This window comes from Polyodon spathula, chromosome 4, assembly GCF_017654505.1.
Source record: "Polyodon spathula isolate WHYD16114869_AA chromosome 4, ASM1765450v1, whole genome shotgun sequence".
Classification (NCBI taxonomy): Eukaryota; Metazoa; Chordata; class Actinopteri; order Acipenseriformes; family Polyodontidae; genus Polyodon; species Polyodon spathula.
Window position 1 is genome coordinate 96,791,850 of NC_054537.1, and position 144,179 is coordinate 96,936,028.

Consider the following 144,179-nt stretch of genomic DNA (forward strand, 5'->3'; position numbering starts at 1 on the left):
AATATGAATAAGAAGCTGGAATGCAAAGAAGTAGCTGGAATAGGAATAAGAAGCTGGAATATGAATAAGGAGCTGTAATATGAATAAGAAGCTGGAATATGAATAAGAAGCTGGAATATGATTAGAAGCTGGAATATGAATAAGAAGCTGGAATATGAATAAGATGCTGGAATATGAATAAGAAGCTGGAAATATGATTAGAAGCTGGAATAAGAAGCTGAATAAGAAGCTGGAATATGAATAAGAAGCTGGAATATGAAGCTGGAATATGATTAGAAGCTGAAGCTGGAATATGAATAAGAAGCTGGAATATGAATAAGAAGCTGGAATATGAATAAGAAGCTGGAATATGATTAGAAGCTGCAATATGAATAAGAAGCTGGAATATGCATAAGAAGCTGGAATATGATTAGAAGCTGGAATATGAATAAGGAGCTGAAATATGAATTAGAAGCAGGAATATGATTAGAAGCTGGAATATGAAAAAGGAGCTGCAATATTAATAAGAAGCTGGAATATGATTAGAAGCTGGAATATGAATAAGAAGCTGCAATATGAATAAGAGGCTGGAAAATGAATAAGAAGCTGGAATATGAATAAGAAGCTGGAATATGAATAAGAAGCTGCAATATTAATAAGAAGATGGAATATGAATAATGAGCTGCAATATTAATAAGAAGCTGGAATATGAATAAGAAACAGGAATATGATTAGAAGCTGCAATATGAATAAGAAGCTAGAATATGATTAGAAGCTGGAATATCAATAAGGAGCTGCAATATGAATAAGAAGCTTGAATATGATTAGAAGTTGGAATATGAATAAGGAGCTACAATATGAATAAGATACTGGAATATGAATAAGAAGCTGGAATATGATTAGAAGCTGGAATATGAATAAGGAGCTGCAATATGAATAAGAAGCTGGAATCCAAATAAGAAGCTGGAATATGAATAAGAAGCTGGAATATGAATAGAAGCTGCAATATGAATAAGAAGCTGGAATATGAATAAGAAGCTGGAATATGATTAGAAGCTGGAATATGAATAAGAAGCAGGAATATCAATAGAAGCTGGAATATGAATAAGGAGGTGTAATATTAATAAGAAGCTGGAATATGATTAGAAGCTGGAATATGAATAAGAAGCTGGAATATGATTAGAAGCTGGAATATGATTAGAAGCTGGAATATGAATAAGGAGCTGCAATATGAATAAGAAGCTGGAATATGAATAAGAAGCTGGAATATGAATAAGAAGCTGGAATATGATGAGAAGCTGGCATATGAATAAGGAGCTGCAATATGAATAAGAAGCTGGAATGCAAAGAAGTAGCTGGAATAGGAATAAGAAGCTGGATTGTGAATAAGCTGCAATATGAATAAGGAGCTGCAATATGAATAAGAAGCTGGAATATGAATAAGAAGCTGGAATATGATTAGAAGCTGGAATATGAATAAGGAGATGTAATATTAATAAGAAGCTGGAATATGATTAGAAGCTGGAATATGAATAAGGAGCTGCAATATGAATAAGAAGCTGGAATGCAAATAAGAAGCTGGAATATCAATAAGAAGCTGCAATATGAATAAGAAGCTGGAATATGATTAGATGCTGGAATATGAATAAGAAGCTGGAATATAATTAGAAGCTGGAATATGATTAGAAGCTGGAATATGATAAGAAGCTGCAATATGAATAAGAAGCTGGAATATGATTAGATGCTGGAATATGAATAAGAAGCTGGAATATGAATAAGGAGCAGCAATATGAATAAGAAGCTGGATTATGATTTGAAGCTGGAATGTGAGAAAGAAGCTGGAATATGATTAGAAGCTGGAATGTATAAGAAGCTGGAATATTATTAGAAGCTGGAATATGATTAGAAGCTGGAATATGAATAAGAAGCTGGAATATGAATAAGAAGCTGGAATATGAATAAGAAGCTGGAATATGAATAAGAAGCTGGAATATGAATAAGAAGCTGGAATATGAATAAGAAGCTGGAATATGATTAGAAGCTGGAATATGAATAAGAAGCTGGAATGATTAGATGAAATAAGAAGCTGGAATATAAGAAGCTGGAATATGAATAAGAAGCTGGAATATGATTAGAAGCTGGAATATGAATAAGGAGCAGCAATATGAATAAGAAGCTGGATTATGATTTGAATGATTGGAATATAAGAAGCTGGAATGTGAGTAAGAAGCTGGAATATGATAAGAAGCTGGAATATGAATAAGAAGCTGGAATATGATTAGAAGCTGGAATATGAATAAGAAGCTGGAATATGATTAGAAGCTGGAATATGAATAAGAAGCTGGAATATGATTAGAATCTGCAATATGAATAAGAAGCTGGAATATGAATAAGAAGCTGGAATATGAATAAGAAGCTGGAATATGAATAAGAAGCTGGAATATGATTAGAAGCTGAAATATTAATAAGAAGCTGGAATATGAATAAGAAGCTGGAATATGATTAGAAGCTATGAATAAGAAGCTGGAATATGATTAGAAGCTGGAATATGAATAAGAAGCTGGAATATGATTAGAAGCTGGAATATGAATAAGAAGCTGGAATATGAATAAGAAGCTGGAATATGAATAAGAAGCTGGAATATGAATAAGAAGCTGGAATATGAATAAGAAGCTGGAATATGAATAGAAGCTGGAATATGAATAAGAAGCTGGAATATGAATTAGAAGCTGGAATATGAATAAGAAGCTGGAATATGAATAAGAAGCTGGAATATGAATAAGAAGCTGGAATATGAATAAGAAGCTGGAATATGAATAAGAAGCTGGAATATGAATAAGAAGCTGGAATATGAATAAGAAGCTGGAATATGATTAGAAGCTGGAATATGAATAAGAAGCTGGAATATGATTAGAAGCTGGAATATGAATAAGAAGCTGGAATATGATTAGAAGCTGGAATATGAATAAGAAGCTGGAATATGATTAGAAGCTGGAATATGAATAAGAAGCTGGAATATGAATAAGAAGCTGGAATATGAATAAGAAGCTGGAATATGATTAGAAGCTGGAATATGAATAAGAAGCTGGAATATGATTAGAAGCTGGAATATGAATAAGAAGCTGGAATAATAGAAGCTGGAATGATTAGAAGCTGGAATATGATTAGAAGCTGGAATATGAATAAGAAGCTGGAATATGAATAAGAAGCTGGAATATGAATAAGAAGCTGGAATATGATTAGAAGCTGGAATATGAATAAGAAGCTGGAATATGAAATAAGAAGCTGGAATATGAATAAGAAGCTGGAATATGAATAAGAAGCTGGAATATGATTAAGAAGCTGGAATATGAATTAGAAGCTGGAATATGATTAGAAGCTGGAATATGAATAAGGAGCTGCAATATGAATAAGAAGCTGGAATATGAATAAGAAGCTGGAATATGAATAAGAAGCTGGAATATGAATAAGAAGCTGGAATATGATTAGAAGCTGGAATATGATGATAAGAAGCTGGAATATGATTAGAAGCTGGAATATGAATAAGAAGCTGGAATATGATTAGAAGCTGGAATATGATTAGAAGCTGGAATATGAATAAGAAGCTGGAATATGAATTAGAAGCTGGAATATGAATAAGAAGCTGGAATATGATTAGAAGCTGCAATATGAATAAGAAGCTGGAATATGAATAAGAAGCTGGAATATGATTAGAAACTGGAATATGAATAAGGAGCTGCAATATAAATAAGAAGCTGGATTATGTTTAGAAGCTGTAATATGGATAAGAAGCTGGAATATGAATAAGAAGATGGAATGCAAATAAGAAGCTGGAATATGATTAGAAGCTGCAATATGGATAAGAAGCTGGAATATGAATAAGAAGCTGGAATATGAATAAGAAGCTGGAATATGATTAGAAGCTGGAATATGAATAAGAAGCTGGAATATGAATAAGAAGCTGGAATATGATTAGAAGCTGGAATATGAATAAGAAGCTGGAATATGATTAGAAGCTGGAATATGAATAAGAAGCTGGAATATGAATAAGAAGCTGGAATATGATTAGAAGCTGGAATATGAATAAGAAGCTGGAATATGATTAGAAGCTGGAATATGAATAAGAAGCTGGAATATGAATAAGAAGCTGGAATATGAATAAGAAGCTGGAATATGATTAGAAGCTGGAATGTGAATAAGAAGCTGGAATATGATTTGAAGCTGGAATGTGAATAAGAAGCTGGAATATGATTAGAAGCTGGAATGGGAATAAGAAGCTGGCCGATTAAGAAGCCAACTTTAGGATTGTGTGGTTTGGTGTGGCAGAGACACATCAAAAGCTGTGGTCGGCTTTTTGATATACTCCTGACTTCATCACCAGTGCAATTTGAGGACCGGTGTGTTTGAGTTAGACTGTTAATATTGTTGTCCAGTGCATCTGATATTGCTTTTTGTACATCAGGATTCGTCAATACATTCAAAGGAATGTTACTAATATTATTAGATGTTTTGTTCTAATATAAATAAGATACGATTATTGTTTTATTATTATTATTATTATTATTATTATTATTATTATTATTATTATTACATCATCAGTCATCATCATCATCATCATAATTCCACTTCATAGTATGTACATGTCATGTATCCATATCCCTCCGATCACGAGGTCATACATTTTTTGTTTGTCTGAACATTACATATCCCTTGCAATCTCGTAATGTCGTTTTATTAATTTTATAATACTGTATTAAATCTAATTTTATTATTATTATTATTATTATTATTATTATTATTATTATTATTATTATTATTATTATTATTATTATTTCTTATCCTTCAAAACACTACTCATCATTTAGCCTTTTCATGGAAATGGTATGCATACAAGGTGTCTTTACAGTGCCATTTAATCTCCCAACCATAATGTTTATAAATTAACCATCTTGAAAATAAATTAACCACACTTTAAAAATTAACCATCTTTAAAATGAATGAACCATACTGTATATAAATGAACCATACCACTGTTTATAAATTAACCATCTTTAAAATGAATGAACCATACTGTATATAAATGAACCATACCACTGTTTATAAATTAACCATCTTTAAAATGAATGAACCATACTGTATATAAATGAACCATACCACTGTTTATAAATTAACCATCTTTAAAATGAATGAACCATACTGTATATAAATGAACCATACCACTGTTTATAAATTAACCATCTTTAAAATGAATGAACCATACTGTTTATAAATGAACCATACCACTGTTTATAAATTAACCATCTTTAAAATGAATGAACCATACTGTTTATAAATTAATCATTATGAACGGACTGTTCAGACTAGTTTGCTTCTGACTGATCGTGTTTGTGAATGAGTTCACGCAGGGGGCGGAGCGCTGTTACCATGACGATGACGTCAGTACCAGTGTCGGGTAATTTAAGGTCAAACTAAAGACGAGAGACGGAAGCACACAGAAAGAGAATGGCGGAGACGGGGAGTCGCAGATGTGCGGTTAAAAATAAAGCAGGGAAGTGTATCAGAATGGATGATAGGAATATGCATGTATATGGAAAACAAGAATGTATGGGGTGATGGCGGGTAAGGTTTCATAATGTGATATCGTGGGGAAGTTCGCGTCTTTTCTCTGGGTTAGTTGGTACCCGGTCGAAGAGGCTACGCTACAGTAATTTAACCAAGGCAGAGTTCGAGTTTAGTGACTGTCTGCTTTATTTATTTATTTATATAACGCAGGACTAAATGCTTTACGATATGCATTTTAAAGCCTACAGTAGCAGCCTTCGTGTCGTCATGAAGGGGATACTTTTTCTAATAGAAAAACTTGCACCAGACTGTGCACTGCAGTGCCGTGCTGTGCTGTGCTGAGTTCACTGTTATACCTGTCAGCACTGATCGCCTGTAGATACAGAGGTTTACACGTGAATAGTATAGTAGCCGGTTATATACAATTCATTCTACCTACAGCTAGGCTACATTCTGCCCTGGATGAGAAAGGCAAGTGCCTGCTGGTCATTACTCTAAATGATTATTTATTTACTTATTTTAAAATTGATACAGTTGGAGAATAGGGTCTGATGTTTTTACCGGTCATTTTATATTGGTATAAATATTATTGTTTTATTTATGTTTCATGACAGTGATCTTTATTAGACCATGCTACAGTAAAGTGTTGTGCAGATCAATAATTGTTTGCAGTAATTGTTTGTAACAGATTATTTGTTCCTGTTCTGCACGCCACTCAAAAACAGAGCTGAATGCCCAACCAAGATTCGTTATCAACTTCTAGGCATTGAAACATAAAGGTGCGTGATTGGAAAAGATGATTTATATAGCAGCTGGTTACCACAGTAAGCAAAATGAACTTTGTCATTAAAATGTCAAACGTGAGCTAAGTCCATTCTTTGTTAATCATGGTAAGGAAGGGATGGAGTGGAATGCCTTGCTGGGTTAGCTGCCAGCTGTGCTCCAGGGGTTAACACACAAACAAGTGTCACAGTTTTATATTTTATTTGTATGGGAATACTATCACCTACCCTACTGTGGTTTTTATAAAATTTTTTACTACAACCTTCCCTACTACTGTTACAGTATGTTTAGAATTTGTAATTGTAAGCACAATATGCATGTTTCCAGTTTCAGAAGTTGGACAGCTGGTGTACTGTGTGCTGCTGCTGAGATTATGGAATTGTATTTGCTTAATGCTGGGTGATTGCCCTTTGTTAAACTGAGGCATGGTGCGTTTACCTTAGCTGGGTACAGACAGTGGCGCTGGAACAGTGTTTTAGTGGGGGTGCTGAAACCATTCAACAAAACTGTAGCCCGTGTATATGATGGGAGCTGGAAGCCCGTGTATATGATGGGAGCTGGAAGCCCGTGTATATGATGGAAGCTGGAAGCCCGCGTATATGATGGAAGCTGGAAGCCCGCGTATATGATGGAAGCTGGAAGCCCGCGTATATGATGGAAGCTGGAAGCCCGCGTATATGATGGAAGCTGGAAGCCCGCGTATATGATGGAAGCTGGAAGCCCGCGTATATGATGGGAGCTGGAAGCCCGCGTATATGATGGGAGCTGGAAGCCCGCGTATATGATGGGAGCTGGAAGCCCGCGTATATGATGGGAGCTGGAAGCCCGCGTATATGATGGGAGCTGGAAGCCCGCGTATATGATGGGAGCTGGAAGCCCGCGTATATGATGGGAGCTGGAAGCCCGCGTATATGATGGGAGCTGGAAGCCCGCGTATATGATGGGAGCTGGAAGCCCGCGTATATGATGGGAGCTGGAAGCCCGCGTATATGATGGGAGCTGGAAGCCCGCGTATATGATGGGAGCTGGAAGCCCGCGTATATGATGGGAGCTGGAAGCCCGCGTATATGATGGGAGCTGGAAGCCCGCGTATATGATGGGAGCTGGAAGCCCGCGTATATGATGGGAGCTGGAAGCCCGCGTATATGATGGGAGCTGGAAGCCCGCGTATATGATGGGAGCTGGAAGCCCGCGTATATGATGGGAGCTGGAAGCCCGCGTATATGATGGGAGCTGGAAGCCCGCGTATATGATGGGAGCTGGAAGCCCGCGTATATGATGGAAGCCATGCATTTGGCTGCTGTTATGTTAAAACATGTTGACGTATACTGTTTATGATCCACTTAAATTCTGTAATTTAGAAATGTTTACTTGTAAAAACAGGTGGAACAGCGTATTTTGTTTACAGCAGTCATTGCACACAAGGACAGTAAGAAGGCTCCAAAGGTTGGCTTGCAATGCTGCTGATTTATTTTCCATGAGGGAATGGACCTCTGAGTCCAGAATGTCACTGTATGTGGGTACCTGTGTTTTTAATGTTTTAGTGAGTCTACAAGGCAGCACCCCTGGTTAGCAGCATTTGTGATGAACTGCTTTTATTAGGTGGTGCTGCTGTAGAATTTACAAAAATAGATTTTTTTGGCACCTTTTTAAATAAGCGTTCTACTGTTTTCTAATGCGTTCCAAATACTAATTGACTCTCGCGAGATTGCAATGGGGTGATTAATAAAATATCTCGCCCCTGCTGTGACAGTCACGTTGATTGGTCTGTTGTCGTCTGTTCTAAAGCAGTGTGAAAAGGTGCACTGCACACCCAGCTGATGAGATTCATGGAACTAGCAGGGCTATCATTGCAGCAGCAGGGGCACAGCACCACTGTACTGCAAGCCAGGGGCAGCCGCGCACCCCTAGTTTCCATGCCCTTGGGTACAGATGTTTAAGCTGAGAAGTTTGTACTGTGTACATACTATAGAGCTATATAATATTCACCTAGAGGATAAACTGCTACATTTCCACTTTATACTGCAGTTTCTAGGATTTAGAGTCCATGTGTTGCATAACCTGGCGTCATCATTTGTCGGTAGTTTTCAGTCAAGACTGCCTCATAAAATAGGTTAGTCCTACTGAACTCCTGTTGGGTAGACTGCCAGAACCCTGCAGTAAAGTATTCATCAGTAACCTCCCTTTGTGTGTAATGCCCAGGTCACAATGTTGATGTCTCGATAGGCAGCATTTTTGGCTTTCAGGACGAAAAGGTCACAAGTTGGAAGCAATTCATGAAGCTCTGTACTGTTCTCTGACTTGGGCCCTTTGTTGTGAAATGCAGTAATATCCTATTTGCCTGTGGTGGTTAAAATTGCACTACCTGAAGAACAACAGGATATTGATCTCTGTGATCTGGTCAAACTCAATGCAGGCAACCCAAGGGGCTCTTGTAGTGCATTTACAGTACACTGGAAACTCAAACCTGAGCTGGCTTAGGGTCGATTAGATTAAAAGATTCTTCCATTTCAGCCATCCGATCTCAAACTGTATACTCGAGCATACCCCCTAAACTGCAGTGAGTGAACTCGGATGTCACAGCTCCATAGCAACCTCTGTATACACAGGATGAGAAGTTCATTCAGACTTGTATTGCAGTTTCCACAGTACAATACAGTGTTTCAATAAACCGGTATTCCTGAGCCTTTCATGTCATGTGTTGTATATTTGTCTTGCATTATGACTAGTTCTACATTTGTGTTTGCAGCCCCTCCATTCGAAGGGATTGGTTTTCATTTACCTTGGATCTGATGGTTTTTTATAAACTTCTTAACTGCCCCATGTGCAAGTTTTAAATATTTCTGTCCAAAAAATCATGAAGCTCTGAATCACCCCTGTAGGCAAAAGTAAAGGGTAAAGGTATTTATGCCACTGCTTTTAGATCATTAAAACTTTAAAATAAGAACTTTAAGGTTATAACTAATTTAGTGCTGTATATTCAAGACTTGTTATATATGAGCAAGCAGTGCCATGGTACTTGAGGCTGTCCCTCAATGGAGCCAGATTGTCATGTTTGGCCCAGAGACACGCATTACTGTTTAGTGACACGCGTTACTGTTTAGTGACACGCGTTACTGTTTAGTGACACGCGTTACTGTTTAGTGACACGCGTTACTGTTTAGGCCAAATGGAGCTGAACCATGTGTCAAAGCCACAGGTGTTAAAGTACGGTAAACTGAACCATTGAAAGACAGACTACAGTAAACCCAACTTTCAAACTGTAAACTTGAGCCAGAGCGGAAACCCTTTCCCTCCATCCTGACAACCATAAAGGAGACATTGACTGTAAACTGAAGACACATGTAATTATATAAATAGTTTTTTGGCTATCATTATAATTTTAATGGAATCCGTAATATATATATATATATATAATAATATATATAATATATATATGATATATATATATATATAGAATTATATTATTATATATTATATATATATTTTTTTTTTTTTTTTTAAAAGATGGGTTTAAGTTTGGGGAGGGTTAAGTTTAGCTCATCATTATGCATTGTAATGTTATTTCATGACGTGAGGTTACTGTACTAAGATTGCACCATGCAGACTGCAGGGCTCTTTATCTGACCAAAACTTAATATGTACAGGAACCAGCAACATTTAGAGGGGTTTTAGAGTGGAGTGGTTTTTGTAACAGTAATCTCAAAGTGCTACACAAAACGGTAAAGAATGTATAATTATGAGCTTCATCTAAAACATTTTAAACAACTGAAAGTTGAAGTTGGATTCTGCATGCATTTATTTACTAGTTCAATAGCTGGCTCAAGCCATTTAATCATTCTGTAGAAGTCTGTTATTCTGACCACTGGTTCTTCAACTTGATGTACTTCAAAACAACAAAGATCAGTTTTGTTTCCATGGAAACTGCACGCATTTGCCTCGTTAACCCAAAGCTTACCCTTGAACATTGTCTGTCTCCTTTGTACATGTCCATTCGACAATGGTGTGCCAGTTTTAACCTATGTGAGGATTACTTTTTCATCTGAGAATCTCATCAACCTCCAGACCTGTAAACTTTGTAGTCTGTTGCTGTAAACATCCCCGACTGGAAGCTGTAAGAGATATATGAGCTTTCAGAGAGATGTTTGCTGCTGCCAGCTGCGTTCTTCTTACTGTACGTCATGGAAATGGACAGAAACAACTGCTTGATCAGCCAAAAAAAACCCATGAATAAATACTGTGTGTAATGTTTGTTTTGTGCTTCAGTTGGCACATAGCTTGTGTGTGTGTGTGTGGTGTACTCCATCAATGAATTATGTAGCTCTCACTAGTTTATATTGGGAACTGTTTTATCATTAAAAGCACTTCAGTTATGAACAAGTTAACTCGCGTTGGTCATTTCCAGGATTGTTTATTTGAAAGACCTTTTTGTTTTTCCAGCATTGCATATTTGGGGATGAATATATCATGTTAGAACAGATTTTGCTTGTATGTATGTCACGTCTCCATTTTAACATACAGTGCATCTGTCCAGCTGCAATGAAACTTTGTAAACCACATGCATTGGCACAAGTCATTGTAAGTATCAGAATCTGGGTAGCACACCAAGAAGCTAGTTTTGTATGTGATCTCTTTGGAAATTTTTTTTTTCTATCTACGAAAGACCAAGTTTCAGTCGCTGTAAACATCCTACACTCAGCTATAGCATAACTATAAGGGCTGGGAGAAGGTTGTTTACCTTGACAGACTTGGAAGAACACGCAGTATAGCACGGAGTCTGCAACACATTCAAACAGTTCCTCATGCACTTCTACGACTTTCAGTTTGGCTTTTTACTTTATTTCCCTATTTGAGTTATACGGTGGATCAGATTAGCATGCTGCATTAGTGATTTCAGTTCAGATCAAATGCGTTCTTTTTGGTCTGCATGTGGCTGGGTATGTTCAGGGGTACAATACAACTTGAAAGTACCACAGCGAAGTTGAGTGGAGTTCACGCAGGGATGCTTGAAGCATGGTCAACAGTCTTCTGTCCTGGCTGACATTATTTTGTAACTTGAACACTCCCCGCATTGTTGTTTTTTTCCTAATTTCTGTTATTTGCTTTGTAACCTGATGGTGTCATGTTTGTTGTCTTTGCAAGCAATAAATGTAATTGATCACATAAAAAGACATGCTTTTTACCAATGCATGCACACATTTTGTAAAATAACCCATGGCATCTGTCTTATACTAGTGATTGGCAGTGAAACGTTTGGCAGCTTGTTGAGTTGAAAAACACCTCCAAAACTGTATATTGAGACAGTAGGTCTTAAATGTGCAGAGCAAACATGATATATTCTACATCTGTTTAACAGCAATTAATACAGGTATTTTGAATGTTAAAATGAAAATAAAAAGCATAGTATTTTACTAAAAATCACTGTTTTGTGCTGTTCTGTTTTATTATATGTTGTTAATGTATGTGTAAATTAATCAATAGTCTACTTTTTCATTCACAGTGTGAACTATAGTCTAGGACCACCTGCCCAAGGCAGTCTTAGACGTGGTATGTGAGAAACCAGTCACTGATCCGTTAGCCACTGATTTACAGCCTTTGTTACTAAAGGAGTTCTAAGGTTTTTTTTCTTACTAGCACAAACTGTATTTTCACTGGTCCGCCTGTTCTTTTTTTAAGGTCTTGGCTTGTATGTTACACTTATTTGCAACATGCATGTAGATGTTTCAGCAACACTTGATGGAAATCTGCTGCTGTTTCCTGGTTCCTGAGCACTTTACAATGCATTCATAGCAGGGGTCTCCATCCCTAGTCCTGGAGAGTCAGAAGAACATCTAATCTGCTGCACCACCTGTGTGCTGCGAAACATGCTTCCACTTCTCAAGGTGCATGTTCTCGTACTTTCTTTCTGCTACCGACAACAACAAACAAAACCCTTCAGTTTTGACAGAGTACTTTGCAAAGTATTCAGGATCACTGCAAACCCATGAATCAAGCGAAGTACAATCCTATAACCAGTGCTGTTGCAGACAATAGCTACCGACTGCAGCCCAGTTAATGTTATAGCTTTGTTTTATTTCAATAACCACGTTTATTTGAAACAATATTATTTACAATTATGGAGGATATAACGGTTACTCAGTGAATGTTTTATTTTATTTAGGCAATTTCAAGTTATTAATAAAATATTTTAAGATTATTATTATTATTATTATTATTATTATTATTATTATTATTATTATTATGAAAAACATCAAGTTATTAGTAAAGGAAATTGATAATTGTAAATAGCGTAAGGTGAGGAATAAACTGACTCCATTGTGATTTATTAGTTAAACAATTTAACAACAAATGCTGGATTGTAAATAAATATAAAACTATAAAGAGAATCCAGAAACAGGAAAACAGGGTTTACAGGCTGGGCAGTGTTTAGACTGATAATAATAATAATAATAATAATAATAATAATAATAATAATAATAATAATAATAATAATAGCATCAGTAATAAAATAAACTTAAATGAGATGGATGCAATAAATATGCAATTCAAACCAAGATTACTGAGATTTTATATGTAACAGTACGGTATAGCACTCGAATCCTGCTCTCAAAAAGATGACACTAATCAACCACGTGTTCTGAAATCACTGAATGATGAAACGCTTCGCACGGGCGCGAATCTTGCTCTCAAAAAGATGACACTAATCAACCACGTGTTCTGAAACCACTGAATGATGAAACGCTTCGCACGGGCGCGAATCTTGCTCTCAAAAAGATGACACTAATCAACCACGTGTTCTGAAATCACTGAATGATGAAACGCTTCGCACGGGCGCGAATCTTGCTCTCAAAAAGATGACACTAATCAACCACGTGTTCTGAAACCACTGAATGATGAAACGCTTCGCACGGGTGCTCGAATCCTGTTCTCAAAAAGCTAGCTCTTTCAGTGGACTACACAAATGATTTCAGAAAAACAAAGGTAACAAATAATTCACACTGAAAGTAGTATAATCGTGAAGTTGTATTGCTGTAGTGGTAATAATGAAGCTCCCTTGTTCAAGTAATGTCTGTATAGACTAGAGAGTGCCATTATCACCTTATAACTCAAAAGCAATACCATTTTCCCTTTATGTGTGTGTGTGTGTGTTATATATATATATATATATATATATATATATATATATATATATATATATATATATAATATATATATATATCTTATGAAATTCATTTAGTCTTTAGATGGGGAATTATCACAAAAGAACCCAACTCATGTGTGATAATACACATTATTTGAAAGTAAATCACAAATCACCCAACTCAACTGATTAAATTTCTTTCAGTGTGTAACATATCTACTATTTCTCATGTGTAATAACAGCCAAGACTTACTACTGTTTATCCTTTCCTACAGGTTGTTCCCAAACAATTTAAAATTAGCCTGCCCCCCAAAAATGAATCAGTACTGACCAGTGAACTAATGAATAATACAAGAGTGAGCTGCTTACTCTTCAGTGAATGATACAAGAGTGAGCTGCTTACCCTTCTGTGAATGATACAAGAGTGAGCTGCTTACTCTTCTGTGAAAGATACAAGAGTGAGCTGCTTACCCTTCTGTGAATGATACAAGAGTGAGCTGCTTACCCTTCTGTGAATGATTCAAGAGTGAGCTGCTTACCCTTCTGTGAATGATACAAGAGTGAGCTGCTTACCCTTCTGTGAATGATACAAGAGTGAGCTGCTTACCCTTCTGTGAATGATACAAGAGTGAGCTGCTTACCCTTCTGTGAATGATTCAAGAGTGAGCTGCTTACCCTTCTGTGAATGATTCAAGAGTGAGCTGCTTACCCTTCTGTGAATGATACAAGAGTGAGCTGCTTACCCTTCTGTGAATGATTCAAGAGTGAGCTGCTTACCCTTCTGTGAATGATTCAAGAGTGAGCTGCTTTCCCTTCTGTGAATGATTCAAGAGTGAGCTGCTTACCCTTCTGTGAATGATACAAGAGTGAGCTGCTTACCCTTCAGTGAATGATACAAGAGTGAGCTGCTTACCCTTCAGTGAATGATTCAAGAGTGAGCTGCTTACCCTTCTGTGAATGATACAAGAGTGAGCTGCTTACCTGTAATAAAAAAAAGTGTGTTTTAGAAAGTTCTAGAAATGCGTTCGAGTTCATCTTTGCCCTTGCCCTATAATAACCCCATATCTTATATAACTTGTTTTTTGTCACGTTTATATAACTTGTTTTGGTTAGCGCGCAGTCCTGCTCGGTAATTTCTTGGAGACAGCTGCTTTCTCTTACCAGGGTCGAAGGGCTCTCCCGATCCGCTTGGAAGGGTAAGAATTAGTTCAGTTGCGTCTCATGGATTGTATTGATCTGTGATTAATATAATCTTTGTATGTAACCTTGTTGGGTTGTGTCCCGTTAGGGATATCGTTATTTGCAGTATAGCATCTGTGTATGTAACTGCGTGCGTGTGTGTGTGTGTGAAATAATAAAGGACCTTTTAAAATTACTCTGTGAAGTAATTGTCTTATTTACTTCCACATCAACTTCCTTTTAAATTTAAAGTAATTAAATTTCACACAACATTACCCTTCTGTGAATGATTCAAGAGTGAGCTGCTTACCCTTCTGTGAATGATTCAAGAGTGAGCTGCTTACCCTTCTGTGAATGATTCAAGAGTGAGCTGCTTACCCTTCTGTGAATGATTCAAGAGTGAGCTGCTTACCCTTCTGTGAATGATACAAGAGTGAGCTGCTTACCCTTCTGTGAATGATTCAAGAGTGAGCTGCTTACCCTTCTGTGAATGATACAAGAGTGAGCTGCTTACCCTTCTGTGAATGATACAAGAGTGAGCTGCTTACCCTTCTGTGAATGATTCAAGAGTGAGCTGCTTACCCTTCTGTGAATGATTCAAGAGTGAGCTGCTTACCCTTCTGTGAATGATTCAAGAGTGAGCTGCTTACCCTTCTGTGAATGATACAAGAGTGAGCTGCTTACCCTCCCGTTGCCCTTGAGGCCACCGCTTACTGTATAGCTCGTGTTGAATAGGCTTTGGCTACTGTATAACAGCTTGGGCATGCAGTATATTGTCATTGACCAAGGAGTGAATGGTCTCAGATAATGCCTGTAAGTCTGAAGAGAGGGTCCCATGGTTGGATGTAGATGTGTTACAGGGTGGGCACTGATCTCATTGTTGGGTGGATAAAGTTTTACTCGCTAAGCACGAATTCCTTTTTTGGTCAGGATCAATAAAGCTGACAATGCCCTATGTACACCAGTCCAGAGGGGTATAGACTTACTTTAATAAACACACCTGACTTCGTTCCTTCCAGAAATTTCAATCCACCGGGGGGGGGGGGTTGACATACATAATAGGATAAGTTGCACATAATCAAAATGAAGGACACATGTAAATAATAGATAAGAACACTCACAATAATGTGTGAATCTGCCCTTGGATGAGTTTCACAAGGGCAGATTTGCTGAGGGTTACAGATCATAAACAAGATGAAGACTAGATAAAGAAGGCATGGCCTTGTGACAACAGTGGTACTAAAAGTACTGCTTTCAATGACAAGAATGTTGTTAACTGTAAAAGTCATAATAAACTGCTCTTGTTGGATGAGGGGCAGTTTCTTACTTTAAGCACTGATCCAGCAGCCACCCATATATCTTCATAATTAATTTAAAACCATTACAGAGTAACTAAGCTGCATTATAAATCAACACCCAGAAAAATAGGTAATTATTTCCAATATCTGTTGAAGAACGTTTTGGCAACACAGCAGATGATGGTCAAGACAAAGGACGAAACAAAAACAAAGGAAATGTATGGGTACAACTGAAAAAAAATCCAAGATTAAAAGCCAAGGACTTTAAAAAGATTTTAAAGCATCAGGCATAAAAGTGCATGAAAGTACTCTAGAAAAGGAAGGCATGTGAACGAACACATAATAGGTGATGCACGTAGACCTCGCTGCAAGCCACTTGTAAAATATACTCCTCCAACCGATAGAGGGAGCCCTTACCAAAGCAATGCCGTTTGCTTCATTTTTCCCATCACCCACGGCTTCAAGGAGACTCCATTTGCCATGTCTGATAACGCAGATTCGTCAGAAACCTTCTGGCAAATATACCTTTAAAATTAAAAATGTTTCAGGAAAATAAAGCAGATCACATTATTAATTGACAAAGATAAATGACCACCGGCCCTGTTTATATTTATTTAAGGGTACTATGGACTCCCAGACTGCAGGTAGGTTCTGGTAAAATTGAATTTGTTTTGGCTGTTGTTGCAGATAGCTTTGCAGTGAAGGTAAAAGTAGTTGACACACACAGAACGTTGAGTGCGAAACTTTTTCTGTGTAAATACACCCCCCAAAAATGATAACAGTAAATACACGAATAAAAAAATCAAACGAAAAATATGACGCTCGGGTTATTGTCCTCCATCGCGCGCGCCTGTTGTTCTTCTTTCAGTAAAATGTGTTTGTCATTGTGAGTGTTTGTGATGGGATGTCGTGGGAAGGTGTGCATGTGAAATGAATGTGATCCTGCTTTAAGACTTCCTTAATTAATTAATTAATAATAATAATAATAATAATAATACTATAATAATAATATTATTATTATTATGCATGGCATACCGTCATTGTTGTTGAATGCGTCTTACGCTTTAGAAATAATCCGAACTGCACTTTTTCTACAAAGTGCTTCTCGGTTAGCCAATAAATAAATTTATAAGATCTAGCAGACTAGAAATACAGTTGTATACCACCCCCCCCCCCCCCCCCCCCCCCCCCCAAAAAAAAAAAAAAAAAAAAAAAATAAAAAAAAGTATTTTGTTGCCGCCTACTGAGTTCCTTCAGTAATTGGCTTGATTCTAACAAGTTTGTTTGGCGTGTGTAAACTGTGGTATGCATTTCAGATTTAATTAATACAAATAATAGCACTACGTGAATGTATAGGTTTTACTGCCGGTAAATTAATCCAGAAGAGCAATGGCCCCGTTGCTGTAGGGTGTGCCACACATTGATTTCACTACTCGTGTATGAGTCCAGAGATGACAGGCATCTTGATCAGATATCACCTCGCTTTCTTTATGTAGCAGTCTATGAAATGGAAAATTAAAAACAAACAAAAAACATTCCATCATTAGGGAGCCGTGGAGACTACCGCAGAGAGCAAAGTAAAGCAAAATGCTCTAGAGATGGATATCCGAAAGAAAAGGCAAAGTGTTTTCTCAATGAAGTAACGGTACATAGTAATAGCGACGATTTGTTTTCCGGTGTAGTGAAGAAAGCTAGGTAGCATTCCTAATGCTAAAGTAAACGCGTTTATTACAAGAGGGAATGGTTAGCCTGCCTCCCGTCGTTATACCAAAAAGTGTGAAGTGCAGCAATTGGAGGCAGCGCTCGTGTGATCATTCGAGCACGCCTGATGTATTCTGTCCGCATCTTTGACAGTGTTGCATGTCTATGGTTTAGTATTGAACATTAGCAATGACAGAGTTTCCTGGCAATATCTGTCACCTTAGATGCTAAATACTGTCTGTTAGCCTATTTCTCACTCCAGCACAATTTTAATAATAAAGTAATAATGCGCAGTATATTGTACAACTGTACTGATTGTATATGCAATTTGTTTTACATTCTTTGCGTTGGAAGATCGGAGAACATTCTACTGATAATTAGTCCATTTACTACTGTAACGGAGCAGAACAGGGTCTCTCTTTAGTTTCCAGTGGAGACTATTTGGCAGTGACAGTATTTGGAATTTTAGGTGCCAAATGCTGTCTCCAGTGCAATTGAGTTACATTGTAAATTACATTCCATCATTAAACAGCAATGCAAAACCCTTCAAATGAGACTGTTTTTAGCAGACAAGATTCAAACATGGCGCAGAACATAAACTAAGCATGCACAAATGAATTTGCATGCACATTTACAAATGAGACACTTTTCTTCCAAAGACACTATTTGACATAAGACTGGTTTCTCTGGACAGCAGTGTGTACTGAAGGCTATACTGAGTAATGTAGTAAACAGATACAAATGAATTATACAGTAATACTGAACTTAGTTGAGAACACTGCTGTTTTAAGTAGAATCTGTGCTCTGAACTTACATAGCACATCTCCCATTCTTGTATAAGAGCCTGCCCTATTGTTGAGTATCACAGCCTTCATATATCTTAACGTTAGATCTATTATAAATTTTTTTGTTTTGTTTGTTTTAGTTTAAATATATTTTTGCATCCTCAGCACATGATTTGACACAATAAAAGGTAAACAGAGAGAGTACAGTGCTCCAGTGCAGTAGTAAATATAGTCATTAGCTGCACAGTGTTCTGTGACCTTCAAAAACAAACAATTATAATATCAAAGCAATACGGTTACATAATATATTGCACATTATTACAGTTGTGCGACAGTATTGGCAGCACTGGTGCACTTTAAAGAAGATGATTGCTTAATTATATGAAGGTGCATTTATTCCATGTCAGTATATCATATGAAAAATACAAAAGGAAAACTTCATAGTAAATTGTTGCAGTGACTTATCTGAACAGGGTGGCCAGGAGCTGGAAGCAGGACACATAGATTAAAACATTTTTTAAGAAGACTTGTAGTTTGAATACAATGCTTTATCACTATTACTTCTACTGTTTTCACATTAAACTAATAAGAAACATAAATCTCTACGTGCTGCATAACCACTGCCCCTTCCCTTTCCAATTCATGGCCACTTTTAACTATGTGTTATAACTGGATTTATTGCTATTTTTACCCTCAATTTCTATCATTTTGCAAATCTTTAGTATTATAGCAACCTATATAAAAATAAAAATATTCTGACATATATTTTATTATCCATTGTAGACTCTTCCCGTATTCTAAATAATGAAAACAAAACTATGCCTGGGAAAAAAAAAGAAGGACATCAGTCTCTCTCACTGAGTAAGAGAGCAACGGAGCGATCTGATTGGTTGTGATGGTGTGTAATGTTTAACAATCCATACCATATATGTGAGCAATACAACTCAAGAGGTATACAGCTTACTGAAACGTGTGTAACACCAATGGAGGCAGAGTTTGGAGAGTGTGATTGTGCTGACTGTGTGTAATGTCTTGGCGGTGGAAAATGAGGCCATCTTCTAATGTGTGGCCTACCATACACTTGCCTGAGCCATGTGCGGAGAACAATATGTTTATTTAAATTTATAATACCTGCCGCAGATAATGTCCAGTTTTAGGCAGTCATTCATGTACTCCATCACAGCATTATCTTTTAACACAGTGAATCAAAAAGAATTGCCAGAAACAATGAATTAATCAGGTCTCGACTTTACCATTTCCCTAGATATGTATGAAAGGAATGCTGTACAGTAGATGAATGTCAGTGTCTGGTTTGAAGTCTGCATTACAGAGGGAATACTACATAAAATACTGATTCTTAAATCATGCATTATAGAGGGAATACTACATAAAATAATTTGTCATGGGAAAGAGTGTTTAAAAACAAACATTTACAGGCTTTTGATGCCATGGTAACCACATATTTATTTCTCTTATATATATTTGGAAACAAATGATTTACAACAAGACTAGGGGTAGGGATTGTATTGCCCATATTCTTCACTCAGACCCCTTACTTACTAAATACCCTGGTATCACTGAATAGATAATCATTTCTTTAAAAATATGCTACACTGCCAACTGTGGACAGGAGTTCCCAGGGGACAGCGCACAATTGGCCGAGCGCCACTTGGATGGGAAGGGCTTAGGTCAGCCAGGGTGTCCTTGGCTCACCGCACACCAGCGACCCCTGTAGACTGGCCTCGCGCCTGCGGTCCTGCCTGTAAGCTGCTCTGAGCTGTGTGGTCCTCTGACGCTGTAGCTCTGAGATGGCTGCATGGCAGGTCTGCAGAGTGAAAAGAAGTGGACGGTTGACAGCACGCGTTTCGGAGGACGTGTGTTTCCGTCTTCATCTCTCCCGAGTCAGCACGAGGGTGGCAGTGGTGAGCCAGGTTGGAATAGATAAAGAATTGGGATTTCCAAATTGGGGAGAAAACAAGAAAAAATAATTGCAGATTCCTATTAAAAAAAAAAAAAAAAAAAAAAAAAACGCTAAATATTTGAGCCATAATGAGCAAGACATCTCTCAAGTAGAATGTTATATAACTTCCAGACTTAAACAACAGCATCAGTCTACCAAGCTGTTACCAAACAATAATTAAACTGCTCCTAAGTACAAGTTGGCTGGTTAATATTGATTGTCATGTTTTTCTGAGGCAGTATCTTGCACAGTGGTCAGGCCACCCACACGAAGGATTCGGCTGTACGTAACGTCTCTGGTGTTTGTCTCCCTTTTCATCTCACAGACGCTGTTTCAATATTCATGTGCAAAGCGTGTAACTTGTTCTCGCCCAGTCGAACAGAGCTGCTCACACATGTCTCAGAACAGCACACGGTTGAGAGTCTCTGTCCTGATGACATCATCGTCGCCCTTAGACCTCTGTCTACAACTGGCCAGTCAGAGAAGAGCGGAGCAGGTGAGGGAGTCTGCTGTTTCTACTGAAACACTTTCATAAGGAACATCCTTCATGATGATGTATATGGAGTATAATCACACAATACTGCTGTTATTTCTTTGTCGTTTGATGATTGAAAAAGGAAAACTGTAACCCAAGCACTCCAGTGGCATTAGTAAACGCTTTCTCCCAGAAGCCCACCAATTCCACAAAACCTTCCATACTAAATGACTAATATTACATTTAACATAGTTTTGCCTCAGAAGTTTTAGCTCATTCCACCATATAGCCAAACAAAAGAACACAAAGCTAAGGGTTTTCAACAATTTCAAAATTGTGGTTGCCTTGATAATTGATGCTCTGTTAAGCTAAACTGCTATAGAACAAATACATCTCTAACTGTAAAACACCTTGTTGTAGAATATGTTGCAAAACTAAAATAAACATTCTTGAGAAACGTTCTGACTGGAAAGTGTTTATCAACGTCCACATTTAAACGCTTGTCCAAGAATGTAACTTATGTTTTGTTTAGTTTAACCACACGGAATGAATGTAGCACAGTACGTTGATATATATATTTTTTTTCTGGTAGAGTTGTAAACTCTACAGTACTGAGCAAATTCAGCTGGGCAGATCAGACTGGAATGTTCATCTAAATGTTTCTGCAGTTGTCAAGTGATCCACAGCACATGATTTCACCAGTAACTAGAGACCCCTTCCTTTTTGCAGAATGTGTCCTCAAAAGGAAGAGGGGGAGACCCAAGGGTTCCACCAAGAAGTATTGCGTGGAGGAAGAGCTTGTGGATGCCAGTGCCAGTCAGAGAGAAGAAGCCAAGCCTGAAAAGGAGCAGGAGAAGAAGGGGCCCGAATCTGGAGACCCGAGTGGTGTGCTGGAGTGCAGGAAGTGCAGTCGGAGATTCTGTAACACGAGGCAACTCAAGAAGCACATCTGCATCATGGGATTGAAAGAAGAAGTGGAAGAAGAGGATGGTAAGTGTAACTCTATACCGATGGCTTGTCACTGTCATGATGTCAGCTTACAAACTTGAGTTTTGGCAACTACATTTGAAATTGTAATCAACTAACAGCCCTAATGCGTGGATTGTTACAGCCTGTAGTATCAGATGCTATTCAACTAGCATTGCGAAAGCGAGCACAAAGATTTTGCACAATGATCTGTCACTCTTGGGCAGGTGTTGTGACTCTTGGTCTCCCAGTTTGTGGCCTGTCATTGACAGAGTGTGTCTGGTTATAACGTCTCGACAGGATTGAAATTGCTGGCTGTGAGCAGCCAAGATGGCGAGCCACAGTATGCTGCCCTAGTCCAAACTCCAACATGCCGATTGCACGAAGGCGGTGTTTTTCTGTGATTTTCTTTATTGCTTTTATTCAAGCTTGCAATCAACAGCTAAAACCACTCCGATCAACGTCCAGTCAACTGTCTCACTAATTAGGTGATTAAGTGCATGTGCTTCAGTCATAGTCACTCAAGCGTGTCATGGTCAAGGATGAATGATCGACTGATTAAAAAGAAACCAAAAACATTTCATCAATGTCCATCATTTATATACCTTATTTTTTTTCCTGAAAATAAATGTGTCATAATAGTGATGTTTCTTTTGATGCTCAGTATAATACATGGGTGAAGGCTATATTTGCATCATGAGCCATTCGAAAAAAAGGCATAATACCACGGTGGTGACATCAAAACTTGATAATTCCTCTAGAGGAAAATATACTTGAACTTGAAATAGACGACAGAACTGGCAGAAGGCACAGGTGCTGTTGTCTATCAAATCAACAGTGTGAAGGTCACTCTTGAAATCAGGACTTCAGGGATGTGTTGCAGTAAGAATACCTCTGTTAAGAAAGGGGAACAAGACTAAAAGGCTAAAATATGCACAAGAACACAGAAATTGGACTATGGAACAATGGCCAAAGGTCCTTTGGACTGTTGATTTGATGGACAACAACACCTGTGCTTTCTGCCAGTTCTGTTGACAATTCAACGCTTGTCTTTTTTCTATTCCTTAGGGATATTATCTTCAAGGATTGCCCATCCTTGTTAGACAGCTTCTTGACTCTTCCAGTCCTGGGTTTGTCAATTACAGATGATGTTTCTCTGTACTTGTTGATTATGCTTCAGATACCACAGCTTGAAAATCAATTGATACATTACTTCTTTATGCAAGTCAAGGTTGTTATAATAGTAGAAAACACTAGTGGATGCTTTGAGTAAATTATTGATGCTCATATATATATATATATATATATATATATATATATATATATATATATATAAAATCTGAAATATGAACCGTCCTTCACCATACAGGTTCTGTTTTATTTATTTATTTTATTTATTATTCTTCAAATCCTTGGTCAGTATGTAGATTAATCACATATGGATAGAAATGTTCTTAGCTTGGATTGCATCCTGTTTTTACAATAACAGTTAAAGAAATTAAATGTCTGCATGAAAAAGCCTTCACAGATCTCAAGACCCAACTAACTTCTTCCACTCTATGAACTTTCACCAGAGAATGACCCCGGAATTAAGTCTGCTTCAGATGGAAAGTATGAGGACAGGGGGAGGCCTCCAAAGAGGTCTCGGATTCAGAGCACGGAGAAGGCATCTGTGAGCAAGGACTGTGAGCAGCCAAGCGGGGCAAAGAAGCCTATAATTAGCATGGTTCTCACTGCACACGAGGCTGTTCCAGGTATGAGCCTTCAGCAGAGCACAATTGCTGGCAACAAAACATGCCTGGGCATACATTGTATCAGTAAGAGATACTTTTGTGTTGACAATGTATTTTGATTCCTGTGGTTTTGTGCCTCTTCTGTAAAAGTATAATGCACTCTAGTTTCTCTAGCCATGGAGACAAAGCAGTTTCATTGTTCAGAGTTCTGCTGCATCTCTTGACAGTCACAGGAGTTCATAATAAAGTAATGGGTTTTTGAAATAGCCTCTAAACCTGCACCTGCTGTATAGGTGAGCTCTGTAATCTCCATGCTCAGAGTGCCTGCAGGAACATTTTAGGATTGAGACATATATATATATATATATATATATATATATATATATATATATATATATATATATATATATATATATATATAAATGTTTAAGTAATGTACCTATAATTTTTCTTATTCACATCCTGACAACTTTTTGCACTTTTAACAGTCTGTTTCATAGCTCTTTTCAAAGTGGCCTCGTAGTACTCTTTAAGTAATCACCGTTCATATGGGACGAGGGGATAAAAAGGAGTGTAATTAGTTCCTAAATACGTTCCTAATCATTATTCTGTCTTTAATCTGTCCTTCCAGGAGCCACAAAGATTATTCCGATTGAGGCTCCCCATGCAGAGTCTGCTACAGCTATGGACCCTGAGTCTAGTGGCCAAGATGAAGGATTAAAGAGGGGCTACCAGGAGTATGCGATACAGCAGATGTCATCTGAGCTTCCAATGAAATCAAACAGGTACTGGAGGAGCCTGTGTAGTGATGCTGTATAAACAGCTTCCCCAGAAAATGTACTTTGGTGTCTAGAGATCAATATCCACAAGTTAATGTTAATTTGTTTTTTAATATTCCCCAAATAATTTCCATAAATGCAGAGATTTTAATGTCATTTTTTGTGGGTAGGTTATGGAATAAAATGAGGATTTCACTGACATTTCACGGACCTGTTTAAACATTAAATAAGCCTAAGTAGACAATATTTCAGAGCACCAGAAAATCCTAAAAATAGTGGTACTTACTTCCTTACTAAAACAGAGTACTGTCATTTGTTAAAGGAAAGCATGCAACATCTCCCAACAGTTGATGCCTTTCTCTGTCTGGTGTGGATTTGTCCATACCTTGAGACTGCACTTCCACTGAATTGGTTGGAAGTGTAAGGCAAAGCTTTGCCAAATTATACAGTTGTGGAAATCGGTTAGAAACAGAACCAAAAATCGGTTACCCAGAGGTATCTGGCATTCTTTAATGAAGTCCATATATGCATCATGTTCGTTCTCATGTTATTTGTCCCATCCATTAATTTATTTTAAAACAAAGAAAGACATGCCTATTCAGGTGTAAAATTCTAACTGTGTTTAAAAAGTAAGCAGCAGGTTGTTTGAAGCGAGGTGGCTGTGCTAAATTGTACCTGTAGTACTGATTTAACTTGGCTAAAACTGACAGGAATGCTTTGTCTGCGCTGACTTTCCAGATTGTTTTCTAAAAGCTATTTACTTTATGTTCGGTTCAGCAGCCTCTGTAGTAGCCTTTCGTTTAATGTGTGATTCTGAAGCTAAATAGGGATTGACCGTATTTTCTCCAAATACACGTTACAAGATGTGCAAAACAATTAACTCCATCTGCATGTACAGTTTCCTTGAGAATATCTTGACACGATCATCGGCCAAAATCTACTTCGCTTTTTTTGCTTTGTCGTTCGTTTCTGGTATTTTACCTCTAATGCTGAAAACTAGATTTTAGCAACCTAAATCAAAACAATGCAGCACTGACTTTGTCCCACCCCCTACTGTACAGTACAGGTCATAGAAATGTGTGCTTTGGATTGACCCCCTGATATACCTTCAGACCCACCCCCTTCGGTAGCAAGTGCAATCACATATCCTCCAGACCATGACTGACACCTCGCCTACCACATTAGGGTGATGACTTCTGGTATTGTGGCTCCTTTCCCTTCCTGGATGGCCAACTTCCAACTGACCCTGGAATGAACTGTCAAACCATCCAGTCCGGGGCACACTGTTGCTTTTATACAGTGCCCTCACAGGTCGGGAGGCAGATTGTTGACTCAGATTAATTTGCTTTCTGTCACATGGGGGTACCTGAAGTCACACGTGTACTGAGAGAACCCCGTACAATTCCGGACCTCAAGGATGTCATTGTCCGGGAGAGGACCAGCATACCTGATGAGATGTGTAATGCTGCCGTAATGTCCATTATCACACAAGTGCAATTAATTCTGGATAGAGGAGCACATATTGAACACTTGTGATCATTAGGGGGTAGGTATGGCAACACCTAGTGAGAAAAACTAATAACTGCGGCTCCCTTAACAACCGTATGCAATTTCACCTTCCTATGCACTACCGTTTGTGAGATGTGCTGCATTGATGTGGTAAACGTACTTTCTAATTATCCTGTATATCCAGTTGTAGTCAAATGAAACACACCTCAATGGAAATGTATAATTTCTAGAAATTTCTTGAAAACAAATAATTACAAGAAAAATCTTTTGTAGCAAATGTTTTGCTTTTGTGGATAAGGAAAGAAAGTTACAAGAAATCGATGTCTGCAATTATTTATTTCAGCAATTTTTTTGTAAAACTCCAAAAATGCTAATTAAAAAGTATTCATACCCTGACAAGGTAAATTAAATTAATAACTAGTTGAGGCACCTTTAGCAATAGTAACCTCTTTTAAATGATTCAGATATTTGTCAATGAGCTTGTGGCATGATTTTGGACCATACCTACATTCTAAATTGTTCTAAATTCTGTGGACTTCTCTTGTGCACAGCCTTCTTCAACTCATTCCAAAGAGTCTCAATCAGATGTAGATCGGGAATGTGACTGGGCCATTCCAGAACCTTGATTTTGTTAACCATTCTGAAATAGATTTTGATGTGTGCTTTGGATCGTTGTCGTGTTGGAATGTCCAATTGTTTTGTAGCACAGGGTTTGAATATCTTTTATAACCCTTTTATACTCCTCTAAGAATGTTCACCTACAATCCAGCATTTTGTAGTATTTTCTAGAATTAGGTTCTGCATTATCATATTGAAATTTCTGGCACCTTGTAGATAATACTATCATAGCATTTCTTGTAACTTTTTTCCCTCATCCACAAAACCAAAACTTTTGCTACAAAAGATTTTTCTAAAATTCTTTGTTTTGGACAAATTTCTATAAATTCTACATTTCCATTTGAGTACGTAAACTTTTGACTACAACTGTGTGTCTGTGTGTGTGTGTGCGTGTAGTAAAATTATATATATATATATATATATATATATATATATATATATATATATATATATATATATATATATATATATATATATATATATATATACACACACACACACACACACACACACACACACACAAGTAACAATGGAAGTCACTCTCTGTGGTTCGTTTGCCCCTTTTAAAAGCAGACACAGGACTTGAATTTTCATGCTTACGAGCTATTTTTAATAAACAAAAACAAAAACAAAACCCAGCTCTCCTCGAGGACTAACTAAACAGACCAGGAACCTAACAAAAACAGGACAGCCAAGTTATTTTCCTGTTAAAGCAAACACAATTTAAACACACAGTTTTTAACAAATAACAAAAACTACACACAGTACCTTTATTTTTCTCTTGATACGCTTGAGCACACAATCAAGCAGGCTTTTCACATAGCAGCCCTGACTGTTCTCCTTACATACCCTGCACCTGGCCCTAAGTTACAATGATAGCCAGGTGCAGGTGATAATTAACAACAAAACAATTAACAAGTAATAATTAAACAAAAGCAATTAGTTTGGCAGGGAGGCTTTCCACTCTGTCCCTGCCACAAAACAAACATTTTTACACGTGCGAGGCTCCTGTCTTGCCACACATCCACCTTGTGTTTTCAAGACATATCAAGGCCATCTACCCTCTTAAAACATAACCACCCACTATCAAGTCCAAAATTGAAATTTTTCGTCATTTCATGTGGGCGGACTTGAAGATGGGCTGGTCTCTCCGCCGCTTCCGGCAAGGAGGTACCCAGACCGCTTGACCAGGGCGACCACAGCGACCACAGTGCAGGCCGATGACCGGGAACAAGGAATGGCAGGAAAAGGTGTGTGGCTATGGACCAGCGCAGCGACGTCTGGAGCCTCAAGGGGAACACAGTGGGAAGAAGGGGGAACGCATGCGACATCTGACGACGTGATGTCTGTGGCTGCAGGGGGAGCGGAGTAAGGGACCAGGCAATCAACTGTGTCTGTCAGTCCTGCAACCAACAGCGCCAAACTGGTTTGTGGGGCTGGTGGTTGGGGTTGTGGTGGAGGTGAGCTCCTCACGTCCTCCCTTTTCTCTGTAGCCACCGGTGGTACTTTTTGCTCCATCAGCTGCCCGCTCTGCTCCTCCCCAGGCTCTGGGGCTGGAGACAGCGGGGCTTATCTTGCCTACTCCCACTTTTGGAGCAGCAGATAGAGCTCGTCGGCTCCTGCCTCCACTTCTTAATCTGCTCCGCTTGAGCAGCAGGGTTTTTATTTATCTCTTCAATCAAGTCTTTTACATCTTCCATTTCTTTTTTTTTCTCTGGGTCTTTAGGGGTGCTTACATACATTGGGAGACACTCTACAGTTTGTTTGCCCGTTTTAAAAGTAGACGCAGGACTTGAGTTTTCACGCTTACGTGCTATTTTGTGGGGCTCCTGTATACATATTAGGCTTGTAATGATAACAATAATAAAATTGTTTATCGAGTGGGACCCCATAATAACAAATCGAATATTTTAATGAAATTGAATATTTCATGAAATAAAAAAATGCCGCTGGATCGTAGCTCGACATATGTGGTCCAATGAAACATTGCAGTTTGTACAAAATAGTTTGCCAGTAGACTGCAAAGTTATTGTACACAATCTTCTGCAGTAATTATTGGAATTTTTTTTAATTAATTTTGGACACCTGCAGAATGTTCTCTCGCTTAACAATATCAGTTGAGATCTCCTAGGTTACTAAACCCGCCCCGGATGCCCATTTCTACCAATCAGTGAGGAGAGCCCAGAGTGGTTATTGACGTCTGATAGTGTTAATCAAAAAATCCTGTCCAGCTTTCTTTTTGAAATTGAAAAAAGCTTATAATCACATCATTTTTTTTTTTTTTACACTGCTCTATAAAAGGATAACTTAATTGGATTTAAGTGCAGTGTGAAAGTACACAAAATAGACTGTTTATGTTGCAGGAAAGGGGAGGCTACCTCTAACGTAATAAAATGATGATATAGTTGTATTCACTGAAGGTAATGCAAGTCTAAGTGGAAAGTGAAATGCACCTTTACAGCTGCGGCACACTGGAAGGGGCTGCTGCTTTCACTAGCAGAAGCTGCACCACATAATTCAAGTTGTACCCAACAGCAAATTTAAAAAGAAAATGAGAGATTGAATTATTTGCATGTGAATAGGCCAGAATGTTAATGTAGTTTTCAAACCTTTTTTTTTTTTCTCCTTTGGACAGTGGCTTGGTTTATTTATTTATTTATTTATTTATTTTCTTAATTTACCATTATGTTTACACTGGAAACTTGTCACACTTTATACAAAACAAGGCAAAGGCTAATGACGGCAGATATGAAAACTTGAGAGTGCTATATTTAAATTTATCAAACGTGTCTTAACACATCAGGATTTCTTTGAATGAGTTTTTTTATTTAAAAAAGATAAAAGTTATTTATGTACTTATATTATATATATATATATATATATATATATATATATATATATATATATATATATATATATATATATATATATATATATATATATAACTGCAGTGTACAAAATAGAAGGCATATGAAAGAAAAGGTTTTTTAAAAATGTACACAAAAAGTTCAAAAGATTAAAAAGTTTAAAAGATTTTTTAATCTTTTAAACTTTTTGTGTACATTTTTTAAAACCCTTTTCTGTATATATATGTTAAGTGTGAAACCCAGTGGTTTGGTGAGTCTGGTTTTGCCTGTCCAATTCCCGAAATCACCACTTGTTTACGGCACTAACTAACTGGCCTAGAACTTGAAAAAGATGACTGGGTGAAACCTGTTTTTTAAACATTTTTCACATGAGTTACGGGGCTAGCCTGAATTGATGCTGTACAAATCGGGTTTAGCCTATGCCAGATATTTGGGCAAGTCTAGGTTTTCACTCTCCCCTGCCAGCTTCCAAGTGTGTGCCGGGGTACCTGCCTCACCTCCACTTCTGACAACAATGTAGCGACTGTGTTCCCGGATTTCCACCAGGACTGGTTTTAATAGCAGTTTATTAGTTCTCTCCCCCAAAAAGTCAAAAAGTCTCGCTCCTCCTTTTATACAGCATGGTATAAAAAAAAAACTAATTCAGACAAATCCAGATGTTTTAAGACCCGTTTGATAAATACATTCACGCTCCAGTTGTCATGTTCCTGCCGTCACTAGCCTTTGCCTTTTCAGGTTCTGGGCCAATCTATATTGGCCCGATTGGACACAGGTGAGTGCTGGAAAAAAGTGGGATTCGTTCAGAAGCCCTTGTGAAACCACATTGGCCTGGCAATCTTCTATCTATCTATCTATCTATCTATCTATCTATCTATCTATCTATCTATCTATCTATCTATCTATCTATCTATCTATCTATCTATCTATCTATCTATCTATCTATCTATCTATCTATCTATCTATCTATCTATCTATCTATCTATCTATCTATCTATCTATCTATCTATCAATCTGTGGAAGGGGTGTGGGTAATTCACTGACTAGGAGACAGACAGGTGTACTTGAAAACACCACACAGGTGCCCAGTTTTATTTGCGAACAGTTCTTGCTTTTTCCGGCAGAGGGCACTGTTGACCGTGGGCTGCCTATCAACGATGATAGACAGCACCACGGAAATACCACAGCTGGTACGTGAACAGCAAGTGCACTTGCAGGTGCTCAAAGAAATAATAATGAAAACAGAAGGCGAAAAGAACAATGGAAAATAAAACAGTAATAAAACTACAAATAAAAGGTGCTGCACTCGGCAGCGTTATCCCGGTCGCCGCTACCCGCACGACCCGGATCACCGTCCTTCGCTGTAGGCTGACTAGCCTGCTCTTTTACAATACGCCGGGGTCTGCCCAAGGGTTCCCCGCTCTCTCTGTCTCGCTATGAAACTCTTTGTTTCGCCTGATTCCCGGTCCTGGATCAGAGCTTCCGCACTCTCGTTGCGTCTAAGTGGGCAGACCTGAGGAAACAACAGAGCGTTAATTTATAGGGCTAACAATCTCCCAAGACTCGCCTCTCAGCCATTCAGAGAGGGGGAAAGTCCACGCACCCACTTTCCCACCTCCCCGTGTCACTGCCATGACTCACAGGCGGTTGTTGGACGACTGCCGCCCTCTTCCTGCAGCCTGTGAACACGCCAGCAGAGTCAGCACAGATCTCCCCCTGCTACACTATCTATCTATCTATCTATCTATCTATTTATTTATATATATATTAGGGCTGTCACTCAATTTAACATTTTCTTGATCTGTTTATTTTTGGGCATTAGTTGATCAACCGGTAAATTCATCCGTTCACATTTTTAATAGAGGTAACAATCTTATAGTGGCTGCCCTGCATAGTAATAGATTTTAAAAAATCTATAGAATGTAAAATAACATAAGCCCAATACGAATTTGGTCGTTTTAAAACCATTTTTATTTCAGTAAATGTATGTAACACTTTTTTACAGAACAGATCAATCCATGAAGTGGGGTTTAATACCAAAATATAATACACTAGAGAATTTATTTTTTCTTGTCTTTGATGCAAACATACCGTATATAACACTTATGGCTCCTTATGAACAACCTTTATTTTATTTATTTTTACATTATATTTAGGCCTTCCGGGTTTTCGGCATTTAAAAAGAAAACACTTTTCAGGAGCATGAAACTGGTAAACATCGGTTAAAACTCTTCTAACTGCGATCCACAATATAAACGAGTACAAATCACTATACATAAACAACTTGAACAGTATGTAATATTAGCATTACGAACATCATTAAAACAAAACGTTATAGTCACAGCTTGTGACTCTAGTAAAAGACATTCTCTCGTCTGACACCATGCCAGGCTAAATGAAGGAATCGTGAAAAATAAATGCTGCACTGCACAGTCATACAAACTCCCATTAAACACAGTCATTAAACATACAAACTCCCTCTTCACCAACACAGTTTTAAAATGAATAAAGTCTGCTTTGATGAAAAATAATTAACCCTTTATAAAAAACAACTCTTTATGGCCTATGTGTTATGATTGTTTGATGGCTGTAAAAAAAAAGAATAACATTCAAGTAAAATACTGGGAAATGAGGGTGTAAATATTAAAAGAAAGAACTCCTAATCTGGTCACTAGAGGTCTCTGTTGCATTGTTTTTGAGAGTCAAACTCCAGCGTTGGTTACCTACCATTTTAAAAGTACAATTAATTTTTCAGTAATAATGTGCAGCTGTCAAGCGGTTCTATTACAGTAGCATATACTGTTGCCAATACCTTTTAAAGGTGAATTATTTCAGAAAACATACAAATATATAAGGTTTGTGTTTATGAATAAGATGTTTGTAAGTTCTGTAGCTCACTATTGCAGGCACTCACTTTAGTTGTATTTGAGGGCCGTTAGGAATGGGACTGCTGAATTGCAGCTGGCATGTATCTAAAGTAAGCCAGCCTAGTGAAATAGTGTACTCTTGACATGTTTTTGGTATTTGTCACCTCCCCTAGGCTGGCACAAACTCAACTGAAGATCTTCACGTGTGAGTACTGCAACAAGGTGTTCAAGTTTAAGCATTCCCTGCAGGCGCACTTGAGGATTCACACCAACGAGAAGCCTTTCAAGTGCCCACACTGTGATTACGCCAGTACAATCAAGGCCAACCTGAGCGTCCACCTGCGCAAACACACGGGGGAGAAGTTCAGCTGCCAGCACTGCGACTTCAGCTGCCTCAGCAAAGGCCACCTGAAAGTGCACGTGGAGAGGGTGCACAAGAAGATCAAGCAGCACTGCCGCTTCTGCAACAAGAAGTACTCTGACGTCAAGAACCTGCTGAAACATGTCCGGGAGAGCCACGACATGGAGGACAGGAAGGTAAAAGACTGTTACGAGGAGATCAGTCTCCAGACCAGGGAGGGCAAGAGGCAGCTTCTCTACGACTGCCACACCTGTGACCGTAAATTCAAGAACCAACTGGACAGGGACCGCCACATGATGGTCCACGGCGATGAAAGGCCATATGGCTGTGAGCTCTGTGACCACGGGGCCACTAAGTATCAGGCCCTGGAGGTCCACATCCGCAAGCATCCCTTTATCTACCTCTGCACTGTCTGCCAGCACAAATTTGTCAGCTCTGTCAGGCTGAGGTCCCACATCAAGGAAGCCCATGCCAACCTGGCAGAAACCACAGTGTTCAGCGACTCCATCAATCAAAGCTTCTGCCTCCTGGAGCCTGGGGGTGACATCCAGCCAGACGCCCTAAAGGAGAGAGAGCTGCAGATGACTGAGGAGCTGTCTCTGCTGAATGAACAGCATGCTCTGGTTGCAGAGCTGGGGAACACAGAGGAAGTCACTACAGAGCAGTGTGTGCATGGAGTAGCTGTAGACAACCTAGAAGGGGATTTTCCAACACAAGATGCTGCTTTGACAGACATGGTGGAAAACCAGCAATTCCAAGTGCACTCTGCTGAAGATAGTCAGAGCCACGAGACCACAGTATTGGACAAAGGTGATGGCAAAGTGGAGTGCTCTGAAGATAGTCAGATCCACAAGACCACAGTATTGGACAAAGGCGATGAGAAAGTGGAGTGCCCTGAAGATAGTCAGAGCCACGAGACCACAGTATTGGATAGAGGGTATGACAAGAAGGAGTGTTCTAAAGATAGTCAGAGCCACAAAACCACAGTATTGGACAAAGGTGATGATAAAGTGAAGTGTTCTGAAGGTAGTCAGAGCCACAAGACCACAGTATTGGACAAAGGGGATGACAAAGTGGAGTGTTCTGAAGGTTTCCAGCAGGAGACGGATAAGCAACCATTGCAAGCAGCTGACCAAGAACTGGTTGAAATCTGTACTACAGTCGAGCATACCACTGATGTTATTCAACAAGAGACGTTAAACCAGAGCTCCGTGCCAAGCCAAGAGAACTTGATGGACACCCATCAGCCTAATGTTGCAACACAGTTAGAGAAAACCTTATCTAACAAAGAAACGGAGTCTGGTGCAGGCAATACAGAAACCACTGAAGCCTTAGGAGTGACAATGGAAAGCAACCTGCCCTCTAGTGGAAAAAACACCTTGACTGCAGACACTCAAGAGGAGAGTACAGCTTTCAAGAAGATTATGGACAGCTTGCAAAAGAGACAACTGAACATGGATCTCTTTGAGAGGATCAGGAAAGTTTATGGTGATCTGGAGTGTGAATACTGTGGTAAGATAGCATATTCTACTTTATATAACCTTTCCATTTACATACTTGTTCTTATTACATAGTGCATGGTGCTGGAAGTTATAGGCTGATTTTCACCCTTATCAAGATCAGTCACTCTGACCTCGTGTTGTATAGCACCTGTGTTCTTTAATTATATAGCAAGCGTCTGATATCTAGCGTCAGATTACTTTTATTTTAAAATCTATCTTGCATTTGTTTAAGTCCAACGTCAGAATGGCCAGGGCCAATTGCACTGTTCCAAATAATACTCCCATGCTAGGCTGTAATTCTCCAGACTTTCTTGTTTAATTTAGCTTTAAACATGCTTTCAACTCTGTTTCAAAGCCCTTTTCAAAACGACTGCTCCGGTGTCCCGTTCGGAAACTGATTTCTTGATTTGTAGTGTGGTGTTCTTTTAGGGTGTAGGGTCTGACATGTTAAGAGGTGGATGGAGTAGATCATTGGTTTCCCTTAGCAGTATTTCAGTTGGTCTCCATCTGCCCTGTAGTAAAATAGCAGGCCTGCAGAATAAGCTGGAGGTTGTGGCTGTGCTTCCAGGGTTTATTTACATGGCCTTTATTTCTGTTTTCAGTGGAAGACCTTCACAGTTCTAGTACCATACTTATCTATTAATTTCATGTTTCTACACTAGTTAGTGGAAATACAGTATGTACTATTATTGCTTTTCCTTTTTGGCTGCATTTTTTCTTTTTTCCCTGTTGCTTTTTCATTTGAAAACACTAAAGCTTTTCAGTGTAGTTATTTATTTTACTTTTGTCTTGTAGGTTGGTATATGTTTTCAATTTGTTTTTCAATTGTAGTTCTGAGCATCTGGAGTTGCTTGTGTTTGTTCTTTGTTTGCTTTTTCTTTTGTAATAGGGAATTGTGGAAGGGTGGTGGGTAATTCACTGACTCAGGAGACAGACAGGTGAACTTGACAACACCGCACAGGTGCCCAGTTTTATTTCAGGGGTGCTTTGGGTTTCTTTAGCCCGCAGAGGGCGCTGTTGGTCCGTGGTCTGCTTACCAACTATGGTAAACAGAACCACAGGAATACCAAGCAGTGGTAAACAGTCCACTCGCAGGTGCTTCAAAACAATAATGCAAAAATCAAAGGCACAAAGAAACAGGGAAAATAAAACAGCAACAAAACTGCAAAGAAAAGGTGCTGCACTTTGCAGCGATCACCGTCCTATGCTGCCGGCTGACTAGCCTGCTCAGCTGTAATATTCTGGGGTCTGCCCAAGGGTTCCCCGCCCTCACTGTCTCACTCTGAAACACTCTGTTTCATTCTCTCCCGACTGGTTCTCGGTCCTGGATCAGCGCTTCCGCACTCTCGGCGCGTTTAAAAGGGCAGACCTGAGGAAACAGCAGAGCGTTAACTTACAGGGCTAACAATCTCCCCAAGACTCGCCTCTCAGCCATTCAGAGAGGGGGAAAGTCCACACACCCACTTTCCCACCTCCCCGTGTCACTGCCATGACTCACAGGCGGTTGTTGGACGACTGCCGCCCTCTTCCTGCAGCACCGTGAACACGCCAGCAGAGTCAGCACAGATCTCCCCCTGCTACAGGAATTCATTCCACTTTCTTTTTTTTATATTTGTGATTGATTTTTATTTCTTTTATACAACACATTTCTTTCCCAACAGAAAGTCATATTCTGAATAAGCCCAGCTGTTAAGCTACTCAATAAAATAAATAAATAAATAAATAAATAAATAAATAAACATAATTGCCTGGTCAGTTTTACAAAATATAAATTTGTAAAATGATACTACTTATTACATTTTATAAAATGATACTACTTATTACACTGTAAACACATGTTTTGTGTAAATAATAAGCTTTCCTGTGCTGTTTATATTTAAGGTACTTGTGTTCACGGTTTCATACGGCATTTTGAATTGTGTTTACTACGTACTTCGTTTATAAAGCACTGATTTGTGGTATGGTGTTTAAGCCAGAACAATAAATCCAACTGATAACGTTTGTGTGTTCCCATCTAATAATTAAACTGAAGTAGATGCTATTCATATGGGAAGCAGACCAATCCACACATTTATTATGAGCATGAAATACAGTTAGAAATGTAAATCTTTCAAGCTTCAAGAATTAAGACATTGAAGCAACAGTAAAACCTCAAGTTATGTAGCTCAGGAGTCTGTAGGATTACTGTGAAAGGAAATCAAGAAATAAAAACACGATCCTCCTCGCTTTCAACAAACTGCAGTATATAATTCAATGATTTATTGTGAATGTGAAATACAGTGAAAACTGCAGAATGTCAGCCGTGTCAATGTCACGCTTCATTACAATGTCCTGGCCAGAATATAATGGGAGTCAATGGAAAGAATCTCAGTTAGAAGATAACCTTGACTTATAAACATCCTCAGTGTGTCTCAGAACAGTCTCGGTGTGTCTCTGTCTCAGTGTCAGAACAGTCTCATTGTGTCTCAATCTCAGTGTGTCTCAATCTCAGTCTGTCTCTGAACTGTCTCGATGTGTCTTTGAACTGTCTCCATGTGTCTCTGCCTCAGTGTGTCTCTGAACAGTCTTATTGTGTCTCTGAACAGTCCCAGTGTGTCTCAGTCCGTGTGTCTCAATCTCAGTGTCAGTGTGTCTCTGAGCTGTCTCCATGTGTCTCCATCTCAGTTTGTCTCTGAACAGTCTCTGTGTGTCTCTGAACTGTCTGTGTGTATTTTTGAACAGTCTCAATGTGTCTGTTTCAGTGTGCATCTAAACTGCCTCTGTGTGTCTCAGTCTCAGTGTGTCTCTGATCCCTTTCATGTGCTTGTTGTATCCCGCAGGTAAGCTGTTTTGGTACCAGGTGCACTATGACATGCACACTCGCACTCACACCCACGAGCATCTCTACTACTGCTCCCAGTGCAGCTACTCTTCCATCACCAAGAACTGCTTGAAACGGCATGTAATCCAGAAGCACAGCAACATCCTGCTCAAGTGTCCCACCAAGGGATGCGAGTACACCACGCCTGACAAGTACAAACTCCAGGCGCATCTGAAAATACACAGCGAGCTGGTGAGTTGTACTGCAGGCTGCATTTTTAAACCCATGCAGGATGTGTAGTTATCCCTGATTTGCATTCCGTCATGATTTGTTTTGTGTTTTATAGTATGCAGTCATTAATAATTATTATTAAGGTTTTGCTAAAGGTTTGGCCATACTCCCCTTATCTTTCTTTGAAAGATATTCAAGTAATTAAATCAGAAATTATTATTATTATTATTATTATTATTATTATTATTATTATTATTATTATTATTATTATCTGAAGTGTAAAAGCAGGATGAAACGATGAAGGGTGTCCAGGTGGTGTCTCAGGCTAAGCAGGGAGAATGGATGAAATGAGAGAATGTGGAACAGTGTAAAATTGGCTCGTGAGACCTGTGGGTAATGGAACAGAGGAGGATCAGCTTCCTAATTAGGTCCACATATGATGATCTTCCATCACTGTCAGGTTTTGGTGGTTAAAACCAAAAATCAGAAGCTCTAAGTATAATGTGAGGAAAGAACTGTCTTCAAAGCAAAGAATTCAAAGTACGACACAAATAGCAATCGGCTTGATCAGAGATCTTCAGAGCATGGGTCCCATGAAGTTAGCAAGTTGAGTGATACTTGACTGGAGTTTTACCTTGGTTTTTTAGAGTTTTTACTTTGCTTCTTACGTCAGAAGTCTTAATTAAATCACAAACATTAATCTGCCTTGACAGTTCCTGTTCTTCAAGTGAATAACATTTTCAAAACACCCTGTAACTCCTTCTATAAGTTTAATTAGCCATCATCCCCTAGTCCACCTCTCCTACATCTTCAATATGTGTAAGGTGAAGTTTTGAACTGATGTTATTCTTTTTTGGTACCAGGGACTTCCTGAATGCAGCATGCACGTGAATACAGAGCAAGTATTTGAAGAATACATGTAGAAAGATGTGTTTAATATGTAACACCTACTTTGGTTTAATTATTCCAATCCTGGGTTAAAAATATATTTCCCTTTTGACATCAAAATTAGTTGGATTTATTACATGTATATATGTGGTTTAACAATAATCTCCATGATATTCATATTGGAGATATCAAACTTCTAAGTCTGCAATTATATATCCAATTGTTTTCACTTAAATCCAGTCTTTAAAAAACTGTCAAAATATAGCAGTCCCATTTTAGCTATTCAGTGTTTTAACCCTTAGTTGTACAATTTTTGTCAGGCGCGTCAGGTCCAGTTTATTTTCACATGCACTGTTTATTTTACACATGCTGTTTGAAAAGGACACTCAGTACTGCATCTCCATGCGGTAGCTCCTTTGTGTATGTCCGTGTTATCTCTCTGGTGCATGGGCTATCAGATACGTCCTTTTTTTCGGCTCCTATCGGTCTCACTCTGCCATTGAAAGGTTTTCTCTGCTTTTTCTGGAGAAAAAACGACTAGAGACCTGTGCTTTACATCTTTTTGATGATGTCAGACAGGGTCCGATATCAGACTAGAATGGGGAAATTGTAATGTTTGACCTGGTCTGACATAGGACCGCAAAGTTGACCTCTCTCTGTTTTTACAAAAATCCTGTTCAGACAAGTTCTGAACCACCTGCTTCTCTGTCGAGGTCATCCATCATTAATAGAAGTGTCTTTTGTAAGCATTTTCTCAGATGTATGGCATAACATGGTCCTATGCTATTGCTCCCCCTCACTGTTTATTACCAGGTCTTCATTAATGTCTATGATTTAATGAAGCCATATATAGTTCACCACTGACTCCCCTTTCCTGTACCAGGAGGTATTTCTTATATGTAATAGATCATTCATTATAGAAACCTTGGATTTCAAACCCCCCAAACATTAAAACTTGCATTAGTTGCCAAAAAGTTATTTCCTTCAGGCAAAGACAAGCTTAACAAATTAACTACATTCTCTTTGGCAGATCCTGCTATCTACTGGAACAGACTAGTATCATTATGCTTCAACTGAAGTTTTTACTTTGTTAATTTCTGCACTATATTTTCTTAGTTTCACACTCTTACAGTTCTTCTGTTATATATGTTACACCTGTATTCTGTTGGAATTATTCTAGAATACCTGTGTTTAGCTTAAAGACTACTTTCAGATCAAGCTTATTTCTTTCTTCTAAATAAGAAACTTGAGGCTCGCGTCTGCCTTTCTGCTCAAAGATATAAACCTTGACACCAGTAGCTCAGACAAAGACCAGCTTAGCTCATTTCACAGGTGTTTCTTGGTCAGCGTGACCACAACCTAGCTCCCTTTTTACTCAGACTTACAAAGATACAATAATATTTTACTGTTATAACAGAATAAACAGGATATAGAATGTTCTAACATAACTATAGGTTAATGCAGAGCATATTGTAACTTTTTGTATGAATAGTTTGTTTTAACAATTTGTTTAGTGTTTCTGCTGGCTTTGTATTCTTTAAAACGCAGTACAGTTATTACAACATTTTAACACACATGCAGTTTCACAAATTTTCAATTTGCATCCCAAAGATCATCTGCTTCCAGTAGCAGTCAGACTTGGGTCATTTTCTGCTCTCAGTGAGTCTGTCAAAGCCACCACAGGTGTGTTTTTAAAAACCTGACATCTGCAAAATCTTGTTAGCAGAGCTTCCATCTCTACATTACCATTCCCATCATCAGTGGGAAGACTTCAAATAAATTAGACTGTTTCTATCAAAGAGCCATCCATCTCTGCTGCATATACCTTTCATACACATACACCTACACACACATACACCTTTCACTCAAAGAAAGTGACCACACCTTGTACATGGGAAGATAGGTTAATTCATGACACCAGCCTGACTGCAGTACTAAAACATGATCTCTAGCCTAGCTTGACTGCAGTATTACAACATGATGTCTAGCCCAGCCTGACTGCAGTATTAAAACATGATGTCTAATCTAGCCTGACTGCAGTATTACAACATGATGTCTAGCTCAGCCTGACTGCAGTATTAAAACATGATCTCTAGCCTAGCTTGACTGCAGTATTACAACATGATGTCTAGCCCAGCCTGACTGCAGTATTAAAACATGATGTCTAATCCAGCCTGACTGCAGTATTACAACATGATGTCTAGCTCAGCCTGACTGCAGTATTACAACATGATGTCTATCCCAGCCTGACTGCAGTATTACAACATGATCTGTAGCCCAGCCTGACTGCAGTATTACAACATGATGTCTAGCCCAGCCTGACTGCAGTATTACAACATGATCTCTAGCCCAGCCTGACTGCAGTATTACAACATGATCTCTAGCCCAGCCTGACTGCAGTATTACAACATGATGTCTAGCCCAGCCTGACTGCAGTATTACAACATGATGTCTAGCCCAGCCTGACTGCAGTATTACAACATGATCTCTAGCCCAGCCTGACTGCAGTATTAAAACATGATGTCTAACCCAGCCTGACTGCAGTATTACAACATGATGTCTAGCCCAGCCTGACTGCAGTATGAAAACATGATGTCTAGCCCAGCCTGACTGCAGTATTAAAACATGATGTCTAGCCCAGCCTGACTGGTATTACATCATGATGTCTAACCCAGCCTGACTGGTATTACAACATAATGTCTAGCCCAGCCTCACTGTAGTATTAAGACATGATGCCTATCCCAGCCTGACTGGTATTACAACATGATGCCTATCCCAGCCTGTCTAGTATTACAACATGATGCCTATCCCAGCCTGACTGGTATTACAACATGATGTCTAGCCCAGCCTCACTGCAGTATTAAGACATGATGCCTGTCCCAGCCTGACTGGTATTACAACATGATGCCTATCCCAGCCTGACTAGTATTACAACGTGATGCCTATCCCAGCCTGACTAGTATTACAACATGATGTCTAGCTCAGCCTGACTGATATTACAACATGATGCCTGTCACAGCCTGACTAGTATTACAACATGACGTCTAGCCCAGCCTGCCTGCATGTGGCTGCCAGAGATCTCTTGCTGTGTCTTCAGGTTCAAGAGCAATTGGGACCCAATGGGGAAAAGTTTTTCATTGCTTGCTATATTTAGTACAACAGAGCCATTAGAATTACATGAAAGGTATCTATCTATCTATCTATCTATCTATCTATCTATCTATCTATCTATCTATCTATCTATCTATCTATCTATCTTTCTGTCTATCCTGTGTTAGCTTGGGTCTTGTCAACATGATAGTCAGAAGTTTTGAACATAGCTATGTGGAAGATGATGGTGGAATGGAGAGCCATTGCTGTGCAGGATTCTCCTAGATGCTAATACCATGTTTGAGTTGCTGGGGATGTTTGCGGGTGACAGTTATCTTATCAAACTGTATCAAAATATTATCAAGCTCTGAATATGCTTAAAAAAAGAGTACTCTTTGGATATGCTACAGCATTTTCAACAGTATCTCTCTTTTTTTAACGTTAAAGACATTGTAGGTTATTTTTTCTTATTCTCTCCAAGAGAAAGGCGTAAAATCATCCAGGAAGTCACAAAGAACCCTAGAACAATCTATAGGGATCTGCAGGCCTCTCGCGTCTCGGCTAACGTCAGTGTTAATGACTCCACTATCAGAAAGACACTGGGCAAAAATGTGATTCATGGCAGAGTAGCAAGGCGGAAACCACTGCTCACTAAGAAGAACATGAATGCTCGTCTCAAGTTTGCCAAAAAGCACCTGGATGATCCTCAAGAGTTCTGGAACAATGTTCTATGGACAGATAAGTCAAAAGTAGAACTTTTTGTCCAACATGGGCCCCGTTATGTCTGGCGAAAACCAAAAACTGTACATTCCACAGTAAGAACCTCATACCAACGGTCAAGCATGGTGGTGGTAGTATCATGATTTGGGGATGCTTTGCTGCATAAGGACCTGGACGACTTGCCGTCATTGAAGGAACCATGAATTCTGTTCTGTATCAGAGAATTCTACAGGAGAATGTCAGGCCATCCTTCCATGAGCTGAAGCTGAAGTGCAGTAGGGTCATGCAGCAAGACAATGATCCGAAACACACAAGTCTACATCAGAATGGTTGAAGAACAAGAAATTTAAAGTTTTGGAATGGCCTAGTCAAAGTCCAGACCTAAACCCCATTGAGATGTTGTGGCAGGACCTAAAATGAGCAGTTTATGCTTGAAAACTCACAAATGTCACTGAGTTGAAGCAGTTCTGCATGAAGGAGTGGGCCAAAATTCCTCCACGGCGCTGTGAGAGACTGATCAATAACTACAGGAAGCGCTTGGTTGCAGTTATTGCTGCTAAAGGTGGCGTAACCAGTTATTGAGTCTAAAGGGGCAATTACTTTTTCAAACGGGGCATTGGGTAATGCATAACTTTCTTTAATAAATAAATGAAGTAAGTATCAAAATTGTGTGTTATTTGTTCACTCAGGATCCCTTTTAGCTAATATTAGATTTTGGTTGAAGATCTGATAACATTCAGTGTCAAAAATGTGCAGAAATGCAGAAAATCAGACGGGGCAAATACTTTTTCACGACACTGTATATGATTGGCTGTTATAGATATATTTCGGCTGTACTGTATAAAAGTAATAAGTAATTTGTGGTTTCTCCCGTTCTGTGACTAAGAAGAAAGGACAATAATAATTTCTCTGCTTTTAGTTTGTTTGTGTTTCCCTTGCCCTGATGCTAAAGGTACAGGGCAGATAGCGCTGTTGTTTGTTTATTCTTATTTAGTCTTATTTTTTTTTTTTAACCCCTTTAACCCTTTTTTAATCCTACAAATAAAAGGACATTTATTTATTTCTGAATCCATTCGAGAACCCTATTCCTTTAGACACTTCCTTACCAAGGCCTATAAAGAACACACTTACAACAAGTCAAGTGGAAGGTACTGCTGTATTTATGTATTCACATAAATGACTTTTCTTTTAAAAAAAAAAAAAAAAAAAAAAAAAAATAAAAAAAAAAAAAACTCAGACTGGGAGTCCACATCCCATTTTCAAGAGCATCCTTGTAGCAGATTAATTCAAAAGTGTGATCTAGTGGTTAAAGAAACAGGCTTGTAACCAGGAGGTCCCTGGTTCAAATCCCAGCTCAGCCACTGACTCACTGTGTGACTCTGAGCAATGGTCCATCTTTGGGGTGAGATGTTGTTGTAAGTGACTCTGCAGCTGATGCATAGCTCACACGCCCTAGTCTCGTATCTGGTAAAGCACTCTGTGTTGGTGGTTCACTATGAAATTATTATTATTATTATTATAATTGTTATTATTAAAAGCCCCCTACATTTCTTCAGTATGGAATCGAAGTGTTGTACAGTTTTTTGGGAGACAGTTTGGGAACAGTTTTGCCGTACATTCATCAGCCAAGGTCCCCGGATGGGAATGGTTTTATACATGGTTTAAAAATGATAATTGGATTGAAGGAACTGCCATTAACCGCTCCTTGTTTGAAATGCAGCCTTTACAGATATTTGTCTTAAGTGCTTTTCCATGAGGGACACAAACCTTGAGTGAAGAGAACGCAATTCAAAATGATATAAAATCAGACAAGGCCATTTATCTCCTAACATAAAAACAGAACAAGAAGAGATCTTCAGTCTAGGCGGTGGCATGATGCACAGAGCATGCCTATGTAACAGTCTGTTTTTGCAGATTGTGCACAGTGCATTAGGAGGGAAGTGACATTTAAAAGAATGGCAGTGTATTCATTTCTTGTAAACACTTCTCCGCGTTGCCTTTTTTCATTATGCTCGGGAGCATTTGAAGCTTTTATTCCTCTTTTGATAAGTATGGTTGACACAAGATTAGCATTTTGTTACTTGTTTCTTTTGTTACTCACAGTACAGTATGAAGCTCTTAATTAAAGGGTTCATCAAAGTAGTGGAAGTGGCTCTAATAGTTTTTTCAGCAGACATCTGAACTTCAGTGTCAATTTGTGTCTTTTCTATTCTGTACATCTTTACTTATAATTATAAGGTGACTTTAACAAAGTAGGTAAAATTAGAAATTGCCCTTGTTTGCAGCATGTGAGGTGCCATGAGATCCACTCGGCCTATGTAAGTTGTGTGCAACTACTGTATTCAGCAACATGGGTTGAAGTGGGTTCCTGCTGCATTTGTGTCCAAGAAGACAATCTCTCAAGAGTTCCTTAAATGGAAATGTTTGCAGAAAAACACGTCTGGTAAAACACGGCTCTAGTTTCAAGCAGGTCTTTGTAGATCAAGCCCGCAGGCCTGTGCAGTATACTGTGACACATGACGCAGACCTGTGCAGTATACTGTGACACACGACGCAGACCTGTGCAGTATACTGTGACACACGACGCAGACCTGTTTAGTATACTTTGACACACGACACAGACCTTTGCAGTATACTGTGACACACGACGCAGACCTGTGCAGTATACTGTGACACACGACGCAGACCTGCACAGTATACTGTGACACACGACGCAGACCTGCGCAGTATACTGTGACACACGACGCAGACCTGCGCAGTATACTGTGACACACGACGCAGACCTGCGCAGTATACTGTGACACACGACGCAGACCTGCGCAGTATACTGTGACACACGACGCAGACCTGCGCAGTATACTGTGACACACGACGCAGACCTGCGCAGTATACTGTGACACACGACACAGACCTGCGCAGTATACTGTGACACACGACGCAGACCTGCGCAGTATACTGTGACACACGACGCAGACCTGCGCAGTATACTGTGACACACGACGCAGACCTGCGCAGTATACTGTGACACATGACGCAGACCTGCGCAGTATACTGTGACACACGACGCAGACCTGTGCAGTATACTGTGACACACAACAGACATACAGCGGCCCGATTCAGAAATCTGTTTCCACTCAAACAATGTCGCGGGAGTCTCAGTAGGTACTTGTTAAAAATTGCTAAAAATAAATCTTAAAAGTCACGTGAAATTTGCCATTATCTTTAGGAAAAAACAGATTTGTCCATAACTTCAAACACTTAACCAAACATTCTGAAGTAGAACTACTGCATAAGAAATTGAGTCAAGTAGAAAATGTTTTGGCAAATGCTTTCATAGGTATTAGATCTAGACACAGGTTACCCGTATTCCCCAAAAATGGGCAGGGGGCAGGGGGGCAAGGGTCCCCCCGTCCCCCCCCGCCCCTGACGACACTTTTCAAGTTCCGCAGACTGCTGTGCTGGTTCTTGGTGTGAGTGTGAGCTGAGTGAATTTAGCTGTACGATATTGCACAGCAGGGATATAGAATTGCACTTTATCTGCATTCAGTCCATTGCACAGCTTGTGACTGACATTTTCACAGCAAATTTCTTTGCACAGCATGGATTTTGGTGCATTATTGTAACATAGCAATCACTGTCCATAAAACAATCTGGCCTTTAGGTCATCCAGCCTTTCAGTAGTTGACCCCTGAAGTTCATTTCCATAAAGATGTATCCATGTAGGAAAAGATGTAACTCTCCACTGGAGAAAAATTAAATAAACCATAAAAGGTAATTTAGGCTTTTTCATTAGTTCTGTATTTGCAACAATACTTGTGAAATCTACAGTTTGGTGACAGACTGGGCACTATACAAACGGCAATATGAACAAGAAGAGCAAGTTCAAAAGCTTCAAAAATACAGTGTCACATTTCTGCCTTTTTGCTGCTGAAACATGAAAAGTTAAAAAAAAAAAAAAATTACAAAATGCTTCAAAGAAAAAGTCAGAAAAGCGCTGAAGTGACGGCTCTGCATGTTTGATCTGTAAAGTACTGCTGAAATTACTTCAGTTTAGTATATGCAGTATGTTTGTTTGCAAACTGGCATGTGTAAAGGCAGTGCTGTGTGAGGTACTGCAATATTTCTTGCATTATAACACGTGCCTGTTCACACATTTTTAGAAGCATTGCAGCACACGATGGAATGGCTTTATGTATACAAGTCATGTCAACCGCAAACAAAACCGAACTTCTCAATATGCAACCCTACCGCTCTTCATGTTTGGGAAGGCTTTTTGTTTTATTGAATGAAACTGATTGAGCGTGAAATATTTTTTTGCATTGTTCTGTACTAGCTCAACCATGACACCCACAGATGTTTTATTTATCCACAATCTTGACTGGCAGAAGTTTCATTGTATTACAGTCTGGCTCATGTCTCATTTCACAGGTCTCTAGCCATGCTTTTCAAAAACCTGTTTTTTTCAGGATAAAAGGAGTTACGTTTGCCCTGTGTGTGAGAAGTCCTTTCCAGAGGATCGGCTTATTAAATCACATATCAAAAACAGCCACCCAGGTAAGTGTCACGCCCTCAGCAGCACCTGAAAATAAGAGGCAGCTACTGTTTATCTTACTAGACTGGCTGGTAAAGTCAGGGCGGGAGGAGGCACCTACCAAGAATGAAATAAAACGCAGAGCAGAAATATGTGGTGTTTTTAAGAAGTTGATTAACTTGATGGTACAGACAATTTGGACAACCTTTCCTTGTTCTTTTTTCATACTTCCAGATCTTTATATAGCAGTTTCACAAGCAGTAGATATATTATTAAACCACGGGTCAGTAATTTCAACACATGATGAACAGTTACTCCCTGTAAGTTTAAGTGAAAGATTTGAAAAATTGCATGGTTAGGGGGGGGGGGGGGTTGCAAATATTCATGTACACTTGAGCTTGTATTTAACTGCAAAAACTTTTTTACTCCAGGTGATATAATTTTAAGGTTCTTCTCTTGTCATCTGAGTGTTAGGTCTGTCTTGTGTAGGAAAAGCTATCCGTTACAAATTCTCCATGGAGACTTACACTAGAGCAGCAACTTCACATGTTGCCAGATCCACAAAACTAAAAGGCTGTTTTGTACCTTTAAATAAATACACTGCAAGTTTCCAAAAGACACTTACAATTTCTGTTGTTCTTGTTTCCACCTTTTTCATTATTTATTTTGGCCCTTGAAAAACTGAACTCCACTAAGTCTATTTAGGTTGGAATAGATAATAGGATTAATTTCAAAAAGTTAAATGAACTTGATGACAGGGCGTGCTTTGATCGTGAACTTCTCCTTTCCTCTTCAGTCTCGAGCTTGGCCAGGAAGAGAATTATCTTTTTGATTTGAATGTGACTAAGAGAGCAGCAATGGTTTATTAGGGCTTACACTGCTAACCGCAGCCAACTGTCTCTCCAGGGTCAGCTACAGATCCAAACTTGAAACAGTGGCACTTGCACCCAAAAACAGCCCAACTGAAATGCAGGTTTTTACTCGCATTTCAGCATTTCGACTTAAAGGGTTGAGACTTCATAACATAACAGGCTTTCTAATGTCCAAAGCAGTGTCAGGAGAGAGCCTGTCGCTGCCAGTGTTGCTGTTACTCTGGGAATACATGCTAATGAGCACTAATAATTGTGTTGGGAATTGATTTAGCAATGGGTCTTTGTCTATAACAAACCATTATTATTATTTTATTTTAATTTTTTTTCCCCACATATGAAAATCTACAAATAAACTACCATTCAAGCAGTCTAATCTGCATAACCGTCAGGAGCTGTAAATTAAAACTGGTTTCAGTCTGTTGATTTAATTAAAAAAAAACAAAGTGGAGAGGAGGCCATTAGGCTCATCAGTGCTCATCTGGTTATTGTAGCTGATTGATCCTACAGACCTTGTCAGATTGATTTGTTTTAATGACCCCAAAAACGTGAAGATGGGCTACTGTGCTAAACAGACAGTAACAGCAAGTGCATCTCTTTCCAGAGGTGTCAATGAACACAATCTCAGAAATCCTTGGGAGGAGAGTGCAGCTGAAAGGGCTGATTGGAAAGCGTGCCTCCAAGTGTCCTTACTGTGACTGCTATTTAATGAGGAATGGATCGGACCTGCAGCGGCACATCTGGGCTCATGAAGGTAGGGTGTGTCTAAAAGAGAGTTTGCTTTTGATATACAGCACATGTAGCGGGTACAGAATTAAAATGCACTCCTTCATACCACACACACAGCTGTTTACTTACCTGATAGGATAAAGACAAAAGCATTTGTGCAGATAATTAGATGGGTAAGCAATGTGATTAAGTGAAGCTGCAGCAGTTTCGGACTTGGTAAAACACCTGTCAAGCTGAAGCAGTTCCTTGATGAGATACTGAACTCTGCATATTCAGCTCATTGTTCATTGTAATTACACAGTGTTGTTTGGTTATGTTTTTTTTAAGCCACTTGGGAACTGTGCACTCAATCTAGTAGGGAAGCAGATCTAAACACAGCTTCTGTTTAGACTTTGTGTAGCAATGTTATGGAAACAGCCCGTCGATCAGTGCATGTGAAGCTCTTTATCTTTAAAACCCCAGGGAACTTGAGTTAATGATTTATAAGACTGATTTATACAAGCCCACAAATGAGCTCCAAACATCAGCGTATTCACTTCTAGAGACTGCAAGCAGAACTAAACAAAAAAAGTGTTGTTGATTTACCTCATCCAGGCCAGGTAGATTCTTCACTTGAATAAAATGATTTCATAAAAGATGCTTCTCACCAAAATCTCTTTAAAAACCAGCGTCTGCTATTGGAACACAATCATTTGGGGTAAATATCCACCAAATGCATTTATTTGTATTGTTTTATTTGGAAATACATGTTATTGTGGTTGACGTGTTCCCGTAATTCCTGTAATTTCATAAGTCTTTTTATATTTATATATATATATATATATATATATATATATATATATATATATATATATATATATATATATATATATATATATATATATATATATATATATATTATATACAGTCAATTAGATCTGTGGAACGCAGCCTGAAATGAAATTCACAGTACACCTGTAATTAAATATTCAGTATGAGGTCATTTAAAAATAAAACATTTTGTAAAACTGACAGTAATTTTGTTTGCCTGATTTATTATTTTCATATATATATATATATATATATATATATAACTTCAATTTGATGATGCCCTCGAATAAACGCCGCTGTCAATAAAGAAACAAAAAACACACACACAGTAAATAAATAAACATGCAACACTGACTATGTTCATGTAATGCCCATGAAGAGATGGGAGCCTCAATCTAGCACGTACATTACAAACTAATGTACACACACACATAGTAAGCACATTGTTTTAATGGTAGTACAGTTCTGAAAGAAAATGCAAGATAAACTACATACAGAACAGCAGCCCTTCTGAAGTTCTCAAAGGTGGTTCCCTTTCAATTCGAATGACAACCATTACCGAATGGGAAGAGCCTCTCTGACCATCAATCTCTGAGCAAATATACAAAAGAACTCCTGGGTGCTACTGACAATGAGACACGGATACGCTTTACAATTCCGCATAGGTCCGCCACATTTCAAGGGTGTGCTCCTCACCGCCGTCAAACCAGCGAGGATGATACTTCTTCAACAGGAGTTCGCCAATCTTCGAAGGAAGAACGCTGTATGCTTGGTAAGTCCAAGCGATGCCCTCAGCTGCTTTTACTCCAGGTACTTCCTGGTGCCCAAGAGGGACGGCGATTTCAGACCCTTGTGCCTCCAACACAGGAAGTTCAACATGTTGATAGCACAGCGTATCCTCCAGTCCGTCCAACCGGGCAACTGGTTCACATCGATCGACCTGCAAGACGCCTACTTTCAGGTCCCAATCCGTCCCGCGCACAGAAAATATTTGCGCTTCGCCTTTCAAGACAACACGTACGAATTCTGTGTGCTGCCATTTGGCCTCTCGCTGGTGCCCCGCACATTTTCAAAGTGCATGGATGCAGCACTAGCTCCATTCAGGCTGCAGGGTATTCGGATCCTAAACTATCTGGACGATTGGTTGATTTGCACGCAGGGTCAAAAGCACACGCAGAGGCGCACACAAAACAGGTCATAGATTATGTGGCGAAGTTGAGCCTCTCAATATATCAACAGAAGAGCAACTTCGTACCATCTCAGTCCACAGTGTTCCTGGGGATCAAACTGAACTCTGTGAGCATGCTTGCCTCACTGTCGGAAGACAGGATTCGGTCATTGGAGACCACACTCTCCCTATTCAGAGAGGACGTTCTCCTACAGGTCAAACTATATCAAATGTTGTTGGGGCTGATGGCAGCCGCCTCAGGAATCCTTCCACTAAGGCTGCTGAGAATGCGCCCGCTTCAAGCCTGGGTGAATACGCTGAAGGTGCACCCGGTCCGAGATCGGTACCGGCTGGTGCGAGTGTCCAGACAATGCCGGAAGACAATGGAGTGGTGGCTCCGTCCCGGCAATCTGCGCCTCGGATCTCCCCTCAGATCACAGAAGGGAAGTGATCACTACAGACGCCTCCAGTCTGGGTTGGGGAGCGGTCTGGAACAGGAGAGGAATAAGAGATCAGTGGAAGGGACATTGGCAGCAAGTGCACATAAATGTGCAAGAGCTAGCAGTGAGCCTGGCGTTATGACATTTTCGCCAGCAATTAGCGCACAAACATGTGCTGGTCCGGACGGACAACACCACAGTGGTAGCCTACATAAATCACCAAGGTGGCCTGCGTTTACCGGGCCTTCACCACGCAGCGCACAGACTCCTGTCCTGGACGCACAGAAACTTGCGTTCCATCAGGGCAGTTCACCTCCCCGGTGTGGACAACAAGGCAGCAGACCTCCTGTCCAGAGGAGCTCCAGACAGCTCAGAGTGGAGGCTGCATCCTCAAGTGGTGAAGCAGATTTGGGAGAGGTTTCGACCTGCATGAGTCGAACTCTTTGCCACAGCCGAGTCCACTCATTGCCCCCTATGGTTCTCCATGGAGAGAGAGAGAGACGGGGATCCCCTGGGAGTAGATGCGCTAGCTCACCCCTGGCCACAGGAGCTCTTGTATGCATTCCCTCCACTACCATTAATACCCCTGACACTAGAGAGCATCAGGGTGTAGAGAGCACAGGTTCTGCTGGATGCACCCAGATGGCCGAGACACCCCTGGTTTGCTCTCCTGTCCGACATGTTGTTGGATCAGCCGTGGCAGCTCCCGCTGTGCAAGGACCTCCTGAGCCAAGCGGAGGGGCTATTATGGCACCCAAACCCAGCCCAGCTCCAACTCTGGGTCTGGCCATTGAACGGAGCTGTCTATTCAGACGAGGTTTGCCAGATGCAGTAGTAGAAACACTACAGTCTGCTAGGACGCCGAGCACTAGAGCCCAAAAGTTTTCCAAGACTGATGCCTTGCCGAAGGTCACGATCCGGTGACTTGCCCGATTGAGACGATATTAACCTTCTTACGACACCAGTTTAACGCAGGGAAATCAGCGTCCACTTTGAAGGTATACCTGGCATCAATATCACTGTGCCATGACAAAATTGACTCGGTGTCCCCGGGGGCACATTTCCTGCAGTGCAGTTTCTTAAAGGGGCTCGGAGGCTTCATCCTCCCATGAAAAGTATGGTCCCGAAGAGGGATCTAGAACTGGTACTTCAGGCCCTTATGGGTCCCCCATTTGAGCCCATGGCGTCAGCAGAACTGCGCCCTGTTTCATTGAAAGTGGCATTTTTAATAGCCGTTAAATCTGCCAGATGAGTAAGTGAGCTTCATGAGCTGTCCATCGATGACACATGTATGGCTTTCACTGGAAGTGACTCGTGGGTAATATAAAGAACAAAGCCATCCTTTTGGCCAAAGGTGGTATCCTCATTCCATATTAACCAATCAGTGGTTTTGGAAACTTTCAGACCTCCCCCGCACGAGTCAGAAGAGGACTGCAGACAACACACGCTATGCCCAGTTCAGGCTCTGCGCTGTTATTTGGATAGGACGGCATCCTGGAGACAGTCCAACCAGCTGTTTGTCTGCTACGGGTCCCACTCTAGAGGTCAGGCCTTGTCGAAGCAATGTCTAGCGCACCGGGTGACAGATGCAATACGCTTGGCGTATGAACAGACGGACTCCCCGTTACCAGGGGACATTACGGACCATTCTGCCAGGGGCCAGGCAACTTCATGGGCTTTCCTTCATGGCACCTCCTTAGATGAGTTATGCAATGCTGCTACATGGACAGGTAGTCAGACATTTGTGCGTTTTTACCTCCTTGATGTGACAAACCGAACAAGACACTCTCTGGGCTCTAGAGTTTTGCAGGCGGCATGCCCTTAGGCGTCATGTGGGCTCTGTTGCTATCGCCGTGGGGCTGTACTGTCGGTAATCTGGAGCCACGACAGCTTTGGTACAGCTTTCCCATTCGGTAATGGTTGTCATTCGAATTGAAACGGAACGTTAGGTTAGTACCACAACCATTACCCTTCGAGGTCTTGTCCCCAGTTGACCTCTGATTTCAAAAGAAAATGGCGATGTGCTACTGTGAGGACATCCCTCTTCTGCAGGAGGCGGGTGGGACTTCCCCCTCACAGCAGGGCCCTGATAGGGCAGTTTTTGTATATTTGCTCAGAGATTGACGGTCAGAGAGCTCTTCCCATTCGGTGATGGTTGTCATTCTCTTTCAGGGAACCAGAGTTATGGTAGTAACCTGATGTTTTGTTGTTTTGTTTTTAGTTTCCCGTACAAAAAAGAAAAAAAAAAATGTGCTTACTATCTATGAGAACATTTAGTTTTAGTTTCTCTTGCAGAGAAATTACAAATAAGCAAGTTACAGTGAGAAAAAAAAAATAAGAGTAGGATATATTGTAGTTTTTACAGAAGTCAAGCTGATATTCGGAGGTAATTTTCAGTGCAGAAAAACATTTATGTCACACTCTTGGACTTAACTGCCACACCAGCATTGTCCCGCCCCTTAACAACCAGTACTCCTGATTTGCTGGTACAGTACTCCCCTGAACTTCCAACTCCCACCTAATAGGTTCTCGGTAACTGTCACCGATAAATGTAATGTACTGTAGTCAATGTAGGTTAGTCACACACGCTGCTACATACAGGTAGGCTACCATATTACAGAAAATAAGCAACGGCGATACTTCTAAAATGTCATAAATCATGTAATGAAATATTGCAGCGTTTGAGAAGTATTATTAATCAAGGCCAGCTTTATATAATACAATGTGTGTGCGTATTTGTTCTTTGCAGGAGTGAAGCCCTTCAAGTGCTCGCTCTGCGATTATGCCACTCGCAGTAAGAGTAATCTCAAGGCCCACATGAACCGGCACAGCACTGAGAAACCACACCTGTGCGACATGTGTGGGAAGAAGTTCAAATCCAGGAGCTCCTTGAAGAGCCACAAACTGCAGCATGCAGCTGATGGTGAGTGAAGACAATGTAGAGGCTGGGAGCCTTCAGCTGTAGTCAAGGAGCGCAGCACTGCCCTGACAGCAACTACTGAAGAGAGCTCTGGAAGGAGCGTGGGTCTGTTCTTGCAAGGAAAAAAACTAAACAGAAACCAGTAGTAGAGGATTTCTTTGTAAAGACACAGAGGTGAAAGTGTGTCGGCTTCAGATACAGGTGTGGTCTTTTTTTATACGCTGTGTTACGAGGAGGTAGAGGCATTTCAAATCTGCAGATAACGGAATTCCTTGGAAATCACTGAATTTGCAGGCTCCCACGGGATTCCACAGATTCACTGTATTCTGCAGCTACGTTGTCATCGTAATTATCACAGACAGACTGCTAAAGTGACCTGAAATACAGAACTGAGTTGTTCGGTTCCAGTTTTGTTAATTAACAGATGTTTTGGCTCCTTCAAAAAGTAGAAGTTAGTTAAAGACGAATTAAGACTTTCAAAACGTGGACCAATAAAAAGTCTCATGTGATGTGATGTTTTTTTGGCAGTTTCTAAAGGTTTTACTGTCAAAAAATGCTTGCTTTTTATAGTCAGTTAAGTACTTAACCCATAAATTGTTTGATATGATTATGTTTACTTGATTTCCATTTTTATTGAGCCATTATTAATACAAATACTAAACTCATATGATGCTCCGCAGAACACTCTACAGATTTCTGCTTCCCACAGATTTGTACACCTCTAGTCATGAGATGTTATGATGTAGATTCTGCTTGCCAGTTCCGGTTTTTACAACAGCATTTAAACTGTGCTGCAATCCAGAGGTGGCTCATCTTTTTAGATAACTGCATGGTCTGGTATGTATAAGGGGAAAGTGTCCCTGTCCTAAACTCTACAGAAAACACAAACTAAAGATACTGCTTTTCTTCTTGTTTGCTAATGAGACGAGGGACTGGGAGGCACTGCTTCACACACTGTGGAATAATCTATCAGTGAGGTCCTAAAGGCCAAACCATTGCAATCATTCACAAGCAATTCCCTGCTGTCCTGGGGGAGATAGTGTACTGTAAAGGAACAGAACTGGAATCCATTACTGAAGGAGTATACTGGGTAGGCAGGCCACCTCTCCTGGGGGAGGTCAATTCTAAATGGTCACCACAGGGATTACGAGGTGCCTTCATGATTCCGTTAATCTTGCTGCTGAAGACAGACACGGCACTTGTTTTAAGTTATTGCGGAACGGTTGCTGTCTGTGCTGATGTTATTACTGTAGGCAGGGTGTCAGGGCATCTCCTGTGAACACTACATTACCCAAGAGGGCTGTTCTGTATCGGCATTTCAGATCAATAGAAACATTGCTGCATGTCCTCTCTGTCATTGAAAAACACCAACAGGGTTGTTTTTTTTTGTTTCAGATTGAGTTTGTCTACGGTGCAGATTTGATCAATAAATACAGCACTTGTTTTAGACTTTGGATACTATTATTTCTCTGTTCTATGGTGGGATTCGATCAATAGCAATAAGTAGATTTCTCCCCATTAACAGAAATCAATGTGACAATCCCTTCAATAGCAACAAGAGGACCCCCCATTGACAGAAATCAATGTGATAATCCCTTCAGTAACAACAAGAGGACCCCCCATTGACAGAAATCAAGTCTTGATAATCCCTTCAATAGCAACAAAGGGACCCCCCCCATTGACAGAAATCAATGTGATAATCCCTTCAATAGCAACAAGAGGACCCCCCCCCCCATTGACAGAAATCAATGTGATAATCCCTTCAGTAGCAACAAGAGGACCCCCCCACTGACAGAAATCAATTTGATAATCCCTTCAGTAGCAACAAGAGGACCCCCCATTGACAGAAATCAATGTGATAATCCATTCAGTACCAACAAGAGGACCCCCCATTGACTGAAATCAATTTGATAATCCCTTCAATAGCAACAAGAGGACCCTCCATTGACAGAAATCAAGTCTTGATAATCCCTTCAATAGCAACAAGAGGACCCCCCATTGACAGAAATCAATTTGATAATCCCTTCAATAGCAACAAGAGGACCCCCCATTGACAGAAATCAATTTGATAATCCCTTCAATAGCAACAAGAGGACCCCCCATTGACGGAAATCAACTTGATAATCCCTTAAATAGCAACAAGAGGACCCTCCATTGACGGAAATCAACTTGATAATCCCTTAAATAGCAACAAGAGGACCCCCCCCCATTGACAGAAATCAATGTGATAATCCCTTCAATAGCAACAAGAGGACCCCCCATTGACAGAAATCAACTTGATAATCCCTTCAATAGCAACAAGAGGACCCCCCCCCCCATTGACAGAAATCAACTTGATAATCCCTTCAATAGCAACAAGAGGACCCCCCCCATTGACAGAAATCAATGTGATAATCCCTTCAATAGCAACAAGAGGACCCCCCATTGACAGAAATCAAGTCTTGATAATCCCTTCAATAGCAACAAGAGGACCCCCCCCCCTAAGAGACCACCCCCCCCCCCCCCCCCCCCATTGACAGAAATCAACTTGATAATCCCTTCAATAGCAACAAGAGGACCCCCCATTGACAGAAATCAACTTGATAATCCCTTCAATAGCAACAAGAGGACCCCCCCCCCATTGACAGAAATCAACTTGATAATCCCTTCAATAGCAACAAGGGGACCCCCCCCCATTGACAGAAATCAATTTGATAATCCCTTCAGTAGCAACAAGAGGACCCCCCATTGACAGAAATCAATTTGATAATCCCTTCAGTAGCAACAAGAGGACCCCCCATTGACAGAAATCAATTTGATAATCCCTTCAATAGCAACAAGAGGACCCCCCATTGACAGAAATCAATTTGATAATCCCTTCAATAGCAACAAGAGGACCCCCCATTGACAGAAATCAATTTGATAATCCCTTCAATAGCAACAAGAGGACCCCCCATTGACAGAAATCAAGTATTGATAATCCCTTCAATAGCAACAAGAGGACCCCCCATTGACAGAAATCAAGTATTGATAATCCCTTCAATAGCAACAAGAGGACCCCCCATTGACAGAAATCAATTTGATAATCCCTTCAATAGCAACAAGAGGACCCCCCATTGACGGAAATCAATTTGATAATCCCTTCAATAGCAACAAGAGGACCCCCCATTGACAGAAATCAATTTGATAATCCCTTCAATAGCAACAAGAGGACCCCCCCCCATTGACAGAAATCAACTTGATAATCCCTTCAATAGCAACAAGAGGACCCCCCATTGACAGAAATCAAGTCTTGATAATCCCTTCAATAGCAACAAGAGGACCCCCCATTGACAGAAATCAACTTGATAATCCCTTAAATAGCAACAAGAGGACCCTCCATTGACGGAAATCAACTTGATAATCCCTTAAATAGCAACAAGAGGACCCCCCCCCCCATTGACAGAAATCAACTTGATAATCCCTTCAATAGCAACAAGAGGACCCCCCCCCCCATTGACAGAAATCAACTTGATAATCCCTTCAATAGCAACAAGAGGACCCCCCCCCCATTGACAGAAATCAACTTGATAATCCCTTCAATAGCAACAAGAGGACCCCCCCCCCATTGACAGAAATCAACTTGATAATCCCTTCAATATCAACAAGAGGACCCCCCCCCCCATTGACAGAAATCAATGTGATAATCCCTTCAATAGCAACAAGAGGACCCCCCCCATTGACAGAAATCAACTTGATAATCCCTTCAATAGCAACAAGAGGACCCCCCATTGACAGAAATCAAGTCTTGATAATCCCTTCAATAGCAACAAGAGGACCCCCCATTGACAGAAATCAATTTGATAATCCCTTCAATAGCAACAAGAGGACCCCCCCCCCCCCCCCCCCATTGACAGAAATCAACTTGATAATCCCTTCAATATCAACAAGAGGACCCCCCATTGACAGAAATCAATTTGATAATCCCTTCAATAGCAACAAGAGGACCCCCCATTGACAGAAATCAACTTGATAATCCCTTCAATAGCAACAAGAGGACCCCCCCCCCACCCCCCCATTGACAGAAATCAATGTGATAATCCCTTCAATAGCAACAAGTGGACAACCTCACAGATTTTGTGACCACATGCAATCTTTTTTGTTAAAAAAAAAAAAAAATATATATATATATATATATATAGATATATATATATATATATATATATATATATATATTTTTTGAGATTAAGGTTTAGAAACATGAGAAAATAACTTTCCCCCAGTCTTTTTCTTAAATAGTCTTGATTCATTGTGTGCAGCCTTAAACCATACCAGGGGCAACAGATTATTCTAGTTTTATAAAATAATAATGCACTTACCGTTCAACGTACTGGGACACAGAGATATAACCAGAAATTCCTTGTGCACATGTTCAAACTCTTTCAACAGCATGGACTCAAACCAAGCCTCCAAACTGGACAGTGCAGGAAGGAAATAAAAATCATGTGTCATGACATGCGAGTGTGGTCAATACCCTCTGAGATGCACTGTAAAGGTAGTCTGGCTATTCTAGGGAAGTTCTGAACTCCCAAGTACTGTGATAAAGACCAGGGTAGAATGTGTAGAGTTCCTATTCTGATAGCACCGTGTAACTATTTTTTTTTTTTTTTTTTTTGTTCCTGGGTAGTAAGTGTTATTTTCTAATTGCTTATGCCTCAAAAGTATAGAAAATGGCTATTATTCCCCACAAACTTTGCTTTTGTGACCAGGACAGTGATATTTCAAAATATCACTATTTCCAATGAGAAAACGGGCACTTTTGTGTCTTTTCGTTCACATAAAGTCAGAAAAAAACAACATGAATCCAAATATTGGATGAATCCTAAATCTTTTGTAGTCATTTTTGTATTACTTTAGTATAAATACATGTTAATTTGGATTCATATGTTGTTTTTTTCTGACTTTATGTGAACGATAAGACACACATTTGCCCGTTTTCCCATTGGAAATAGTGATATTTTGAAATATCACTGTCCTGGTCTTTTATACTATACTTTTGAGGCATAAGCAAGAGTTCCTATTCTGAGACAGTCAGTCTGAGACAGTATTACACTTAAACCGGCTATAATGAATGATGCAGTATTGGTAATGGTTTTTGGATTTTGGAATGTAATACACTTAGGCAGGATATACACTGAAAAGATATTCCCCTAAATGGGGTAGGCTGTTTGTCATTAGTCACTTACTCCCAGTTCTCTCTCTCTCTCTCTCTCTCTCTCTCTCTCTCTCTCTCTCTCTCTCTCTCTCTCTCTCGTGTTCACCTACCACATTTTCTCTGTCCTTTAAATGTGATTTTTAGACTGTAATGTTAACAGTTACCAGCTTTGTCTCTTGAAAATAGCACTGGGAAGATAATAACAGAGGACAGGCCACCACTGCCTCCTAATCCCTGTAGTCAGTTGTGATCAACATTGCATGGGTAAATTCAAGTTCAAGTGCGGGGGAATCAAGCAGGAGCATGGAAGATGAGCTGATGAGGCTCACTGATGAGCCCAATTTGAAAGAATATGAGTTGGATCAAGACCAGCACAATTATGTTATGTGAGGTTTAGCACATGGGAGTATTAGCAGCACTTCTAGAAGCTGCAGGTGTGTGACCTGCAGTTTACAGCGCAATGAAGTAAATTAGTGCAATCATCACTCCACATCTATTCAATTTTAAATGCATTTTGCAGTTTGTTGCTGTACCGTGTGTTTAGCTGGGGTTTTAAGTCAATTTTAAATGAATTTTGCAGTTTGTTGATGTTCAGCTGGGATGTTCAATTTAAATTAATTTTGCAGTTTATTGATGTACAGTGTGCTGTTCAGCTGGGATTTAAAACAAAAAATACACTTTCTGACTACAATGTCTGTAGCCTTTATTATGATTTTTTGTGATTTTATATTGGTTTTTACCTTTTTTATTTCATTTAAAAACTGAAAAAGGGAGTACATATGACATTAATAAAATCAAAGTAAAGCTTGAATTAGAAGTATTATATGCTCTTTAGAATAATCTGTGAGGTATATTGTGGAGATCTACGCATGCATTCATATACAGGCACCTCCAAAATTATTGGCACCCTTGATAAAGATGAGCAAAAAAGGCTGTGTAAAATAAACAACACAGGTAATGAGCTACATTGTAATTTTCCAATATGTGGAATATGTTGTACTTTATCTTTATTAATGATTGAAGGGAATCAACCAAAATTACACATTTCTCAAACTAAATTTATTTCCAAAAAAATTAAGTGTCACAATTATTGGCACCCTTGTTTTCAGTACTTTGTGCACCCTCCCCTTGTAGAGATAACGGCACTGAACCTTTTTCTATCATTTTTTTATGAGATTGGAGAACACATTGGAAGGGTCTTGGACCATTCCTTCATACAGAGTCTTTCCAGATCCTTGATATCCTTCGGTCTAAGCTTATGGACTGCCCTCTTCAATTCAAACAACAGGTTTTCAATCGGATTCAAGTCTGGATTAATGCAGATTAAATTTTGTTTGATTTTATTTATAAGCATCTTTAGGGGTGCCAATAATTTTGACACCTATCTTTTTGAGAAAAAAAAAAAAAAAGATTACTAGTTAAAAATAAATGTTTTCTCTGAGCAGTTGTATTTGTATAAAAGAACATAGTTTTCCCATATTTTTGAGGATAAAATATAGATCATTACCTGTGTTGTTTATTTTATACAGCCTTTTTTGCTCATCTTTATCAAGGGTGCCAATTATTTTGGAGGTGCCTGTGTGTATGTACTTTGCATATGTCTAGGGAACCACATGTCACAAAAGTCTGGATCTTGTATCACTGTATGTACGTACCATAATCCTGCCATGTATGGAGGAGGGCTCACTGTTTGCCTGTCAGTATTTTATACTTGCATTGTATAACTTACCTGGAGAAATCCTTGTCCATTAAGCATGCTAAGGACCATATTTAACTTAAGCTATTGAGACAATTAGAATGTAGGAATACATGTAGGCAGCTGGCTGTCTGTCTGTCTTGATGTCATTTTTATATATTTACATACAGTAGATATAGGTCATGGTGATTATCATGTTCATGTTAATGGTTTTATTTTTCAGTTTTCACCCATACTGAATTGAATATGGCAGCTGGCAGTGTTTTTAACATATACTGTTTGCCTTGTGTTATTCTGTTCCCTTCTTTCTTTAGGCAGGCAGTTTAAATGCACTGTATGTGACTTCACTGCCGTACAGAAGCCACAGCTTCTCCGCCACATGGAGCAGCATGCCTCATTTAAGGTAATCCACATTAAATCATTTTGGTAGCATGCTGTAAAAGTGTAACTATTGTATCCAGACTGAAAGCAATTCAAATGAGAACATCATTATAGTAGATACTGTCACTAGGGTGTAGGAGCAGCAGGAGCTAACTAGACATCACTCATTGTATTTGACCATTTGCTTTTAAATTGTTGTGTAAGGATATGTGACCAAAGCCCAGTGATTACTTCCTTCGTGAAAGCTGGAGGTGGAAATCTGCTGCAATGTGTGTTCACCAGATCACTGAGAGTGTTGCTCATGAAACTTCAGTGTCTTGTTCAGCACATGGAAGCACCTGCCTACCAAGTGCATGTTACCAGCCCACCGAGAGATTCATCTACTTGGCTTTGTTCCTTCCACGCTTTACCTAAATTACAAAGCACAGTAACTAGACCGGTGAAGGGTAACTCGTTGAGAAAAAAGCATGTTCTGCATCTTGCATTCCATGCAAAACCTTTCCCTACTGCAGATGTCTTCTTTGTTTACAGTGGTCCCTGCTCCAGCCCTAGTGTTATATTGTAGTACTCCACTCTCACGGCATGAGACCTTTACCAAAAAGGGATGACATTCCACTTATGTGGTCATAAGAATAATATAAGAATATCACATAATTGATACACGTATTATGCCAGGGCTGTCTTAGTGAGTATGCTCCAGCACTCAATACTATATCTGAACTGCCACCTTTTTTTCCTGGCAGCCTTTCCGTTGTGCACACTGCCACTACTCTTGCAACATGTCAGGATCACTGAAGCGCCATTACAACAAGAAGCACCCAAGCAAGGAATATGTGAATGCAGGGGTGGGGCCTCCTGCTGCAGACATGCTAATCCAGCAAGGTATGACTGCCCTCTCCATGTTCTTTTTTAAAATACTGTAACATTTGTGAATATATAAAAATACTATGCTTAAGAAGTCTATAAGAATCATATATCATATATATATATATATATATATATAGATATATATATTATATATATATATATATATATTAACATTAGATAGAATTGTATGCAAAAGTTTAGGCACCCCTGGAAAAAATGTATGTTGTAGTGAATCTTTCAGTGAACAGAAGTTGACCTGTCCTCTACTTGGTACAAAGTTAAACATGACGCCTTTCTGCAGATTTTAATACAGGATTATTATTTATTTGCATTTATTACAGATTCAAAATAATAAACAAAAGTGAACATGGCGTGTGCAAAAGCTTGGGCACCCTAATTCTTAATTACTCCTTAGAAAGATGATAACTAAGGCCCAGAAAGGTTGATTTCACTCTTTAGGGCTTCAGTTAGTCAGGTGAAGTCAATTCCAGTGTTGAACTATTACTCTGAAGTAACTTCATACCTTCTGATCTGTCAGACTGTGATGTTCGTTCTGCCTGGTTTCAACAACCATGGGCTCCTCTAAGCAGATGTCTGAGGATGAAGATAATTGACTTTCACAAAACAGGAGAAGGATATAAAAAAAAACTCTCTCAATGCTTCCAGTTAGCAATTTCAACTGTCAGAAACATTGACAGGAAATTGAAGTTAAATGGAATGAACATAAGAACATAAGAAAGTTTACAAACGAGAGAAGGCTATTCGGCCCATCTTGCTCGTTTGGTTGTTAGTAGCTTATTGATCCCAAAATCTCATCAAGCAGCTTCTTCAAGGATCCCAGGGTGTCAGCTTCAACAACATTACTGGGGAGTTGATTCCAGACCCTCACAATTCTCTGTGTAAAAAAAGTGCCTCCTATTTTCTGTTCTGAATGCCCCTTTGTCTAATCTCCATTTGTGACCCCTGGTCCTTGTTTCTTTTTTCAGGCTGAAAAAGTCCCTTGGGTCAACACTGTCAATACCTTTTAGAATTTTGAATGCTTGAATTAGGTCGCCACGTAGTCTTCTTTGTTCAAGACTGAACAGATTCAATTCTTTTAGCCTGTCTGCATATGACATGCCTTTTAAGCCCGGAATAATTCTGGTCGCTCTTCTTTGCACCCTTTCTAGAGCAGCAATATCTTTTTTATAGCGAGGTGACCAGAACTGCACACAATATTCAAGGTGAGGTCTTACTAGCGCATTGTACAGTTTTAACATTACTTCCCTTGATTTAAATTCAACACTTTTCACAATGTATCCGAACATCTTGTTGGCCTTTTTTATAGCTTCCCCACATTGTCTAGATGAAGACATTTCTGAGTCAACAAAAACTCCTAGGTCTTTTTCATAGATTCCTTCTCCAATTGCAGTATCTCCCATATGATATTTATAATGCACATTTTTATTTCCTGCGTGCAGTACCTTACACTTTTCTCTGTTAAATGTCATTTGCCATGTGTCTGCCCAGTTCTGAATCTTGTCTAGATCATTTTGAATGACCTTTGCTGCTGCAACATTGTTTGCCACTCCTTCTATTTTTGTGTCGTCTGCAAATTTAACAAGTCTGCTTACTATACCAGAATCTAAATCATTAATGTAGATTAAGAATAGCAGAGGACCTAATACTGATCCCTGTGGTACTCCACTGGTTACCACACTCCATTCTGAGGTTTTTCCTCTAATCAGTACTTTCTGTTTTCTACATGTTAACCACTCCCTAATCCATGTACATGTGTTTCCTTGAATCCCAACTGTGTTCAGTTTGAGAATTAATCTTTTGTGCGGGACTTTGTCAAAAGCTTTCTGGAAATCTAAATAAACCATGTCATATGCTTTGCAATTATCCATTATCGATGTTGCATCCTCAAAAAAATCAAGTAAGTTAGTTAGACACGATCTCCCTTTTCCTAAAACCATGTTGACTGTCTCCCAGGACCCTGTTACCATATAGGTAATTTTACATTTTGGATCTTATTATAGTTTCCATAAGTTTGCATATAATAGAAGTCAAGCTTACTGGTCTGTAGTTACCTGTTTCAGTTTTGTTTCCCTTTTTGTGGATCGGTATTACGTTTGCAATTTTCCAGTCTGTCGCTACCACCCCTGTGTCAAGAGACTGCTGCATGATCTTGGTTAGCGGTTTGTAAATTACTTCTTTCATTTCTTTGAGTACTACTGGGAGGATCTCATCCGGCCCAGGGGATTTGTTTATTTTAAGAGCTCCTAGTCCCTTTAACACTTCTGCCTCAGTTATGCTAAAGTTATTTAAAGCTGGATAGGAACTGGATGACATGTGGGGCATGTTGTCAGTATCTTCCTTTGTAAAAACTTGTGAAAAGTAATCATTTAATATATTTGCTATTTTTTTTTCTTCATCTACAATTTTGCCATTTGTATCTCTTAAACATTTAATCTCCTCTTTGAATGTTCGCTTGCTGTTGTAATATTGGAAAAACATTTTGGAATTGGTTTTTGCTCCCTTAGCAATGTTCATTTCTATTTCTCTTGGCCTTTCTAACTTCCGTTTTGACTTGCGTTTGCAGTTCCGTGTACTCTTTCTGCGTACTTTCTTTTTGGTCCTTTTTTGATGCTCTGTAAAGTGCCTTTTTTCGCTGAATATTTAAATCTATTAAACCATTTTGGCAATTTAGTTTTACATTTAGATTTGTGTACTTTAGGGATGTAATTGTTTTGCGCCTCTAATACTACATTTTTGAAGAACAACCATCCTTCTTCTGTGGGTGTTTTCTCTATTTTACTCTGTTAGTCTCTGTTTCATACCTTCATAGTTTGCTTTTCTAAAATTGTAAACCTTATCTTTAGTCATTACTTTTTGGGTTTTAAAAAACACTTCAAATGAGACCATGTTGTGGTCTGAGTTTGCCAGTGGTTCTCTGACCTCTGTTTTAGTTATTCTATCTTCTATGGTTAAAGTCAAGGGAAGATCTGGAAGACCAAGAAAAGTATCACATAGACTTGCCCAAAAACTGGTCAGATCTGCACAACAGAACCCACAGGTCACTGCAAAGGACCTTCAGAACAGTTTAGCTGACACTGGAGTAGTTGTTCACAAGGTCTACAGTACAGCGTACCTTACACAACAAGGATCTGCATGGGAGAGTTCTCAGAAGGAAGCCTTTTCTACGACCTCATCAGAAAAGTCAGTGTAAAGTATGCAAAAGAAAACCTTGACAAGCCTGAAGCTTTTTGGAACAATGTGCTTTGGACTGATGAAACGAAAACTGAACTGTCTGGCCACAACCAAAGAAAGTACATTTGGAGAAAAAAGGGTGAAGCATTTCAAGAAAAGAACACCTTGCCAACTGTTAAGCACGGTGGTGGCTCTATTATGCTTTGGGGTTGTGTGGCAGCCAGTGGAACTGGAAATGTTGTGCGGGTGGAAGGAAGAATGGATTCAACTAATTATCAACAAATCCTAGAAGCTAATGTCCTAAAGTCAGTCAGGACACTGAAGCTGAAAAGAGGTTTAATGTTTCAGCAAGACAATGATCCAAAACATACCTCACAATCAACCATGAAATATTTACAAGAAAGAAGGAGAAAGGTTTTGGAATGGCCATCACAGTCCCCAGACTTGAATATTATTGAAAATCTGTGGGGAGATCTCAAACATGCAGTGCATGCAAGGAGACCTAAGAATCTTTCTGAGCTGGAAGAGTTCTGCAAGGAAGAGTGGGAAAAAATTCCAAAGGCAAGAATAGAAAGACTTAGCTAGCTACAGGAAACGTTTGTAAGCAGTTATATGTGCCAACGGAGGTGTTACCAAGTACTAAGTGACAGGGTGTCCAAACTTTTGCACGTGCCATGTTCACTTTGTTTATTATTTTGAATCTGTAATAAATGCAAATACATAGTAATCCTGTATTAAAATTTGCAGAAAGGTGTCATGTTTAACTTTGTACCATGTAGAGGTCAGGTCAACTTCTGTTCACTGAAAGATGCATTGTAACATATTTTTTCCAGGGGTGCCCAAACTTTTGCATACCACTGCATGCATATATATATATATATATATATATATATATATATATATATATATATATATATATATATATATATATATATATATATATATATATATATATATGTCATCATCTTCAGCCTTTTCCAATCCACTGTTGAATGAAGGCCCCCAAGATTCTTCCACAAAAGCCTGTCTGCTGCGTCCCTCATCCACATTGCTCTGGCATGTTTCCTAATTTCATCTTGCCATCTTCCTGGAGGTCTTCTTGATCGCTTTATATCTCTTGGTATCCAGTCTAGTACCTTCTTGGTCCAGCGATGGTCTGTTCTTCTTACTACATGTCTGGCCCACTCCCATTTGAGTTTTCTCCCTTTTATAATAACATTGATACCTTTGTTGGCACTCTTATCCATTTCTTCCTTTTCCTGTCTCTTCCTGTCATTCCCAGCATGTATCTTTCCATACTTCGTTGAGTCGTCTGTAATTTTTGAGGTATTTTTGCATTGAGGGTCCAGGTCTCGCACCCGTAAGCACTGGCAGCACGCATTGGTCGCAGACTTTCCTCTTGAGGCATAAGTTCCCTTTCAAAACCATGCTTAATCTTCCAAAGACACTCCAGCTTATTTTTGCTCTTCTGTTGATTTCACACATTTCTTTCTCCATTGCTGAAACTAACTGTCCTAAGTACATATAGTTATTGACTTCTTCAAGCCTGATCCCATTGACTTCAACTGCCTGTGGAATGGTATATTTATTGACCATGACTTGAGTCTTCTTCAGGTTCATTGTTAAACCTGCTTTGATGCTAGCCTCGTGTAGTTCTTGTATTCTTGTTTGTAGTTCTTCTTGGCACGTTGCAAATATGAGGATTTCTTCAGCAAATCGTAGGTGATTCAAGTAGGCTCCAGTGATTTTCAGCCCCTTATTTTCCCAATCCAGTTTTTTGAAAATTTCTTCTAGGGTGGCCATGACAAACTCCTTTTTTAATCTTGATTTTGTTGCTGTTTTTATGGAGTCTTACTATGGATGTTGCATTCTTGTATATGGTGCTGATCAAGTCTCTGTATGTTTTCTCAATTCCTTGTTTTTTCAGAGAGCTTAATGCAGATCTTGTGTAAACAGAGTCAAAGGCTTTTTCATTGAATTTCAAGCAAAGTAGTAGTTCTTACTCCTTGCTGGTTTGAATCACGGACCGTGAACGCAAATAGTTTTTTTACTACTAATTGGAAAATTTTACTATTAAATATATATATATATATATATATATATATATATATATATATATATATATATATATATATATATATATATATAGGTTCAACCTCGGTTAACTCAACTGTTGGATAACTCATTGGAGCTTCAGTTGAGAGTCAACCTCAGTTAACTCAACTGTTGGATAACTCGACACCTTCGCTTAATTCGACAGACAGTCTTGGTCCTAGATTTTCTCCATATAAAATATGTGCATACTGCCTCTTTTAATTTAACTCGACACCACGCTTTACTCGTAAATCGACACTTTTATTACCGGTACCGAAGGGATAAAAACTATTAAAAAGACCAGTGGATAACTCGACACTGTCGTTTCACGTGACTGATCTACTCGACACTGATTCATGTGACCTGACCTCTGACTTGTAAGGGGTCGTTAGTTCATTCATTCATTCATTCATTCGCAGCTACCAAGTGCAGCAGGTTACAGTGTCAGAATTAGTTCTTATTGAATTGGACCAAACTTGTTGTGTTACGAAGCTGAATGATACTTGACTGCAGTCTTGACTCGACTTTTATATAACTTTTTCTCCGCTTTGTGCGTCAGAAGACTTAATTAAATCTAAACATTTGTTTTGGCAGCTCTTGTCTTTTAGTAAGGTTGAACTGGAACAAGTAGAGGCTTATAAATATCTGGGTATTTGGCTGGATAGTGCCTTAACTTTTAAATTGCAATCTGAAGTTCGCTAGAGACTTGGTTTCCTCTACCGCAATACATGCTTGACACCAGTGCCGGAGCAATAGCAGGTGCAGCTGCACTCGGGCCCACGCACTCAGAGGGCCCCTGGAGGGGTTTCAAAGTTTGTATTTATTTATTTATTTATTTATTAACAATGATAACACTGTGTAACAAATTTAATTATTTTTTTTTGTTCCTGGGTAGTTAGTGTTATTTCCTAATTGCTTATGCCTCACAAATATAGAAAATGGCTATTATTCCCCACAAACTTTGCTTTTGTGACCAGGACAGTGATATTTCAAAATATCACTATTTCCAATGGGAAAAAGGGCAAATGTGTGTCTTTTCGTTCACATAAAGTCAGAAACAAACAACATATGAATTCAAATTAACATGTATTTATACTAAAGTAATACAAAAATGACTACAAAAGATTTAGAAGTGAGTAGTTTTTCGAGATTTACGATTATACTGTTGTTGTTTTTTTCTGACTTTATGTGAACGAAAAGCTCTGCCGGCAGCTGCAGCCTCCCAGTCACGAGCCTGCGCTCCAGTCGTTTTGTCCATGGAGGTCGGGTCCCCTGTCGCCATGCGCCCCCCCAAAACAAAGAGCAACCAGTCAGAGTTATCGAACGGACCGTTGGTGCCGTTCTGAGGGGGAGGATATGTGACAGGTTCCTGTGACACTAGGATTGCCATTGTTGGTACCCTAGTTTCAGTACTGTGTGTAGGGTCGCAAGACAAAGTGCATAGATGTTCAGAGACAATCAATCACACCAATCGTTGCATCAAAGGTTTATTGCAGTGGTCATCAAAATATAGAGCGCTCCGGAGAATAACAGTCACTTCATCAGTAACTAGTGTATTCTGCTGGGGTAAGGTACATACATGGGTTATATAGTTTCTACATAAAATTCCCTGCTCCTATCAGGATTTGGCACTCAGCAGACAATTCGTCCATCCCTACCCCCTAAACTCATATACTCAACCAATAGAGGATAGCTGTGGGGCATGATTGCCCCCCTCCGTTGCGGTTGTTATGTTCACTTTGGCCTGGAATTTATGACCTAGCAAGCAAGCAGGCATTGCTCTTCTTCTACCATCCCCCCCCACTGCCCCTGGACATCTGACCCAACCTAATGGTGTACTGAAACATTCTGCCCTTCCCTCCTCCTTTCACAAATTCCTTACTAAACATTGTAAAACCGCACCCAAATGATCGTTGGTTGATACTGCTATCCTGTTCGGTTCCTTCATGTGTTTAAACTGAATCTGTGCGTCTGAGCGGCTTATCAACACAACTGCTCTGTGTCTTTGTCAGTATTTTCCAGTGACTACCCACACACATAACACATCCCCTGTGATAGTCCTATTTCAGTTTGTACCCAAACATATTCCCCAGAGGTTGTTTTTCTTTTGCTAAAATGCAATACCTAAGAGGCTTATGTGTTTTTGGCTTACAATCTACTTTCTAATTAGAGTTACTGCTTTTTCTGATAAACACATTTGAACACATTTTCCAGTTAATTAAATGAGATGTTAATTTTCTGCCTTTACAGTCTTCCCCTAACAAGTAAAATGCTTGTTAGTTCAAATATTCTATTTCAATTTACCCAAACATATTTTCTCTCCAGAGAGTTTTATTCTGTTTCTGTTAAATCAGAATGCTTATAAAAGCTTCTGTGTTTATTTTAAGACGATTTCTGATAAGGAATTTCGACTGCAGACACAGTTGCGAGTTGATTAAGTAAGGCTCTCATGTCTGTGTTTCCTCCCAGGGTTACAGGCCTTGGCACTCGTAGTGCTCAGATTAGAAGAGCCATGTCTTAAGTCTGGCCAGTTTCCAGGAAGTTTTTGCCGCTTCCTCTCAAGGTTAACACAGACAAACTTATTTCAAACATTTAAGTAATTGTGTGTTCTGTTTCTTAGTTCCAATACTGTTATCCTGTTCATAGTTTGCTGCAATAGTATTTCTGCTGGCTTTATATTCTTTTAAAACACAGTATAATTATTACAGTATTTTAACATTGTTCAATGTGTATGCCAAAGGTCAGCCTGCTTCCAGTAGCGATGACAGTCTTGGGTCAGTTTCTGCTCTCAGCGAGTCTGTCAAAGCCACCACAGGTGTTGGTGGCAGTCTTTAAAAGCCTGATACCTGCAAAAACCTTGTTGGGCTCCCATCTTTGCAGTCTCATTCCCATCATCAGTGGGGAAACTTCAAAGAAATGAAGCTGGTTCTATCAACGAGCCATGCGTCTCTGCCACATACACCTTTCACTCAAAAAGGTGCTTGCTCCTTGTACAAGGGAGGAAGAGTTTTAGGGTCACACGTGACAAACATGTTCAAAATTAAACAGTATAAATTTTTTCTTCAATAAGAAATACATTTAAATTGGTTGTTTCTGAGTAGCCTGTAAAACACTGCCCCGTTTAAAAAAATAAATAAATAAATAACCAGAGTTCAAAGGTCGCAGCACACAGGCCACCTCCACAGTGTCCAAGAAATGGGTCCGGGAGATGAGAAAGATTTAAAAAAAAAAAGACTGGAAAACCAATAAACCCCTCGTTCATCTACACTGCAGGAACTAAAAAGATGTTCATCACAAGTCTGAAGTATTTTGTTTAGCAATGTTTAGTTTTGGAGAAAGTAAGTATTTAAGTATTTACTACTGGGTACACTGCATTGTGTGAAAAAAAAGTTTCAAGAAATAAAATGTAAGTATTAATAGTTTTTGAAGCCCACATTTTTGTTTACAAAATCAATTAGCAAGCGCTTGTATGTATGTGAAGATCACAAGCGGGAGTTTACAGGAACATGAACATATTTGTGTCCATTTACATGCTTGCTCGCTCAGCTACAAAATACAACTCTCATTCGCTGACCTACAAAACTACACTTAAACAACCAAACAATTCCCAGATACTCACAGATACTCAGGAGATATATTGCATTTTTACAAAGTCACGATTTCTGTGACCTCGATGACAAAATTATAGCCTTATGTATAATACTGTACCACTAGTAGATAATTACCCACAGGTATATAAAGACTTTCAAGCTGCAACTCAAATAGTGATCCAACAAAGCAAACATGAACCATTCTAGATTACGATGATGTCATCTACAGGACAGCTAACAAGGAGTTATTGAAAAAGATGATGAACAGTGTTTAGCAGGATCTGTAGTTTTGTTCTCCAGTGCACCCCACTAGAGCATCATTGCAGCTCATACTCCAGGATAAATTTACTGGCACCTGCAAACAGAAGGAACTGCCACTGGTATCTGACTCTCCTTAAAGGGGCACAAAATGCACTGCCTGTTTATTTAAACAGTTTTTTTTCAGGAATTTTCTAGTGGGTACAGTTTGCGCAGTGTCAGTGGTACTAAATATTTTGGAACACCTACAGTGAAGAGTGTTGTGGGTAGAAAATTGTTTGCTTTTGCTGCAATCTCATTCAAAGAGGTGGTTAAATGTCTAAGAGATACAAATGGCAAAATCATATATGAAGAAAAAAAAAAATAGCAAATATGTTAAATGATTACTTTTCACAAGTTTTTACAAAGGAGGATACGGACAACATGCCCCACATGTCACCCAGTTCCTATCCAGTTTTAAATAACTTTAGCATAACCAAGGCAGAAGTGTTAAAGGGACTAGGAGCTCTTAAAATAAACACATCCCCTGGGCCGGATGAGATCCTCCCAATAGTACTCAAAGAAATGAAAGAAGTAATTTACAAACCGCTAACCAAGATCATGCAGCAGTCTCTAGACACAGGGGTTGTACCGACAGACTGGAAAATTGCAAACGTAATGCCGATCCACAAAAAGGGAAACAAAACTGAACCAGGTAACTACAGACCAGTAAGCCTGACTTCTATTATATGCAAACTTATGGAAACTATAATAAGATCTAAAATGGAAAATTACCTATATGGTAACAGTATCCTGGGAGACAGTCAGCATTGTTTTAGGAAAGGGAGATCGTGTCTAACTAACTTGCTTGATTTTTTTGAGGATGCAACATCGATAATGGATAATTGCAAAGCATGTGACATGGTTTATTTAGATTTCCAGAAAGCTTTTGATAAAATCCCGCACAAAAGATTAATTCTCAAACTGAACGCAGTTGGAATTCATGGAAACACATGTACATGGATTAGGGAGTGGTTAACATGTAGAAAACAGAAAGTACTGATTAGAGGAAAAACCTCAGAATGGAGTGTGGTAACCAATGGAGTACCACAGGGATCAGTATTAGGTCCTCTGCTATTCCTAATCTCCATTAATGATTTAGATTCTGGTATAGTAAGCAAACTTGTTAAATTTGCAGACGACACAAAAATAGGAGGAGTGGCAAACACTGCTGCAGCAGCAAAGGTCATTCAAAATGATCTAGACAAGATTCAGAACTGGGCAGACACATGGCAAATGACATTTATTAGAGAAAAGTGTAAGGTACTGCACGCAGGAAATAAAAATGTGCATTATAAATATCATATAGGAGATACTGCAATTGGAGAAGGAATCTATGAAAAAGACCTAGGAGTTTTTGTTGACTCAGAAATGTCTTCATCTAGACAATGTGGGGAAGCTATAAAAAAGGCCAACAAGATGCTTGGATAAGTTGTGAAAAGTGTTGAATTTAAATCAAGGGAAGTAATCTTAAAACTGTACGATGCACTAGTAAGACCTCATCTTGAATATTGTGTTCAGTTCTGGTCACCTCGCTTTAAAAAAGATATTGCTGCTCTAGAAAGAGTGCAAAGAAGAGCGACCAGAATTATTCCAGGTTTAAAAGGCATGTCATATGCAGACAGGCTAAAAGAATTGAATCTGTTCAGTCTTGAACAAAGAAGACTACGTGGCGACCTAATTCAAGCATTCAAAATTCTAAAAGGTATTGACAATGTCGACCCAAGGGACTTTTTCGACCTGAAAAAAGAAACAAGGACCAGGGGTCACAAATGGAGATTAGACAAAGGGGCATTCAGAACAGAAAATAGGAGGCACTTTTTTACACAGAGAATCGTGAGGGTGTGGAATCAGCTCCCCAGTAATGTTGTTGAAGCTGACACCCTGGGATCCTTCAAGAAGCTGCTTGATGAGTTTCTGGGATCAATAAGCTACTAACAACCAAACGAGCAAGATGGGCCGAATGGCCTCCTCTCGTTTGTAAACTTTCTTATGTTATTAAAATGTGCCCTTCCTTGCAGCCCTGTGAGCTGCTGATACAATAACTAAGCCGTATGAGCTATGCTGGTGGTGATATCCATACAATGGAAAATATATACTGTACTTGAACAGTGATTGTTGATTTCTCATGCATGATTTGTAATATTCAATATTGATAATGAATTGCCATTGCATGTTGCAGTGCCATTTTCAGTTAAAGGGTGAGTGTGAGTGTTTTTTTATGACTGAGAATGACACTGTGGAATGGACGGAGTACCGTGTTTGTTTTATTTTACTGGAGAGATCCACATGTTGTGTTTCTGATTCTTTAAAACAGTGCTATACTGAATATGACATGTGTTTGGTTTCAGGTGGAGTGAAGTGTCCTGTGTGTAATTTTGTTTATGGTACAAAATGGGAAATGAACCGGCACCTAAAAAACAAGCACGGCCTGAAGTTGGTGGAGATCGAAGGAGATGCCAAACGGGAGGTAAAGCAGCTTAGCCTGTGCCCTCAGCAGAGGCATACTCATTCAGTCATGACTTGTAGGTCAGAGCTGGGGAGTACAGAAATCCCTCTCAGTCACCTGTCACTACTGAGAACAATCTGGGCTCTTTTACAGTGCAGTCACTCGTCACTACTGAGAACAAACTGGGCTCTTTTACAGTGCAGTCACTCGTCACTACTGAGAACAAACTGGGCTCTTTTACAGTGCAGTCACTCGTCACTAAGAACAAACTGGGCTCTTTTACAGTGCAGTCATTAAGAACAAACTGGGCTCTTTTACAGTGCAGTCACTCGTCACTAAGAACAAACTGGGGTCTTCTTGTCACCAGTGTTATCCTTTAAGCAGGTGTAACAGTAACCACCGAGCAACTGTATTGTTTGTTTGTTTGTTTGTTTGTTTGTTTTTTCTTGTTTTTATTTCTTTTTAAGCTTTAATGTTATTTCTTCTACTAAGTAGGATAAAAGCAGTTTAAGCAATTTCCAATTTTACTATGAACGTGTTATTATTAGTGCTATTTAGCTACTGTGTACTCTTCCTTTTAATTTGACATAAATATATAGCGGTAATATAAAAGCAGCTGAATGTATTTTTAATTGTATTAAGAAGACTGTTGAATGAATGATATGGGGGTGATGGACTGTGCTAACACATGCAACGCCTGTACATTCATTTCCAGCATGTTGTAGAGAGTTCAGTCGAGGAATCATCGACACAGTATCTGCATATAACTGAGACCGAAGATCTGCAAGGCACAGAGGCTGCTGTAGCTGCTCTCCAGGACCTACGATATAACACAGAAAATGGCAAGTATGGAATAATGCAGATTAATAGAGAATTCCTGATGCAGCCATAAAGTACTGTGGTTTATAGAACAAAAATGAGCGTGGACACGACTCGCAGTCTACTCTGTGACTTAGGGTTCTGCTATAAATATAATCACAAAACACCCATGAAAGCCTTTTGTTGGTTAATGAAATAAAAGCTATCCCTTGAAATGCTATCTCTTTTTTTAAGTTGATTTTACATTTGACATAGGGGCACGGGTCTTTTAAAACAGCTGTGTTCTACGATTCTCTCAATAAAATAACATTACAGGTGGTGTCCAGGGAACAGTAACCTTTTTCCGCTGCCACATTCTTTAACATATCAAAGATACAGATCTTTTTTCACATTTCTATTTTACTTCAGATTTACAGACCGTTCGCCCTTAGATTCCACTTACCGGGCATGCGTTTGTTTCTCTTCACAGTTCTTGTTTTCAGTATATCTTTGTGTTTATTCATTCGTGTACCGCAGCAGATCGGTTGGACCCCACTGCAGTGAACATCCTTCAGCAGATAATTGAGCTGGGAACAGAGAGCCATGGTGCGTCTGTGGTTGCCATGGCACCCGGCACAGTCACAGTCGTGGAGCGGGTGAGACTATTGTCAGCCTATAACGCTATTGCTGGTTGCATTCTGATTACTTTAACTCCACCAGTTATTGGACCAGGAGGATTTTTTTTCTTGTCTTTTCGAGTGTGGTCTGCTGCTTTCGTAATTTAATTTGATTTCAATTTAATTTAATGCCAGTTTATTTAATTTATATAGCGCCTTTCATAACACAGTATCTCAAAGCGCTTTACATGTCGGTTAAAACAGAGCAGAAGGATGCAGTATCAAGAAGTCGTAAAAAGAATCACAAAACAACAATAAATAATTCTATAAAATAAAATAAAACAATTGAGGAAAACAAGAAATGAATAAGAATGAAAAGATAAACACCCTCGTAATGTGTTTGTTTGTAGGAGCAGCAAGGGAACCATGCCGTGATGATTCAGGAAGCCCTGCAGCAGGCCTCAGTGGGCCTGTGTGAAGAGCATCACCTGGTGGTCTCCTCGGATGACATGGAGGGCATCGAGACCGTCACCGTGTACACGCAGGGCGAAGACGCCTCCGAGTTCATCGTTTATGTTCAGGAGGCAGTGCAGGCTGAGGAAGAGCAGACAGTGGGGCCCGTGTGATTTCAAACAGAGGATCCACTGTGCTGATGCGCTGAGTTACTGCTTATCATCAGCTGACACCTGGCTACTGCAATGTAGGCTGTGAATACATGTGACTTTAACTAGTACACAGCGTCTCAGAAACATTTATGTAGCAAATATCTGTGGCCACCCACAGTATTTATTTGACAGCCTGTATTTATTTGGCTGTAGTGGATGCTGTCAGGACCCCTGATTAAAATGTTTTTATTATTTTTAGTCCTAGGTCCCACCGATATTAGTCATGATATACATAATATTCACTGATTTCTTCCAAACCATCACATTAACAAACAGTCAGACTTACATACAGAGCGGTGAGATATCAAGACATCAACGCAAAGTAGCAAAAAAGAAATAAAAATAAGCAGGGCCACATTACACCAAACCAAGGGAGGGGAGTAACAAAACCAAGTCAATTTAATGAACCTGAATTTTATCTGAGCATTTTACATTACCCCTGTGTTATGCAGGGGGATTTGGGGGGGGGGGGGGGGGCAGTGTTGTGCAATGCTGTAATAAAATCATGTTATAGACGAGTCACAACTTAAACAAAGGTACAGTTACAGAAGGAAACAGCTTTGAAAACCAGCCTGAATGAGCGAAGATTTAACAAGAGCATGTCAGTCTACACCAGCATTTCACACCACTGCTTTCTAATTACTACATTTGATAGTATTGTTTTTTTCTTTTGCCACTGTTTTGTCTTTCAAAATCATGTTCACGTGTTATACTTTCAAAACAACTTGTTTGTTTTTTTTTTGTTTGTTTTTTTTTGGTCAAACCTCAACAATTGTGACACAGGCAGTTATTGGTTGTGACACATTGTGTTGCCCTTCACAGTACTGTGCTGTCTGGTGGCTGGTTGCTGTAGTGAAGAGACCTTGGGGCTGTGGTTTATCTTCTTTTAAACAATCACAGATTTTTTTAATTTGAAAGGAAGATACTCTGCACCTGTATCCAATAATTGACAAAGAACATGTAACTGGCAATAAAAAAAAAAGTATGTCTTTTATTTGGGTGTCTGTATTTATTTCTTATTAATGAGTGACCAGTGCAAAACTTGGCTAATGCACCACTGTACAAGAAAAAGAAAGATGTTGCAGCATTCCCACAAACACTCTCTCAGCCATTCTGAAAAACAAGTCATCAGTGTTTCTGGTTTGCTCACTACCCTGATGTTGAGGACACTGCTCTTGTGGTTTAAAAATGCTCGTTATCAGAACGGGACATGCAGAAAGTATACTTTAAATAAAATACACAGTACTTTTATATGTAGAATACTTTTCATTGTTCTGTAATTTAAATTTGATTTCAGTCTTACTGCAACATCAGTACAAACTGACAGTATGCTGGCTTAGACTCCTGATAATAAGAATTACTGATAAGACCCTTTTTTTGCAGGTCCCTTGAAGTTTGTATCAATGAGAGTTGACTTTATATACACTGCTGTGCAAAAGTCTTTTTTTACTCTGGTGCATTATGAGCATCAGCAATTTACTCAAAGCCTCCACTAGTGTTTTCTACTTTTATAACAACCTTGACTTGCATAAAGAAGGAAAAACAGTGAAATAGCTCGCATCACACGATTTTCAAGGTGTGGTATCCGAAGCATAATCAACAAGTACAGAGAAACAAGGATGAGCAATACTTGAAGATAATATCCTTAAGGAATAGAACAAGGAGAAGTGTTGAGTTGACAACAGAACTGACAACAGTGTCATCCATCAAATCAACAGTATGAAGGTCACTCTTGAAATCAGGACTTCAGGGATGTGTTGCAGTAAGAATACCTCTGTTAAGAAAGGGGAAAAAGACTAAAAGGCTAAAATATGCACAAGAACACAGAAATTGGACTATGGAACAATGGTCAGAGGTCCTTTGGACTGTTGATTTGATGGACAACGACACCTGTGCTTCTGCCAGTTCTGTTGTCAATTCAACGCTTGTCTTCTTTCTATTCCTTAAGGATATTATCTTCAAGTATTGCTCATCCTTGTTAGACAGTTGTTTGACTCTTCCAGTCCTGGGTTTGTCAATTACAGATGATGTTTCTCTGTTCTTGTTGATTATGCTTCAGATACCTTGAAAATCAAGTGATGTGAGCTACTTCACTCAATGTTTTTCCTTCTTTATGCAAGCCAAGGTTGTTATAATAGTAGAAAACACTAGTTTTTGAGTAAATTGTTGATGCTCATAAAGCATCAAAGTACAAAAATTCAGCAAGACTTAAGAGTTTTAGAACGCAGCTGTGCTGTTCGTACACAGCTTAAAAACAATTTGGTAGATTTACACAGGTTTGCGCTTGTGCTGGCAGGCTATATTCAATAGTATTAAAGCAGCTTTTTAACCATGACAAAACTGCCTCGTACATATGGTGATTTCTTATGAACGCCCTACAAAGCAACATAATTAATGAATTAATAGTCTGCTCTTGCCCAACAAAGCATTAGATTTATGCAAAAAATCAAATCTCCTTATAAAGGGATACTAAAATAATCATGTCTTACAGCACAATATTTCTGATTATTCTAGCAGTGACAACAGCAATCTAATGTGTATTACATTGCAAAGTCTGATAAATAGGATTTTAAAAATACACAGCACTTTAGGTTTATGAATCTTTAAATGTATCATTAACTAAATATCCTACCTCTGCAGTATCTCCTAGCACCCCATTAGTTACGTTTGTAAAATATGCCAGTAAGTGACAGTATATACAGCACAGGGAAACTCTGGACAAGACGTAAGAAACCATTAAAACTGATATCAAGCCTGTACTTGAGAATGGGTTTGGCACATTTTTCTCTACCAGTGTGCAGCTTCTCCTGTCCAGATAGTGCTGCTACAAAATTACTGTTTTCAATAGGTTCTTAAAGGTCAGAAGTGAAACGAGATTGCGATTGTGTTATTAAACTTACTGGCAGAGTGCGATGGGAGCCAAGCTTAAACGAGTCAGTGGGGCTTATCACCTCAGGTTAGAGAGAGAGATGGGTCTGGCTGAACGGCAGGGGAAAGTAGCTATTTAAAAAGAAATAAGCTTCGATCCCATATTTTAGCAATATTACACCTGTTGCATTCAAATGCATTGAAAAGCTGATAGGAAGGCCTGTGTGGTTTATAAGAAGCATGTGGATATTCTGCATTTGTTGCTGAAACTGTAGCACTGTTTTTTTTAATATCCAGGTTATCATTTATTTGACAATATTCTGCATATGTAACAGTGGGTAAGAGGGTGGCAGAAAGTTCTGGACAGTTTTCTTGCCTGCCTCGATAGTACTCAGTAATACTCTGAATCCAGCTGAAGAGTAAGTGAAATGCACAATAGGGAACATCAGGAATGGGTGTTTTATATCTGGACTAAAAGCAGAGAGATGTCCTTTGTTTCTTTGTTGAACAGTGATAATATGCAGTAGGTCAGCCTTTGACAGTGTTGATCAGAAAATATTTTATTGATTCCTCAATGCACATGCCAGTTTGTCGAGCAATGTTAGAAAATGGTTTTGTCACTCAAAATCTAACAAAGACAGTCGCTTGTGGAGTTTCCGCAAGGCTCCAGATCAATTCAGGACCTCAATCTTTTTCAGCAATGAAAGCAAAATTAATTTTTTCTGACTTTTATTCCCAGAGCTGTCTCTGCTCCCTGAACCAGGGTAGTTGACTTCTGAATCCTGTACCAGGTAAAAGAAAAGCAAATCGTTGTGAAGCAGAGGAAAGCAAGGTAATAAAGAATTGTAAACGCACAATCAAAAAAAAAAAAAAATAGGCAGATGTAAAATGTGCTTTTTGAGATCTTTTTATTATTTTCAAATCGATATTAAATTGATTATTTTAATATACAGCAGACAATGACTGCAGCTGCTGTATTCAGCATAGTTTTTAAAGTCATTAATAGTGGAAACCAAAACCATGCCGTCCAAGCTTTCAGGGACCTGAGCACCTCAACACACTGTACTGCCTGAAGGCACCAGTTAACATTGTAGATGATTTTATGCTTCATTTTAGAAATTAGTAAATCACAACAATGTACCCCCATGATGCATGTCTTAGAGTATTTAATACATGCAGCCCTGCCAATTGCAAGCTGATATTACATTGAGCATCAAAGTCTATTCAGTTAAAAATGTAATAAAGCTAGATTTTTAATATAACTTGGAGATCACATGTCCCAAGTTTGATATTAGATTTCACACTTCAATTCTCGTGGGATGCCTAATTGACTGTAGGAAACTGTTTTGTGATTTTTATATTTTTTTCTCCAGTTAATACAAGTCAGCAACCCATTGTGGAAGGATGGTGCAGGATTTTAATTCCACTCCTAAGATTCTAGTTTATTACATTAGCTAAAGTTTTTTTTTAATATAAATCAGTTAATTTCCCCCCCAACAATGTGCACTTGGCACTTACTGGATCCTATCTGTGAGATCTCTAGGGTGACTGTCACTTTTGGGGCTGTATAATGTCATGTTCCAAACCTGTCCCTCCCCCCTCCCGGGTAGTAGACCTGGGTCTTCAAATTTACCCCTAAAAGAAACCCTGTAAATTACACTGGATATCACATTTGATTCAATACCTTGTTCATGAATTAAACATGAGAGTGAGGGGGAGGAGGAGGAGCTAAAAGCTAAGTCTATTTTCATTGAATTACTAAGCATACTTATTGAATAACATAATGACTGGCTCATGTGCATAGTCATGTATTAAAACAAGTTATACGTTAATATTATAGGGTACTATTAAACTAATGTCACATTTTAATTGGTAAAGTAAGATATGTTACAACAGTAAAACTCTCCCTTGGAAACAAACTAAAATGTATATAAAGGTCAAATGCAGTGCCAGGTTGCCAGAATGTGGAGTTCTCTGGGTAACCCCATAGAGGGGGGATACACCTGTGAATGATGCCAGCTGGGCTCTGACCTTGAGGCTGGGGTGGCAGGCCTTGAGGCAAGGCGGGGGGACTGCACAGCATGATAGAAGCGAAAGATTTTATAGAGCAGTCTTTTAGAGATCTATGCACTCAAATAGAGGAGGTGGGAGTGAACAGTCAGTTCCAGGTAGGGACTGGGTTACAGTAGGACAGAATAGAGGGAAATGGAATGCTGGAAATGCAGGATAAATTTATCCAAAAAATGAGAAAAGGCAAACTTAAAAGAAAGAAACCACGATGGGTAAATTGAGCTATTCAGCTGGGTATTACAAATAAAAATAAAATTATATCTCTCTATTAAATCAAAGTTCTGATCCCCATATCATAAGAAAGACATTGAGGCATTGGAGAGAGTACAGAGGAGAGTTCAATCTGTATAGCCTAGAAAGAAGGAGTCAGAGGTGATTAATAAAGGTATTTAAAACAGTCAAGGCAGTGGAGGCTCCTTAAAGGAGACAAGGGAGGCAGTGCCTCCTCAAAAAAACAGCTGAGGGAACCTACAGGAACTATTGCATTTATCCTGAAATCACATGAATCACTACAATTTAACACAGGTGGAGGCCACTTGGTGTGTGATTTTGAAGGCGATTGGTTACACCTGAGCTAATTTAGGATTGCTATTACAAGGGGGTGGACACTTATCCAACCAAGCTATTTCAGTTTTTATTTTTAATTAATTTTCTACAAATTTCTAGAATATTTTTTTCACTTGGAAGTTGTGGGGTAGGATGTGTTAATTCCATGCTATAAAGCAACAAAAGGTGACAGTTTTGAAATGGGGTGTAGACTTTCTATAGCACTGTGTGTGTGTGTGTGTGTATATATATATATATATATATAATTTGTTGTTTGTGTAACATTGTAATATATTAGAAATGTATATGATACTACTTCCTTTCTTGTTTCCTCTGTTACTGTTTGTTGGAAGTCATATTTATATTATTTTAGCCCTTCCTCAGCAGTATTTTTTTTTTTCCTCCAATGTAGGAAAACCTGTTTACTCTGTACAGTATTAAGTTAAATTAAGTCGATAGCAATCTTTATTTTTATATAGCGCCATTCATAGTGGACCACCATCACAAAGCGCTTTACAAGATATGAGACTAGGGTGTGTGAACTATACATCAGCTGCAGAGTTAGTTACAAGAACATCTCACCTGAAAGACGGAGCACAAGGAGGTAAAGTGACTTGCTCAGGTAATGAGCTGGGATTTGAACCAGGTACCTCCTAGTTACAAGCCCCTTTTTTAACCATTGGACCACACAACCTCCTATAGGATGTGCTTGATTTTTTGTCTGCCTTCCTCCTGTATGCAAAGTATGTTAGTGACATTGTCTTGAAATCTAAATGCTATATCAATGTTGTATACAGAGCAGTTTTAAACATACGCTGGCAGTGTGTTTTCTTTTCTCTGTTGGCTAGTGGAGAAAATGCGTTTAACAGCTGAATTGGTGCAAAGCCTGTTTAGACTTCACTTGCAGATCTCTCCCCTCCTACTGCTCTGCACTGCACTGGCAGATCTACTGATCTCCCCCTCCTACTGCTCTGCACTGCACTGGCAGATCTACTGATCTCCCCTCCTACTGCTCCACTGCACTGGCCTACTGATCTCCCCCTCCTACTGCTCTGCACTGCACTGGCAGATCTACTGATCTCCCCTCCTACTGCTCTGCACTGCACTGGCAGATCTCCTGATCTCCCCCTCCTACTGCTCTGCACTGCACTGGCAGATCTACTGATCTCCCCCTCCTACTGCTCTGCACTGCACTGGCAGATCTACTGATCTCCCCCTCCTACTGCTCTGCACTGCACTGGCAGATCTACTGATCTCCCCCTCCTACTGCTCTGCACTGCACTGGCAGATCTACTGATCTCCCCCTCCTACTGCTCTGCACTGCACTGGCAGATCTACTGATCTCCCCCTCCTACTGCTCTGCACTGCACTGGCAGATCTACTGATCTCCCCCTCCTACTGCTCTGCACTGCACTGGCAGATCTACTGATCTCCCCCTCCTACTGCTCTGCACTGCACTGGCAGATCTACTGATCTCCCCCTCCTACTGCTCTGCACTGCACTGGCAGATCTACTGATCTCCCCCTCCTACTGCTCTGCACTGCACTGGCAGATCTACTGATCTCCCCCTCCTACTGCTCTGCACTGCACTGGCAGATCTACTGATCTCCCCTCCTACTGCTCTGCACTGCACTGGCAGATCTACTGATCTCCCCCTCCTACTGCTCTGCACTGCACTGGCAGATCTACTGATCTCCCCCTCCTACTGCTCTGCACTGCACTGGCAGATCTACTCATCTCCCCCTCCTACTGCTCTGCACTGCACTGGCAGATCTACTGATCTCCCCCTCCTACTGCTCTGCACTGCACTGGCAGATCTACTGATCTCCCCCTCCTACTGCTCTGCACTGCACTGGCAGATCTACTGATCTCCCCCTCCTACTGCTCTGCACTGCACTGGCAGATCTACTGATCTCCCCCTCCTACTGCTCTGCACTGCACTGGCAGATCTACTGATCTCCCCCTCCTACTGCTCTGCACTGCACTGGCAGATCTACTGATCTCCCCCTCCTACTGCTCTGCACTGCACTGGCAGATCTCTTCATCTCCCCCTCCTACTGCTCTGCACTGCACTGGCAGATCTACTGATCTCCCCCTCCTACTGCTCTGCACTGCACTGGCAGATCTACTGATCTCCCCCTCCTACTGCTCTGCACTGCACTGGCAGATCTACTGATCTCCCCCTCCTACTGCTCTGCACTGCACTGGCAGATCTACTGATCTCCCCCTCCTACTGCTCTGCACTGCACTGGCAGATCTACTGATCTCCCCCTCCTACTGCTCTGCACTGCACTGGCAGATCTACTCATCTCCCCCTCCTACTGCTCTGCACTGCACTGGCAGATCTACTCATCTCCCCCTCCTACTGCTCTGCACTGCACTGGCAGATCTACTGATCTCCCCCTCCTACTGCTCTGCACTGCACTGGCAGATCTACTGATCTCCCCCTCCTACTGCTCTGCACTGCACTGGCAGATCTACTGATCTCCCCCTCCTACTGCTCTGCACTGCACTGGCAGATCTACTGATCTCCCCCTCCTACTGCTCTGCACTGCACTGGCAGATCTACTGATCTCCCCCTCCTACTGCTCTGCACTGCACTGGCAGATCTACTGATCTCCCCCTCCTACTGCTCTGCACTGCACTGGCAGATCTCTTCATCTCCCCCTCCTACTGCTCTGCACTGCACTGGCAGATCTACTGATCTCCCCCTCCTACTGCTCTGCACTGCACTGGCAGATCTACTGATCTCCCCCTCCTACTGCTCTGCACTGCACTGGCAGATCTACTGATCTCCCCCTCCTACTGCTCTGCACTGCACTGGCAGATCTCTTCATCTCCCCCTCCTACTGCTCTGCACTGCACTGGCAGATCTACTGATCTCCCCCTCCTACTGCTCTGCACTGCACTGGCAGATCTACTGATCTCCCCTCCTACTGCTCTGCACTGCACTGGCAGATCTACTGATCTCCCCCTCCTACTGCTCTGCACTGCACTGGCAGATCTACTGATCTCCCCTCCTACTGCTCTGCACTGCACTGGCAGATCTACTGATCTCCCCTCCTACTGCTCTGCACTGCACTGGCAGATCTCTTCATCTCCCCCTCCTACTGCTCTGCACTGCACTGGCAGATCTACTGATCTCCCCCTCCTACTGCTCTGCACTGCACTGGCAGATCTCTTCATCTCCCCCTCCTACTGCTCTGCACTGCACTGGCAGATCTACTGATCTCCCCCTCCTACTGCTCTGCACTGCACTGGCAGATCTACTGATCTCCCCCTCCTACTGCTCTGCACTGCACTGGCAGATCTACTGATCTCCCCCTCCTACTGCTCTGCACTGCACTGGCAGATCTCTTTATCTCCCCCTCCTACTGCTCTGCACTGCACTGGCAGATCTACTGATCTCCCCCTCCTACTGCTCTGCACTGCACTGGCAGATCTACTGATCTCCCCCTCCTACTGCTCTGCACTGCACTGGCAGATCTACTGATCTCCCCCTCCTACTGCTCTGTACTGCACTGGCAGATCTACTGATCTCCCCCTCCTACTGCTCTGTACTGCACTGGCAGATCTACTGATCTCCCCCTCCTACTGCTCTGCACTGCACTGGCAGATCTACTGATCTCCCCCTCCTACTGCTCTGCACTGCACTGGCAGATCTACTGATCTCCCCCTCCTACTGCTCTGCACTGCACTGGCAGATCTCTTCATCTCCCCCTCCTACTGCTCTGCACTGCACTGGCAGATCTACTGATCTCCCCCTCCTACTGCTCTGCACTGCACTGGCAGATCTACTCATCTCCCCCTCCTACTGCTCTGCACTGCACTGGCAGATCTACTGATCTCCCCCTCCTACTGCTCTGCACTGCACTGGCAGATCTCTTCATCTCCCCCTCCTACTGCTCTGCACTGCACTGGCAGATCTACTGATCTCCCCTCCTACTGCTCTGCACTGCACTGGCAGATCTACTGATCTCCCCCTCCTACTGCTCTGCACTGCACTGGCAGATCTCTTCATCTCCCCCTCCTACTGCTCTGCACTGCACTGGCAGATCTACTGATCCCCCCCTCCTACTGCTCTGCACTGCACTGGCAGATCTACTGATCTCCCCCTCCTACTGCTCTGCACTGCACTGGCAGATCTACTGATCTCCCCCTCCTACTGCTCTGCACTGCACTGGCAGATCTACTGATCTCCCCCTCCTACTGCTCTGCACTGCACTGGCAGATCTACTGATCTCCCCTCCTACTTCTCTGCACTGCACTGGCAGATCTCTTCATCTCCCCCTCCTACTGCTCTGCACTGCACTGGCAGATCTCTTCATCTCCCCCTCCTACTGCTCTGCACTGCACTGGCAGATCTCTTCATCTCCCCCTCCTACTGCTCTGCACTGCACTGGCAGATCTACTGATCTCCCCCTCCTACTGCTCTGCACTGCACTGGCAGATCTACTGATCTCCCCCTCCTACTGCTCTGCACTGCACTGGCAGATCTCTTCATCTCCCCCTCCTACTGCTCTGCACTGCACTGGCAGATCTACTGATCTCCCCTCCTACTGCTCTGCACTGCACTGGCAGATCTACTGATCTCCCCTCCTACTGCTCTGCACTGCACTGGCAGATCTACTCATCTCCCCCTCCTACTGCTCTGCACTGCACTGGCAGATCTACTGATCTCCCCCTCCTACTGCTCTGCACTGCACTGGCAGATCTACTGATCCCCCCCTCCTACTGCTCTGCACTGCACAGGCAGATCTACTGATCTCCCCCTCCTACTGCTCTGCACTGCACTGGCAGATCTACTGATCTCCCCCTCCTACTGCTCTGCACTGCACTGGCAGATCTCTTCATCTCCCCCTCCTACTGCTCTGCACTGCACTGGCAGATCTACTGATCTCCCCTCCTACTGCTCTGCACTGCACTGGCAGATCTACTGATCTCCCCCTCCTACTGCTCTGCACTGCACTGGCAGATCTACTGATCTCCCCCTCCTACTGCTCTGCACTGCACTGGCAGATCTACTGATCTCCCCCTCCTACTGCTCTGCACTGCACTGGCAGATCTACTGATCTCCCCCTCCTACTGCTCTGCACTGCACTGGCAGATCTACTGATCTCCCCCTCCTACTGCTCTGCACTGCACTGGCAGATCTCTTCATCTCCCCCTCCTACTGCTCTGCACTGCACTGGCAGATCTCTTGATCTCCCCCTCCTACTGCTCTGCACTGCACTGGCAGATCTACTGATCTCCCCCTCCTACTGCTCTGCACTGCACTGGCAGATCTACTGATCTCCCCCTCCTACTGCTCTGCACTGCACTGGCAGATCTACTGATCTCCCCCTCCTACTGCTCTGTACTGCACTGGCAGATCTACTGATCTCCCCCTCCTACTGCTCTGTACTGCACTGGCAGATCTACTGATCTCCCCCTCCTACTGCTCTGCACTGCACTGGCAGATCTACTGATCTCCCCCTCCTACTGCTCTGCACTGCACTGGCAGATCTACTGATCTCCCCCTCCTACTGCTCTGCACTGCACTGGCAGATCTACTGATCTCCCCCTCCTACTGCTCTGCACTGCACTGGCAGATCTACTGATCTCCCCCTCCTACTGCTCTGCACTGCACTGGCAGATCTACTGATCTCCCCTCCTACTGCTCTGCACTGCACTGGCAGATCTACTATCTCCCCCTCCTACTGCTCTGCACTGCACTGGCAGATCTACTGATCTCCCCCTCCTACTGCTCTGCACTGCACTGGCAGATCTACTGATCTCCCCCTCCTACTGCTCTGCACTGCACTGGCAGATCTACTCATCTCCCCCTCCTACTGCTCTGCACTGCACTGGCAGATCTACTCATCTCCCCCTCCTACTGCTCTGCACTGCACTGGCAGATCTACTGATCTCCCCCTCCTACTGCTCTGCACTGCACTGGCAGATCTACTGATCTCCCCCTCCTACTGCTCTGCACTGCACTGGCAGATCTACTGATCTCCCCCTCCTACTGCTCTGCACTGCACTGGCAGATCTCTTCATCTCCCCCTCCTACTGCTCTGCACTGCACTGGCAGATCTACTGATCTCCCCCTCCTACTGCTCTGCACTGCACTGGCAGATCTACTGATCTCCCCCTCCTACTGCTCTGCACTGCACTGGCAGATCTACTGATCTCCCCCTCCTACTGCTCTGCACTGCACTGGCAGATCTACTGATCTCCCCCTCCTACTGCTCTGAACTGCACTGGCAGATCTCTTCATCTCCCCCTCCTACTGCTCTGCACTGCACTGGCAGATCTACTGATCTCCCCCTCCTACTGCTCTGCACTGCACTGGCAGATCTACTGATCTCCCCCTCCTACTGCTCTGCACTGCACTGGCAGATCTACTGATCTCCCCCTCCTACTGCTCTGCACTGCACTGGCAGATCTACTGATCTCCCCTCCTACTGCTCTGCACTGCACTGGCAGATCTACTGATCTCCCCCTCCTACTGCTCTGCACTACACTAGCAAATCTCTTCATCTCCCCCTCCTACTGCTCTGCACTGCACTGGTAGATCTACTGATCTCTCCCTCCTACTGCTCTGCACTGCACTGGCAGATCTACTGATCTGCCCCCTCCTACTCCTACTCTGCACTGCACTGGCAGATCTACTGATCTCCCCCTCCTACTGCTCTGCACTGCACTGGCAGATCTCTTCATCTCCCCCTCCTACTGCTCTGCACTGCACTGGCAGATCTACTGATCTCCCCCTCCTACTGCTCTGCACTGCACTGGCAGATCTACTGATCTCCCCCTCCTACTGCTCTGTACTGCACTGGCAGATCTACTGATCTCCCCCTCCTACTGCTCTGTACTGCACTGGCAGATCTACTGATCTCCCCCTCCTACTGCTCTGCACTGCACTGGCAGATCTACTGATCTCCCCCTCCTACTGCTCTGCACTGCACTGGCAGATCTACTGATCTCCCCTCCTACTGCTCTGCACTGCACTGGCAGATCTCTTCATCTCCCCCTCCTACTGCTCTGCACTGCACTGGCAGATCTACTGATCCCCCCTCCTACTGCTCTGCACTGCACTGGCAGATCTACTGATCTCCCCCTCCTACTGCTCTGCACTGCACTGGCAGATCTACTGATCTCCCCCTCCTACTGCTCTGCACTGCACTGGCAGATCTCTTGATCTCCCCCTCCTACTGCTCTGCACTGCACTGGCAGATCTACTGATCTCCCCCCCTCCTACTGCTCTGCACTGCACTGGCAGATCTACTGATCTCCCCTCCTACTGCTCTGCACTGCACTGGCAGATCTACTGATCTCCCCCTCCTACTGCTCTGCACTGCACTGGCAGATCTCTTCATCTCCCCCTCCTACTGCTCTGCACTGCACTGGCAGATCTACTGATCTCCCCCTCCTACTGCTCTGCACTGCACTGGCAGATCTACTGATCTCCCCCTCCTACTGCTCTGCACTGCACTGGCAGATCTACTCATCTCCCCCTCCTACTGCTCTGCACTACACTAGCAGATCTCTTCATCTCCCCCTCCTACTGCTCTGCACTGCACTGGCAGATCTACTGATCCCCCCCTCCTACTGCTCTGCACTGCACTGGCAGATCTACTGATCTCCCCCTCCTACTGCTCTGCACTGCACTGGCAGATCTACTGATCTCCCCCTCCTACTGCTCTGCACTGCACTGGCAGATCTACTGATCTCCCCCTCCTACTGCTCTGCACTGCACTGGCAGATCTACTGATCTCCCCCTCCTACTGCTCTGCACTGCACTGGCAGATCTACTGATCTCCCCCTCCTACTGCTCTGCACTGCACTGGCAGATCTACTGATCTCCCCCTCCTACTGCTCTGCACTGCACTGGCAGATCTACTGATCTCCCCCTCCTACTGCTCTGCACTGCACTGGCAGATCTACTGATCTCCCCCTCCTACTGCTCTGCACTGCACTGGCAGATCTACTGATCTCCCCCTCCTACTGCTCTGCACTGCACTGGCAGATCTACTGATCTCCCCCTCCTACTGCTCTGCACTGCACTGGCAGATCTACTGATCTCCCCCTCCTACTGCTCTGCACTGCACTGGCAGATCTCTTCATCTCCCCCTCCTACTGCTCTGCACTGCACTGGCAGATCTCTTCATCTCCCCCTCCTACTGCTCTGCACTGCACTGGCAGATCTACTGATCTCCCCTCCTACTGCTCTGCACTGCACTGGCAGATCTCTTCATCTCCCCCTCCTACTGCTCTGCACTGCACTGGCAGATCTCTTCATCTCCCCCTCCTACTGCTCTGCACTGCACTGGCAGATCTCTTCATCTCCCCCTCCTACTGCTCTGCACTGCACTGGCAGATCTACTGATCTCCCCCTCCTACTGCTCTGCACTGCACTGGCAGATCTACTCATCTCCCCCTCCTACTGCTCTGCACTACACTGGCAGATCTCTTCATCTCCCCCTCCTACTGCTCTGCACTGCACTGGCAGATCTACTGATCTCCCCCTCCTACTGCTCTGCACTGCACTGGCAGATCTACTGATCTCCCCCTCCTACTGCTCTGCACTGCACTGGCAGATCTACTGATCTCCCCCTCCTACTGCTCTGCACTGCACTGGCAGATCTACTGATCTCCCCCTCCTACTGCTCTGCACTGCACTGGCAGATCTACTGATCTCCCCCTCCTACTGCTCTGCACTGCACTGGCAGATCTACTGATCTCCCCTCCTACTGCTCTGCACTGCACTGGCAGATCTACTGATCTCCCCCTCCTACTGCTCTGCACTGCACTGGCAGATCTACTGATCTCCCCCTCCTACTGCTCTGCACTGCACTGGCAGATCTACTGATCTCCCCCTCCTACTGCTCTGCACTGCACTGGCAGATCTACTGATCTCCCCCTCCTACTGCTCTGCACTGCACTGGCAGATCTACTGATCTCCCCCTCCTACTGCTCTGCACTGCACTGGCAGATCTACTGATCTCCCCCTCCTACTGCTCTGCACTGCACTGGCAGATCTACTGATCTCCCCCTCCTACTGCTCTGCACTGCACTGGCAGATCTACTGATCTCCCCCTCCTACTGCTCTGCACTGCACTGGCAGATCTCTTCATCTCCCCCTCCTACTGCTCTGCACTGCACTGGCAGATCTACTGATCTCCCCCTCCTACTGCTCTGCACTGCACTGGCAGATCTACTGATCTCCCCCTCCTACTGCTCTGCACTGCACTGGCAGATCTACTGATCTCCCCCTCCTACTGCTCTGCACTGCACTGGCAGATCTACTGATCTCCCCCTCCTACTGCTCTGCACTGCACTGGCAGATCTACTGATCTCCCCCTCCTACTGCTCTGCACTGCACTGGCAGCATCTCCCCCTCCTACTGCTCTGCACTGCACTGGCAGATCTACTGATCTCCCCCTCCTACTGCTCTGCACTGCACTGGCAGATCTACTGATCTCCCCCTCCTACTGCTCTGCACTGCACTGGCAGATCTACTGATCTCCCCCTCCTACTGCTCTGCACTGCACTGGCAGATCTACTGATCTCCCCCTCCTACTGCTCTGCACTGCACTGGCAGATCTACTGATCTCCCCCTCCTACTGCTCTGCACTGCACTGGCAGATCTACTGATCTCCCCCTCCTACTGCTCTGCACTGCACTGGCAGATCTACTGATCTCCCCCTCCTACTGCTCTGCACTGCACTGGCAGATCTACTGATCTCCCCCTCCTACTGCTCTGCACTGCACTGGCAGATCTACTGATCTCCCCCTCCTACTGCTCTGCACTGCACTGGCAGATCTACTGATCTCCCCTCCTACTGCTCTGCACTGCACTGGCAGATCTACTGATCTCCCCCTCCTACTGCTCTGCACTGCACTGGCAGATCTAGATCTCCCCCTCCTACTGCTCTGCACTGCACTGGCAGATCTACTGATCCCCCTCCTACTGCTCTGCACTGCACTGGCAGATCTACTGATCTCCCCCTCCTACTGCTCTGCACTGCACTGGCAGATCTACTGATCTCCCCCTCCTACTGCTCTGCACTGCACTGGCAGATCTACTGATCTCCCCCTCCTACTGCTCTGCACTGCACTGGCAGATCTACTGATCTCCCCCTCCTACTGCTCTGCACTGCACTGGCAGATCTACTGATCTCCCCCTCCTACTGCTCTGCACTGCACTGGCAGATCTACTGATCTCCCCCTCCTACTGCTCTGCACTGCACTGGCAGATCTACTGATCTCCCCCTCCTACTGCTCTGCACTGCACTGGCAGATCTACTGATCTCCCCCTCCTACTGCTCTGCACTGCACTGGCAGATCTACTGATCTCCCCCTCCTACTGCTCTGCACTGCACTGGCAGATCTACTGATCTCCCCCTCCTACTGCTCTGCACTGCACTGGCAGATCTACTGATCTCCCCCTCCTACTGCTCTGCACTGCACTGGCAGATCTACTGATCTCCCCCTCCTACTGCTCTGCACTGCACTGGCAGATCTCTTCATCTCCCCCTCCTACTGCTCTGCACTGCACTGGCAGATCTCTCTCCCCCTCCTACTGCTCTCACACTGGCAGACTGGCTCTACTGATCTCCCCCTCCTACTGTGCTGCACTGCACTGGCAGATCTACTGATCTCCCCTCCTACTGCTCTGCACTGCACTGGCAGATCTACTGATCTCCCCCTCCTACTGCTCTGCAGTGGACTTGGCTGACCTCAGTACCACATTACTGGATTCTCAGCTGATGCACTATTGCACTACTACCAATATGTCACTGTAGATATAACTCCCTCTTGTAATCCTAACTTGCTGCATCCTAGTTCATATTGTGCATTAGTAGTATCATTTGCACTTACTGTAAATATTGAACTTGCTTTGTAACCCCGTACTGCCCTGTGACACTTGAAGGTGTCTGCACTTACAATAAATAACAATAATAATAATAATAAATAATAATAATAATAATAATAATAATAATAATAATAATAATAATAATAATAATAATAATAATATTCACACTACCATCATTTGCTGCTCTACACTATTCACTGTTGCAATGGTTTGCTGCTCTACACTATTCACAGTTGCAATGATTTGCTGCTCTACACTATTCACAGTTGCAGTGATTTGCTGCTCTACACTATTCACAGTTACAATGGTTTGCTGCTCTACACTATTCACAGTTGTTTTGCTGGTTTTAGGTTTGGTATCAAAGAATAAATTACAGGCAAACAATTCTGGAATACTAGTTCAGTTACCTCTGTGATGGGGACAATATCATGCTTTTTGTTTATGAATGAAAAACATGTATACTTTTTGGCAATTAAACCCAGCTAGTTTACTGCAAATCAGCCAGCTCCGAAGATGTCTAATAAAGTCTGCTTCAAAAACATGAATTATTTACAAAATTGTTTTTCATAAGACAAAAGAAAGAAACAAAAAAATGCTAATTGCAGCAGTTCGATAAATACAAAAAGAAAAAAAAAACTACTTAGATTTACATGCCAGATGTTTTGAGATTGCTTTTTCAATTTGAATACTTCAGCTGAGAAAATAGCAGAATAAAACAAACAGACACTGAACCAGATCAGCTGAAACCCATTCTGCATTTGTGACTCGGGGATTTTTGAAGCAATATATCACTGTCATAAACACATTTATCAATTAAGGATACACTGCCTCAAGTTGTAGCCCTCAGCATGACACTGATGAGATTGCACGATACACACTTTTTAAATTTTAATATTTTATCTGTATAATAAAAATATAATTTAACTTTATTCAACAATTTAATTACAGTCAAAGTCAGGTAAACTTCTGTCAATGTCACCCTCCACATATTATCATGCCATTGAAATGTTCCAGTCAGAATCTGACAGGAGATATTTGAAATGTAATGCTTGAAATGTACCAGTCAGAATCTGACAGGAGATATTTGAAATGTAATGCTTGAAATGTACCAGTCAGAATCTGACAGGAGATATTTGAAATGTAATGCTTGAAATGTTCCAGTCGGAATCTGACAGGAGATATTTGAAATGTAATGCTTGAAATGTTCCAGTCGGAATCTGACAGGAGATATTTGAAATGTAATGCTTGAAATGTTCCAGTCGGAATCTGACAGGAGATATTTGAAATGTAATGCTTGAAATGTTCCAGTCAGAATCTGACAGGAGATATTTGAAATGTAATGCTTGAAATGTACCAGTCAGAATCTGACAGGAGATATTTGAAATGTAATGCTTGAAATGTTCCAGTCGGAATCTGACAGGAGATATTTGAAATGTAATGCTTGAAATGTACCAGTCAGAATCTGACAGGAGATATTTGAAATGTAATGCTTGAAATGTTCCAGTCGGAATCTGACAGGAGATATTTGAAATGTAACATCTTTTTATTACTGTTGTCTAAGGTCAGGTAGTACAAAGCTCCTGTACATCATTTGTAGTTTTTTTCTGTAACATTTTACATTAATCGTCTCTAATTTCTGTGTAGTTATATAGTAGTTACTTATTAAATACATGCATACTTATACATAATTACAATGTATTTATGCATAGTTACAATGTACTTAGGGCATCATTCACAAAAGGGCACTAAACATTGTGGTTCACCATAATTGCAATTAGTGTGCACTATTGTAATCAGAATAAATATGTGATTTGTTTGGTAATACATGATGATGTTTTTAAATGAGGCACCCCACTCTGAATGATGAGCTTTATTCACACAGTATTCACTATCTGCCATGATGGAGGCATTACCTGCATACAGAGGCAGAGGGTAGGATCCGAAGAGCTCTAGAAAACAAATGAGTTTTGAATTGAAATGGAAGATTTTGTCTTTACAACTTGAAATGTTGTGTTTGAAAAACTAGCAAAATTATTTTTTAAAATGTCTAAAAGTTGTTCCTGCACCACATCAAACATGCAGAACGAGTCTGTGTCTCATGAAAACTCTCATTACCGTTTTCATATAGAGCAGTGAAAATTACAAATGTTATACTTTTTTAGATTTTATTTTATAGTTCATTACATTGGTATAAGTAACAGTGCACTAAAACACTTAAATCAGGCCACAGTTTTACCTTACCTTGTTGTCTTCAGATCTTTAAAAGTAGGTTAAAAACATTCCTTTTCAAATACACTGAACAAAAATATAAACGCAACATTCAACAATTTCAAAGATTTTACTGAGTTACAGTTCATATAAGGAAATCAGTCAATTGAAATAAATTCATTAGGCCCTAATCTATGGATTTCACATGACTGGGAATACAGATATGCATCTGTTGGTCACAGATACCTTAAAAAAAAAGTAGGGGCATGGATCAGAAAACCAGTCAGTATCTGGTGTGACCACCATTTGCCTCATGCAGCGCGACACATCTCCTTCACATAGAGTTGATCAGGCTGTTGATTGTGGCCTGTGGAATGTTGTCCCACTCCTCTTCAATGGCTGTGCGAAGTTGCTGGATATTGGCGGGAACTGGAACACCCTGGCGTACACGTCGATCCACAGCATCCCAAACATGCTCAATGGGTGACATGTCTGGTGAGTGTGCAGGCCATGGAAGAACTGGGACATTTTCAGCTTCCAGGAATTGTGTACAGACCCTTGCGACATGGGGCCGTGCATTATCATGCTGAAACATGAGGTGATGGCGGCGGATGAATGGCACGACAACGGGCCTCAGGTTCTCGTCACGGTATCTCTGTGCATTCAAATTGCCATCGATAAAATGAAATTGTGTTTGTTGTCTGTAGCTTATGTCTGCCCATACCATAACCCCACCGCCACCATGGGGCACTCTGTTCACAATGCTGGCATCAGCAAACTGCTCACCCACACGACGCCATACACGCTGTCTGCCATCTGCCCGGTACAGTTGAAACCAGGATTCATCCATGACGAGCACACTTCTCCAGCGTGCCAGTGGCCATCGAAGGTGAGCATTTGCCCACTGAAGTCAGTTATGATGCCGAACTGCAGACAGGTCAAGACCCTGGTGAGGACAACGAGCACGCAGATAAGCTTCCCTGAGATGGTTTCTGACAGTTTGTGCAGAAATTCTTCGGTTGTGCAAACCCACAGTTTCATCAGCTGTCCGAGTGGCTGGTCTCAGACGATCCCACAGGTGAAGAAGCCGGATGTGGAGGTCCTGGGCTGGCGTGATTACACATGGTCTGTAGTTGTGAGGCTGGTTGGACGTACTGCCAAATTCTCTAAAATGATTTTGGAGGCAGCTTATGGTAGAGAATTGAACATTCAATTCTCCCTGCAGTCAGCATGCCAACTGTACGCTCCCTCAAAACTTGAGACATCTGTGGCACAAGGTGCACCTGTGTAATGATCATGCTGTTAATCAGCTTCTTGATATGCCACACCTGCCAGGTGGCAAAGGAGAAATGTTCACTTACAGGGAACAAATTTGTGCACAAAATTTGAGAGAAATAAGCTTTTTGCGCGTATGGAAAATTTCTGGGATCTTTTATTTCAGCTCATGAAACATGGGACCAACATATGTTGCGTTTATATTTTTGTTCAGTGTAGGTTTACTCATGATTGGACAGAGCTTTGTGATAACTCTGCTGTGAAAGGCTGTATATAAAAAAACTATTGTATTGTATGGTATGTTGCATATGAAATACACTTTATAAAAGCATTGAAGTGGTTTGTATCGTTTGTAACTTACCTGGTTGAGAATCACCTTTATGCATCATGGTGTCAGTGATGCCCTGCACACCTTCTAGTTGTTCTGGGGTGAAGATGTTCTCAATTTTTTTTTCCAGGCTGGTCCATACCGCCTGTTTGGATGGTCCTTCTTCTGTGTGTGTTGCGCAGACCGGTTCTGATCAATCTTCTCTTTAGTTTTTCTTTTCAGCTCAGTCTGTTTTGTCTTCAGCATGTCTATGTCTTTTTGGCTGTGACAAGGGCATTGATCTTGTGTTGTATGGCTGCCCAAAATGCCTGCTTTCTGGAAGCAGGAGTTTTGGAAGAGGCTGGTCCAAACAAGGTATTATAATTTAAAAACCTCCTCCATTAGAATTTCTAACTCCTCTGCGTGCAGTTTCATTTTGCGCTGCCTCTGACTGTCACCTGCAGAGATCTGCGTCTGTTGATCGTTCATTTTTGGTCAATGTTAACCACCTCCACTGTCATAATAAGCCACTGACCAAAAGATAAGCCTGGACTGCTTGGACTTTTGATATCACGGTGGTCACAGGTAAGTCTCTAAATCATCGCTCACAATACATGTAGTGTGCACGATACAGTATGTAAATTAGCAAAATAGTGTGCACATAAACTAATGCGTTCTCTGTTTGTAAGAAGGAAAGTAAATTTAGATTTATGGTGCACGTTAGATTTACTAATGAATGTGCAACTCTAAACATAACCCTAACCCTAACCCTAACCCTAAACCTAACCCTAACATTAACCCTAACCTTAACCCTAACCCTAACCCTAACCCTAACTCTAAACCTAACCCTAACATTAACCCTAACCTTAACCCTAACCCTAACCCTAACCCTAACCCTAACCCTAACCCTAACCCTAACCCTAACCCTAACCCTAACATTAACCCTAACCCTAACCCTAACCCTAACCCTAACCCTAAACCTTAACCCTAACTTTAACCATAACACTAACATTAAACATAACCCTAACCCTAACCCTAACTGAAACATAACCATAACCCTAACATTAACCAAAACTTTAACCATAATCCTAACCCTATGCTTAACCATAACCCTAACATTAACCCTTACCCTAACCCTAACCCTATACTTAACCATAACCCTAACATTAACCCAAACATTAACCCTAACCCTAACTTTAACTATAACTTTAACCATAACCCTAACATTAAATCTAACCCTAACCTTAACCCTAACCATAAACCTAACCCTAACCTTAACCCTAACCCTAACCCTAACCCTATCCTTTACACAAAACAGCAGTAACTGCATCTATGCGATACAATGCGATACATGCAAAATTATTTACATTGGAGAAACAGGCAACACTAGCCGAGTAAGACTAACACAACACATCTATAATATCAAACACAAAAAAAAATCGCAAACACCTCTAATAGCACACTTTCTACAACACAACTTAGAATCTCTGAGAATTACAGGGCTGGAGAGGAACCAGAACTGGACAATCGGAGAAAGGAAATGGAGAGAAAAAGACTGGATCAACAAACAACAAACTGCTTTCCCACTGGGTCTAAACATTAGGAACTCCATGATAGACCTACACTAGAAAAAGAGATTTGAAACAAACAAAAAAACAGAAAAATAAATCCAAAAATAGTCAGATGGCCCGTGCACCTTTCTTTCCCTGGAAAACCAACCAAGTGTAGGTTTCTCAGGGAAACAAAGTTCCTACCTAACCCTAACCCTATCCTTCACCATAAACCTAACATTAACACTTACTCTTACCCTAACCCTATACTTAACCATAACCCTAACATTAACCCTAACCCTATCCTTAACCATAACCCTAACATTAAACCTAACCCTAACCTTAACTCTAACTTTAACCATAACCCTAACATTAAATCTAGCCCTAACCCTAACCCTAAACCCATAAACCTAACCCTAACCCTAACCCTACCCTATAACCATAAACCTAACATTAACCCTAACCCTAACCCTATCCTTAACCATAACCCTAACATTAACCCTAACCCTAACCCTAACCTTAACCATAACCCTAACATTAACCCTAACCCTATCCTTAACCATAACCCTAACATTAAACCTAACCCTAACCTTAACTCTAACTTTAACCATAACCCTAACATTAAATCTAGCCCTAACCCTGTCCTTAACCATAAACCTAACATTAACCCTAACCCTAACATTAACCCTAACCCTATCCTTAACCATAAACCTAACATTAACACTTACTCTTACCCTAACCCTATACTTAACCATAACCCTAACCCTAACATTAACCTTAACCCTAACTTTAACCATAACACTAACATTAACCTTAACCTTAACCATAACCCTAACATTAACCCTATCCGTAACCCTAACATTAACCCTTTTCTGTTACAATTGTGTGCTTTCATATAAAAGATTTACACATTAATTACATTGTAACTGTAAATAATAACATTGTAATTATGCATAAATAAAACTATGTAAATGCACAGAGATCAGAGACGCTTAATGTAAAGTGTGACAATGTTTTCATCAAAAAGCACTCATCCTAAATAGATACCTTGGTGCTGTCCCCCTGTTTGTTTCCATCACAGCATTAGTGTTGTATCAGCAGGGAGCATGATCTGGATGTAGTGTGACGTCCATGAACTCAGCACATGTAAGAGTGCTCTGGGACCCTGCACTCTGGGACGCTGCACTCTGGGACCCTGCACTCTGGGACCCTGCACTCTAGGACCCTAAACTCTGGGACCCTGATGACCAGGCGCTTGCCCTGTCATTTACTGCAAAGCCCTTCAAGTCACAATTTATCCATGGGGTTTCATTTGTTAAGTTCAAATAAGTCTGTTTTAATAAACCTTGTTATCTAGGTCTGCCCCTTTTTGAGCTATGGCTAATAATAATAATAATAATAATAATAATAATAATAATAATAATAATAATATTAAATGAAAACGGATTAAACAAATAAAAAGACAGTCTTTGTTCTCATGTCCATGTGTTCCCAGCTCACTGTGACATTGTGATCATTCTTCCATCTGGTGCAATCAGCCAGAGCTGCCCAGAGGATTGTACTCCTGTGCTGAAGTTACTGAATTGTGCCTTTCCTGTGCCAGCGGCCTGGCTTCAGCACAAAGACCGATTGAAGGATCATGTTATTCAATATCCCCACACCAGTCAGAAAGAAGGGGTTGAAATGCCAGTCTAAATAAGAGCACAGGGAAGATTACAGTATTCCTCTGTGCCATCTGGGAAAAAATACACTCTAATCCTGACACAGCAACGAACCACTTTACCCAGGCTTTCAGAGAGCGCTGCTCTATTCAGGTGGATAACAAAGATTTGAGATAGTTTTCAGGATATGAATAACTCTTATTGAGCATCACCCAGGCAGAGTAATGGAATAATTATGTAGAAGTTTTTGATAGTTTTGCAATTATTTATTTATTTTTTTAAATAATGTAATATAAATAATGTTTTTTTTTTTTTTTTCACATGTGCAGTACTCATACTCCATGTTCTCTAAGGAGCAGGTTTATCAAAGTCCTCACCCTGTAACTTTACATGACTAAAAAAAGGCACACTTTGTAGTCTGTAAATAAATCCTACAAGTTGTGAATAACAACAATCCAATTAAAGAGAACCATGACATTTAATATGAATCTCAGATAATTATTTCTTTGCTGCTCAAATGCCACTTTTAATGCTTTGTTCCCTGGGGTTTTATAATAGATTAGTGTATCGCTCCTGTGGTGCTGCAACTTCTGTAAAGTCATTTTATTCAGATTCATTTGAAAATGAAAACATTAATGATGGCTAAACTGAGGGGGCTCTGAAACTAATTACTTCCACAATACGCAAACACAAAACAAAAGAACCAATCTAGGTACTGTGCATACACATTATTTAGAATTGAAATAAATCAAACATGAAAAAATAAAGAAACTGCAGAAATATTCAAGTCTTCATTAAATTGCATTTTTAAATGTAACAACATTATCATTATCAAATTTCATCTTAAAACACAGTTCACACATACTGTGTTTCAAATAATGCATTGATACAAACGTGTGTGTGTGTGTGTGTGTGTGTGTGTGTGTGTGTGTGTGTGTGTAGGGTTAACTGGGTGTTGTGTGACACAGCACAGCACGTGATCGATATAATTTCACATCACCTGCAAACCGCTGTGATTAGTCGGTTAATAGACTGGATGATTAAACGATTAATAGATTAAAACCCCTGATTTTATATATATATATATATATATATATATACACACACACACACACACACACACACACAGTGGCTCTCAAATTAGAACAATTTGTAGATTTTATTTTTCACTTTGACATTATGGACTTTTTTTGTGTTGATCAGTGGCAAAAACCCCTAATTAAATCCATTTTGATGCCATGTTGTAACAATAAAATGTGAAAAAGTTCAAGGGGGGTGAATACTTTTGAGAGCCACTGTATATACACACACAGTCATGTGCAAATTGATTAGAACTCAAGATTTGTCATATATATTCTTGATATACCTACTGGAATTTCAATTAGTGGTCAGTAGTCAGTGCTATACTGTGTGAAACTGTTAGACAACTTTGATCTTTCATTAGACACCGTAAACAACTACTAAAACGTCTCATGCTTTCTATTCATTTTCTTCCTTTTTTAAACGAATGGCGTGTGTGGCTGTGGCAAAGTGGTTAACTATGTACAGGTGCTGGAATGTAGCGGTGATCAATGAACAGACAGACAACGATAATCCAGGTGCAATGACGTTTTGTTTTTAAATCCAATTGGTCTGATGACCCAGATACAGTAAATAATAACAATGTTAACAGGCAATACAGCGGTGTGTAGTGCTCTGTTTTAATCCACGGGTTGGTCCTGAAATAATAACAGTCCTAATCTTAACACTAGAAGGAGCGGAGATATGCTCATACCTAGAAGCCCGGCAGCAGTCTTTGTGACGGCTGTATTCAAAACATTGTAAATAGTATAATGAAAGGAGAGACGGTGGGATGTAATTAGTTTTTCTGAACAACCAAAGCGCATTATATATATGAACATTTATTTTACAAATCAAAACAAGAAAATGTAAATAAACATCTGAACAGACGTCGGTTTACAACATACTGTACATATTTATAAAACTGGAATGATAGCAAAACATTTTTTTTTTTTTTACTTAACAGCAATCGGTTTGTTATCAGAAGAGAAAAAGCAATTGAACAAGGTAGATAAACGCACAGCACAAGTTATATACAAAAAGTATAATTTATTTCTTTTTTTCGACAAAAGGGTATTCCTTTACCGAGTCTAAGGCTGTTCACAGACAACACAGATAATGCACTTCTCCACACCGTCATTCTGCAGAGGGCACAGCTGTCCGAAGTTTTATTTTTATTGCACTTGCCAACCTGGCATTGGCGTCTCTTGCGGCTCTCAGCGGGGTTTCCAGCTTCAGCTGTGGGTACACGCTTGGCAGGCTCCCCCTGTTCCAAATGCTTCTTGTGAAGTTTCTGTGCTAACTGTAAAATATATTCTCTCCTTGGTAAATTCTTCTCTGTGCATTCTGTGTAAAGTACCCAGGAGTTGATGGCTGCTAGATCCAATACATTGTAAAACAGAACAGACCACCGTCGGGAGCCAGCCTTCACTGAATACTTCCATCCCATCTGATCCAAAACATCAACTCCATATATACAATAACATCAATAATAACAATAATGCTGTGACCCTCACCAGGAGAAGCGGAAAGATAGTAATAAGCACATACACATTTATATACAACCGGGCGCGCACCTTGCCACATCCCTACCTTAAAAAAAGGTGTCGAGCACATGTTCATATGAACATCTGTAATCCGAGTTGACATGGTGGATGTACTCGCACAGCACCAAATACTGTACGAATAATTCAGATAGCTCTCCAATTTAATATAGTACCCTGTGCAAATCTGTCATCTTCACTTCTACAATGAAAGTCCCTACTCACCAGTCGTTATAGTTGTGCGAGACATATATCATATACACACACTGGTACACTGATACAAACACACATGTTTTTGGTCATATACATGTTAATAGTAAGCTGCAAAAACATCTGTTCTTAATTTAAACAACATGGAATCGTCCTTTGACTGTGTTATAATAAGCTATTAGTGAGATTTCGCACTTATTAAATACTGCATTTCATTATTTGAGAATGTATGAAAGTGTATTTCATCGCTCGTTTTATTCCAGTGCAGTTCTAACTCTCTCGGAGTGAAGAATTGCACTGCTTGAAACAGGGAAACTATACAGTTTAGCGTCTGATAGCTTGACCGGCATTTTAAAACTGTCTGACAGCTTCACTGCAGTATATAATTGCACATCAAAATAAATCGCAAGACAAATGCATAATGGTTTCTGATACAGTGTGTCAACACATAAATTACACACGTATTGATTTCTCTTTCGCTGTATTATTTGTATGAAGAAAACCTAATATAAATATCCTTGGCGATTACCAATTCACGTCTTTGTAAATTGGGAATTAAACTTAACAACTTATTAAATAGATAGTCATTAGAAACTGTTATTGTTACATTTAAATATAATTGCACATAAAAATAAATTGCACGTCAAATGAGAAATTATTTCTGCTTATATCATAACCCATATACAAAATAATGCATGGATTGTATTTACTTCTTTTGCTACTATTTGCAAATATATTACAAGTACATGTACGAAGAAAATCTAATATAAAGTAGCCAGCGATTAAATGTAATCTTTGTAAACCAAGTAGCCTAAAGTTAACCTATTAAATAACAAAAACATGTTAATATTACAACGCCGTGTTTTTGATTTTTTTATCACATATACTGTAGCTTTTAATAAAGATCCTGACAACAATTAAGATTAAAACAATTTACTAGACATATTGGAAAGATTGCAAAAACAGTCTGTTCTGAATTAAAGTTCACAGACAGAAAAACTCCATGGTTTAACCTTTGCTTTAAGGTCTAAGATTAGTACATGCATAGAAAGGCTCAAAGGCAAACGCTAACTTATTTCCCAGCTAACTTATTTCCTGTACCAACGGTACCACAGTGGATGAACAAAAACAACCATTATCTACTTTATCATTAACAGCCAGCTGGCGAGTGGAAAGAGGCCCAGAGACAGACTGCAGTTCAAAAAAATAACTATTTTATTATAAATAAAAACAAAAATGAAAGGGCACAAGGGCCAAAACAAAGCAATTTAAACACAAAAAGAAAGACAAAAAGCAAAACTTACAAAAATAACAATTTCCAGGCTGGGCAATGCCTTCACTGGATACATACATACCTACCTACCTACCTACCTACCTACCTACCTACCAACCAACCAACCAACCAACCAACCAACCAACCAACCTGCTTCCTCAGCTCCCTTCTCTCAAATGAGAAGCAGAGGCCTCCTTTTATGTCAGGTGGCTGGGCGCTGATTGATCGTTAATTAACCTAATCAACTAATAAACCCCAGCCACCTGAACATAATAAACCCAAGCAGGTAGGGGAAATTAACCCCATCCCTGCCAATTTAAAAAGGGCAGAGCTTTGCTCTGCCACAGGTTCTGATCAAGATCTTGTCCGTATTACATCTTGGCTGCCAGGGGCTAGCAATACCAGGGCACACAGAGTAAGAGTCCAGTTTAAGTCAGCTATTGGCTTTACATGCAGAAGACATAGAGGATTTAAAATCCTGTCTGACTCGCACTAGCTACAAATATATTTCTCATGACATTGTTAAGACATGATTTCAATTAGGGCTCATGTTGTTCTGCGTACAGTGATTGAAGAAATCTACAAAGCAGGTTATTTTTCCATAATTATGGATGAAACTGCTGGTATCTCGATTAGAGAGCAGGTGTCGGGATGTGTTCGTGGTGTTAAGAATGATCTTGACAAAGATTTTCCAGCTTTTACAACATGTCAGACACCACCTCGCAGGCACTTTATACTCTTCTACAAGATTTCATTTGATTTTCCCATTGATAGGTGCCTTGGACAATGCTGCAATGGTGCAGGCAATGTTGTTGGATGTTGACGGGGATTACAAGCACTTGTTCAAGAAGACGAACTGCAAGCCCTGTACGATCACTGTTTAGAACATACTGTGAACCTGGTGGGACAGGATGCGGCATTAAATGTTGCAGTGTTTTTTTTCTTGAGCTGAAACAGTTAATACTGCAGCACAGAGCCATAAACTTCACTTCCATCAAGCAGAACTGATGACTAAAACACTCAAAGAACTGCAGGTCATCTTCGACGGATTCTCTGAGTTTTGGACAAAAACAGGTGAAGATGCAGTTGAACTGGATTTGGAACCACACATCCGGAGGCCAAGGAAGCTTCCACGGCACCTACGTGATGGAACTGTACCCCCACATTTTAGTCTCCAGAAGAACTGTACAGACAGCAGTATATATATATATATATAAAAAAAAAAAAAAAAAAAAAAAAAAAAAAAAAAACCCTCAACATGGTCTTCAAGCCAATAATCTGTGACACCTGCTTGATGTGGGAAATCCGAGAAAACCCAGCGGAGCTAAACCAAGTGTGCGTAAAGTGCCGCGCGATCCAGGATTTGCATAAACTAGTAAGCATGCTAGAAATGGAGCTGGAAGAAGTGAGACAGCAACAGGATCTTGAGGAACTGGCACACCCACAATTCATGGAAGTCTGCATCACCCCTAACAGACTGAAAGCCACCAGGGAGATAGAAGGTCAGAACAGCTGGGTTCAGGTAGGCAGAAGCAGGGAAAAAAAGAAACTTCGTCAAACACAACCACCAGAAATCAAAACAACCAACAGATTTGAGTCACTTCAGAATTTTGATGAGCAGAACCAACAACAAGAGAATGAAAGGAACAACATCCAGGACCCTATTGACAGTGGTGACAAGACAGTAAAAAGAAGGGAGGTCATGATTGTTGGGGACTCCATATTGAGAAACACAGCAAGTTCAGTTCGCAGTTTGGACCCCCTTACTACAACAGTGTGCTGCCTTCCGGGAGCCTCGGTCAAGCACATCACTGAAAACGTGGACAGGCTCCTAGAACGAACAGGAGACGACCCGGTAGTAGTCGTCCACATCGGTACAAACAACATTGGAAGAGACAGACCAAAATCCCTGCAAAACAAATTCAGAGAGCTAGGAAGGAAATTAAAAGAGAAAACCAAAACTGTGGTATTTTCTGGTATACTACCCGCACCTTGCAAAGGACCATATGGACAGCTGGAAATAATAAATCAAAACCAATGGTTGAAGACGTGGTGCACACGGGAAGGCTTCACCTATCTTGATCATTGGACCACATTCTACAACGAGGACTATCTGTATAGACGGGATGGACTGCATTTAAATAACAAGGGAACTAGTCTACTTGGAGAAAAGATCCTCGAGCAGGTTCGGAAGCATTTAAACTAGAAAGGAAGGGGGGAGAAATCAACAAAAAAAAACAGAAGGGAGACCGCATCAAAACAAGAACAACAACTCAGGTAAGACAACCATTAAATGTATTTATCTAAATGCTAGAAGTATCAGAAACAAAATTCTAGAACTTGAAGCTACTGCACTAACAGGTAACTATGATGTGATAGGTGTTACAGAAACGTGGTTATCTGAGAGTGATGGGGACGAATATAATATTTGTGGGTATACACTGTATAGGAAAGACAGGCAGGACAGAAGAGGAGGAGGGGTAGCGCTATACATAAGAAACAGTCTTGAAGCCCAGGTGTTAAACCTGGACAAAGAAAATAAAACCGAATCAATATGGGTCAGAATAACAGACAAAAATTCAAAAGGCATAATAATAGGAGCATGCTATAGACCGCCAGATTCAGACGGTGAGCACAATAATCTGTTATACAATGACATTAGAAATGTGTGTAGCAAAGGAGAAGCCATACTAATGGGGGATTTCAACTTCCCCCAAATAAAATGGGAAAACCCGGTGGGTAGCGCGAAGGATGAAATAGAAATGGTGGAAATGACAAATGACTGCTTCCTAACACAATTTGTGAAGGCACCAACTAGAGGGGAGGCATGCCTTGATTTAGTCTTTTCAAATAACGAAGATAGAATAACTAAAACAGAGGTCAGAGAACCACTGGCAAACTCAGACCACAACATGGTCTCATTTGAAGTGTTTTTTAAATCCTCAAAAGTAAAGACTAAAGCTAAGGTTTACAATTTTAGAAAAGCAAACTATGAAGGTATGAAACAGAGACTAACAGAAGTAGATTGGAGTAAAATAGAGAAAACACCCACAGAAGAAGGATGGTTGTTCTTCAAAAATGTAGTACTAGAGGCGCAAAACAATTATATCCCTAAAGTAGACAAATCTAAATGTAAAACTAAATTGCCAAAATGGTTTAATAGATCAATTAAAAAAAATATTCAGCGAAAAAAGGCACTTTACAGAGCATTAAAAAAGGACCAAAAAGAAAGTACACAGAAAGAGTACACAGAACTGCAAATGCAAGTCAAAAAGGAAGTTAGAAAGGCCAAGAGAGAAATAGAAATGAACATTGCTAAGGGAGCTAAAACCAATTCCAAAATGTTTTTCCAATATTACAACAGCAAGAGAACATTCAAAGAGGAGATTAAATGTTTAAGAGATACAAATGGCAAAATCGTAGAGGAAGAAAAAAAAATAGCAAATATGTTAAATGATTACTTTTCACAAGTTTTTACAAAGGAAGATACTGACAACATGCCCCACATGTCATCCAGTTCCTATCCAGTTTTAAATAACTTTAGCATAACTGAGGCAGAAGTGTTAAAGGGACTAGGAGCTCTTAAAATAAACAAATCCCCTGGGCCGGATGAGATCCTCCCAGTAGTACTCAAAGAAATGAAAGAAGTAATTTACAAACCGCTAACCAAGATCATGCAGCAGTCTCTTGACACAGGGGTGGTACCGACAGACTGGAAAATTGCAAACGTAATACCGATCCACAAAAAGGGAAACAAAACTGAACCAGGTAACTACAGACCAGTAAGCCTGACTTCTATTATATGCAAACTTATGGAAACTATAATAAGAGCCAAAATGGAAAATTACCTATATGGTAACAGGGTACTGGGAGACAGTCAACATGGTTTTAGGAAAGGGAGATCGTGCCTAACTAACTTGCTTGATTTTTTTGAGGATGCAACATCGATAATGGATAATTGCAAAGCATATGACATGGTTTATTTAGATTTCCAGAAAGCTTTTGACAAAGTCCCGCACAAAAGATTAATTCTCAAACTGAACACAGTTGGGATTCAAGGAAACACATGTACATGGATTAGGGAGTGGTTAACATGTAGAAAACAGAAAGTACTGATTAGAGGAAAAACCTCAGAATGGAGTGTGGTAACCAGCGGTGTACCACAGGGATCAGTATTAGGTCCTCTGCTATTCCTAATCTACATTAATGATTTAGATTCTGGTATAGTAAGCAAACTTGTTAAATTTGCAGACGACACAAAAGTAGGAGGAGTGGCAAACACTGTTGCAGCAGCAAAGGTCATTCAAAATGATCTAGACAAGATTCAGAACTGGGCAGATACATGGCAAATGACATTTAATAGAGAAAAGTGTAAGGTACTGCACGCAGGAAATAAAAATGTACATTATAAATATCATATGGGAGATATTGAAATTGGAGAAGGAATCTATGAAAAAGACCTAGGAGTTTTTGTTGACTCAGAAATGTCTTCATCTAGACAATGTGGGGAAGCTATAAAAAAGGCTAACAAGATGCTCGGATACATTGTGAAAAGTGTTGAATTTAAATCAAGGGAAGTAATGTTAAAACTGTACAATGCATTAGTAAGACCTCATCTTGAATATTGTGTTCAGTTCTGGTCACCTTGCTATAAAAAAGATATTGCTGCTCTAGAAAGAGTGCAAAGAAGAGCGACCAGAATTATTCCGGGCTTAAAAGGCATGTCATATGCAGACAGGCTAAAAGAATTGAATCTGTTCAGTCTTGAACAAAGAAGACTACGTGGCGACCTAATTCAAGCATTCAAAATTCTAAAAGGTATTGACAGTGTCGACCCAAGGGACTTTTTCAGCCTGAAAAAAGAAACAAGGACCAGGGGTCACAAATGGAGATTAGAAAAAGGGGCATTCAGAACAGAAAATAGGAGGCACTTTTTTACACAGAGAATTGTGAGGGTCTGGAATCAACTCCCCAGTAATGTTGTTGAAGCTGACACCCTGGGATCCTTCAAGAAGCTGCTTGATGAGATTTTGGGATCAATAAGCTACTAACAACCAAACGAGCAAGATGGGCCGAATGGCCTCCTCTCGTTTGTAAACTTTCTTATGTTCTTATGTTCTTATATATATATATATATATATATATATATATATATATATATATATATATATATATATATATATATAATATATCCTATATATTTAAATATATAAAAAAGGGGCCAATTTCTATATATGAAAAATATAAGGATCATACTTTTCTATCACATATTAAAAATATGTGTTTGTTCCATAAGGGGTGTAACTTATTATTGTGCTGCAGTTAAAATGAGTAAAACGAACCTCAAGAATCCAAATGAGTTTGCTGGGTATTTTGCGTATCAGGAAGTTCTCTTTAGTTCTTTTCAGAATGTGTTTATTATGGAAGGCTGTTGTAATCATCCTTAGTTGTAGCTGTGTTAAAATCTCAAGTGGGTGGATTAGAGTATGGCAGCATAGTCTGGTAATCTGTTAGAGTTAGATTTATATAAAAACTCTTTTGAAGTTGTTTATCTCTTCATGTTAAGTGCATATTTTTAAAAGAGCCTGGAGTCTGCAAACTTATTGCATTTTTGTTTAACGATCAGCTGCCATAGATTTGTCAATTCATACATCTTTGGAACGCGAGGGCTGATTACTGGCTTTATTTACATATTTATATCTGATAATATATCTTCTTCTTTTTAATGTTAGTCAGTGTATTTTTAATGGCTTTTGGCTTTCTTGACACTCAAATTAACTCTGCTTGTCTTGCAGTAATTAAGAACTGTTAACCAATTAAAATGGAGAATGCATTTTATGAAATGTCAATCTAACACAAGTAGCTCTTCAAAGAGGAGGTATTTTCTTAGAACAGCTAATCTTTGAAAGAGTGCATTATAGACAATTTACAGTGAATATTTTATGCTGGTGAACAAATCCTTACCTGGTTGACACTAGTTTTGTTAAAACATTGAAATGCGTTTAATGACTTTACTCAAATAAGAAACGTTCCACATGTCCACCATCTTGGGGCCCACCCCTGGAAAATTGAGGCTGTGTGGTCCAGTGGTTAAAGAAACAGGTTTGTAACCAGCAGGTACCCGGTTCACTGACTTAGTGTGTGATCCTGAGCAAGTCACTGAACCTCCTTGTGCTCCATCTTTGGGGTGAGATGTTGTTTTAAGTGACTCTGCAGCTGATGCATAGCTCACACATTCTAGTCTCATATCTTGTAAAGCGCTTTGTGATGGCCATCCACTATGAAAGGCACTATATAAAGATTATTATAAAGTCAGCGCCTATGGCTGGGAACCACTGCTCTAAGACAACGACTATCAATTAAGGGGGGGAAGCAGAAAATCATGCACCAGACTAAATGAGCCAAAATACTGCAGTATGGTCAAAATGGATAGAAACTAGAAATGATATGAAAGGCAGCCTTTTCTGCCCATTTTCTCCATTCTCACTACGGGTGCTACCTCCCTTATACACTCATCACACAATTCCATCAGTGTCATTCCCAGCCCACCCATACTGCACTTGCATTCAGTTAGAGCTGACACTGGCAGCTCCAGTTTCCCTTTATTGTAGAGTCATATCCTGCAAAGGCATCGTGGAACTTCCAGCCGTTTCATAATGTATAACTATCAAGGCTTCCTGTCTATGTACTGTTGACAGGTGAACCTCATACACACTAAAAATGGATAGAAACTAGAAATTGAAAAGATAATTCTTTTTTTAATGGAGCTAGCCCCACTCTGCCTCCCGGTTCCAACACACTGAATTTTTGCACAGGGAATACGTTTATAAATCCTAAAATTGTATTTGCGACTGCGAAGAAAACAGCAGGAACCAAAGATGATGGATAATAAATCAGATTAAAAATAAACTGAGCTAGACATAGAAAAACAGGAAGTTCTACAGTTCTGTTCTATCTTGACATCTTAAATAATGTACATCTACACTGCCCTCAATTACTTATTTATCCTGTTGGTATGCCATCAATACGAATGGTTCACACTTCTCTGTATTGTTGTATCTAACGTTATCTTGTTTTCAGGTGTGCTCTTGAGAAACCATGTGATATTTTCATCAGTCAGCCCTAACCAGAACCCAAACCCATCATTAAACTGTATCTACATTATATTATCACAAGGAGCAGGTCTACTCAGTGAGTGGGTGAGATTTGTTTATTTGGCTTCCTTCAGTGTTTCACTGGGAAAAAAAATCTCAAATCCATTTCCGTTTGCTCTCTTTCTCTCTGAAGTCTACTTGACACCTTGATGATCTGACACTGAGTCAAGTCTACTATTCCCATTTCATGGGAAAACTGAACCACAGTTAAAAATATATATTTTTAGTAAATCACGCTCGGCTTCTATAAAATGTATTTGGTCCGGATTATCTCCAATCTTGTCTTGAACTTTTGACTTGATGTAGCATCACCTCTCTTTCATGGGACAAAATGTGTTACTTGTGGATTACAGTAAATCCTCAGAATTGACAAGCATGCATTCACTAAAGGATGCATATTAGGTGGAGCAAGTAAAAGCACTTGAAGCTTATCTCAGATTTTATATCACAAAATGCAGTAAAATCATAGTACTGCTCAGCATTTGGGATACAATCTCTTTAAAACAAGCTGCAGGTAAAGAAATCTCACAATAAAAGCTAGGACAGAAGGGAACCAAGAAATATATTCTGTTTCTTACCTTGTTAGGCATATTAAACCTTTATATCAGTCTTTAAAAACATCCCTCTCTCATAAATCTATTGTCAGAGCAGTGTTCCGGGGTTAATGATATGAGATGAAAGATTAAAAGCATGAGAAGCACTAATGCAGATGAACCTGTCTCTTTTGCAAAGTGATTAAGGTGTTCTCTTGCGGTGGGCATGGTTGCTGGTTCGCTCCCAGCATCCTCCTTGTTTTACCAGCAATCACTGATCACTGCCAGCAGCCTTTTAGAGGTCATGCTACAGTATAGCGACAACGGAGGGTCAATCAGAACTAGAGTTTGTGAATGTCCAGTCTTGAGGGAACTATTCGAAACCTGTGAGAAAGATCTCTAACCTTTTCTTTGATAAGAAGCAAACTCCTCAGTGGGCAATACTTTTATATGCAGCAAGATAATTCAGTGATGCTTGGAGACTCTATGCTCCTAAGGTATCAACCTTTAATTTACACCAAGAAAAAAAAAATCACTTAAAAAATATTGAAAGTGTAAACTAAAATGATATGAAACAGTTGTTAAGACCCTATAGTACTCTTCAAAACTCTGCCTTATTAATATACCAAGCTGCATTGCACTTGACTGCACAAGGGAATTCTATCAGCAACTCATTCCAGCTGTCTGTAACTCAATCCTTCAAGATATTTTTCAAGCTTGAAATCTACATTGGCTTGTAATCTATTCAAGGCTATTAGATTACAGAATTGTATTTTCTTCCATATATGGGGCTTTCTTTCCTTTAATGAAAGTCTGTGACAAAGTGATTTGCAGTGCACAGGTGTAGAGGTGATGTGGTGCTTAATGGACACAAAGAAACAGTGAAAAACAGCTTTAATAGACTGGGGTATGTGCCTGCAGCACTTAAATAATAAAGAACATGCTTTACACAGCAATATGTATCACTCCGTTCATAAACCGGATTTCAGTCCCAAAATAATAAAGCACAAAGTAAACACACACACACAAATACAGCACGTTCACAAACTCCAGAATAAATGCAGATGGTGTAATATAGTGGTGAACAGGGGTGAAGTGTAGTCCGGGTTTATTACAGGAGTCTCGCTACAGCACCCAGATAGTTTAGCCATCTAAAAATGACAAACAAAACAATTACTAGACGTGACAAAACAAACAAACACTCATGGTTAGCACACTGGTTTTCCTTGTTGGTCCGTTCGTAACCATAACACAAGGAACAGATCGCTAGGCCACATCCCCTGATATACCTTCAGTCCCGCCCCCTTCAGTAGCGAGTGCAATCACGTATACTTCAATCCATGATTGACACATTGCTTACCATATTAAGGCGATGACTTCTGGTATTGTTACTCCGCTCCGTTCTTGTATGGCCAGCTTCCGACTGACCCTGGAAAGAACTGCCAACCATCCAGTCCAGGGCACACTGTTCCTGTTACTTACAAATATTTAAATACAGCACTGTACTATAAGACACATGCTGGCAGTAAATACAGTATTAGCAATAATTTATTTTATATTGAGAACAAAATACTGAACAAAATGACATTAGAAAGAAAATGTCCTTTCAGTCTTTTTCAATAGTTTTGAATGTACAGCATTTCCCTTTTTTACTTTTTTTCTACTTTAACATGAAAGTTCCCCCACCCCGTGATGATAGCTCTGCTCCACGAATGAGGAAAGCCAAGTAAGCCACGTCTGTTTGCCCTCATGAGTGAAATAACCACAACAATCAACTAATGTGTATGAAGTATTTTACAAATGTATGGAACATAAATGTTTAAATCTAAAATAAAATTTGGCTTAGCCACACAGAGTCATTTAAAACATTTCAATTTGTATAAAAGAATATAAACCATTCAGCTGCATTCTATTTAAAAAAAAAATGCAATTCACTATTTTCTTATTTCATGAATATAATGGATTCTTTTTCTTTCTATCGTTTCTATACAACCTTCTTACAACTTGTATTATGTTCTTTTATTTCCTGGCCTTTTGAAATAATTGCTTTAATTAGATCAGTTTCTCTTCCTCTTGTCTTTCTTGTCTTTGCCGGTGGGAACTCCTGCAGCACTGTTGTTTCTCCTGTTTTGCAAAGTTACTGATACTTTCAAAGATCCTGCTTATAAACTTACCCAGGAACTTGAAAGTAAAAGCCAAGCATTCACTGAAAGCAAAGGCAGTGAGAAAAGTAATGCCTGAGGAAAGGCCTGAGGTGACCAAAGCACTGCTGGTTCATTCAACACTGCTGCTTCATTCAACACTGCTGCTTCATTCAACACTGCTGCTTCATTCAGACACTGCTGGTTGATTCAACACTGCTGCTTCATTCAGACACTGCTGCTTCATTCAACACTGCTGCTTCATTCAACACTGCTGCTTCATTCAGACACTGCTGCTTCATTCAACACTGCTGCTTCATTCAACACTGCTGCTTCATTCAACACTGCTGCTTCATTCAACACTGCTGCTTCATTCAACACTGCTGCTTCATTCAACACTGCTGCTTCATTCAACACTGCTGCTTCATTCAACACTGCTGCATTCATTCAAACACTGCTGCTTCATTCAACACTGCTGCTTCATTCAACACTGCTGCTTCATTCAACACTGCTGCTTCATTCAGACACTGCTGCTTCATTCAGACACTGCTGCTTCATTCAACACTGCTGCTTCATTCAGACACACTGCTTCATTCAACACTGCTTCATTCAACACTGCTGCTTCATTCAACACTGCTGCTTCATTCAGACACTGCTGCTTCATTCAACACTGCTGCTTCATTCAGACACTGCTGCTTCATTCAACACTGCTGCTTCATTCACTGCTGCTTCATTCAACACTGCTGCTTCATTCAACACTGCTGCTTCATTCAGACACTGCTGCTTCATTCACTGCTGCTTCATTCAACACTGCTGCTTCATTCAACACTGCTGCTTCATTCAACACTGCTGCTTCATTCAACACTGCTGCTTCATTCAACACTGCTGCTTCATTCAACACTGCTGCTTCATTCAACACTGCTGCTTCATTCAACACTGCTGCTTCATTCAACACTGCTGCTTCATTCAACACTGCTGCTTCATTCAACACTGCTGCTTCATTCAGAACACTGCTGCTTCATTCAACACTGCTGCTTCATTCAACACTGCTGCTTCATTCAGACACTGCTGGTTCATTCAACACTGCTGCTTCATTCAACACTGCTGCTTCATTCAACACTGCTGCTTCATTCAACACTGCTGCTTCATTCCAACACTGCTGCTTCATTCAGACACTGCTGCTTCATTCAACACTGCTGCTTCATTCAACACTGCTGCTTCATTCAACACTGCTGCTTCATTCAGACACTGCTGCTTCATTCAACACTGCTGCTTCATTCAACACTGCTGCTTCACACTGCTGCTTCATTCAACACTGCTGCTTCATTCAACACTGCTGCTTCATTCAACACTGCTGCTTCATTCAGACACTGCTGCTTCATTCAGACACTGCTGGTTCATTCAGCTTCATTCAACACTGCTGCTTCATTCAGACACTGCTGCTTCATTCAGACACTGCTGCTTCATTCAACACTGCTGCTTCATTCAACACTGCTGCTTCATTCAACACTGCTGCTTCATTCAGACACTGCTGCTTCATTCAACACTGCTGCTTCATTCAACACTGCTGCATTCATTCAGACACTGCTGCTTCATTCAGACACTGCTGCTTCATTCAACACTGCTGCTTCATTCAACACTGCTGCTTCATTCAGACACTGCTGCTTCATTCAACACTGCTGCTTCATTCAACATTCAGACACTGCTGCTTCATTCAGACACTGCTGCTGCTTCATTCATTCAGACACTGCTGCTTCATTCAGACACTGCTGCTTCATTCACTGCTGCTTCATTCAACACTGCTGCTTCATTCAAACACTGCTGCTTCATTCAACACTGCTGCTTCATTCAGACACTGCTGCTTCATTCAACACTGCTGCTTCATTCATTCAAACACTGCTGCTTCATTCAGCTTCATTCAACACTGCTGCTGCTGCTTCATTGCAGCTCCATTCAACAACACTGCTGCTTCATTCAGACACTGCTGCTTCATTCAGACACTGCTGCTTCATTCAACACTGCTGGTTCATTCAGACACTGCTGCTTCATTCAACACTGCACTGCTGCTTCATTCAACACTGCTGCTTCATTCAACACTGCTGCTTCATTCAACACTGCTGCTTCATTCAGACACTGCTGCTTCATTCAACACTGCTGCTTCATTCAGACACTGCTGCTTCATTCAGACACTGCTGCTTCATTCACTGACTTCATTCAACACTGCTGCTTCATCATTCTTCATTCAACACTGCTGCTTCATTCAGACACTGCTGCTTCATTCAGACACTGCTGCTTCATTCAACACTGCTGCTTCATTCAACATTCATTCAACACTGCTGCTTCATTCATTCAGACACTGCTGCTTCATTCATTCAGACACTGCTGCTTCATTCAACACTGCTGCTTCATTCAACACTGCTGCTTCATTCAACACTGCTGCTTCATTCAACACTGCTGCTTCATTCAACACTGCTGCTTCATTCAACACTGCTGCTTCATTCAGACACTGCTGCTTCATTCAACACTGCTGCTTCATTCAGACACTGCTGCTTCATTCAACACTGCTGCTTCATTCACTGCTGCTTCATTCAACACTGCACTGCTGCTTCATTCAGACACTGCTGCTTCATTCAACACTGCTGCTTCATTCAGACACTGCTGCTTCATTGCATTCAGACACTGCTTCATTCATTCAGACACTGCTGCTTCATTCAACACTGCTGCTTCATTCAACACTGCTGCTTCATTCAGACACTGCTGCTTCATTCAGACACTGCTGCTTCTCAACACTGCTGCTTCATTCAACACTGCTGCTTCATTGCTTCATTCAGACACTGCTGCTTCATTCAACACTGCTGCTTCATTCAACACTGCTGCTTCATTCAACACTGCTGCTTCATTCAACACTGCTGCTTCATTCAACACTGCTGCTTCATTCATTCAACACTGCTGCTTCATTCAACACTGCTGCTTCATTCAACACTGCTGCTTCATTCAACACTGCTGCTTCATTCAGACACTGCTGCTTCATTCAACACTGCTGCTTCATTCAAACACTGCTGCTTCATTCAACACTGCTGCTTAATTCAACATTCAGACACTGCTGCTTCATTCAGACACTGCTGCTTCATTCAACACTGCTGGTTCATTCAGACACTGCTGCTTCATTCAACACTGCTGCTTCATTCATTCAACACTGCTGCTTCATTCAGACACTGCTGCTTCATTCAACACTGCTGCTTCATTCAACACTGCTGCTTCATTCAACACTGCTGCTTCATTCAGACACTGCTGCTTCATTCAACACTGCTGCATTCATTCATTCAACACTGCTGCTTCATTCATCATTCAACACTGCTGCTTCATTCAACACTGCTGCTTCATTCAACACTGCTGCTTCATTCAGACACTGCTGCTTCATTCAGACACTGCTGCTTCATTCAGACACTGCTGCTTCATTCAGACACTGCTGCTTCATTCAACACTGCTGCTTCATTCAGACACTGCTGCTTCATTCAACACTGCTGCTTCATTCAGACACTGCTGCTTCATTCAGACACTGCTGCTTCATTCAACACTGCTGCTTCATTCAGACACTGCTGCTTCATTCAACACTGCTGGTTCATTCTGCTTCATTAAACACTGCTGCTTCATTCAACACTGCTGGTTCATTCAGACACTGCTGCTTCATTCAACACTTGCTGCTTCATTCAACACTGCTGCTTCATTCAACACTGCTGCTTCACACTGCTGCTTCATTCAACACTGCTGCTTCATTCAACACTGCTGCTTCATTCAGACACTGCTGGTTCATTCAGACACTGCTGCTTCATTCAGACACTGCTGATTCAGACACTGCTGCTTCATTCAACACTGCTGGTTCATTCAGACACTGCTGCTTCATTCAACACTGCTGGTTCATTCAGACACTGCTGCTTCATTCAACACTGCTGCTTCATTCAACACTGCTGCTTCATTCAGACACTGCTGCTTCATTCAGACACTGCTGCTTCATTCAACACTGCTGCTTCATTCAGACACTGCTGCTTCATTCAACACTGCTGCTTCATTCAACACTGCTGCTTCATTCAACACTGCTGCTTCATTCAGACACTGCTGCTTCATTCAACACTGCTGCTTCATTCAACACTGCTGCTTCATTCAACACTGCTGCTTCATTCAACACTGCTGCTTCATTCAACACTGCTGCTTCATTCAACACTGCTGCTTCATTCAACACTGCTGCTTCATTCAACACTGCTGCTTCATTCAACACTGCTGCTTCAACACTGCTGCTTCATTCAACACTGCTGCTTCATTCAGACACTGCTGCTTCATTCAACACTGCTGCTTCATTCAGACACTGCTGCTTCATTCAGACACTGCTGCTTCATTCAACACTGCTGCTTCATTCAACACTGCTGCTTCATTCACTGCTGCTTCATTCAACACTGCTGCTTCATTCAACATTCATTCAACACTGCTGCTTCATTCAGACACTGCTGCTTCATTCAACACTGCTGCTTCATTCAACACTGCTGCTTCATTCAGACACTGCTGCTTCATTCAGACACTGCTGCTTCATTCAGACACTGCTGGTTCATTCACTGCTGCTTCATTCAAACACTGCTGCTTCATTCAACACTGCTGGTTCATTCAGACACTGCTGCTTCATTCAACACTGCTGCTTCATTCAGACACTGCTGGTTCATTCAGACACTGCTGCTTCATTCAACACTGCTGCTTCATTCAGACACTGCTGCTTCATTCACTGCCGACACTGCTGCTTCATTCAACACTGCTGCTTCATTCAACACTGCTGCTTCATTCAACATTCATTCAACACTGCTGCTTCATTCAGACACTGCTGCTTCATTCAGACACTGCTGCTTCATTCAACACTGCTGCTTCATTCAACAACTGCTGCTTCATTCAACATTCATTCAAACACTGCTGCTTCATTCAGACACTGCTGCTTCATTCACTGCTGCTTCATTCAACACTGCTGCTTCATTCAACACTGCTGCTTCATTCAGACACTGCTGCTTCATTCATTCAACACTGCTGCTTCATTCAGACACTGCTGCTTCATTCTGCTTCATTCAGACACTGCTGCTTCATTCAACACTGCTGCTTCATTCAACACTGCTGCTTCATTCAACACTGCTGCTTCATTCAGACACTGCTGCTTCATTCAGACACTGCTGCTTCATTCAACACTGCTGCTTCATTCAACACTGCTGCTTCATTCAACACTGCTGCTTCATTCAACACTGCTGCTTCATTCACTGCTGCTTCATTAAACACTGCTGCTTCATTCAACACTGCTGCTTCATTCAACACTGCTGCTTCATTCAACACTGCTGCTTCATTCAACACTGCTGCTGCTTCATTCAGACACTGCTGCTTCATTCAGACACTGCTGCTTCATTCAGACACTGCTGGTTCATTCAGACACTGCTGCTTCATTCACTGCTGCTTCATTCAACACTGCTGCTTCATTCAGACACTGCTGCTTCATTCAGACACTGCTGCTTCATTCATTCAACACTGCTGCTTCATTCAGACACTGCACTGCTGGTTCATTCAGACACTGCTGCTTCATTCAGACACTGCTGCTTCATTCAACACTGCTGCTTCATTCAGACACTGCTGCTTCATTCAGACACTGCTGCTTCATTCAACACTGCTGCTTCATTCATTCAACACTGCTGCTTCATTCAGACACTGCTGCTTCATTCAACACTGCTGCTTCATTCAGACACTGCTGCTTCATTCAGACACTGCTGCTTCATTCAGACACTGCTGCTTCATTCAGACACTGCTTCATTCAACACTGCTGCTTCATTCATTCAGACACTGCTGCTTCATTCAACACTGCTGCTTCATTCAGACACTGCTGCTTCATTCAACACTGCTGCTTCATTCAACACTGCTGCTTCATTCAGACACTGCTTCATTCACACTGCTGCTTCATTCACTGCTGCTTCATTCAGACACTGCTGCTTCATTCAACACTGCTGCTTCATTCAGACACTGCTGCTTCATTCAGACACTGCTGTTTCATTCAACACTGCTGCTTCATTCAGACACTTGCATTCAACACTGCTGCTTCATTCAACACTGCTGCTTCACAACACTGCTGCTTCATTCAACACTGCTGCTTCATTCAGACACTGCTGCTTCATTCAACACTGCTGCTTCATTCAACACTGCTGCTTCATTCAACACTGCTGCTTCATTCAGACACTGCTGCTTCATTCAGACACTGCTGCTTCATTCAACACTGCTGCTTCATTCAACACTGCTGCTTCATTCAGACACTGCTGATTCAGACACTGCTGCTTCATTCAACACTGCTGATTCATTCAGACACTGCTGCTTCATTCAACACTGCTGCTTCATTCAGACACTGCTGCTTCATTCATTCAGACACTGCTGCTTCATTCAACACTGCTGCTTCATTCAGACACTGCTGCTTCATTCAACACTGCTGCTTCATTCAGACACTGCTGCATTCATGCTGCATTCACACTGCTGCTTCATTCAGACACTGCTGCTTCATTCAACACTGCATTCAACACACTGCTGCTTCATTCAGACACTGCTGCTTCATTCAACACTGCTGCTTCATTCAGACACTGCTGCTTCATTCAGACACTGCTGCTTCATTCAGACACTGCTGCTTCATTCAGACACTGCTGCTTCATTCAGACACTGCTGCTTCATTCAGACACTGCTGCTTCATTCAACACTGCTGCTTCATTCAACACTGCTGCTTCATTCAACACTGCTGCTTCATTCAACACTGCTGCTTCATTCAACACTGCTGCTTCATTCAACACTGCTGCTTCATTCAACACTGCTGCTTCATTCAACACTGCTGCTTCATTCAACACTGCTGCTTCATTCAACACTGCTGCTTCATTCACTGCTGCTGGTTCATTCAACACTGCTGCTTCATTCAGACACTGCTGGTTCATTCAGACACTGCTGCTTCATTCAACACTGCTGCTTCATTCAGACACTGCTGCTTCATTCAGACACTGCTGCTTCATTCAACACTGCTGCTTCATTCAGACACTGCTGCTTCATTCAACACTGCTGCTTCATTCAGACACTGCTGCTTCATTCAACACTGCTGCTTCATTCAGACACTGCTGCTTCATTCAACACACTGCTGCTTCATTCAGACACTGCTGCTTCATTCAGACACTGCTGCTTCATTCAACACTGCTGCTTCATTCAGACACTGCATTCAACACTGCTGCTTCATTCAGACACTGCTGCTTCATTCAACACTGCTGCTTCATTCAGACACTGCTGCTTCATTCAACACTGCTGCTTCTTCAACACTGCTGCTTCATTCAGACACTGCTGCTTCATTCAACACTGCTGCTTCATTCAGACACTGCTGCTTCATTCAACACTGCTGCTTCATTCAACACTGCTGCTTCATTCAACACTGCTGCTTCATTCAACACTGCTGCTTCATTCAGACACTGCTGCTTCATTCAGACACTGCTGCTTCATTCAACACTGCTGCTTCATTCAGACACTGCTGCTTCATTCAACACTGCTGCTTCATTCATGCTGCTTCATTCAACACTGCTGCTTCATTCAACACTGCTTCATTCAGCACTGCTCATTCAACACTGCTGCTTCATTCAACACTGCTGCTTCATTCAACACTGCTGCTTCATTCAACACTGCTGCTTCATTCAACACTGCTGCTTCATTCAACACTGCTGCTTCATTCAACACTGCTGCTTCATTCAACACTGCTGCTTCATTCAACACTGCTGCTTCATTCAACACTGCTGCTTCATTCAGACACTGCTGCTTCATTCAACACTGCTGCTTCATTCAGACACTGCTGCATTCAACACTGCTGCTTCATTCAACACTGCTGCTTCATTCAATTCAACACTGCTGCTTCATTCAACACTGCTGCTTCATTCAGACACTGCTGCTTCATTCAACACTGCTGCTTCATTCAACACTGCTGCTTCATTCAACACTGCTGCTTCATTCAACACTGCTGCTTCATTCAACACTGCTGCTTCATTCAACACTGCTGCTTCATTCAGACACTGCTGCTTCATTCAGACACTGCTGCTTCATTCAACACTGCTGCTTCATTCAACACTGCTGCTTCATTCAGACACTGCTGCTTCATTCAACACTGCTGCTTCATTCAGACACTGCTGCTTCATTCAACACTGCTGCTTCATTCAACACTGCTGCTTCATTCAACACTGCTGCTTCATTCATTCATTCAACACTGCTGCTTCATTCAACACTGCTGCTTCATTCAACACTGCTGCTTCATTCAGACACTGCTGCTTCACACTGCTGCTTCATTCAACACTGCTGCTTCATTCAACACTGCTGCTTCATTCAACACTGCTGCTTCATTCAACACTGCTGCTTCATTCAACACTGCTGCTTCATTCAACACTGCTGCTTCATTCAGACACTGCTGCTTCATTCAACACTGCTGCTTCATTCAACACTGCTGCTTCATTCAACACTGCTGCTTCATTCAGACACTGCTGCTTCATTCAGACACTGCTGGTTCATTCAGACACTGCTGCTTCATTCAACACTGCTGGTTCATTCAGACACTGCTGCTTCATTCAACACTGCTGCTTCATTCAGACACTGCTGCTTCATTCAACACTGCTGCTTCATTCAACACTGCTGCTTCATTCAGACACTGCTGCTTCATTCAACACTGCTGCTTCATTCAGACACTGCTGCTTCATTCAACACTGCTGCTTCATTCAGACACTGCTGCTTCATTCAACACTGCTGCTTCATTCAACACTGCTGCTTCATTCAGACACTGCTGCTTCATTCAACACTGCTGCTTCATTCAACACTGCTGCTTCATTCAACACTGCTGCTTCATTCAGACACTGCTGCTTCATTCAACACTGCTGCTTCATTCAACACTGCTGCTTCATTCAGACACTGCTGCTTCATTCAACACTGCTGCTTCATTCAGACACTGCTGCTTCATTCAACACTGCTGCTTCATTCAACACTGCTGCTTCATCAACACTGCTGCTTCACACTGCTGCTTCATTCAACACTGCTGCTTCATTCAACACTGCTGCTTCATTCAACACTGCTGCTTCATTCAACACTGCTGCTTCATTCAACACTGCTGCTTCATTCAACACTGCTGCTTCATTCAACACTGCTGCTTCATTCAGACTGCTGCTTCATTCAACACTGCTGCTTCATTCAACACTGCTGCTTCATTCAACACTGCTGCTTCATTCAGACACTGCTGCTTCATTCAGACACTGCTGCTTCATTCAGACACTGCTGCTTCATTCAACACTGCTGCTTCATTCAACACTGCTGCTTCATTCAGACACTGCTGCTTCATTCAACACTGCTGCTTCATTCAGACACTGCTGCTTCATTCAACACTGCTGCTTCATTCAACACTGCTGCTTCATTCAACACTGCTGCTTCATTCAACACTGCTGCTTCATTCAACACTGCTGCTTCATTCAACACTGCTGCTTCATTCAACACTGCTGCTTCATTCAACACTGCTGCTTCATTCAACACTGCTGCTTCATTCAACACTGCTGCTTCATTCAGACACTGCTGCTTCATTCAACACTGCTGCTTCATTCAGACACTGCTGCTTCATTCAACACTGCTGCTTCATTCAGACACTGCTGCTTCATTCAGCTGCTTCACACTGCTGCTTCATTCATTCAACACTGCTGCTTCATTCAGACACTGCTGCATTCAACACTGCTGCTTCATTCAGACACTGCTGCTTCATTCAACACTGCTGCTTCATTCAGACACTGCTGCTTCATTCAGACACTGCTGCTTCATTCAACACTGCTGCTTCATTCAACACTGCTGCTTCATTCAGCTGCTTCACACTGCTGCTTCATTCAACACTGCTGCTTCATTCAACACTGCTGCTTCATTCAACACTGCTGCTTCATTCAGACACTGCTGCTTCATTCAACACTGCTGCTTCATTCAGACACTGCTGCTTCATTCAACACTGCTGCTTCATTCAGACACTGCTGCTTCATTCAACACTGCTGCTTCATTCAGACACTGCTGCTTCATTCAGACACTGCTGCTTCATTCAACACTGCTGCTTCATTCAACACTGCTGCTTCATTCAACACACTGCTGCTTCATTCAACACTGCTGCTTCATTCAACACTGCTGCTTCATTCAACACTGCTGCTTCATTCAACACTGCTGCTTCATTCAGACACTGCTGCTTCATTCAGACACTGCTGCTTCATTCAACACTGCTGCTTCATTCAGACACTGCTGCTTCACACTGCTGGTTCATTCAGACACTGCTGCTTCATTCAACACTGCTGCTTCATTCAGACACTGCTGCTTCATTCAACACTGCTGCTTCATTCAACACTGCTGCTTCATTCAGACACTGCTGCTTCATTCAACACTGCTGCTTCATTCAGACACTGCTGCTTCATTCAACACTGCTGCTTCATTCAGACACTGCTGCTTCATTCAACACTGCTGCTTCATTCAACACTGCTGCTTCATTCAGACACTGCTGCTTCATTCAACACTGCTGCTTCATTCAACACTGCTGCTTCATTCAAGACACTGCTGCTTCATTCAACACTGCTGCTTCATTCAACACTGCTGCTTCATTCAGACACTGCTGCTTCATTCAGACACTGCTGCTTCATTCAGACACTGCTGCTTCATTCAGACACTGCTGCTTCATTCAACACTGCTGCTTCATTCAGACACTGCTGCTTCATTCAACACTGCTGCTTCATTCAACACTGCTGCTGCTTCTTCATTCAGACTTCATTCAGACACTGCTGCTTCATTCAGCTTCATTCACTGCTGCTTCATTCAACACTGCTGCTTCATTCAACACTGCTGCTTCATTCAACACTGCTGCTTCATTCAGACACTGCTGCTTCATTCAACACTGCTGCTTCATTCAGACACTGCTGGTTCATTCAGACACTGCTGCTTCATTCAACACTGCTGCTTCATTCAACACTGCTGCTTCATTCAACACTGCTGCTTCATTCAACACTGCTGCTTCATTCAGACACTGCTGCTTCATTCAACACTGCTGCTTCATTCAACACTGCTGCTTCATTCAGACACTGCTGCTTCATTCAAACACTGCTGCTTCATTCACACTGCTGCTTCATTCAGACACTGCTGCTTCATTCAACACTGCTGCTTCATTCAGACACTGCTGCTTCATTCAACACTGCTGCTTCACACTGCTGCTTCATTCAACACTGCTGCTTCATTCAGACACTGCTGCTTCATTCAGACACTGCTGCTTCATTCAACACTGCTGCTTCATTCAACACTGCTGCTTCATTCAACACTGCTGCTTCATTCAAACACTGCTGCTTCATTCAACACTGCTGCTTCATTCAGACACTGCTGCTTCATTCAACACTGCTGCTTCATTCAACACTGCTGCTTCATTCACACTGACACTGCTGCTTCATTCAACACTGCTGCTTCATTCAGACACTGCTGCTTCATTCAACACTGCTGCTTCATTCAGACACTGCTGCTTCATTCAACACTGCTGCTTCATTCAGACACTGCTGCTTCATTCAACACTGCTGCTTCATTCAACACTGCTGCTTCATTCAGTCACACTGCTGCTTCATTCAACACTGCTGCTTCATTCAACACTGCTGCTTCATTCAGACACTGCTGCTTCATTCAACACTGCTGCTTCATTCAACACTGCTGCTTCATTCAACACTGCTGGTTCATTCAGACACTGCTGCTTCATTCAACACTGCTGCTTCATTCAGACACTGCTGCTTCATTCAACACTGCTGCTTCATTCAACACTGCTGCTTCATTCAGACACTGCTGCTTCATTCAACACTGCTGCTTCATTCAGACACTGCTGCTTCATTCAACACTGCTGCTTCATTCACACTGCTGCTTCATTCAACACTGCTGCTTCATTCAACACTGCTGCTTCATTCAACTTGCATTCAACACTGCTGCTTCATTCAGACACTGCTGCTTCATTCAACACTGCTGCTTCATTCAACACTGCTGCTTCATTCAGACACTGCTGCTGCTTCATTCAGACACTGCTGCTTCATTCAACACTGCTGCTTCATTCAACTTCATTCACACTGCTGCTTCATTCAGACACTGCTGCTTCATTCAACACTGCTGCTTCATTCAGACACTGCTGCTTCATTCAGACACTGCTGGCTTCATTCAGACACTGCTGCTTCATTCAACACTGCTGCTTCATTCAACACTGCTGCTTCATTCAACACTGCTGCTTCATTCAACACTGCTGCTTCATTCAGACACTGCTGCTTCATTCAGACACTGCTGCTTCATTCAGACACTGCTGCTTCATTCAACACTGCTGCTTCATTCAACACTGCTGCTTCATTCAACACTGCTGCTTCATTCAACACTGCTGCTTCATTCAACACTGCTGCTTCATTCAACACTGCTGCTTCATTCAACTGCTGCTTCATTCAACACTGCTGCTTCATTCAACACTGCTGCTTCATTCAACACTGCTGCTTCATTCAACACTGCTGGTTCATTCAGACACTGCTGCTTCACACTGCTGCTTCATTCAACACTGCTGCTTCATTCAACACTGCTGCTTCATTCAACACTGCTGCTTCATTCAACACTGCTGCTTCATTCAGACACTGCTGCTTCATTCAACACTGCTGCTTCATTCAACACTGCTGCTTCATTCAACACTGCTGCTTCATTCAGACACTGCTGCTTCATTCAACACTGCTGCTTCATTCAGACACTGCTGCTTCATTCAACACTGCTGCTTCATTCAACACTGCTGCTTCATTCAACACTGCTGCTTCATTCAACACTGCTGCTTCATTCAACTGCTGCTTCATTCAACACTGCTGCTTCATTCAGACACTGCTGCTTCATTCAGACACTGCTGCTTCATTCAACACTGCTGCTTCATTCAGACACTGCTGCTTCATTCAACACTGCTGCTTCATTCAACACTGCTGCTTCATTCAACACTGCTGCTTCATTCAACACTGCTGCTTCATTCAACACTGCTGCTTCATTCAACACTGCTGCTTCATTCAACACTGCTGCTTCATTCAACACTGCTGCTTCATTCAACACTGCTGCTTCATTCAGACACTGCTGCTTCATTCAGACACTGCTGCTTCATTCAACACTGCTGCTTCATTCAGACACTGCTGCTTCATTCAACACTGCTGCTTCATTCAGACACTGCTGGTTCATTCAGACACTGCTGCTTCATTCAGACACTGCTGCTTCATTCAACACTGCTGCTTCATTCAGACACTGCTGCTTCATTCAACACTGCTGCTTCATTCATTCAACACTGCTGCTGCTTCATTCAACACTGCTGCTTCATTCAACACTGCTGCTTCATTCAACACTGCTGCTTCATTCAGACACTGCTGCTTCATTCAACACTGCTGCTTCATTCAGACACTGCTGCTTCATTCAACACTGCTGCTTCATTCAACACTGCTGCTTCATTCAACACTGCTGCTTCATTCAACACTGCTGCTTCATTCAACACTGCTGCTTCATTCAACACTGCTGCTTCATTCAGACACTGCTGCTTCATTCAACACTGCTGCTTCATTCAACACTGCTGCTTCATTCAACACTGCTGCTTCATTCAACACTGCTGCTTCATTCAACACTGCTGCTTCATTCAGATTCACACTGCTGCTTCATTCAGACACTGCTGCTTCATTCAACACTGCTGCTTCATTCAACACTGCTGCTTCATTCAACACTGCTGCATTCAGACACTGCTGCTTCATTCAACACTGCTGCTTCATTCAGACACTGCTGCTTCATTCAACACTTGCATTCAACACTGCTGCTTCATTCAACACTGCTGCTTCATTCAACACTGCTGCTTCATTCAACACTGCTGCTTCATTCAACACTGCTGCTTCATTCAACACTGCTGCTTCATTCAACACTGCTGCTTCATTCAGCTTCATTCACACTGCTGCTTCATTCAACACTGCTGCTTCATTCAGACACTGCTGCTGCTTCATTCAACACTGCTGCTTCATTCAGACACTGCTGCTTCATTCAACACTGCTGCTTCATTCAACACTGCTGCTTCATTCAACACTGCTGCTTCATTCAGACACTGCTGCTTCATTCAACACTGCTGCTTCATTCAACACTGCTGCTTCATTCAACACTGCTGCTTCATTCAGACACTGCTGCTTCATTCTGACACTGCTGCTTCATTCACACTGCTGCTTCATTCAGCTGCTTCATTCACTGCTGCTTCATTCAACACTGCTGCTTCATTCAGACACTGCTGCTTCATTCAACACTGCTGCTTCATTCAGACACTGCTGCTTCATTCAGACACTGCTGCTTCATTCAACACTGCTGCTTCATTCAACACTGCTGCTTCATTCAACACTGCTGCTTCATTCAACACTGCTGCTTCATTCAGACACTGCTGCTTCATTCAACACTGCTGCTTCATTCAACACTGCTGCTTCATTCAACACTGCTGCTTCATTCAACACTGCTGCTTCATTCAACACTGCTGCTTCATTCAGACACTGCTGCTTCATTCAACACTGCTGCTTCATTCAGACACTGCTGCTTCATTCAACACTGCTGCTTCATTCAGACACTGCTGCTTCATTCAACACACTGCTGCTTCATTCAGACACTGCTGCTTCATTCAGACACTGCTGCTTCATTCAACACTGCTGCTTCATTCAGACACTGCTGCTTTATTCAGACACTGCTGCTTCATTCAACACTGCTGCTTCATTCAGACATTGCTGGTTCAGACACTGCTGGTTCATTCAGACACTGCTGCTTCATTCAACACTGCTGCTTCATTCAGACACTGCTGCTTCATTCAGACACTGCTGCTTCATTCAGACACTGCTGCTTCATTCAACACTGCTGCTTCATTCAGACACTGCTGCTTCATTCAACACTGCTGCTTCATTCAGACACTGCTGCTTCATTCAACACTGCTGCTTCATTCAGACACTGCTGCTTTCATTCAGACACTGCTGCTTCATTCAACACTGCTGCTTCTTTCACACTGCTGCTTCATTCAGACATTGCTGGTTCATTCAACACTGCTGCACATTCAGACACTGCTGCATTCAGACACTGCTGCTTCATTCAGACACTGCTGATTCATTCAGACACTGCTGCTTCATTCAGACACTGCTGCTTCATTCAACACTGCTGCTTCATTCAGACACTGCTGCTTCATTCAGACACTGCTGCTTCATTCAACACTGCTGCTTCATTCATTCACACTGCTGCTTCATTCAGACACTGCTGCTTCATTCAACACTGCTGCTTCATTCAGACACTGCTGCTTCATTCAACACTGCTGCTTCATTCAACACTGCTGCTTCATTCAACACTGCTGCTTCATTCAACACTGCTGCTTCATTCAGACACTGCTGCTTCATTCAACACTGCTGCTTCATTCAACACTGCTGCTTCATTCAACACTGCTGCATTCAACACTGCTGCTTCATTCAACACTGCTGCTTCATTCAACACTGCTGCTTCATTCAACACTGCTGCTTCATTCATGCTGCTTCATTCAGACACTGCTGCTTCATTCAACACTGCTGCTTCATTCAGACACTGCTGCTTCATTCAACACTGCTGCTTCATTCAACACTGCTGCTTCATTCAACACTGCTGCTTCATTCAACACTGCTGCTTCATTCAGACACTGCTGCTTCATTCAACACTGCTGCTTCATTCAGACACTGCTGCTTCATTCAACACTGCTGCTTCATTCAGACACTGCTGCTTCATTCAGACACTGCTGCTTCTGCTGCTTCATTCAACACTGCTGCTTCATTCAGACACTGCTGCTTCATTCAGACACTGCTGCTTCATTCAGACACTGCTGCTTCATTCAGACACTGCTGCTTCATTCAACACTGCTGCTTCATTCAGACACTGCTGCTTCATTCAGACACTGCTGCTTCATTCAGACACTGCTGCTTCATTCAGACACTGCTGCTTCATTCAGACACTGCTGCTTCATTCAGACACTGCTGGTTCATTCAACACTGCTGCTTCATTCAGACACTGCTGCTTCATTCAACACTGCTGCTTCATTCAGACACTGCTGCTTCATTCAACACTGCTGCTTCATTCAACACTGCTGCTTCATTCAGACACTGCTGCTTCATTCAACACTGCTGCTTCACTGCTGCTTCATTCAACACTGCTGCTTCATTCAACACTGCTGCTTCATTCAACACTGCTGCTTCATTCAACACTGCTGCTTCATTCAACACTGCTGCTTCATTCAGACACTGCTGCTTCATTCAACACTGCTGCTTCATTCAGACACTGCTGCTTCATTCAACACTGCTGCTTCATTCAACACTGCTGCTTCATTCAGACACTGCTGGTTCATTCAGACACTGCTGCTTCATTCAGACACTGCTGCTTCATTCAGACACTGCTGCTTCATTCAGACACTGCTGCTTCATTCAGACACTGCTGCTTCATTCAGACACTGCTGCTTCATTCAGACACTGCTGCTTCATTCAGACACTGCTGCATTCATGCTGCATTCAGACACTGCTGCTTCATTCAACACTGCTGCTTCATTCAGACACTGCTGCTTCATTCAACACTGCTGCTTCATTCAGACACTGCTGCTTCATTCAGACACTGCTGCTTCATTCAACACTGCTGCTTCATTCAGACACTGCTGCTTCATTCAACACTGCTGCTTCATTCAGACACTGCTGCTTCATTCAGACACTGCTGCTTCATTCAACACTGCTGCTTCATTCAGACACTGCTGCTTCATTCATGCTGCTTCATTCACACTGCTGCTTCATTCAACACTGCTGCTTCATTCAGACACTGCTGCTTCATTCAACACTGCTGCTTCATTCAGACACTGCTGCTTCATTCAACACTGCTGCTTCATTCAGGCACTGCTGCTTCATTCAACACTGCTGCTTCATTCAACACTGCTGCTTCATTCAACACTGCTGCTTCATTCAGACACTGCTGCTTCATTCATTCAACACTGCTGCTTCATTCAACACTGCTGCTTCATTCAACACTGCTGCATTCATTCAACACTGCTGCTTCATTCAACACTGCTTCATTCAGACACTGCTGGTTCATTCACAACTGCTGGTTCATTCAACACTGCTGCTTCATTCAGACACTGCTGCTTCATTCAACACTGCTGGTTCATTCAGACACTGCTGCTTCATTCAACACTGCTGCTTCATTCAGACACTGCTGCTTCATTCAACACTGCTGCTTCATTCAACACTGCTGCTTCATTCAACACTGCTGCTTCATTCAACACTGCTGCTTCATTCAGACACTGCTGGTTCATTCAGACACTGCTGTTTCATTCAACACTGCTGGTTCATTCAGACACTGCTGGTTCATTCAGACACTGCTGGTTCATTCAGACACTGCTGGTTCATTCAGACACTGCTGCTTCATTCAGACACTGCTGGTTCATTCAGACACTGCTGGTTCATTCAGACACTGCTGGTTCATTCAGACACTGCTGCTTCATTCAGACACTGCTGGTTCATTCAGACACTGCTGGTTCATTCAGACACTGCTGCTTCATTCTTGACACTTCTGGTTCATTCAGACACTTCTGATTTAGACACTGCTGGTTCAAACATTGCTGTTTCACACATTGCTGGTTCACCAGAAAGTTTGGGAAAGGCTTTTTATTTTTATAATTGGAAATGTGTCAATTATTTATACATTATCTTTCTGAATAAGAAAAAAATGACGAGGGAAAAGAGGATTACACCTGCTGTACCCCTGTGGAGTACCCAGTTCAACATCAAAGTGAGCGCCAGGAATATGAAGGGCTTAGACTTGAGATCTCAACTCATGCTCCTATGGCCCCATTGAATTGCAAACCAAAATGTTAACATATTTAAGACATGAGTGACACTCAATGATGCCAGCCTAGAGACAGTCCAGCTGCTGCCAGTCAGTTACTGTGTGGCTAAGAGCCAACAGAATGTCCAATGAATTATTAATGAGCAAGGCCTCTGCTCCCAAATGCAATTCTTCTTCTCAATCAGACAGACAAGGCTGTCAGTGTGAAGGGTGCAATTTATATTTAAATAGTGATCAAACTGTGAAGTTCCTTTCATAACTAATTATGTAAGCAAGCCTAAAAATTTTACTTTGTGTACTCAAACAGCAAATCACTTTCTGTTTTGGCTTTTAAACGTTCTATTTGCTTTATGAAATTAACAACAACAATAATAATAATAATAATAATAATAATAATAATAATAATAATAATAATAATAATAATAATAATATATATTTTTAGGCCATTCTGGAACTAACCTATTTTAATTCTTATCATTAGGCGAACTTGAACCTTTCAGAAACAATCCATGTCTAAATATCCTCAAAGTAACAGAGAGCATCGATAATGGCATTCACGTTTACATTATGAATTGATCTAGTTACAATGAGGGAATTAATGCTACACATCACTGTCATGCCATTGGAAATCAGTAAACCAGGGAGCACTTTATTGATTCACAGCCTTGGATTCAAATCAGACTAGGTGTGTTGAGAGGGCCCACAGAGATAACAAATCTCATTAAATTGTGAGCATCCATTTAAGGCCATCTGTGCAATCAGAATGAACAGGTTTTTGGTTTGATTGGATACCATTATAATGCTCAGAATGGTTTTATAACTTCTGGCACATGACATAAAACTTCAGTTCTATAAAATGATAGAAATACTGCTCTCTGATTGGCTGAGAGGGTATAAGTAAATATTTAACTACTACAGCCAATCAAGCACAACTGCTGTCAGCAGCCTGCTCACCTGCTTCAGTAGAAGCGTATCACTCCACACACCTAACACCACTTAATGGCTTCAATGAAGGGAGCTTTGACTTTGCTTAGCTTTGAATATGTTGTTATTATCCCTCAACTGCTAAGTCCCCTCAGCAATAATGTAACTTTCTGAAAACCAGCCAAAGAAAACCAACACCTGCTTTCTTCTTCTGTGGTCTAAGTCAATCCTTCTTAACAATTTCAAGCTCAACCACAGTTTAGCAGCATCGCCCCCACAGCTTTGCATGGGAAAATGCACTGAACATGGATATTAATTTCTGTATGATTGTTATTATTATTATTATTATTATTATTATTATTATTATTATTATTATTATTATTATTAGTAGTAGTAGTAGTAATAATAATAATAATAATAATAATAATAATAATAATAAATAATAATAATAATAATATTTTATTTTTATATAGCGCCTTTTCATAGTGGACCACTACTATTACTATTACTAACTACTGTTATTTATTATTTTATACTGGTGAAAAAGCCAATCTCAAGTGTAGCTGATGTGAATGGGGATAAAGTCCCATCCAAAGAAATTGCGTGGCTGGAGCCTTAACTGAGGTGCCATTGTGACTCAGTTAGCCTCGTACGTTCTGTGTTTTGGTTTCATTTCCTGGTCTGACGTCACCACTACAGCCCTCACTGCCACAGTTATCAAACATTCGTTGTCCTTTAAACATCCCTTAAGTTAGTTTCTTTAATGGATACAGTACTCAGAACTGGCCTCAAGGCAAGGCGAGCGAGGCGGCCTCCTAGGGCCCTCAACCTTTAGGGTCCCCGCTTTCGACCGGACTACCCTGAGATTTAATGTGCCGTGAGATTTAGTGTGTTCGTTACATGCACGCAAACCTCTCAGGGGTGCAAATTTGGTTTAATGTTTACTGTAACACAAAACACCAAAAACTAATTGGGGCAGGGGGGCGGATTGATCAATATGCTCAACAATGACTAAAAAAGGGTCAGATATGGCCATACTGTGGAGCGTAGTTGCCAAGAATTTAGAATACTCAGATTTGATAAAGGACTTTGCTGCCACTAAAGCTAGGGAAATGTCTTTATAGTGTATGTTCTTATGTAACTTAGAACATAAAATGAAAAAAATGATTTGATAACGCACAGGGATTAATTTGTAAAAAAAACAAAAGTATCAAAGAGGGATTATTATTACAATTATTTATTTATTTATTTATTCCTGGTTCTTCTCACTGCTGACCTGTCAGAACCCATATAGTCATGCATTACAGTATTTTTCAATAGGCCTATTAAGGCAGGGTATTCATTAACATAGGATTATATGATGCATCTAGTCACAGATAATTATGGTGTGTCCTAGGAAAACTTGGTAACCCACTGTTTAGTTTTCTAAATATAATCTTAATTAAAAAAAAAAAAACAATACAATATTCTGAAAACATATACATTTCTGGGCTGTCTAGTACTTTTTTAATTATCCAGAAAATAGTTTTTAATGGTAATATTAAACAAAAGGAGGTGAATCTAAATATTGAGTTATCAGTTTCATTCCAGGATACCCTTTGAGGTATTCATTAAAATCTGATACCTTGTTCATTCCTCTCTGCTTGATCTAGAGCTCTGTCTGCTAGTCTGATTAGAGATGCTGACACCTATCACCTCCGTTTAGGAGCTTGTTACAAATTGTATGAAGGTCTGATTAAGAGACATTGATAAAACAATAGAATCTGAATATAATTTCATTATTGCTGCCAGATAAGTGCTTTTAGTATCGTGTGATGTTCTGTGCATTCCATTTAAAGAAACCAGACTCCGTCAGCTGATTAACAATTGCCTGGGTTATCAAATCTAACAGACCTGTTAGCATGGGCTGGGAACACAGCAGGTGCACATTATTCTACAAACATATTTTGAGATGCCTCTTTTATGACTTTTTTTTCTGATTTATCCTGTTCTGTGTGATGTTGAAAGATACAAGCGATATTGCACCATACTATCCTGCAAATAGCCAGGGCATGACATGCAGTTAAAGGACTGAACTATTGTAATAAGAAGATGAAGTACAAAAGAATGCATCACTTTAATAAATCACACCCGGACTGCCATGCTAACACTATGCGTGTATCAAGCAGCCATTGGAGCATTCCATGAATGGTGTCCTGTGAGCTGCATGCTTTCACTCCCCTGAGTTCTATAGCAGTGGTGTGCAAACTTTTTAAATTCTGCTCAATTTTCTTAGCGTACAACAGAAAATACAACAAAAAATACATCTTTTGTGCAACAGAAAATACATCTTTTGTTTCATCTGTAACATATGAAGGTATGTAGTAATAATATTGTAATAACAATGTAACTACACATACACCTACATCTTAATTGTAATAGCCATGTGATGGATGTAAAGAGTATATAAAACTATCCATGATACTTCTTATCCTGTTTGATGATCTATTGATATTTTCTTATTATTTAAACAAAGACAGCTGGAGAAGCTGGACAGCGTTCATGGTGTTGCTGTAAAGAAAATATTAATGTAGATTCACAGATGCAGTAAAGATAATTTAATTTTGGCTGAATGTTCAGAATATTTAGCTTCCTCCCATGAAACTGACATTTTGCAGCAGAGAAAACATGAATTCGTAAAGATTTATAGTGTGGAGAAGCTCTTTAAGTCACAGTCACAAGGCATGGTGTTAAATTAAAGATCTCCTCATTTCATATCTTCAAGTTCTGCATATAATACAACTATGAAGGGAAGGTTACTAATTCTGAGAATGGACGAACTGTGATTAGATTTCTAATATGGAAGTCAAAAATGCTGTCAGCTTAACCACTGTACAGTGGACCAGACCCTGTGAAATCAGTGAAGATACAGTTGTTCATGTCTTTCTCCCAGTACAGTGGTAGATATAGAGAAATCTCATTGCTACTGACAAAGTAGAAGAAGCTGATGTATGGGGTATCTGTTATCAAGTCATTAAAGAACTCATAGACTGTAAAAATTACAGGGGCCTTAGAAGATTTGTAAAATGTGATGTCACTTTAAAGTAAATATGTCCTATATTTGATTTTATTTCATCTGTCATAACTGTGTCTACATAATAGAGCACAAACAATAAATGTAATGTTGTTTGATCTTTGAATACTTTGAATTTGTTTCTGCGTTGATTTTCAAACAAGGCCAAATTCCCATTACTACAAATATGATTTATATCTCTTAAAAACATGGCCAGGTGATCTATATTACAACTGAACAAAAACTCCCTGCTTTCAAAAAGAGAAAGAGAGAACTAGAATATACCCTAAATGAAGATGAATGAAAATAACTGACTGGTAAAATGTACAGCTGGGTTAGAGGAGTGTAATTTTCTCTCTCAAAAGTATGTTCTTTTATTGCTTGGTCTTTCAGGTCAAACAAAAAGTAACGTGGAAATCTAAAAAAATGAATAAGTAAGAAAGACACTGGGAATCTGGTGGAACATATGGCAAGAGAATCCAAAGGATTTGGCAAACCTGTTACTTCTACACAATTATTTAAGAAGCACAGATGAACTTTCAGAAGTTAGAGAAGTGTGGGAGGGAGCTGAAGCTGTGGAAAAAGATTCGTTATGGCTCAGTGTACTGGCTTCAGTCCAGACAGAGTTGGTTGGTGGAAAATGTGAACAATAATGACATGTTTTTTTTTAGTAGATGAAGATTATATTCATTTAAAAATTCAACTACTTTAATGTAATAGTCATTCATGGGTTGAACAAAGCCATAAGAACAGATGCCATAGTCATAATTCTAGGAAGCTGTGTGGTCCACTAGTTAAATAAACAGGCTTGTAACCTGACAGTCCCCGGTTTGAGTCCCTGCTCTGTTTTTCGGGTGAGATGTTCTTGTGACTCTACAGCTGATGCATAGTTCACATACCCTAGTCTCATATTTTGTATGAAGAAGGCACTATATAAAAATAAAGATTATTATAAGTATTGACATCAGAATTCTACAGCCAACATCATGTCACAATATGTCCTTCCCAACAACCCCAGAAAAATTAAAAATGCAAAAGTGTGGCGATATCTTTGTAAAGATATCTACAATCCCCACAAGATTGTCATTTTGAAGAGGGATAATTTATGCAGTTAAGTTATACCGGTGTCCTAGGAAATAAGTAGATCAAGCTCTAGAATTTAAAGGGGAGGTTCCATTGTTTATAATGTCTACGAGCTTAGGCTGGGAAATAAGTGAATCAAACCCTAGGAAATAAGCTGATTGGATATATTAACAAACAATAAATAATTTAAATTGAATTCTGTAAGCATAATTCATAGAAATGAGTAGACTGGAGATCTTCGACAGTAGGACGCTAGATAAAAGAATGTGAGTATGGCTGTAGATCAGATATATTAGTCTAACACAAAATAAATATTTTAAAATGAATTGTGTATACTTATATTAATAAGTAGATCGGATATATTTGACAGGATGATGCTAGATAAGGGAATGTGAATATTGCTGTAATATATATTAGCAACAAATGCATAATTTAAAATTAAATTTGTAAGTATCCTGTGATATTAATATGTATTTCTGATTGCAAAATGTGTTACATATTTAACATTATTTTGCATTTCTGGAGGTTTCTTGTTTTGGGAAGCACTGCTGTATGGACAGGTATGCGAGCGATTTCCCAAAAGTTAAAGCGTGAGTTTCAGTCATGGAAAAAATTAATCTCCACGCTGCGATCACTAACTATCAATCACATAATGTACTTGAAAAATGTTGCTTAGACCGTAATTATTATTATTATTATTATTATTATTATTATTATTATTATTATTATTATTATTATTATTATTATTATTATTTTGTATTTTGCTCTTTGCTGTTTAATTTATTTGACATACAGTACTTTTGTATAATTAGGACAGGAAATGAACAGGAGACTGGTTATCAGCATGCGTGTATTTCAATTACAAGTTTGGGAAGAAACAATACATGAATTAGATAAAAACTAAAGATTTAACATCTCTGCTAAACCCATGTAGTCCAAAACCAACCAAGACAGCTATTTTAAGAAAGAGAGATCATACAGTATATGTAGACTACTGTATATCAGCATGAATTTAAAAATGTTAAATTCCTGTAGTGTAACAATCATGTAAGACATATAACGAGAAAGAGACACAGTATATTGAAATAAAGTGATTCATCACGATTTAAAATCATGTACATATACACAGATATACTGTATGATCTCTCTCCCTCACTGTATATGTTTATGTTGATTGTCTTGAACTACAATAGTACACAACACAAGTCCTTTCTAAAAAAAAACCTTTCGTCTGGCTATTTGTGGTTAATTTTCTTCACCCTATCCCAATTTAAAAATGACAACCCTAAACCTAGAACCTTTTTCAAATAATCAGAATTGTATGTATAATAATAAATGTTAATGACAAAACAATGTACTGTATATACTATTTATTTTATTTTATTTTTAACTGACAGTGGTAGGCCTACATTTTGTCAGGTCTAAACTATAGTAAAGTAACAGCTGTATGAATAATGTAAAAATATGACCTTGTCATATGAATATTATGGATGCAGCACGTCAATAGATTATATTACTGAGAAATTTTAATTTTGATTAGATATTGACAACATTTTGACGTGTAAAATCATTTAATATATAAATAAATCTCCACGATCACACGTAAACTACATCTGATTGACAACGATGTTATAGAAATATAAAAAGACAGGGGTTTAAAACAATTTCCCATATAAAGAGTCGTCAATCACGCATTTTAAAAGTTCAAACAAAAAGATAGCGGCCCGAACATACAGCAACACATAGTCTTGCAAAAAAAAAAAAAACAGTCAGATTAAAAAAAAAAACCATGCAGTGAACCTCCCCTTCAATCAAACTGTTGCCCCGCCTTTCTTTGCCTGCTTTTGCACTACTGCGCTTGCGCGGTCAGCTTATTTCCTACTCCACGGGCATCCTGGTTTTGATACCCGGGTCTTAGTGGTTCAATAAGTAACACAGCCTTTGAGTCCTGCCACCTGAATGCCTGAACCATCAATGTTATGTTTAAGACGGATTAGAGACAAAACATAGTCAAAGGCATGGTTAAAATTCAAACATTAACTCTAACATACATAATAATTTGCCTATAGGAAAGCTGGCCAGCCACTGTGCACATTTATGGGGTTTATAAAGCCACATTTGCCAGAAAGTTGGGTTCCATTACCACTCATATTTATTTATCAAACTGTTTTTTCAAAGTCACTGCTGCCATGGCAATGTGTTGTCAGGAGACATTTCTTCTCCTTGAGTTCCAACTGCAGCACTTAGGAGCAATGTGAAAATAAACATCAAAAGCACACTTTATACAATGTTTATCAAGAATGATAAGTAACTTGACAGCTCTGTATAAAATCTACATCAGATCTGAAAACCGTCTCTTTCTCTTGCAATAGGATATTTATAACCAGTAGAAGTACTTTGTTTTGATGTACAATGTATTTTAAAGATGAATTTATCTGTCTATATATTGTCTTCCCAACACATAAATCTTTAAAAAAAACACACTTTCTACATTCTAAATTACCCTTAAACGTATAACCGTCACTTCAGACTTCTCAGTTTGAACAATAAATCCCTGGGATAGGATAAGTGAACAGGACAATATGTGATTATAAACATGTATCAAGATCTTTTACCCCATCCCGAATGTATTGACTGGCCCAAAATTAATGAGGTATGCCATAAACTACCTCATTTGTATGCTTAAATGAGCTCTGCTGGTTCTCAAATGTGGCTAGTGTTAGCACAGATTAACAGACTAACCTGAAAAATACAGTCTCCCCTCCAAATGGGCTACTTCAATTGAACAATAGGTAGGTGATTCGGAGAGGCACAAATGACAGCTCAAATTGGGCTACTCTGTTTTAAATAAAATAGACAGGTTTTAACCCACTAATGTCTGGGTAGCTCATCTAGAGAGGCAGAAATGGCCCGTCTTTACTAAGTATCTTGACTTTATATTATTTCATGATGGAAAAAAAAAACAAATATACAAAAAGAAAAGGATAAATTAATGAACCAAGTTTATTTTTGGAAGAATTAAAAAAATTCTACATAGTGAAATAGCTGGTAACGAGCTATCATCCTCAGGGAGACCAGAAAGGGTAAGACCCTAAATAGACTCCCTTCTTCTCAACACTCTCCCTCTGTTCTTGGCTGCTCAGGAAGGTTAGGGCTGCTGCAGTAACGCTCCTTCCCATCTGCTGCTTTCTGATTTTTTCTTTGTGCCCAAATATGACCAATTTGAAATCGAATTTATTTCTGGGCCTTTATAGGGCCAGCGCAGCAGCTCTGTAGCTTCATAAATCTCATTTGTAATATCAAAGACTTAATTTATAAATGAGCCCCACCTACAATTTCCACATGCATATAATTAAGGCTTGACAAGCCTTAAAATGCATGGCTAATGAGCGGCGGAGCGCATTTTGGCTGTGCTAACATGGCCTTAACTTGCCAAAAGTGTCATGATACATATCGCTTGACACATGACCCCCAATGTATTTAAATTTTTTTGGAAAGTAGGGCCTGGCTTTTCCCTAAAGAAACAATGAGAGAGAGTGGCAACCCAGATAGCCAGTGCCATCAGGCCAGAACTGGCCTTTGGCGACTCTTCATGGGGCCAGTACTGGGAGGCACTCATTACCATCGTTATACTTGGCATTAGCGATCTGTTGTGGCCCAACTCTAGCAAAGCCTTCATTTTCTCTTTGATTTTTTCTCTGCTGGTACACCCACTAAAAGAGGATCTGTGTTCAATGCTATTTTTAAAGTCTGCGACCGTAGCTGCTGCTAATAATAATAATAATAATAATAATAATAATAATAATAATAATAATAATAATAATAATAATAATAGCAATACGGTCGCTGACAGCTGGTGTTTGATGCTCATCATTTCAAAATATAATGTGCGCGTAATGAACCTCTCCTGCTTGAGAGTCTCTCCAGAGAAATGACTTTCAAATCCCAGTCAAAGACATCTTTCTCAGACTTCAGGCTGCGGTTCAGGTAAGTTGTACTCTCACAAAATATGAATGCAAGTTTAAATTTCCTAAAATATGTATGTGAATAATTCCTTTAAATTGCAGGTTCTAATAATCTTTATTTCTTTCTCGTTTAGGGCACGTAACAGATTGTGATAACGCTTGGCAAGTTTTTTTTCCCCTACATAAAGGGTTCATAAAATGTATTTGAGTTAGCAGCATAGATTGTGAATATTAAACATTTTAACAGAAAACTAAATTGAGTTAAATATAATTTAATTTGTCTAGCTTTGCCTGGGGATAATGATAAAAAAATTGCCAAAATAAATCATTTTAGACACTGTTTCTTGTAACTTTTTTCCTCATACACAAATGCAAAATTTTTGCTACAAAAGATTTTTCCTATAATTATTTGTTTTTGAGAATTTTGTAGAAATTATAAATTTCCATTGGGGTATGTAAACTTTTGACTACAGCTGTATATAAATAGGTATTTAAATGTTTGAAACACATGCCTTTTACAATGTTCTGATGAAGACAAATTGTTGAAACGCGTAAATATTGTTGCTTGCTGACTTTTGAAACATGAATATGCAGTAATAAAGATACAAACTGACTACAGACCTAGATTTATCCAAGGAGTTGCTTTTTCCCCTCTGTCTGTGATTTTCTACAGTCAGGTATTTTGTTTATGTTTAATTCCCAGCATAAGGCACCCCAGTTTGGAAATAAGAAGATAAATACATCTTTTTTTGCGCTGGTATAAACTTCTGATGAGGTCTTAGTAATCCTCTAAACACCCACAACGGGTCCTTTATTGTGGGCTCTAAATGACAAGAACCTGGTTGAAGCAATCAGAGTAATCATGTTTAATATACAGCAATAACAAAAAGCCATGGTCTTACATATGCCAGGGAGCATCGAAATGATCACTGCTTGTATGTTCTTATGCTGTTTAATAAAAGTCCTAATATACTGATTCATTTCATGTGCAAAAATAACAAACCGAAACATGATTTCTAACACGAGAGCAGAATCAATTTGTTTTCCCTGTATTTTGCATTTCTGCAGACCTACTTGTTGTGTGTGATACAGATGAGTTCAGGTGAGCCATGCAGAAAAACAGTTTGATTATTTTTAAAACACAAATATCATTCTTTCTTTCTGTATAAAAACAGTTCCAATGAGAACAGGAGTAGAATACAATCGGGTAACTCTGATACTGTTATAGGTTGCCTGTATACTCCAGATATTCATTATATTTGTAAGAGATATCTGGAGATTGTAACCAATCCCCCATAGATGGGGCTGAGTCATCCCTGTGGACTCACAATTATTCAGAGCATGCTCCTGCATAAAATACCATTGTTTACTGTGCTTGCCAGAGACTGCATGCCCTTCTATGGCTTCAGTTTTCCAGGCACAATAAAAGCGGATCGAACTTGCATTAAGAACACAAGCCAACCTTGACCCCCGCCGCTTTTAGAGTTGTGCCTATTTGCTTTTTGCTGGGCAAGGCTGTCCCAATGGTTTCTTGAAACTTGGCTTGTGTTTTTGATATCTTCACATCAAACGGATGAGCACTTTTGATAAATTAATGTTCTTTCACGTTTCCAAAGTTTTGTTTCAGCTATCACTTTTTTTTTTTTCACTTAATGGATAATAACACTGTGATGAGCCAAAGGGATTTCGGTCTGTGATTCAGCCTCCCGACAGTAGATGGCATCAATCCAACTCGGGACTTCCCTTACCAAGATCTCGTGACCATGGCAAAAGTCATCTTTTTGAGGGGCGGCACCTTGGTGAGGGGCGGAAGTACGCGTATGTAAATTCCAGCCACTGGAGTCAAGTGAAAGATAAGGACACTTGTCAGTTGGGGATTGGTGTTCCACTGACTACAGAGGCGGGACATTACATACTAAAGGGAACGTACTACTGTGTTCGGGGTGGGTCCGAAAGTAAAATAGGCGGAGTAACGGGTGGAGGGAGAGACTAGTTTGGTGCAGAGGGATTTTTTGAAAACACTAACATTTCTTTTGTCTTTTTTTTGTTTATGTATGGTTCGCCACGAAGATGATTAAAGACTAGTTCTCACTATCTGTTTTGGGATTTCACCCCTGCACTCCTTCCCTCACGCCATTTTATTTTCCTTTGTTATTTAATTATTTTGTTGTGTATAGATAATAAAAATAAATTATTTTATTTCTGTACACATAAATTACTGTCTGGACATTCCATTTAATACACTCTCGCCTCACACGTGGTGTCAGAAGTGAAAATGGATCCAGCTACAGTTTTGTCAATGTTTAGGGAGCAGGAGGAGAAGCGAGAGGAGAGAGAGACACGGCGCCAGGAACAGCTCGCCCAGTTCTTTGGACAGCTGGTGGAAAAACTATCAATATCAACATCAGAGAGAGCCGTTGCCCGGATGATTGCAGCTTAGCCAATGCTTCAGATTTATGACCTCGAAAGATGATCCTGAGGCTTTCTTGATTACTTTTAAGAGAGTGGCAGAGGCTGCAGAGTGGCCTAGGGAACACGGGGCCATGAAATTGGCATCCTGCCTGACAGGAGAAGCTCAGGCAGCGTATCGAGCCCTGACGGCCACGGATGCAGGGGACTATGTTAAAGTAAAAGAAGCCATTCTCTCACGCCTCGGGATCACGGAGGAAACATACCTGCGCCATTTTCAGGAATACCAGCTGTCCAAGGGGATGCGGCCCCAGGTTGAGGGACAATATCTTTTAGATCAGTGCACCCGGTGGCTGTGGCCAGAAGAACATACGCCTCAAGAACTGGTGCAGAAAATAGTTATAGAACAGTTTGCGTCTATACTACCGCCAGGGAATCGAGAGTGGATTAAGAGGAATAGACCTACCACTCTCGAGGATGCCATCCTCCTGGCGGAGGCCTACGAAGACGCAAACGAAGGCATCGGGTCAGACCCCACTCCTGCCCCTAAACTAACTCGGACCAACCAACCAATGAAGCCCAGAGGGGGTAACCAGACCTTCAGACCATGGAGGTCGAGGTTAGCCCCATCCTGGGCGAGAGAGAATCCCCCTAACCTGCCGGTCGCGGACTCGCAGGTCAGATTAACTCTGTTGATGCCTCCTAACCAAGTGTGCTACCGATGTAATGAGCCTGGACACATTGCCAGGAATTGTCCAGTAATGAAGGTGGACCTGGCGACAAGATCCTGGTCAGCAGTAACAGGTAGGAACACTGGGGAATGTCGGGAGGGCCCTTATCAGTTAAGAGTACAGGTCGGGGGAAAGAGTACTTACGCATTTGCGGACTCTGGGTGTGCACAAACATTGATTCGGCAAGCTCTCTTGGATGGGGTAGCCTGGGAGCCACAGGGTAAAGTGGCTATCTCCTGTATTCATGGAGAAACTCGGGTTTATCCCACCACTAAAGTTAGACTTATTGTAGGTGATTATTCAGCTTACGTTAAAGTGGCTGTAGCGCAATGTTTACCATACCCTGTTCTCCTGGGAAGAGACTGGCCGTTTTTTGATCGTATTTTAGGTCGGGAAATGGTCTTAGTTTCTACCAGGGGACAATTAAAGCAACAGGAGAAAACAATTGGCGAGATTTTTCCGTTGCAATCCGATCTGTTTAACCCTAAAATCCGCCCAAGAAAAACAAAAAGAGAGCGTCGGGTGGAAAAATATGAGGGAACTCTGAGACGACAAGGGGAGGGGTCTGACACAAAAGTAAACCAATCGCTTAAACGGCAAGGAAAGGGAGTAGGTATTCAGTGTAACCGGGGCTGCGAGGTTACTGAGGTGGAAGGTCATGTAATAAAAGACACTCCTCTCTGTGTACCTAACCATTGGGACCGAGATATTGACTTGGGATATGAACAACAAAATGATCCCACGTTACAGTATGCTTGGAAACAGGTTAGATATATCGAGGGGAAGGATATGCAGGAAGGACAACCGGTGGTATTTCCGCATTTTTCTGTATCTGGGCACTTATTATATAGAATAACCCGGGCTCCCGGGACGGGACAGCTCGTAAAACAGTTATTGGTTCCTAGGCCTTTTCAGTCAGAAGTCATGAGATTGGCGCATGACATTCCATTTTCAGGTCATTTGGGAACTGAAAAGACTCAGGAACGAATTCTGGCCCGGTTTTTTTGGCCTGGGGTTTATGGTCTTGTGCGGAAGTATGTATCGGAGTGTCCTGAATGTCAATTAGCTGCCCCTAAGTCAGTTCGCCCCGCACCTCTGGTTCCACTTCCAATTATTGGGGTACCGTTTGAAAGGATTGGTGTAGATTTAGTAGGCCCTCTGGAGGGAACAGAGTCAGGATATCGGTATATTTTAGTAGTAGTGGACTACGCAACGAGATATCCAGAAGCTGTTCCCTTACGCTCTATGAATGCAGTAGCTGTAGCGAATGAATTGGTAAAAATATTCTCTAGGGTGGGAATCCCGAAAGAAATTCTCACTGATCAGGGCACTAATTTTATGTCAGACTGTATTCAGCAACTATATAAATGATTGAAAATCCGTTCAATTAGAACCTCAGTTTTTCATCCTCAAACGGATGGGCTTGTTGAACGATTTAATCAGACTTTGAAAAATATGTTGCACCGCTTTGTAGATCAAGAAAAATGCAATTTGGCTAAACTGCTTCCCTACTTGCTCTTTGCAGTTCGCGAGGTAACACAATCCTGAACGGGGTTTTCCCCGTTTGAGCTCTTGTACGGTCGGCAGCCACGGGGTATCTTGGATCTCATAAGAGAAGGCTGGGAAGAACAGTCAAAGGAGTCTAAAAATGTAGTAAAATATGTGCTGCAGTTACGCGATCGCTTAGAATTAGTCGGTCGATTGGCACATGACAATCTCAAAGCGGCAC

General features: G+C 40.8%; 1 protein-coding gene across 1 annotated transcript; it reads left to right on the forward strand.

The window, feature by feature from the left end:
* The first annotated feature begins 16,401 nt into the window (after nt 1–16,401).
* LOC121315188 (zinc finger protein ZFAT-like) lies at nt 16,402–76,071 on the forward strand. Its single transcript, XM_041249238.1, has 16 exons — nt 16,402–16,586; nt 20,714–20,884; nt 21,593–21,853; nt 23,404–23,583; nt 24,194–24,347; nt 32,373–34,072; nt 36,882–37,114; nt 46,258–46,345; nt 47,796–47,945; nt 53,088–53,261; nt 60,442–60,530; nt 61,252–61,390; nt 72,900–73,018; nt 73,713–73,839; nt 74,333–74,451; nt 74,823–76,071. Exons 1-16 carry the CDS (start codon nt 16,568–16,570, stop codon nt 75,036–75,038), a joined length of 3,939 nt encoding a protein of 1,312 aa, XP_041105172.1. The 5' UTR covers nt 16,402–16,567; the 3' UTR covers nt 75,039–76,071.
* The last annotated feature ends 68,108 nt before the right edge of the window (nt 76,072–144,179 follow it).

Bases quoted from the DNA above. Each gene is read 5' to 3' on its own strand.
- LOC121315188 (XM_041249238.1), top strand. The intron at 37,115-46,257 runs GTGAGTTGTACT...TGTTTTTTTCAG, and splicing joins TGAAAATACACAGCGAGCTG to GATAAAAGGAGTTACGTTTG. The intron at 46,346-47,795 runs GTAAGTGTCACG...ATCTCTTTCCAG, and splicing joins TATCAAAAACAGCCACCCAG to AGGTGTCAATGAACACAATC.